The sequence below is a fragment of the Bombus huntii genome, chromosome 8, assembly GCF_024542735.1.
Source record: "Bombus huntii isolate Logan2020A chromosome 8, iyBomHunt1.1, whole genome shotgun sequence".
Lineage (NCBI taxonomy): Eukaryota > Metazoa > Arthropoda > Insecta > Hymenoptera > Apidae > Bombus > Bombus huntii.
In genome coordinates, this window is record NC_066245.1 from 11,997,123 (window position 1) to 12,120,449 (window position 123,327).

Genomic DNA, 123,327 nt, shown 5'->3' on the forward strand with positions numbered 1-123,327 from the left:
TCTAGCGATCTTAAAGACGTAATCTGATTTCTAATTTACCATGTTGGCATCTAAAACCACGGTCAATTTCACGTGTACGCTATTCTATTGCATTTGAAGGCAAGTTGCCTGCATTCGAACGAGTCGAAGAATAAAGTTGTGCCGCGTGAATACAAAGTCGGAGTAAAGTTACTTCGATTCGAGCGACTCGAATTAACCTGATTAATTTGAACGAGCGTTTAAAGAACTACTAAGGACTTTCTCATAAAGATGATTCGTAAAACAAGTTTTCCAATTTGTGTCAAGTTTGTGACGCACACGTGACGTATTAATCGCTTTATATCAATTCGCGCCAACGTATTTTTTACGGAGCGTTCGAATTACACGAAGACGACCAGAGATTTCGTGCGGTTTGAAAGGATTTCGTTGATCGTTAGCGGTATGTTAGCCTTGGTCAATTTCACGGAACACGCCACAGCGTGTGTCCGCTCGTTTGTATATTGTTCTATTCTCGCTGTGCCGCGAGTCTGCGCGTGCTCCTTTAGGACTCTCGTATAATCTTCAGCTTTGATAAATCCTACACGATTCCGTATTTTTATTTCACATCTTTAAGATATCGGTGGCTCGTGCGATAATTTATAGGTTCCGTTTATCTACCGGTAATTTTATCCGCCACCGTAATAGATTCGCTCCGATTCCTCACGGATTAATACCGTTCGGCGGTCGAAAGTCGTCTAAATCGTATGCACGCTGCAGTATCGCGTTGCATCGTGTCTGACCACAAATATTTGAATTACAGGAAACTGCGGTGAACGATGGCCGATTGAAAAAAGCATCGCCGATCGAGAAAGCCAAGAATCAACGACGGTGAAGCGTATTCCACGCGTGGTTCCTTTCTTATTCGTTTACGATCCTGACACAAGTGCATCTATTTGGAACGATCGAGGCGCGCGCGCGCGCGCCAGATCGAAAGTGTTCTTCGAGAGGTGATCTTTTTCTTTTTTTTTTCTTGCGGTGTGAACCCCCCTCCTCTCGCCGGTTCGGTTCAGATACAGTGGAGAAAGTGGTTGAAGCCGGTGCGTGGTCAGACAGCGAGTCGCCGATCGTTAAAACGGTCTCGGCGTTCCCCGTGGCCGGAAAAGTGTTCAGTGGTAAAATCCCGTACGGGAATTATGTGACGATCGAGCAGATGTCAGGTGTTGGTTGCGTCGAGTCGGAGCCACGATATTCCGCACCCTGGTATTCCAACATCGACGTGGCACTCATGGGAATTCAAAGTACCGCACAGTTCGTCGAGAAGTACCACCACATTATCGGTGAGTTCACGTATCTCTTTGCGGAGTTCTTTTCTTTGTCGTTTCGATGGAAGTTTGCTTCTTCCGATTGCTTTTAAGGAAAGGAAAGCTCGAACGAAAGAAAGAAATCGTGCAAATAACACAAGTACAAAAGGAGAAGTTACTACTATTTTTTTCTTTTAACTTTACGTTATTTCTAAGTTAAAAATAGCGCGAGACGTATCAGTCTTTTTCTTTTTCTTTTCCACGTGTTGCCGCTGTCGATGGAGATTTATTAGAAATTTCTGATGCACGAAAACGCGAATTCGATAATACGTTGCAGAGGTTGTGTAGGATCTCGATATAATTCTCGCGGGCGTCGTAAATCTGCCAACTTGAATGTAGTTCTGCGCTGAAAACTTCGGTCACCGCGGTGCACGTACAAGTGAAATAAAACTGATCGTCTTGCATACGCAGGGCCCGTTTACACGACGCCGGCGGTTTATTTATGAAAATGTAATAAGCCGGTAGAATTTTTGCCCGATGGTTTACGGTCTCAACGCAATACCGTAAAGTTAAACGAGGATCACAAATAACAGGATAATGAAACTTGTCTCGATTAATGTTACCTCTGTGGTATGCGTTAATCGTTCGATATATTCGTTTTTCTTAATTGACGTTCGATCAGTCGGTCGAATTTAATTCGCGCCGTTCAATTCCTCCGTGTGATAAATTTATCGGTACATATTCACGCGCATCGTATCATTGTCTCGCATTATTTTCACAATTTCTTTCTTCGTTCTTGCAAGACAACGAAATAATTGTCAGTCGCGTTTGCACGCGATAACGTTATCATTAAGAATTAAATTTCTATTTAGAAAGATACTTACACGTCACAACGTGTTCGGTCAATGCCCGACGCACGTTTGGAACCGTCTTAACGCGTATCCCAACTCGATCCTCGACCACCCTCCCCCGCCCCCGGCACTTTCCTTAGAACAAAGTCATTCAGAAATTATAAGAAGGATACAAAGAGAATGCCAACACGCGTTGTTTTTCTCCCCCTACCGCTTTGTCCTCCAATTTCTCAATCTCCGCGACACTTTGACAGCGGTGAACCGTTCTTTCTGTAAAACTCGCTTGTAGATCGTAAATCAAAGTCTCGATAAAGGCTCATTTGCCACTTCGTCGAAACGAAAGGAAACGAAACGAAAGGAAACGCATCAGCGTGTCCTACCTTCGAATCACGCTCGATCTACGCTTCTCAAAAAACGATCGTAATCTCGAGCAAGTGAAAATATCGAGGTATCGCGCGTTCTTCCTGCACGATTTATTTCAAGATGGTGGTTGCTGGCCCGCCTGCGGTGAATTCATCGTCCGGTTTTGGATTACAACGTTGCAAGAATCCGTCGCGAATTTTTCGTGTCTTCGTTCGTATCGCGATTCGTGTGTCGCGAGTGTATCATGGAAAACGATCTATAAATACGAGGCGAGACGAAAAGAATAAGGAAAAAGAAGAAGAGACAGAGGTGGAAACATTAAACCGGTGGCCGCGAGCCTATCCGCGACGATGGCTCGCGTATTTTATATCCGTTTCTGTAACCGTTGATGAAACGTGATCGACAGTCGGACAGCGATCGGGGTGGGGTCTACGTATATATTTAAAACCGTTTCGTCAGGGATTTTCCCCGGGGCCGTCTTGAGTACGTCAGGGAGACTGACGCGTTCGATAATTCATCGACCGTCGAATCATCGACGTCGACGTCGACGTCGTCGTCGTCGTCGTCGTCGTTGTTGTCGTCGTCGTCGTCGTCGTCGTCGTTCCGTAGGCCTCGTGCAACCGATCGATCGTGGCGATTCCCTGGCTCGTCCAGCACGCGATCTCGTCCTTGCCTTTCACGAGGATGCACCATTGGCTAATGGGAAAATCGATTCGCTCGTAACTCGCCGTTTATTGACAGCGTGGTGTTAGCACGCTCGAAATGAGCCGCAATGTTATCTTCCGTCCGTCCTTTTCAAATATATCTCTCGCTTAATTTCACGTGTTACGAGAAACACACCCTCGGCATTTTAATGCTGTTGGAACAGAGGGATGATACGATGGGTGAACGAGTAAACGTGCGACGAGCGCGTTCAAAGTTTGCGCGAGGAAAAGAGCAGGAAGATGGAATAATTCTCTTACAGACTAATTTAACTCGTCGACCTACAAATTTTGTACTACACTTATCGGTAGTCATCGTTCTTTTTTTTACACGAAAAAATAATCCCCACAGGGAAAATGATTTTCTACGATTTCTTATGTAAGGATAATGACGCATATAGAATAAGTATGATCGACGTTACGAAGTACGAAAAATGAAACGATCCAGCGAACCGACTACGGTAAAATACGCCGGAAACGTTGCGTTAGCTAGAGACTTATCGAGCGATACGGTGCATACGTATATTTCTACACGAAGAAAAACAGCACATATCGAAAACTATGAGAAATGTAAAATTCATCGTAATCAGGATTGATCGAGAGAATGAGTTTGAAATTGGATCGTATAGGGACGGTCGATTGTCGGTCTCCGTTCTCGAGCGCGCACGATGCGTAAAGACTCTTATTTTAGGTTAATAGATAGTACATGGATTTCGTGCATAGACCCAGAGGGATCGCTTCCATGGATTTCTGCCAGCTATCGTGAGTCGTACGCGTGCGTGTTCGTACACGTACACGTACGAGACTACGTACTCCGCCGCGTGAAATCCACGCGTTTGTATGTTTGTATGGTGTATATAATCTAAGCGGATCGTGCTATACGTCAAGGAAAATTTCATAGTTGACAGATGCTCGCCTACGTCACGACTTTGAAATAATACGCGTGGAAGCAAAAGGGCAAGCACGAATAAATGATTTCCGTGAATTTTCATTGTTAAACGTTTCGAATGATTATTTCTCAGATTGGGTTTACATCTTCTGTAATTGTATATTATTGTGGATACGTAACACACGCTAGCATGACGAAGTATAATTTCGACGACATAACGCTTGCCTTATACATTTATAAGGTTGCTGGTATCTTGTTCCAATCGTTTTTTAATTTAACGATAATCGATAGTTGCTTTGGTTTGTTTACTACGTTTTCTTGAAAATACTTTGGTTTATTATTCCCTCCACCGGTTTCAACGATAACATTCTATTTCATTCAAAGCGTAATATATAAATATGCGATTGTTAGATTATTTTGCACGATGAATATAAACCGGTTCGAGCAGTCCCGAAACAGTAAGAAAATAAATACTTTTTAGTAACGAAATCAATATATTTATACGGTTGCGAGAATCAGAGAGAACGTGTATCGGTTGGAATGAATTTTTATTTCGATTAAAACAATTTGATTTTACGGCCAACGAAACTTATTACGCGATAACCCGATACGAGCGATAAGTTTCTAACGAAGATCGATTGGATCTTTCTCTTCGATTCGCTCGAGGCTAGGGTTCAAAAAGATTTTTATCGTCGTCGTTTCCTGAAAGATTTCGGCGCGTACGATCGTTGTACATCAAACTTTTCCTTTGTACGTAAGATTCCGGCAAATAAAAATCGTTCGAACTCGTCGAAAGGAGATCCCTTCGCTATTGCGTTACGCAACGTGCCATAAACTTTCCGCTTTTCGCCATCATTCGTCTGCCTAGAATAAATCCAAACATTTGTCAAAGTTCCTATCGTTTCAAGCAAACTTTATATAGAGAAAAGATGGGGAAAGAAATTGCTCGAGGTAGTATACGTAGCCTAAATTAAACGGCTGGAAAACGCGTTTGATTCGTGAACGAAAAGCAGATTTATCATCGCGGGAGCCTTCGAACAGCTTTAGATTCGATCTTCGGTACACGCGGGAACGACGATGCTCAATAAAACCGGCCACGGCTATTTTCGAACGATCTAAATATTTTTCTTTCGTTATCCATCATTCCCTTAACGTACACGGTCACAACATTCGCGATCCATCATTCCCTTTACGCACGTACACGCACACGCTTGCATCGTGTTCGTGGCTAGTAATTAGATACGTTAGCGCGAAGCTTTGGCTAATTCCGTGTAATATACGAGACTCGACGAATTATCGCAATTTTCGCGAGAAAAGTTCTTTTGCCAAACGATCGTAAACGTAAGAAGAAGAATTGCCGTGTCGCAAGAAACATTTAGTATGCACACAGACGATGCCTTCAAGTTCTTTCTTTCCTGGACGTAACCCTTTCCCGTTCTAGTCTTCTTACGCGATGCTTCTTTCCAGCACTCAATTTCGCTCTAACTTCATTTCATTCTTCGAATTCAAGGATCCAACGGTTTATACGAAACTTGTACTTCCAAGAACCGCATTTGCACGCAGGTAAACAAGTATGCGATCGTGCGTGCTATCTACCAGCAAAAGGTAGTATCTTGCGATTTCATTTGCCAGGAGGTATACGTGGAAATTACTTTGCTGGTCTGATCTGTTTTAGAACGAATTACGAACGATTGTCCGTATCAAAGTTAATAATCGTAACTCGAAAGGCAAGCCTCGACCAACGTGTTTTCATTGATTTGATGTTCAGAATGCCTATAAAACACTCTCATATTTTGGACCGTCCTCTATACGAACCTCCTTTATAAGATTCACCTTTAAAACGTTTCTCTTAATTCTTTTTAAATATGGCCTTGATTTATTTCTAACGGTAAACAAATATTTTAGTTTCGGTTACGATACGTACAATGATGAATTCCTTCCTGTTTAAAATATAACCTACCTACACGTAGATCCGTGCAGATCTATAGTACATAGTGTAACAGTATCTTCTACATACAGTTTTACAACTCTCGTGATCCTTACTAATCCCGTGACGAAGTACAATAAGATCGAATACTAAATCGATATACATAGGTGCGACCTGTACACGTCGTGTAGTATTTGGCAAAGATTCTCGTTCCGGTAGCCGACCAACTGGCATACGATGGACCATATAATCCATAAATAAGCTCTATCCACTTCGCCTACGTCCACAATCGCCTATATTAATCCTGGTGGCGCGTAAACGCGACTACAGGTAGTCGAAATTATTAGTTTCGTTCGTGTGTGTTTCTATACGCAATATGGAAAGAGCAACTATCAGCCAGCCTTATACGAGCGTTCGGTACATGTATATATACTGGACGAAAGGCCAAAGGCCTAACGCCGCTCAGACTCCTACGTTCTAGGATCTATTCCGCGTATTAGAGGGTCTTGGAACGGTACGAACATCGGTTGCCACGCACACGTGTCGTGACACGGAACGTTTCTTGCACGGCTTCCCGGCTAGACCGTGTACGTACGAGCGTAACACGCGAGCAACCGTTCGCCACGACGATTATTAAACTCGCGTGGAGACACCATGCGTTTAATGGGATAGAACCTTGAGGCTTAATTAGCCCCGCTCTCTCGTGCCTCCCTATTAATCATCTCGCTCCGGTAAATCTCTCGTGTCAATGTTGAAAATAGCCGGTGTTTCGCCTATTTTCGACGGCCAGTCTGCCGCTTTTATTCGTCGTTCTTGCAACAAATTTTCATCGAAATTCCACACCCCTTATCCCCGTGTCTAAGAGAAATCCACCATTTCCGTTGCATCCTCGATCGTGGCGCTTCTCGTTTGTATAGACGTTTCGTTCGTTCGTCCAAGTGTCGGACGAGTTACGCGCAATTATCGCGGATTAGAGGAGCAGAGTGGATGCGTCGACAAGTGAAACGAGACGTCGTTGGTCGGACGGAGCACGGTTCTGCGAGGCGCAATAAATTGCCATTCTTTTTTTTGTAAAATCATCGGCAATGAAAGTCGGGTAGGGGAACCGAGTATATATATTTTGACAATCGGGCTTGGCTTTTCAGATTTATCGCTGGGTTGTTTGAATAAAAGTGTCACTGCAGCCTGAGACGCTTACGCACTCTAAATTCGTGTATGACATAGCGCTGACGTTACTGCATGACATAATACCGAAGCTAATGACACGAAACGTTACTGTTGCTTGCGATCTTCCGAACAAATGATAGAAACAGCGACATCTTGAGAATCTAGATTTTTTTCTTTTTTTAATATTTACACAGGTATTGCTAATATTTAACTTTTCTTCGACTATTTTCTATTATTTTATCCACTTTGTTCCGCGATCTTTCGGGTTAATGCCTTTTCACGATTAACGTAAAGTAAACTTTATTTCAAACGCATTGTCGATAAATCGTCAGGCAGAAACGTGCTTCGAGGAATCCATTCCTAAGCGTAGTTAAGCGGATAATCTTATCGAACGAATACGAACGAACGTTTTAATTTTTCTACGTTAAATTATTAGCTCTTGCGTATTATCGTCGCGCGATATCAACGCTATTTACCAACACACGAACAGTTCTTCTCCACGGACTATCCACACGTGGTAACAGAAATCTTCCATCTTCTATCTCGTTCAACTTTCATAAAAATGTACATGGTCCATCGCTCGAATTACCAAAGATGTCAAAATGGGCAACTTCAAACGTTTTGTTCTTTCGATTATTCAAAAGCTACAGATACTTTACGCAAAGTTAATATCGATTTTGATCAATATCGACGGTCGTATTTCGACAAAAATCGAAGATCGCCAGGTCCTAACGTTGATCATTTGTTGATCGTTGCGTTAACCATTGACCAGTAAACGTCGAATCTGTTCGATCAGCCCGAGATAACCGATATTAGAAAAGCTAGTGTTTCCTCTTAGCTTGCAAGCATGAATGCCACCTGACGAGCTTTCGGGAAAATAGTCGGTAGTGTCTGCACGGTGGCGACTCCGGTGGTTCCACGACGAAAAGCTACGAGCTTTTCGAACAGCAAGCTCTCGAAGAAGGCGCACGCGACGAACGGGCAAAAGTACCAGCGACCTTGCGATATTTTTGTGTTCCGCTAAAAATAATTCGCACATTTTATAATACAACCGGTGAGGACTGACCGAGCTTCGCCGATTTCGTCGATCGTTTCGTTGCGCCTTCTCTGCACATTTCCATAATTTCGAAAGCTTAAAGAACGAACGATGCACTGGCGAACGACAACGCGATCGAATCGATCGGTCCTTGATTAAACATTTGCCGGATTAATCGTGCTTCTGTTTCGATAGAAATAAATAAATAGATAAAAGCATGTACAAACGAAGATTGGCCATTTTCATCAACTTAAATACCGAGAAATAGAAGAAAGATGTCAAGTTCAAGGGATATTTCGCAGAGAGAGAGAGAGAGAGAGAGAGAGAGAGAGAGAGGATGATATCGATTACGTTGCGTAAAGTTGCACGAGATTGAGACGTTTGCAGGGAAGAGTTTCGGTAAATTGATTTAATCGACATTTGATCGTGCGCTCTTGACGATAATTATCGTTATGTTGTCACGTAGTGTCACGACGCGGTGATTCTTAAGCGTACGATTGAATTTCCTGCGGTGCTTTTCAAGTCCTATCTAATTGTATTGCCATTAATCTAAGAGACGTTTATTATTAGACTATGCTCTCATCCAGACGATTCGATATACGATATTCAACTCGGATGCAAAGCATTAACTTAATTATTTTATTTTCGAGTTCTGGTTATTTTCGACTGTCTAGGTCTCCTAGACTTCTTCGCAGACTTGCTGTCATTTTAAATTAGGCGATTTTCTCCTCCATCCACGTCATTTTACGTTTGAAAACTTGTCCAGTTTTTATTGCCGAAATTAAGATAATTTACATACAGCCGTCAATCATTTAAAAATTTAATCATGTTAAAAATTTAATTTTGCTTTATACATTTTTTCTTTTTACACCATGTTTCTGTCTGTTTAATATTTAATAACGAAAGTTATTAAATCAAACAAGCGAACCTTTTTATTTGTTATCAATAAAATTCGACAGAATTTGTTTTCACTGATTCGATCCGATCGTAAGGAGGCGATCTATCCGTTTCTTATGAAAGAAACGGTAAAATGCCGGGATCCGCGCGATGTATACGCGGCACAGACCAAGTGGTGGCGATCATGTGAGCACCAGAACAGAATTAACACGAAGGGGGACCAATCCGGTATTTCTGGCGCGATTGTCCGGCGAAAAATAGATTCGTATGGCGGTTCGGATTAAAAGACGCCACTGGGACGATTATTCTGGCGCTGTTACGCTATCCGTGTCCTTCCGTAATTCTTTCTCTCTCGCGCCTTCGTCTTTCTTCCCCCCTGCTTGCTCCAGCAGCGGAAATAATGTTAATATCCTATCGGCTGCCTTCGACCTTCTCACCAACATTTTTTGCCACGCGTATTCTACTTGTCGCTGTTGTTCTCGTCCTAATGTGGCTATCGATATCGAGAATTTTTATTCAAAAAATACTCCACTAATATTGACATTATTAGCATTAGAATTAAAATTTACTTTATAGAAGATATTTTTATGGAATCTTTATAAAAGAATAATATGCCATTTTTGCTGGTGGATTTTAATTTATTTAGATAATATCGAGCTCGTACCGAACTTATTTCGTTAAATTTATCTCTCATAGGATAATATTGATTTTTCATTTCTATGGCGGTATAACGCCTCCATTTTTGGTTTTGATGTAGCTTTTAGTAGGTTTTATCGTCAAATATGAATTCTTCTAAAGGATATTCACCGAATACTTTTTTATACCCTTTCAACCTATTCGAGCGTTATCGAACTGGTATTGAAATTATGCAAGCCATACGATATTCTATCATTTGCAATCTTAATGCACTTCTTATTTGATTTATTAGCAAATGAACAGGAACAACGTTTAAGGGGATGCATGGTAATTCTCGTGACCAATGGATAAACAAAAGTTTTCTACGTGTCGTTATATCGTTGCGTAATAAACTTCGTTGTGCAACATCTAGCCGGTTTGTGGATACGAGACGCTGGATAAGTTTCAAGGTTTCGAAGGTATTCGAATTTTTGGATACCCAAGGCACTCGGTATTCAAACCTTGCTCGAAGTGTATATTTATTCTTGCCGCTGACTTTTTACGCTCGATGCTATAAATATTATCACGTTCGGATTTGCGTATATACACTTTTTCAATAGCTTGACGTTAGGAACACACCCCTACGACTTCGGATTCTTCAAACACAACGTATTAGAACGTTCTGTAATGACCCCAAGATACGTTATTTCTCTCCACTTGTGTTTTATTTAATCGTGAATTGGAAAGGCTCGTTCAGATTAGTTTAAGTTGCTTGAACTTGAGTGATTCGACTTCAAGTGGATACTTAACGGAAAATGAATACTCCAAATTGACGTGCAAATAAGATAAATATCAGTCGCAGTATAGTCAACTAGTTAGTTCGGAGGATCGATACAACATTACGTTACTTAAAAATCGCTGTTGCTCTCGGATCAAGCGATAATTGGAAAAAGGACAATTTCACTTGAAATTCGAAAGAAACGCTATCGAACAAACGCTACGTAAGCATAAATGACTGAATCGAACGTAGAAACTGAAAAAAAAAAAAGAAAAAAATATTTGAAATCAAATAAATAAGAAATTCAGCCAGGTAAAGTTAGAATCGTAGATTCGTGTTTCACAATTGGAAAACGCCGAAGGTCAAGGATGGATTTATCGAGGTTATATCTCGATCTTCGCGTTTGAAAACACCGTAACGATAGCGTACAATTAATTTACGTGTCACGAGGTTGCGATAGCGCGACATTCTGACGTTTGTTGACGATGCCGGCTCTCACGTGGCAATGCAAATGATTTTAAATAGGCCCGGCCGAGAGTCCGCTCGAAATAGCAACAAATCAGTCGATGACACTGCGCGTTGCTCTCTGGTGACGGCCGGTTCGACATCGATCATCGGCCAACTCATTCCGGTGGATCGTCGTCGATCGATAACGAGGAGACCGTGTGTTTTAATCGACGAGTAGCGTCGCTTCCATTCACCGATCTTTTACTTTTTGAAATTCAACTTTGACTCGTTGAAATTGAATCGATCAAGTTTCGACGATCGATGATATCGTTAAAAGTCGAGTGTGACGTTCGAATGTAACGTTCGTTCTGTAAGATAACCGTGGCTCTCGAAACGTTGAGAAAGTTTGCGAAATAATTGGTTATCTTAACTTCTACTCGCGTAGAATTCTTTGAAATTCTTCCACGCGAACAAACGATAAACGTAACGATAAAACGTAAATAAATTTAGACGATAGAAAAGTTTGGTCGACGATAGGAAACTCGAGTCGAGTTCAAAGGTTTGTCGATGAGAGAGCAATTAAGAGAGCCATAATTCTCGTTTGATCGTAACTGTGACCGATCGTAAATCTCATTTGGCGATACACGACACGTTTTTATCTGCGCTTATCCACCTTCGAAAGATAATGACGAACACCGACACGTTTGCCTCGTGTTCTACCGTGTATAGGAATGGTGAAATGGTGAAAGTTGCATCGACTAGACGATTAAGGTAGCTCTAAACATCGTTGAATAAATTGCGAAACTTCTGCACGATAAATCATGTAAACGTGCAGTAAATTTAATTAGTTTTAACGGAAGCTCAAACGCAAAAATTTATAGATAAATAGGTTTACGATATAAATTCGCTAAATGATAAATTGTTCCATGTTTCACGATATTATAAGTATAATATTAATATGAATATGTTCAACAGATACCGCAACGCGTCCTTGATATCGCAAACTACCGCAACATGATATACGCGAAATTACAGATACGGTACATTTACAATTAACTCACGGTTTCTTAGGCTCGTTAAAAAACTTTTAAGCGGTAGATTCGCCTTGTTTTCCGTACTCTCGATCGTTCAAGTATTTCGTACAATTAGCGTTTAACGGTGACTTTGTCACATCCGTCAAGCCCGTTCCGTTTTTTGCGATCGATAACGCTGCATCTACCGACTTCTAGCCTGCTTATCGTCATCGTAAACTATCTTTGATTATCTAAACAGCACCAAGCGAAAGCGTTCAATGTTTCGTTTAATCTGTCGTTTAACGATTTCTTCGGTTCTTAATGATTTATTAAATTTAGATAAATCAATGGTTGACAGACTGGTTGATTGAAAGAATAAAACAAATTAGTTATCTATTTTTAATTGTAAAAGATAGAATCTCGCTGAATTTTCACATGTAATTCGATTTCTACGCCGAAACAAAATGTTTCAAGGTAAATGATTTGGCGAATGTTTGCGACAGATCGATCGACCCTTCTTAAAACTAACGGGTCAAGTTATAAAGTAACTTTTACAAAGTGTATCGTGTTGTTGTCGATATCATCACTTGGAGCTATTGGCACATACAATTGCATTATAAATGGAATATAATTCCATTATATTGTTATAGTATTATATCTTGTCTATTGTAAAAGATTTGTTTCGAAAGCGATAAATTGCCAACATTCTCGTTTAAATTAATCTCAAAACACCTGCCAAAAATAGGGGATGTTTTGAAAATTTCACGCCTACGTACATTGTGTCGCTCAATGGACAAAAGTCAAAAATTCCAAGTGTCAAGTCCCGAAATTGCCTTATCGTAGAGTATTAGTAACAAACTGTCGTTTGTAATATAATTCATAATTTTTACCGAATGTATCGATTTGTTGTTAAAGTTAAGACGCAAACTTTGCTGCAAAAATCAACGCTCTCTGCCGGAAACCTGCCATTAGCGGAATACTTGCTTTCTTAATTTCATTTTAATACCTTTTTAAATACCTTTTTAAATACCTTTAACACTGCTAAGTAATTTTAAAAGGCATAAAATAACAAATCGTCTTGCGTTTATATAAAATGTTTATTAACTCGAAAGAGATTTAAAAAAGAAATGGCAAAAGATAGCTGCGTGATTTTATACCACTATACTATTTCCGGACGCGTTCAGCTTTCCATCGACGTCAAATTTGTTTGACCAAATCTGTCCAAAATGAAAAAATGATCGAGATCGTTGCTAACGCGTTCAGCGTTCAGGTCTTTGGCACTCGTGCTATGTTCTCGCCAAACGACGAGACACTCGCGTTACCTTAAATGGTTTTCATTCCAAATGTGAATAAATGAAAAGATCTTGAACAAACAATAAGCCTCGACCTTTCATCCTGAAATCTACATATGTAAAACGATCGGTACCATTTTTCAGGCATTTCCGCCAACAAACTGCTAAAAAAGGTTTAAGGTGAAAGCCAAAAGTTAAAGTAAAAAGTTACTTAACATTCGAGATCATGACGATTTTTCTTTATGCCAATCCATGCATATATCGATTCTCTACGAAAAAATATCAAACAACTTGGTTCGAAAAAATTGATTAATTTAGAAATTATGATTTCTGTCCCGAATATAAGCGACACAGTGTGCCACGTGTCGTTAAACGCGCGTAACGCACATTTAGATTCCGTTGCAGCCGCATAATCTATCAAATCGTTCGTGTATCCTGCAGTCTAAATACCTCCGACTTCGGTAGAACAATCAAGACAATTGTAAAGACGATTCAAAACGAGAAGCAGTCGCTCGGCCTACGTGTATTTTGTCGTTTAGCGAGGTTACGCGTTGAAATCACAGATATTTTCTCCTCTGGTGTTCGTCTTTGCCCGGTTCGAAGGACACGCATAACCTTCGAAGAGTATATCGGCAGGCGGAAGCGATCGTTTAGGTGCGCGAAAGTCGGTTTCCCTAACGATAAGAAACTTTCGAAACGCGCGGACGAGTACAGATAAGGATGGCTGGCAGACACTTGGGCGTCCCGACGAGAAACGCGAACGTAAACGCTAAAGATAGCGCAATATGCGTTGTCCCTCTCGCGATTCGCTTCTTGGCCGATCTTTTATCAGATCCCGCCACGCTTGCAATCGCTCGAGGATTCGTAATTGCAAAGTTTATCGAGATAAAATTCAACAACCAAGATGCTTTTTGGAAAAAGCGCCTGTATGCATGTAACAGGTGTTTGACTCGTAGTCGAACAATCGAATTATTATAAAATCTTTATTTTATAAATATAAAAAGAACAAAAGAATCTTTAGGAATCATTACGATTATCGATTCTACTCTACAATGGACCTTATCTTATCTTATGTGCCTTTTTTTCCAGAAAGCTCTTGAATAATTATTAAATACTTGAAGTATTATTAACTGCGTATATTGTACGAAAGTACTAGGAACGAAAGATGACTTTTGCGGCAAATATCTCGTTCTAGACTAGTAGTTTTAACGTGTCAATAGAATATGAAATATCCGAATATGAAAACAGATTATCGATATTATAAATATGCATATTTATACGTATAGATTACGGATACGTAACGCATATAATACAAATAATACAAAAGTATGAATGTTACAGATCGTCGAAAGAAACACGGGTCTTACGATCCTTCCCTTCTTTTCTTTATTTACCTGGTTTTTCGCTTATGAGAAAGAAAGTATACGCTCGTATCCCATCGTCGTCGAATATTTTCAGTCGTATCCGTGTCTCGCTTGGAAATTCCATCAACTTTGCTATTGTATCCTTCGCATAGAGTACATCGATCGGAAAGGGACGTAGGCCGTGGACGAATTCGCAAAGTTGTTACCGACGTGTTCCGTATTTTTTAAACGGCCGCAGCCTAGAAATTCCGAGCGCATTCGTCGATAAATCAGACGGCAATTTTCCGCTCGAAAAAATAAAGTCACGGCGAGCTAGGCCAGCTCTGATTTACGATCACCCCTATAGGCGGCTCGAGGTGTGGTCCGACTTGCATTAGAGAATGAGTCTGGAAATAGTTCCGGACGCGGAATACATCCCTAAGAATATTAAGCAATGCCCTCATGGCGATTTTTATCGTACTACGTCAGTGGCGCGCGCCTATAAAGAAATGTCCTACATTTTCACCGTGAAACGTTAGGTAATCCACGGCTATCCGAACTTCACTTTTTTCCACTTCTCAACTTTTCTCCTTCTACCTTAGACCTTCCACTCTCCTAGACACACTTGGAACTGTGGAAACCGCGTGCACGTGGATATCGTAGCTTGTTGTTTTAGTATCTAAACTTCTTAAATTTCCTTTGTTTTCTTTCGCTTTATGTTCTTTATAGATTCGCGTGAAAGCTTGGCGAGTGAACGAAAACACGAAAATATAACCCGCAGCGGTTATTTCACCCAATTCTTTCGATTTAATACAGATCGACGGAGGAAAATGTGCGTTAGATAAGTTAGATTTTTCTTCGTCGAATTACAGACGTATGTATACTCGTACGAAGACAAAAGTTCGCGGCAGAGTTGCTTGAACCGACGAATTTAGAAATTGCACGTTCGCCAGGAATTTGTTATAGCGTTTGGCAAACAGAATTGATATTTTCGACAGAATCTTACGCGATTTGCCGGATTTTACTACTTCGCTACCTTCGCTTTTCTTCCTTTCCCGATCATCTTCATCCTCGATGGTCTCTATATCGTTTCAATTTACTAGTTTTCGATCTGTAGTGCCTACAGCTAGTAGCCGTGTTCGCAACTATAGACGTCTTCCGCCAATCTTCAACTTCCAAAGGTTCGTCGCGAAACTCGGACCAAACGCGACAGCGTCTCGACATTCAAGAAAATTCCATTTCATCACCTGCTACTACACGAAACGATATTATCCACACTCGATTCGATGGAGGCTGCTTGGTTTTTCACGTTGGCGTTCCAACGTGTCTGAAACACGATCGTCGAACTGGGACGACGGACAAGTCTTACGAAAACAGGCGTCGCGTTGCTAAAAAACGTCTCTCTACCGTACGCGTAGCCGCGAGATCGTTATAAACAAATCGTCGAGGCGGGGACTATCGTACTATGAGGTACGCGAGAGCCTGTGCACGTAGACGTGGCTCGCCAGAAAGCGGCGTCGGTATTTGGCAAACGATGACAACGTCGTGGACACCATCTCCGGTTTGTCTGCGGTCCCAGGTATCCTAGACCGCAGCCTCTGCCTCTTCCTCCATCCTCCTCTTCCTCCGTTCGTTTCGTCTCTGTCCTTCGTATTCTTTCATCTTCCTTCGTCTTTCTTCGTCTCTGTCCTCCTCTCTTCCACTTTTTCGTCATCGTCGTCGTCATCTCGGTGCAAGAAGAGCGCTCATCTTCCACTGCTTTACGCTTGTCTCTGTTCATCTTAGTTTCGTCCATCTTCTTTCGTCTCTGTCCCCCTTTCTTCGTCTTTTCTATCATCGTCGTCATCGTTCTCCTCTTCTATCGCGATATCCTTGTCTCTGTCCATTCGCCCATCGTTTTTCATCTCTATCCCTCCGTCTTCATCTTTTTCGTCATTATCGTCATCGTGCTCCTCTTCCACCGCTCCATACTCTCCTCTATCCTCTTTCAACCGTCCATTCGTTTTATCCACCCTTCGTCGTCTCTGTCGTTCCCCCTTCATCTTCCTCGTCAGAGTCGTCATCGTCCTCTTCATCCTCTTCTTCCACTATTGCCTTAACTCGCGCCCGCGGTTCGACCGTCTCTCTCTCTCTCTCTCTCTCTCTCTGCGTCTGTCTCCCCTTTTTCCGTCTCTCGCTTCACTCGCTTCTCTCTTCTCGCGTAAGAGAGGCACGAGGAGAGAAGGGGCAAAGACGCTTTTAGACACGGAGCGTCCACGAGCGTCGCGACGCCTTGAGAAGCAGTAGTCGCGTACCTTAGGCAGCTTCCACCTTGCCGGCTCGCGGCCGTATGTAACGTGATTCTCCTCGACGTTTCTGCTCGACGCAGCATCGGCTGTCGCTCCTAACGCTGCTCGTGTCGCGTTCGTTTCGCCTCGCCTCTGCATGTTCTCCGATCCCTGGAACATTACCGAGAACAACAAACAGAACGCTTAAGGAACGGGCACGAACCAGTGGTTCTCAATCGCTGAAAACGCTCGTCCTATTCTTTCGCATTCGGTACAGTTTCCGTTTCATCGAGCCTCTCGCAACAAGGACGAGAGTTAAATTTACTTGGAGGATTATTTTACTTTATCAAAGAATCTCTGAAAGATTACAGTTGGTCGCCTTGGATCTCCATTTGAAGAAGGTTTAGGTTCGAAAGTCTTTGTGATTTTGTTTGTTCGCGATCTCGCCAAGTCGATGGTGTTCGCGGGGATCGTTTCCAAGGAGAAGGACGACGTGTCGTTCGCGGTGGATCTCGGATACGAAGGAGAAGGTGAGGAGAAGCAGTGGTTAGCTGAAATTCGGTGGGATCTGCAAAGTCTAAATTAATCTGGAGCCCGTTGTTGTTGAAGTTTCGAACGCGGGCCTGCTGCTAGCCGGTGTAAAAAGAGCGTAAAGTTTCGTACGCGGAATAAAAATAAGCGTGATACGGGGAACCGAGAGAGTTGGATCAGTTTTTGCCACACGCAGGGTTACACGTGTTGCGCTGCAGAAACAACCGGTAATTTCCTACTCAGCGAAACAAGTGGCTACTTTTGTTTTGCGTTAGAAGAAAGTTCTCGCTATTGCAACGGTATTCTTCCTTCGAAAAAGAGAAAAGAGAGCGCAAACTTTCGCCTGCCTCCTTCCGATCCACGCACCATTGTATCATTCCGTTCACGTATTCTCTAGCTTGGTCCAAGCATAAACGAGCAAGCTACATCGGTTTAAATTCGCCGAATTTTCGTTCGCTTGTCTAAACGATATCGCTCTCCTGGAAAGTACGTCGTGCATAGATCAACCAGAAAGCTCGACGCAATATTTCACCGGTGACTCAGTTCCTCGGCTGTGACAGATTCCACAGTGTGCGAAAGTGAGGTGTCCCGTCCATTCCATTCGTCCGTTAGACGAACAGATCTCCGAGTGTTCGTCGAATGGTCAAATTGGTCGAATGTGTCCAGATAGCGAGCATCTTGGATGACGTGGTCGCGAGTGAATCGCCACGCGCCTCTTCGGTAATGGTTTAGTGGTTCTCGAGCAAATGATTGGTTGTTCGATTCGCGTTCGGTTGGATGATCGCGTTTAAAGAGTAAAAATAATTCGGCGAAAGTGGTTCGCGTGGCGAAGAAGGAAAAGGACGCGACGATGGCGGAGCGTCCTGGGGGTAGGAGACGTTCGCGTCGGGACAGCATGGAGACAGGCGGATCGTTACGGGGTACGCCGCCGACCTCCAAAGACAGGAGGACCAAACGATCGAGCAAACCATCGAAAGAGCGGTGGTTGCTTACTAGAAAGACATGGCGGTACATGGCTGACGCCGGTAGACGTTTAATACCCGATGGAACGCACAATAGGCCGGAAGATATTCCAAAGATAGAGCAATACTTTCAGGAAGTGTGTCAAAAAGAGCCAAGGTTTCTGCTTTGGAGGAAAACTTCCTATCCAGGGACTTTGAGCTTTCGATCGCAGAGACGTCGAAGACATATAAAGGGCGGCAGTTGTAGAACGAAGGCTAGCTCCGCCGACGAGGCTGACGATGTTAGAAATCCGCCTCAAAATTTCATTTTTCAGACCACCACGGCGGGAAAATTTGACCTAGCGAAAGCTAAAAGAGAATGGCTGCTGGCATCGGAGAGAGGGAGCACTCCATCGAGTCCTGTAGAGCATAGAAAATTCGTACAGGAGGACTCCGAGACTAAGGCACTGGCTGATATGCTGCAGAAGTACCTGAACATGCAAAGCGACGTCGCTGGTACGACAAAGTCGACAGGAAGATCGGAAACGCTCGGGCAGATGGATGGAAAAGAACCTTTCGATTATCAGAGTTTGATAAACAAGCTTCAACAATATTTAGATTTGATGGTTGCCCAGACGAAACTGGAGCAACTGTCGGTCCAACGGTCTTTGCCAACAGTGAAACACACGGGAAACGTTTCTAAGACCATGCAACCGTATCACGGCGATTACGTGCACAAATCGTTGATGGAAACTATCGGCCGTTATTATAGTAAATCTGCGACTCGAGAACACGTGATCTCGGCGATTCTAACGGACCGAAAGCTGCTGGAGAAGTTGTATTTTGACTTGAGGTGTACCAGGGGTTTCAGAGGTCCACGTGCTACCGGCGCCTACACGTCACCACCGTCTTCTCGTTGGTGGACTCATCAAAGGACCAGAGTACCGTCGAAGGAATCCGAAGATTGGCTTTCGCTCAGGAGAGATCCTAGTTGCCTGCCACCTTTGATAGCCGTGCAAGAGCCCAGTACAGATCGTGGCCCCATAGACGACGGCGTGCAAACGGAACCTGTTCCTCGCGAGGTTCTCGACGCCGTTCTTCTAGAGAGAGAAAAGGAGGAATCATCTATGAAAGAAGCGGCAATGCATAAGTCTACGGGTCGCAGGCGAAGCAGCGTGGACAACGACGACGTTTCACCGTCCGTCAGCGACACGATCAAAAGGTATCTCCGAATGGCTAGAAAGAAGTCGATGGACGCCGACAAAGTGGACAGATTCAAACGAGTGAACTATGACAGAAACTTGAGGAACATCAAGGCCAAAGGAGAGACCACGAGCCTCGGCGACGACGATGGCAATAACAAGGGCTGTCAAACCGAAGACAACTGGGCTGTTAATTACAGAGAGATGTCCTCGACGGAGAATCCATCGGAGAATCTGTCAGACGCTGACACGACCACCTCGCCACCGAGTAGAAACGCGAGCTCGAGGAGCAGCATCGATGCTGGCCTTGGCTCGGAAGAACCACTGACCCCTAAACATCATCATCATCAGTCCTTCCTTTCCCATCTCCTACACGGTTCCAACGCGCACAAGGATAAACCGCATTCGGCACCGGGTTCACCGGCACTTACGTCATCGTCCACCAATTCCGCAGGTGGCACAGCGATGCAGAAGAGCAAGTCCTCGAGCAGCGTGGTGCATCACGGCAGCCGACTGGTCGCCAAGAAGATGTGGAGGTCCAGAAGCAAGAGTACTTCCAGGGCGTCCAATCAACCCTCCGTCTGGACACCACAGGTGAGTTTCCTTCTTTCTTTTATCGTTTTGTCGTTTTGTTTGATCGCGTGTTTCTTCCTTTTCTTTTCCTTTCTTTTCGGAGGGGGCGAAGAGGGGGGGGGGGACGGACACGTAGTTTGCGTTTTATGAAATTTGTGATTCTTGGTAGAAGTTTAGTTTGTCAATTTTGGAACTTTTGTTTCAGTTAAGGATACGACTAAAAGTTAATAAGATTTGTTTCCAAAACGATCGAAATGAAATAACACGTAAAAACGTAGAAGCTTATTGATCGACAATTTCTCTGTTTGGAAGATTAAAAGATTAAGAGAGATAGTTGGAAGGAAATAAAGTTTAAGTATCAAAGAATGATCGATAATGCGAATCTTGTCCAGAATGAAGAACTTTCGTCGAATATTTCGATGCATTTTATTCGTGCATTGTAAACGAAGCAGAAACGAATCTCGCACTCTATATATAGAGTTTTGTCTTGCCAAAACATGTCTACGAATAATTTGCTTAAACCACCTGTCGCGGCATAGCGTGGAGTGTCCACCTCGTTATAAGAAAGAAAACGAATTAACGATGCCGCTATTAACATCTGTTACGAAAATAGAGCGTGGCTATTAATAACAATACTCGCCTGCCTAGCTTTCTTAATAGCACTTGTAAATTAATTTTACTTGTCACCGAGTCGAAGGCAAGATCCCGGCAAGTTCATCCGGAAAACGGTCAAACCTTCTCTCGTCGTTCTCGTTTTATCGACCCTCTTTCGAGAAAGAATTTCGAAAAGAACGAACAACTCTGGCACTCGGCAATTTCGCCTTTCTTTACCGTGAGTTTTTTTAGTTTTCTTCTAATTTAATATTTATGGTATTTTTTTATAAAAATTTCCTCGTTCCATATTTTCGTTCTTAGTTATTTACGATCGTTGAACGGTAAAATAACTATGTTTTACGGTAAAATATAAATAATTACCACGAGGAAAATGTTTTCCTCGTTTTTCGTTGACTTCAGCTTCCTTCTTTTAATATCCGTGCATTTAAAATTCCTATTTCTCTTATTCCCATTAATCTCGGCTTTCTTCTGCTACAATTCCATGCTCTATTACAGTATTACAATCTCCTTTTGCCGATTTCCATTTATCTTAGTCGTTATCTACGTATTACAATTGAATTTCTACGTAATTACGTTCCCCTTCTTCCGATTTCATCTCTTTCTTCTCAATAATTAATCTCTTTTCCAGAATTTTTACGTTACGACTTTTGTCCTTTCCATCTTCCTTCATATATATCGTTTCGTTTTTCTTCTCCTTCTTTTCTCTCCTTTCCTAACCGTCATAATAATCTATCGTTCTTCTCCCTAATTTCTACGTATTAACATTTTTTCCCTTCCGAACTTATTTCATTTCGTTTTCCCAATTTTCGCTTATCGCACACTTTCTCTGCGATACATTTGCCTCCTTCCTAATTTCCACGTATAACAGCCTTTTTTATTTCCAAGTTCTATATATCTCTTGTCCCTCGTAGCTCCCCCGCACTCTAACCTTCCCTTTCTTCCCATTTTTTCATCGCTTTCATCTCTCTCCCGGCGCTTCACGGCGCTTCACGGTGCTTCACGGTGCTTCACGGCGCTTCACGGCGTTTCACGGCGTTTCACGGCGTTTCACGGCGTTTCACGGCGCGCTTCCACGATCTTAGCTTCGACGGCTCGTCTATTTTTCTTTACCGTCCGACCCGGCCGACGTTTAATATCTCCGTGGTGTGACCGAGTATTCGGAGGATGTGAAAGAGGAAAAAGACGAGATGTAAGAACAAGAAGAAGAAGGTCGACCTTGCGGCAGGCATCTCGTTAAGCGGTAAGCGCGATAACCAATTTAGGGCCTCGGAATTTCGCCGGCGCCGCCAGAAATAGTCAGCCAACGGTGGTGTGTATAAACTATACTTAACCCCTGCTACTACTACTACGTGTCTGCTAACCACAGCTTATGTGCCGCCACTACAACCGATGATTCTACTTCTCTTGCAGTTACTCTTATTAATACTCGGACATTAGGCTGTTTCGAAGATATTATTGCTCAACGTATCTCTTCGTAACGGTATCGTTGAATCGATCGTATCCAATATATTACAACGCTCATTCTAGTTAGTAGAAATATCAATTTGATTTAGTTGATGCGCATCGTTTTTTTTTCTTTTTTTTTTTTTGTATGAGAAGCAGTAAACTAAATAACGTTGTTAATTAACATGTACATGGATGTACGCCGTGCATAGTGTGACTGTACGCACGTGGTCCTAAACGCGCCTTTTCCACGAGACGTTGGTAAAAGTAGACCTAGTAAAAGTTGCGAGAAAAGTTGCGAAAGATAGATCGTGTAAGAGCGTCTTCTTCTCTTTGTATTTTGACTTTTATTAGTTTCTGTTGCGTGGCGAGATCAGGAAAAGTTGGAAAATATATGTTTCTCGATTCATTAACGTTGGAAACGATGAAAAACGGCGGGATTCAGACACGAATTTATCAACCGTGTACATTGACAGAACGTTTAGTCGGGGCAGGAGGTTCTTTTTATAAAATCGTTCCTCTAGCGCACGTTGGTTCCTCAAAGTTTTGAATTATACACGGAGATCGCTCGAAGAGAATTTATCGATATTTTGACCATACGTTGTTTAGCTTTGAAACGATCCTTTATTCGTCGCGTCGGAGGGAATGAAGCATTCTATCTATAGTGGATGATTAGAAGAGTAGAATGGACCATGTGGATATTCGAATCGAATCATTAACGTTTTAAGGAAAGTTCGTTATTCCGTCGATAAAGACCGAATGGAATATCTCTTTATTTTAATAACGACGAAAGCTATTCGGCTAGCGAGCGACTAAAGCTATCAGAACTTTTAAGTTGATTTATTTACTTGCATGCAGTTTTCGATTTAGAAAAAGAACGAGCTAATTCGCTTCCCCTCGTCGAGAAATTTCACTTTGATGTACTTGATGTAATTTCCTTTCCATTCAACCATCTTACAAAACTTTTAGTCCTGCTTCATTTCTCTTTTATCTTCTTCCGTTGATCTCTTCAAGAATGAAAAAGATACTCGAAGCGTTTAATTGCTCGACGACGCGCAACTAATCGTGCAACAATTCAATAGAAATACAGAGAATGACTTTTAGTGGATGAAACTTGTTCCGAGGATCGATTAGACGTCCGAGAATCGTAAAAAGCTTCTTCGGCCTATCGTATTCGATTCTCACGCAGTTCGTCGTTATTTCGTTCGAATAAATGTTAAACGTTTTAAGAAAGAACTACTTGAACTTGATTTTTCTTATACCATATTTTTGTACGAGTACTTCGATGTCGCGGTACAAAAGATATCTTGTCAATGGTCGAGACGACAAGAAAGTAACGATAGAACGTTTTAATAGATCGTGTCGTGGAATTCACGTCTTGGCAGCGATCCTTTGCGAACGTATCGTGTCTCACCTTTGTCTCCTTTACTGTGCATTCACCCACGTGTCGCGATTTCAGCCTCCTCTGTAAACAAATTTTGCGATACATCCATCGGCTAGTTGTCTTTCATGCTATATCATGCTATAACATCACCGAATATCTTTAACATCGAATTGTCCTTTAATATCAGATTTTTATTTCTTTTATATCATTGGTTCGTGCAATATTTCGAATATGTACGAAATAACGATTACATTTTAATTACTTAGAATCGGAATCTAATCCTCTAATGGGATAGATCGGATGTTTTAATTTATGACTTAATGCGATTAAAACGATCGAAGAATTCGCGATTTAACAGGATCCATCATTCAAGTTACGAATATCTTTTGTAAAAAGAATAAATTGAATATTCTAAAGTAGTGTAACGAGTAAAATCGTCGTCGTCGTCGTCTTACGTAAATTCGATTCGACAGAATTTTCTGACAGAATGGAATTGGCACTGATTTTATCGTCTGTTATAATCGGCTAAGCTTTTCGAATATCAGGCTTCAGGAAACGCGCAACAGTAAATTACCCTACTCCTGTGCGTTCTTCCTGAAATCGATAAACCAGAGTACCGTGTGATCGTAAATTATTGGACATCGTTGTTCTCGAGCGGTAAAGCCGAATAACGTTCGAACTCGGAATTGACGAGGAGCCAATTCATTACATCAGAAGTAATGAATTTGTCGCCGGGTTTTCCGCGAGCACCTTCCATAAACGGATTACAAAATTGCTCCGTCGCGTACTAGAATTGCATATTGTATGTTTTCATATCACCAATTTCTATATAATTTCACGCGTTTGATACGAAGTTAATTCGATTTCTACGTCTGAGCTTTTTTTTTTTTTGGTTCTCGCGCTCGATCGAATTAATTATCGTAAATAATGTACGTATAGTGTTTCGTGTAAAGTTACTTCGCAGTCACTTCGCTTGCAGCTTATTCTTCTCGACCATCGCTTTCCATATTGCATGAAATATCGTAACTAGAAAAGCAGAATTTTTATTTAATCCTGTCAGATTTTTCGCGAAAATGGATATTCGGATTGCCCGAATTGCCATGTTTTCTTTTTGGTCTGGTAATAGAATTAAAAAAAGTAAAAAATGCCGACGTTCGATCCCTTGGATGTTGTATTATTTAATTAAAAAGAACGTCAATCGCAAGAACGATAAGATCATGTCTTAAGAACTTTCAACTCTAACGCCATATCGTGTAAGACTCATTGGCAGAAAACTTTGATATAACGAAAAATTGGATATAAAATATAACGTAGTTTCTTTCGACGTAGTTTTAATTAAAGCCATCGTCGTTCGCGTTTTCTCTTTTCTTCATTCAGCGAAACATTAATACCGCACTAATAAAAATTGTATAAAGCACGATATCTGCCTGTCCTGTTCCACGCGCGTACCAGGAAATCATTATTTTACCGCGCTCAAAAGGGAGCAGCGGATAGACAAAAATTTCGTTGGGATATTTCATTTCAACGTAGTTCATCGTTATTTCAATTTTACGTTAAAAAATCCTAAAGAATAGCTTTTTTTATAGCACGTGTTTCATAAAAAGTATAAATTCTCAAACAACGTTATTTTATTTCGCTCATCTTCGTTAACGCGATACTTTTAACACATCGCGTCTATCGCGTAATACCATCGTTCTTTCCACTTTTCCACACGAGCTCAACTTCGTATTTAATTTTACTTGGTTCATCGTATTGATGCAATTGAACACGCATTTAAGTTCATTTTACCTATATACACGTTATTGCGAACTGCTATGAAATCATCCGTATCACTAGGATGATTTCATAAGGTTTCATCGTTTCGTTCCTTTTTCTTATTATTTTCATGGAAATTTATCTCCATCTGCATTACGTGAAAAATATCGTTCACCGGATAATAGGCAATGTTCAACGTTTGTTGTTTGATTTGATATTTCACTTCTTCAAAAATTATGCAGATATAATAGTATTAAAGAAATATTATAATTATAGTTGTACATTGAAATATTCAAACGTTACGAAATTTGAAACTTTATGTCGTCAATTTCTCCAGTATCTTGTACAGGAAACGAATATGCAAAGTTTGACAACAGTTGCGAATTGTCGTACAGATTAACTTCGACGTAGTTAATCCGCGTCGATTAATTCCTTGCGTGTAACGCGGCATGACCTTCCTCAACGTAACGTAAATCGACGTTATCGCATCGTGGGGAGAACATTCAGAGCGTGTAACTTTAATTGCAGGGAAAGTGTACGTGGGCGGGCACTGGTGGACGACGCGTCACCCTACAGGATACTCCGCTAAGGTCACTGTCAGAAATCGAGAGGAAGGTTCTATGCAAGGTAGCTGTCGCGAAACTCCAGGCCCTCAACTTGGGCGTTCACATTAGGCCGCCGAGTGGTAAGTTTTTTTTTTGGAATGATCGTTATTTCAAAAATTTAGCGTTTAGAAGACTGAAAATTTGGTAACACGCAAAATATTTGCTAATTATTTCTTGGCGTTTATTATTTATTTAGTAATTAATTTTAGTACGTTTTCTATCTTTTTTCTCGAGAAAATTGGTGTCTCAACTCAATGTCGAGAATGGAATCTCGGCTGCCTTCTAGATGATTGACATGTTTACGAACATAGGGTGTAACTTCAACGTCGAAGTATCCTCTTTCTCAAGGAATCACGTGCACACACACTCTCCCTCTCTCTCTCTCTCTCTCTCTAAATTTACCAGATATCGTTTATGATGCTCTTAAGGAATCTTTAAGAACGTTTTATTACTAGTTTCATGCAGATTGCTTATATCGCTATACATACATAGCATATATATAGTCGTGCACATTCGGAATGGAAGATAGTCGTTTAATGTATCAGGCGAGTACGGTCGTAAATTTGTTGCGAATTTACTTTTACTGCGTTAAAACTATAATCGTAGTTGTAGACCAATTTTACCATACAATTTAACTTATTAACTTAATGCAGTTCCATTTAAGCAAATTTTACTTTTATTCGAAACGATTACTTCGAAATCCTTTTGCAAATTACTTTCGAATTTTCCCTCTACCTAGATCGCTGGTAAATTATTTCAAAGTGTGGGATATTTTACCTTACATTAAATGAAATTTAAACCGATAAGAAATTGTTCTACACGAGGAACGATGTTTTATTAATAGAATAGAATATTTTAAGGATTTATTAATTAGCCAGAAGCGATTACATGTACGATGAACGTCGTTTAAGAAATACTCCGTACGGTATGGTAAACTAATTTTTCGCGGTACACTCCGGTGTGGTCATCGACGTTACTCAACGATCAAGGGGGGATCGCGTTTCATCGAGTTCCATTTCCTCGTGTTCGTTCTACGTTTCTTTGTTCCATTTCCGTATACAGGCGGAAGCGAATAGACGAAACCACGACAGTATTTTACGCTTGTATCATAAAAATAACGACGTTTCTTTCATTATTCGTATTGTTTCTTCTTTTTCAGAGTCACTCGGTAGCAGTGCCGTTACCACCAAGCCCAAAAGAAGAGCACCTTTGCTCAAGAGGAAAGCTCTCACCACTGGTTTCTTCGACAATAAAGGAAAAGATGATAAGGAGAAAGGTGAGTCGCAGACATAGAAATTTGTTAATCGCGTGGTCTCGCTTCGGCATTCTTGTCAGAGGCTTAACCAAAGAAAAAATGGCCGAATCGTCTGAAATATCTTTCGTTTGTAATTTCAATGCTACAGACTACGCCGTACTAATTTTATTCTCACGCTTTCCCTCAGAAATTAATCTTTCGTACTAACTTTCGTATTTTCGTATTTTTTAAAGTTTACAGTTTCGATATCGAAAATTTTATTTTCGTTCAAACTGTTTCTCCTCTCAGTTTCTCTTTATTACCGAATTGACTAATTGCTAAATTACCGAATTAAACAGAGAAACAGTTTATTCGGCAGATTGCGATAGGTCGTGTAAGAAGCTAAATCCCAAAGATCAGAGTTTCTATCCCATAGGAACAACGTAGGTATAGCTTGTTAGAAAACTTTGTCTAAGAGAAAGGATACGCGGTATCGTTGCGAAGATTTGTGTCCGAGCTTTTGTCTAGGTTCTAGTAGCTGTTGTCTGTTTCATTGTGACGAGGAACAGACATTCTTCAGCTATCGTCTCATAAAAATAGCCAAAACGAAAATAGGTAGAGAAAATACAATGCCCAGCAGTTCATGGTTAAACGCGAATTTCAATGGAACAACGACACGAGTGACGAGATCTCTAATTGAAAGAAACTATGGGCTGAAAACTTGAACTTTGACGGTAGATCAGATCGTAAGGATTTGAAGATCGATAACAAACTCCTCTAAATAAATACGTACGAATATCATGAATCGTTTCGAGTATTCGTTTTATTTTTGAGAAAAATGTGCTCGGTACCGTTCTTCGGCAAAATCCCAACGTATCAGGAAATTCAATTTCTCGACGACCAATATTTTTTAATACTCGCAACAGTTTCAACTTATTTATGGTAATCGGATAGCGTAATTTTCGCGATAGTAATTGGCCGATAGTAATTGTAGATAGAGAGTCAATAATTAAACACGGTAAATTAAGTGCGCAGTTTAATGTGCGGAAAGCAGCACAGTTAACGATCAGAGATTTATGGGCCGTTTATTTGTTTGGAGAATAACTAGTTCAGCTATTTTCAGGTGTGATTCTGTTTGCAAGAGTTCGCTAGGTAGTGTTTCTATCATTTTATACGTTTACGACATCCTTACATATCTGTATTTTGATCTAACCAAATCCAAGCAAAGACAAATATTATCCTTAGGACAAATTCCGGCTGCTGCACCGTTTCCCTATGTCTTCCCATTTCGAATTGCTTCGCTAATAATTACGTAATTCGTACCGTCATCTTCTTCTTGGAAATTAAACAGAATCCCTCGCGTGTGAATTTTATCAAACAAGAATTCTTCTTCTTCTTTCTTTTTTTTTTCTTCTTTTTTTTTTTTTGTTTTTTGTTTCTCAGCATATGGGAAAATATTAAATCGTTCTCTAAAGATTTCCTCGAGTTGGAAATTGAACAGAATTTCTCTTATGAATTATACGAAATAAATTCCACCTTTCTTTGATTTTTCGCGAGAAAATGTTAACCCCTGTTTACACTGCCTGTTTTCTCCAAAAGAAATTATTACTGTAATTCGAGATGGAAGTTGAACAGGATCTCTCCTATGAATTATTTATACAAAATAAATTCGACCTTTCTTTGATACTCCTGTGAGAAAAGTTAACTCTGTTTCACCTGTTTTCTTCGAAAGAATTCTATTCTCTCTCTCTCTCTCTCTATATATATATATATATATTATTCTATATAATTGTTATTCTAATTGGAAATGTTCATTAAACTTATTTAAAATAATCTGAATAAATAAGAAAATCTGAATGTATTTGTCGTTTCTAATTGTTAGATTAATCGAGGGAATTGCAGGAATCTAATATATTTTGTTTCAAGCGACGTGTGTTTTACAGATGCCACGCTGTTACACGCTAGCAACTTTACGTTCACCGCGTGGATGTATCATTCCCGATTGTGAGACTCTGTTTGTCGAGCACTCACCGAGTGACGACTTTCGGCAAAAATTGCACGTGGAACTCGTGCGAACACGGAAAAAATAGCGTTTGCTTAACCACGAGGTACTTCGGTAATCGTGTGACGTATGTGTACGCGTGTTTGGCAGTCTGTAATTTTTTGCTTCGTTCGTATTTCTGTTGCATCTCCGAAGACTTTGGACAAAGATAAACCTGAGAAAATAGAATAGAAGAATGTAAAATCTTACGCATAGAAAATTGGATAGAGGAACGTGAAATCTCAGAAACTATACCAGAAAAGCCTAAAATCTTTTTTACTCGCAGTTACTATTTACCATTCTAATTTCCAAATTTAAGATTTAACACTTGCATAGGTTAAAACGCATTATAACATCTACTCGGAAAATCCGAGAAATTCATAAGAAAATCTAGAAAGGTGTCTAGTAGAATAAGTGTCACGTATCGTTTCCTGCGACGTATTTCTATAAATGAAAAAATGAATTTGTATCGAATACTATCTCTAACTAAGTCCCTCGATTATTCCGCACTTTCTCGATCTTCCGAAGAACGAAGTGGAAAAAGGGAATGCAACGGTTTGCCCATGTGCGAGCAACAGCAGACCGCGGCACTAACGTCGGCCAGCCTGGTATGAGACACAATTTCGCTGGCTAAAATTAGTCACGGGGTGCTTGGTGGCGGTGCATATTTCCGCATATACCAGGTTTATTTGCGGTGCACGCCGGGTACGAGTGCCGCGGGGACACCGGACGTCAAACGGGAACCGGAATGGCCCTTCCACGGGGTCGCGTGTTTCGAGCTTACCCCCTTCGGCGATCCTTCCATCGGGTCGTTCGCGAACACGTGCCGACGGTGTGTTATATTACTTGCTTCTGTTGAGCTTTTATGAGCGAATTTTTTTTCATTTTTTTCTTTTTTCTTTCTTTCTTTTTTTTTTTTTTTTTTTTTTGAAACGCGAAGCGAGAGGTGCTGGGTGGTATTTTTGGATCCGTTTAGTCGTAAATTGTTCGATACTTGGCTGATAAACTTAGGATTAAGCGTAATACAGCTTGGTTCTAGTACATGAATAATCGATGATTGTGGATATTTGGAAAATTGAAAATTTGAGCATGCGTCTAAAAATGGAAAAAATATGTATGTAGGACGAATTCATGGATAAAGCGATCTGGTATAGTTTTCCTCCTTCGTCTTCGTTTCCGTATAATCTAATTCCATAGTCTTACATCGCCACCATAAAATTCCGCAAGCATAAATTTTCAGATGGAGATTATTTCCATAAGGAGAGAAATGAAAATAATTTGAAGAACAGTGAATGCAAGACTATTAAATAATCAAATAACCAAATAACCAACGAGGGGATTTCAGCGAAACGAGAAGGACGAAGGAAAGAGAGGAACACCAATTCGATACACCGACGGTAGAGGAAACAGGAGAGGAAAGTGTCGCAGATGATTTTGAGAATTCGAGGAAAAGGCTCGTACTCTGGGTCCATTGTCGTCTTCTGAAAGTGGTGGTCGTTTCACGGCGAGAGAAAGAGAGAAAGAGAGAGTGTGTGTGTGTGTGTGTGTGTGTGTGTGTGTGTGTGTGTGTGTGTGTGTGTGAGAGAGGTCGTTTGGAGAGGCTGGGATGGCCCAGATTGTGGTCTATAATCGGACCGGTATAGAGACACGGTTTGTTGCCTTTCGGCTTTTAGCTGGCTTCGGGACTACGTCGTGCGAGAAAGAAAGACAAGAGCCCCGTGAAAGTCTGACATATTCGATCATACGAGGGGACGTCACTTAAATGACGTCCTCTTTTAGAGCGCTGCCACATTTGAAACACGTGAGCCACGCACACGTGTCTTTCAAAAGGGTGAACAAATTTTTTTCCCGTCTCGATGCAGAAGAATTGTCACGAAAATTTTATTCGAATCCAAAGCGTTTTAATAATCGTAATTATAATTATCTTGTAATAATCTATAAGCATTCTTTTCAATTTAAATCTCAACTTGTGACTTTTAACATTTTTCCTTTTTTTAAAGTTACATTTCTGTCGCGTTTCTCTGTAACAATCAATCGGTAGCGTATCAACGTCCGCAGTTGCTCTCCTATAAAGCAAAGAGAAACGAAGAACACGCGTTCTTCCGAAGTAAAGTGTTCCAGGAACAGGAATAGGAGGAATCGAGGACCTTAAAAAAGACGATGATCGTTATTCGCGCGTGTGTATCTGGCAAGCGACGGCAAGCAATTAAGAAGTAAAAAGATGAAATTCGAAAGGTGGGACGGCGCGTTTCCGCGAACTTAGCCGAATAAACGGGCGGTTTAGCGGCGAAAATAAAGCGGCCGAAGCATTCATGGCCAGCCGGAATATTATCGAACGTTCGCGTCGTCAGAGGTGACCAGAGACTACGCGAATTTTCAAATTTCACTTTTTCTAATATCGTTGCATCCACGCTACAAATTGCTTTAATATACGTACAAAAATTCGTCTCTCACTGCGTATTTCCTAGTATATCGGGAAATAAAGAAGCGCAATATTCTAAACTGTAATATTTAACAAATATACAGAGCAATTTTTATGGCCAGTTACGTTCGTTTACGCGACGTTTAAATTGAAAAGAACCGTACGAAAAGCAACTATTTACAGCAGTCTCGGTAGCAAGCGTTCAAACACAATTTCCTATGAATTGCACGAACAGTTCGCGCACGAATAAATAAGCCGTGTTTACGCGAATGGGACGCAGCTGACCACCACGGATCGTAGAACAGAACGAATCTCCTTTTTGGTCGGTTGATGGAAGCGATTCGAAATAAAAAATAAACGAACAAATGAACCGACTAAAACTATCGTCTAAGAAAGTGCGACACGTCTAATTTTCCATTTGTAAATTCGTCACTTTCGCGCCAATATCGTTTGTCTCCCTTCTCTTTAGCCAAAGTTTAACGATCTACGAATACGTCACTGATAGTTGGTTTTGTTTCTTCCATCGCGTGCATCGTTTATTTCTTCGAGTACCAGCACTGTTGGTTTCTTGCATAACGCAGGAAGAATCGTTCGGCGATCGACAAGATCCACGACGTATTCTATTCTTCCGTATTTTATTTCAGAGTCGTCGAGTGGTGGCCTAGTATTTGGTATACCGCTGTCACAGTGTTTGGAGAACGATAGAATCGCTAGAATCGCCGCTGGTGAGGTCTCGGACGTTGGTTGTTTGTCGAGGAACAGCAGACACGGTAGCAGGACGAGCTTCACGAGCCTCATCGAACCCACTGTCGCGGCTAAGACTGACGAGGTAAGTATAAGCAAGATACGTTCGTTTCTCATCCGTCATAGGCGTGTCAACCGACGACCCGATCGTCGCGTAATAATGCAGCAATACGGATTCGATGAATATCAGCGTTAAGAAGAGTTAAAAATCAAAGAATCAATTTCCTTGCTTTTATCTTTTACACCTTTTTTCTATTTGTATCTTTATAGCAAATATGCTTATATATAATGCTTGTACACTTGCAAGGATTTATTTAATCTTTCAATCGGAGTTGTATACATCACCAAGTACGTGGAATTTATTCGATCGACCGTTCCATTTCATTAATTTCACTCGAATTCCATTTGATTAATTTAAAATATTAATTTACGATTGGTTCTAAAGCATTAATAAAAAGCATTAACTCCTTAGAACAGCGTATTCGATGCTGAAACAATCGTCTTGCTTTCTTAGAACATATTCCATTTGATATTTCGCTGTGTGCAACGAGAATGTCCTTGCTGCAGTAGTATAAGATCGTATCCAGTCAGCCAAGCGTGTCGATCGCTAATCGATCGATTCTGTCAGCGATCTTTCCACACAAGTACTCGCGCTACTATTTCAGACATTAAGAGGATTTCTACGGCGAAATCAGCGACAGATATCGTGGAATACTTGGAAAAGGAAATTATGCCTGCGGTGTATTATATTTTATCGCGATACCGGCAACAATGTGGCGTTTATTTTGGCAGATGGGGACTGTCGAATCGTACAAACCAAAATTACACGCATGAAACGCAAGTAGATTGTTGAGAATGGCTAGCACGAATACACAATCAGGAATTTTACTCGGTTTTCTCGATGACTGCTCGGTCGAAGAGGCGAGAACACGATAGAGGAGCACGCCCACGCGCGAATAGAAATCCGAATCACCTGTTTTAGATTGACGTGAACTAATCTGCACGCGGAACGCGTTCTCAACGTAGCCGATAGAAATTTCAGTGTCTCTCAATGCGAAAATATAGTTACCGTAAAAATAGACGCGATAAACGCGAATAACCACGTTTCTATATTCTACTCGTTCCCTCCTATTTTTTCTTCTTATTCCGCGTTTCTCAGGCAAAGTGTCTCGAAGTGGATAGATCAATCGATCACGCCAAATAATTTACTCGATCGTGGCGTTGGCGAGAAATTACACGTAAATGAATATGCAAATCGTTGAACTACGACTTGCCGTAATCGTCGTCGCGGAAATTGCAAATATAAATTCGAACGAACGAGCCGAGAAACGGACACACACGGAGAATCCATCCATACCATTTACATCATTTATATTATTAATTTCGATTTTCATATTTTTCCTATTAGATACGGATAAAGGATACATATTTACAATTTCTTACAGGCAATAAATAATCTTATTAATCGCGTTACGCATCGTAGTTTGCTAAGTCCAGAGACGCGACGTAAATTCTGAAAATCTTGGTCTGCGTCGCTACGACTTTCGATCGTACGATGACATTTAAATCGTCCATTGAAAATGCAACGTGCTACGCTACGAAAGAGTTAAAAATCTGGATCTTTTAGAGAGATTCACACCAAGTGCTAATATCCTGACCCGAGCAACATCGCGTAAATAAAACGTACAGAAGCGGAAGAATCGATATCAAAGTATCGGAATGGCGACGTACACGCGTTCCACTTGTAACTTGTATATCGGTTGCATCGTGATCGTTCGATGATGCTTTATGAAAACGACGAGAGAAGACGGCGGAGGGGCTCGAGGAGGCAGCGTCGCGTGACGGATCGTGAATGCGATCATAAACGTCGTCATCGATTGCGTCAGTGTCCGCGGATCACAACGAGAGCGTTTATCGATGGCCACTATGCGAGTCAGGGGCCAGACGTTCGAACGACGTACCGCAAGTGGTTATTTTTTGATGGATACGTCAGAACGACGCGCCGCGACGCCGGCTTACAGCCGCTTATTCTATATTCTGTGGCGTGTAGAACGGCCGAGACGGTCGAGACGGCCGAGGCAACACATTCGTTGCCAGATTCTCTTACCGGATTTAAGCTAACGGTTTCGTGCAATTAAATGCCAATAGGCGACCCTGTGACGTTACCATTCAACGTTTCTGGGTCGAGACGATCGATTTAGATCGCGTGAAATTTGGAAAACGCAGGGAGAAAAAAAGATAGATCGAGCGACGCAACGATTAATAAGAAGTTTCAACGATGCCCGTTCCCTCTTCCGCTCCATGATCTATGCGTATAAATTTATGCGAAAACGAATCAGCATTGTGCGAGAAAAACTGCGTAAAAATTGTTTAAACATACGAGTGATTTGTTGCAGGTTTTTATGTCACTGTTATGATACTTGGTGTTTAACCCTTTGCACTCCTACGTCGAGCGTGACGCTCGACATCGGTTTTTATCTCAGCAGCTCCTTTGTCGAGCCCCACTTGACATTCTTTCAGTCCCACCTCTTTTTGTGAAACGTGCGAGAGAAAACTAGGATTGCACTTGGAAATTGTTTCGAGATGTATCGTTCACGCTTAAAAAGATGTATCGTATACACTTAAAAATGGCAAAATACAACAATAGCGTGAATAAAACTGGCATTTAAGTGAATTCGTTTCTTCCTTTATTTATTTAAATTGTCTTATCTTTTAGTTAAAGTAAATTTCAAATAAAACACTTAAAAGCGTTGGGAGCTGCTGGTAAAGAAATTGAAATAAAATTCGGAGTGCAAAGGGTTAAAGGTTTCAAAAATTAATTTATTCCTACACAGAATTTTTAATTACGTATTGATCAACGTATTTTAGAAAATGTAATTTCACTTCTAAATCATCGATACGAACGATTGTTACATTATTTTTGCGAAAACAAATTCGATAATTTCCCTCCAAATTCTTCCACTGCCTTTTATTCTTCCGAGAACAATAATCTATACGTATACATTAGGCGTTACGAAATGTTCGAATTGAAGAGAAACTATTCGTTCGTGAAATCATAAGTGACGTTTAAAAAATGCAGATAAATGGTAACCTCGTAAAACTTTTGCGTTGCTACGTTATCAATAAAGCAGATTCAGAAATTTTCTCTATGCTTGTCTATCGCAATGCATGCATGTCAAAACTATTTTCTTCTTTTTTTTTTTTTTTTTGAGAAACTACTTATCTTCATCGTGACAGGAAGTAAATGTTTTGATTTGAGAAGTACCGGCGCCACCTGGTCGATGAACACGAATCTTCTCCTTCTTCTTCTTCTTCAGTTTTTTTTTTTTTTTTTTTTTTCATACGTTCTCCACGCAAAGAACTCGAACGTTCAGGCGTTATTTTAAGAAAGTCGAAGACTCCAGCCGCGCTTCTTGATTTACACGATCCGATCTAATTTTCGTGCGTTTACGTTTTTGCGTATTGATTTTTCGGTTTATAGCGGCTCAGCGGGATGATTTGTTCACGTCCGAGAATTTATTTTAGCCACGCGCGCCTTTTGTTCCAGCCTTCTTCTCTTCCATATCAATTTATCTCATCGCGTCTGCTCGGCTCCAACGTCAATCTGTCATCTTCATTCGATACTTTGTCGTCCCGCGAGAACAATTTAGCAGTCAGTCGTAGTGATTTTCTCGTTATTCGAAAAGTACAAAGTTTCAAATAATAATAGCTCGTGTTCTAACGTGGCAACACTAACAGAATGAACAAAATGGTCAATTGCAACTTCCTCGTGGAAATTTTATAAATCTTGAACAGCGTATTTTTCAGAATTTCAATGTCACACTTTGCAAGTATACGAATATTCTTTCGTCAACCTTTCCATTTTCGTTTCTTTTCTATAAATTCTACATTTTAGCGATTCCAGCGTTAATTACCACTTTCTGTAAAAAAAATAAACGTAATTTTGAAATAATATAATTCTATAGAATATAACAAATTCTACACAGCCTGTAAAAAGATGCCATTTGAAAGATGGAAAATTAGCATAGTAGCATAGGACTAGTATAGCAGGGAAACGTACCGAACACTCGAAGAACTCGGACTTGTCTTTTATTACGTTACAACACACGATAAGCACACACATACAAAAGAGCAATAAACTAACATTCTTACTGCAATTAATAGCAACTGCAATTAATGGCAATAAATCGAAATCCGATGCGTCAACTGTTCTACACGGATGTATATAGAAAGTAGCTGGAATTATTGACCGCGAGGAAATTGGTGCGATCTGTTCGGAATGTTAATACATAATTGAGGGTCCCTTACGAGCTCGCGAGCTCGTTCGTGACGCATTCTGTTCGTGGGCGGAATTTTTCCAACGCGAAGAGAAATTCCGCCGGTTACGAGTCAGAAACTAAATCTACCACGTGAACCCCCTTTTTCTGCAAGTTTCCGATGTTACGCATTGATCCGTAGCTATTGGTCCGAGATAGTTCACAAGTTGTTGGATCATGCACGCTTCTAGAACATGAAAATAGAAGGAAAATTAGACGAAACAGAAATCCTCGATAAGATTTGATTTTCGAGGAAAAAACTTGCGTAGAAGTATTTCGAGATTAATATTTCGATATTAAACGTTAAAGGCTATCACGAACGAACTTTCGCCCCGTGTAAACTTTAACTTAATTTCGTTTTAATATTACCATCCGGTAATACCGTGACACTCGCAACCAGCGTTTATTTAATACCGATTGATAATCGAATCGGTGGCATTGTTTGACTTTGTTACTTTTAAAATCTCGATAGGAGCCTTTAAGAGTCGCGGATAAATATCGCTGTTAATTTTAGTAAATCGCGAGTAATTTTAGCGTTGTTTCTCGGCATAGACAGGAAAGCTAGGGCGTTCCAGTGTGAAATTTCTTAGCATTTTCTAAAAATAGTCGATCGACAGGCAAAATAGAGAGCCCTCGTTCACACATTGTGGAAATAGCATTGATTTATCGTGGCGCCAACTTCGACAATGCCACCCTCGCGACTTCCGCTACTCGATCGAATATATATCCGATTCGTGTATATTAGTAAAAAGATGAGTCACAGTTCGGTCTGTTGACGCGTATCGTTTAACGATTTTACACGTCATTGTAAAGTTTGATTTCTTACTCGTTTTATCCATCGTTTACCCGTCGTTTACCTGCATCGTCGCCCGTCGCTGCTTTAAATGGCACGCAAAAACGTATCGTTTCTTCCTTTACGTTCACTTTGAATGTTCTCCTCAACGATGACTATTTTCTTCGTCAACGTCTCGATAAACATTCTAAAATTTGTTATTAATTTCTATTTCAAATTCGCCGATGCTTCGTTCAAATTCTACGATAGTTTATGTAATTAGCGAAGAAGAAAGAGATACAAGCGAATGATATACGTTTTGTAATTTTATTCAATGTAAAATTTAATTAAAGATGTAGATAAAACGATATACGAACAATATTTAATTTCTATAAAAGCAATTATCAGAATGATATCAATGAAATAGTTGTCAGAGTCGACGAACGATATCGGTAAGTCGGTACAATTTTTCGCTTGATTTCGCTTTTCAACGAAACGTCGTATCGAATCACGGAACATGTGCGTTTTATCGATAACAGTTCGCGGTCGGGACGTTTGGCCGATGACTCGATGAAAGCGCCACGTGCTCAAGTAGCCAGTAGATTGATCGATTTAAAGCGATCCGGGAATGACGCAACGTTGCACTTTCCTCGTCGACGTCACGCGTATCCCGAGCTGCGTGACGTCACAGATCGGAGACGCGAATAGAAGCAAGATCAGAGAGCGATAATTTTAGCCCCTGGTTAATTAAGATCCCTCGATTTCCAACACTTTTCCGTCACAACGGATCGACGAACACGATGATCGTCCATTAAGAACGCTAAACAGTTATCATCGGACACGTGGATCGATCCAATGTTTACGCAATTTTAGTCGAATGACGATCAGTGGACAGCGCAAAGATCGTACGATCAATTTTCCAGCCTGAAAAGCAACGAAAGCCAACGATCGCATTACGAATTTTTATGCGAATTTCTATTTTTACGCTAAGAAGTTTTGTTTTATTCCTTAAACTCTGCTTTAAATATTCGAAACATCGTCCTTCGCATTTCTGCGTCTTTAAATTTCGCACAAAATGCGCTTCCCGATAGCCCATATAAATATATATTAGGGAAAAAGAGAGACATTTAGAGAATGTTTCGTATCGTTGGAATGGTCGGATTCTACTATTCGCTGATGCAACACAGGTCTTTAGAGAAATGAGATTGTTTCAGGGTGGTTCGAACGAGTCGTTGTCGTCGAAAGGCGGAGCTCTAACCGGAAGCGACTCCGGGGTGCTCGAGCTGAGCGATAGCGGCGGAGGAGGCCCTCCAGGGGAATGGGACCTGGTTCCAAGCATAGTCAGACAGTGCATCAGGCACCTGGAAACCACGGGTCTTCGGACGCTCGGTATCTTCCGGGTGTCACCTTCCAAGAAGAGAGTGAGACAAGTGAGTGTTGGACGATGTTAAACGTTCTTGCGTTTATCTATTTCTCCGCACGAAACGTATAATTGCATCGCGTTATACCAGATGCGATTAAATTGCGTCTAAATCAGTAAATTGAAATCGAATATAGACTTTTACGTTGCAGATATCAAAGCGTATCCGATATTTGAAAATCATATTTCTCGTATGTCTTACGTATCTTAATTTTACGTTAAGTTTAAAGCACAACTATTAAGAAAACATTTGACACGTTTGCACGTTTTACGCGTTACAAAAGCGTATTATAAGCGTGTTATATTCTTTGTTTCCGCAGTTACGAGAAGACTTCGATTGTGGTCGCGAGACAAAAATCGGACCCGATCAATGTCCTCACGATGTAGCAGCCCTTCTGAAGGAGTTTTTTCGTGATCTTCCGGACCCTTTGCTCTGCAGAGATCTCTACCAAGCCTTCGTCCATACACAAAGTAAGGACAAACGTATCCGAAAATTTCTTTAATTCTCAGTACTGTCAGCCGAAACATTGTCTGAATTTTCGACTCGACGATCATCGACCCTGTCAAACCTATAAACAAGTCTCAGGCAAAATATTCGTCGTCGAACGAAAACATTAGATTCTAAATATTCGACTAAATGTTTTTATCGACGGAATTGCTTTTACGAGCACAACTGTTACAAACGAGAAATGGAAACTAAACGAAGATTGATTCGAATCAATTCTGCTGCACAGAAAGTGTTTATAGGGGTGAAAGAGTTAAGAGCTTGCGTTCGATTCGTCTCTCGTTTCCATCCCTGTTCGTCGATACATTTTCCCTTCGCGACATTGACGCACGAGCCGTCCACGCGGACTGAAAGAGAACCCCTCGTTCCCCGCAGAGATCCGGAACAGGCGACTTCAGCAAGAGGCACTTCAGCATCTCGTTCAGCTGCTGCCTACGCCGAACCGTGAGACGCTCTGGGCACTTTTGAGTTTTCTCAGCGTGGTGGCGGCTAACAGCGAAGATCAAAAGAACAAGACAGGCGAGTGGATACCGGGCAACAAGATGGACACGACCAACTTGGCCACGGTGAGTGTCATTCGCCTCCTCTTATCGCGAATCCGATCGAAAGGATTCTCATCTTCCATTTACCGTCAGATTTTAATGAAAAAGAAAAGGACGAAGAGGAAAAGACACGTAGCACAGGCGTAGAGATCCATCGATCTCTATCATCATAGGACGTTTCATATTTCTAGTCGAACGAGTGGAAAAATCGACATCTCGTTCGACATTAGCTTCGAACTCGAGGTTCGTCGGTGCTATTTTTTAAATATCTTTCACGTTTCGCTCTTCCAGATCTTCGTAGGGGGTCGTTATCGCCACTCGCGAAGCTTTTCCACTTTTATAGCGGTGATTTCTAAAGCGAATTTATACAACACGCGTTTCGTCGAATCTTTTTATCAATCTTTGGTTGCTTATTTAGGGATCGTAAAAGAAAAAAAAGAACAAAAAAAAAAAAAAGGAAACAATTGAATTTCGAAGAGATCCACGCGGTGGAAAAAGATGATTCCCAAATGGGAATTTCTTTTCGTATTTTGTTTTTCTTTCGAAAACATCGAGACAACCAAATCCATGGAACGACGAATCTATAGAATTATACGAAGATTTCGGATAATACGATCTCTTCTGTCGCTTATACACGCTTTTAAATAATACATTTCGAAATGTTTAGAAAGCAGCTGTAGCGAATTCTAACGAATCACCGTAGTGATTTACATAGACGCGTTTAATTTCTCGGATTTTCTCAAAGCCTCTGATGAATTTTCTTGAATTTTCTTTCATAAGGTATTTGCCCCAAATATTCTTCACTGCGTGAAACCTGGACAAAGGTCGGAAGTGTCCGCGGAAAGGGCCGAAGAGAGGATAGACGTGATAAACGTGGTCAGAACTCTTTTGGAACACGCCGCGACGTTATTTAAGGTGCCAGCCGCTCTTCTAGACGAAGTTTACTTGCACATGATGGACACCCATCCGGCCGATTTGGATCTCGCCCTTTCTCGACGTGCCGAAGAGTGAGTAACTTATATGGCCATTTTCTATCTTTAATCTTCGATCCCGTCAAGTCCCTTCTCTCTTCGATCTTCGAAATAGATGCTCAAGGAAATGCTGACGATTCGATTTGCACCGTTCTGCGTAACAAGCGCTACTTCCTATAAAACCGAACTAAAGTATCAAGAATTTAGAATTACGTATTGCTATTTTTACGCAATTATCGCAAAATTATATTTGACTTTATCTTGAAATTCCATCGTTACTCTTCATTTTTGGCTATACGAAACTTAATACAAAATAGTAATATAACGGTTCCAATATAAGCGGTGAATTCCCGTTAGATTAAAATTCTCCTTTTCATTAAATCTCTCTATCGTCGATTACAATTTTATACTTCATATTCGTAACTGATGTTGCGTTAAATTTACATTGGAGACAAACCCGAGACATTCTTCATCCTTTATGCAGTTAAACAGGCGATCGTGAATATTCTAATCGTTATTTATCTTTCTGCCAAAGACGCTCGAGCGCTCCGTCTTTTCCACGATTTTTAATTCAACTTGCGAGACTTGGTGGCACAAAGCCAACGAAGTTCTCGCGTATGATGTCAGTCGGCGAGTCGCGTAGGAAAAGCTGACAGCGTGTTTCGTACGATTTTTCGCAGGCAATGCGGAGACGAGGCGGACCCGTGCAGCGAAGCCGAAACCTTCTCGCTCGAGGAGACGCTGACGACGTCGACAACGACCACGGCCGGCACGACCACGTCTACCAGAAAGGTAACCGATCCAGATCGAACGAGATATCCGTCGACCATTTCGCGGTATTGCTCTGACGTCTTCGCCTGGAACATTTTCGAGATCGAGGAAAGATATGGCTCGACTTCGCAGGGGCTGATCTTCTTCCACAGCCTTGGACGTTTTTATTTCCCCGTTTTCCTTCTGCTCTTCTTCTTCTTCTTCTTCTTCTTCTCCTTCTTCTCGGTCTGTCGAGTAGTTTCCTTTCAAACCTTCCTGTTTCACTGTATTTTTTACTTTTCGTTTCATTTTCTCTCGTTATCGTCGGTTAAGTTTCTCGTGTCATGGAAGAAACAAAGAATTTTTCTGCTTTAATGACTCGTTAATGACACCATTGGGTTCGTTGATAAGCGATGATGTTAAACTTATAACATTTGTATTGGATAAACAATCATATTTGTAGATTATTAATATCTTTGACGTTACTATCGTAATCTAAAGTACCAAGTGTACTACAAAGCGTTTAGATAATTCTACTTTGTTTCTATAAAAATTCATCTGATAATCCTCGATAATAACGCGTTATGTTTTGCTGATAAACGCTGTATTAATTCAATCGTATCATCCCGTGCGCAAAAATAAGATTCTTATTCGTTCTCAGGTATAACTGCAAGTTTCTTAATGCAAGATCTTTACGCTTTGTTATACAAAAAGTTATCGAATATAATTCATCCTTAACCCATTAAGGACCAAGCATACAGGATTTGATAATGCACACAATCGAAAACAATTGCAAATGAAACGTTGCGTTAACGCAACATCGGTCTTTAACGGGTTAAAATATATTTATCATCGTTGAACGTTCAAACGTGATTAGTTCTAAGGAAACGACGATTAAAATTCTCGATAAAAATTGTATGAAAATAACGTTCCGTATAAAGGAAAACTGGGTCAATTTCGATTGTTAAAGATGTGGACTAGGGAACAGTGTCTGCATCAAACAGCTGGCGTGGGCGGTGATATAGGTCCAAGGCCGAGACGGCCAAAGAGGCCTGGAAGCCGACGAAAAGAGGAAGGCAGAAGCAATAGCGTGGACAGTGGATCCAGCGAAGATCCAGCCGATCCACGAAGAAAATCCTCGCCCATGGTAATCACCGCCAGTCTTACCATACCGATGTCTGGAGCGTTCACATTGAACCTCGACGATCCGGACATTCCTTACATCGAGGAAACTCCTAAGCAACCCAGTGCACCGCCAAGAAGGCAGAGACAGCGATCGATTTCCGGTTGCAGCGAAGGTATGACCTTCCTGAATTCTGTCGCAGTATGTGCAACGTTCTACGTTAAATCCGAGCTATTAAAATCAGTTGTATCGTTCGTTCTTGCGTTGTCAGAATATCGTTCTCTTTGCTTATCGAATCGGTGTTTCGAGACAACGAACAACGTCGTAACAACCGATCTCGTTAAATAATATTTCTCCGAGAGTTCAAAAAATAATATTCGCAATGAAAACGAATACACCGAACGAGCAAAATATCTTTTCTCCAAACTTAAGAAACTCGCTAATAAGAGGAAAACCATTCCGTCAGAAACAAACCAACGAACATACCGACAGAAACTCTGAAATTCCGAAAATCTTACACCGCTTTACCTCGTACTAACTCTACGATCTCTACGTACTATACTCTACGAAATACGTACAACTGATTTCTTATTCCTCGATCGAAATATCTACCACCAAATATCTACCACCTCTTTCGTTTTCCTCTCCAGCGCAATAATCGCGAAGCAAAAGAACAAAATTTCCATAAAATTATTTATCACCAGGTGGAAGACACGGAAGCGACAGCGCCGTCGGTTCCTCCGCCACGTTATCGGGCGATCAGGTTCCAAGTTCTCCTCCGTCGTGGGCGTCATCGCCACCTGCCAGCCCCGACAGTGCGGTCACCGCTGTCTCCTACATCCCCGATCAGCAGGCCGTCCTCCAAAGGGTGTCGTTCACCACCTCGAGCGAGTTACGTCAAGTGACCAGGTCGAGCAGCAGTCAGGAAACGTCGAGGAGCACCGCGGCGGCCCCGTACACACCCAGCATCACCAGCATCGGTGGTGCGGTTTTGAGGTGAGAATCCTGCTCCTCTAAACTATGCTGGCTTCCGTGTGTAGCTGACAGGAATTGGCCGGATGATTCAAGCTATACTGTTCTGGTATTCGCGCGGAACATCTGGGACAGTTCGTTCACCCCCCTCGAATCTAGTGCAATGCACTCCTTGGTGCATTCACCTTGTAATCACGGTATTAGGTCGTTGTTAGGTTATTCGCGTTTCTTGTCGCGGTTCATTCCTTCATTCTATCCATCATTCTTTCGTTATCGGGGTTCGTTATTTACATATATATATATATATGTGCGCTAACTGGTCCTTCTTCCTATTCAGTTTAGCCATTTCTATTTTATTTTTAGGCTTTCGTTGTCCCTTCGTGCACCGATTAACGTAACTCATCTTTATAGATAGACGTAAGTGGAATTAGCCGCGATACAGAATTATCAAAATGTCATTTTTATTCGATAATTTAAATTGGTTTGGAACGAGTTCCTGGAAATTGGTTCTATCTGGAAGCTTGCAATACGATAAAAATAGTTACAGTGAAACTTTGATCAGGCACGAATCACGATCGTTCTTTTAACTTGGTCGTTCGCTTAATTTCTTCATTTTTCATATATTATTGCATTATCGAATGTCAACGAGAAATTCTTCAAAAAGAATTTAATTATTTGTTCGTTTGTTTTTCAGGTCGAAGACCGCTGACATCGAGAGGATGTTGCACATCTCCAGACCAGATGCAGGCATCTCGATGTCGCAGCAGGGTAAGACCGGCTCTTCAACGTCCTCCGAGAGCAAGAAATACACGAAGAGACGTTACACGGACTCTAGGCATCAAACTCGTCACATCCCCGATTCCGATACGTTGGCGGGGAAAAACACGGCTACAGTTTCATCCTTGCCATCCGTGACGATGTCCGCTTCGTCTTCGGCGACTGGCACGCAGAATCAAAGAACTAGAGCACAGCCGGTCTGGAAACGACGGGAACTGATTTCCAGCGCGCCCAAGGACAGGGAGGGATACCTCTGAATATCCCTGTGGGCGATCGAATCGAACGTCCAAGGATCTCGACGAACCTTTTTCTTTTAGAACTCGTTTCAAGACGGTTCTATTAAAAGTTGAGCGCACGATCAAAGTTTCGCATTGATTTTAAATTGAAAAAAGGGCGTTTCGTATTACGATTATCGAAGATTCAGCGAGGAAGTTTGTACGAATGCGCGACCTACTTGATTACTTGCTTCGGATCGTACCTAAGCTTGCACTTAGGTACGACACGTAAAAACGTCGAATTAGAAAATTCAACGTTTAGTCATCTATGGTGAAATACAAAAGACGACAACAAGATGGAACAGCTTGCGCACTTGTACAGATCTTCCTATGTTGAAACGTGTTACGAAGAGGAACTTGAACAACGAAACACCTTCGTTGCACGTTGCTTGAATAATATTTTGAATATAGCTTCCGATGGATTCTATTCCAACGAAACATTGTGCCTTGACGTATTAAAATTCCAAAGTATTACGTATTCCCCTAAACGATAAGGTATTTAAGTAATTTAAGCTATTTAACGATTACAAAGAACCAGCTTTATTCGGGCAACGTACAAGTAAATTACGCTTTGATCGTATCCAGCTGAATTATATATTTCTACGCGATGAAATCTGAATTGTGCGCCGGATAAACTACGAGTGACTTTGAAAAGAAACCCGAGCAGGTCCGGACCGAGTATACGATTCGATCGTCAAGAGTGTCCGCGAAAGAAAAAAAGAAAAAAAAAAAAAAAAGAAAAGAAACAATATAGTCACTGCCGATCAGGCGTGGCCTGGCAAAGTGTTCCTCGACACGTTTCTCGCTTCGAAAGTGTGATCGACGTATCGTGGGGTGTCTATTGGTTCCTAGACTACCGTCCTCGCGCTCGCAAAGATCTCCGTGACGAAACGCACGACCCCTCTCTACACTCTCTGTCTCCCTTCATCTTTCTTTTATCTCGTTTTACCACTTTTCTCGTAATCTCTCGACGAGATTAATCGCGTGTAACGAACAAATCAAACCTTGTTGAGGATGTTCTACCTTGCGGTTAATTTATACGGAAAAGAAAAAACAAAATGGAACGTTGATCTTGTATCTACGAACGTAACATTCTGATGTAGTAGCGACACGTTAGTAGCGATTTGTAAATTATTTTTACTATTCAAGATGGAGGGATTTCCCTCGAGCTTTCGTGGATAATTCGTGCGAAAGCCACAATGTTATCGCGTGCACGATGCAATCCTCGACGAACCAAAATGAAAGAAAGAAGACCAGCCTCGAGTCCCTTGAACTCGCGTCGGGCCATTCCATCTCTCTGGATCGACTGAACGTCGTTGTTGGTTTTGACGCGACCAACGATACGGCGTTGCTCTGTCGAGACGTGGTTCGTCGATCGTAGACTATTATTTTTGTATAGTTATTACAAGTACCTAATCGAACCGGTAGTTCGTGATCTAGCGATGACGAGCCAGAGCAGCTAAACCAACGAATTTCGTCTCTTCGTTTCTTTCTCTCTGTTTCTATTCCTTCGTTTTTCTCGCCGGGAGATTCTCTCGGTTCTTTTCGTCTTTCTTTTTTAAATCGCTCTTCGTTCGCGAGAAGTTGCCCCGAAAGAATTCGTGTACTGCCGTGAGGGACGCGTGGCCCGAAAGACGCTGTTGTTCGTCGTTTAAGTTTTCATTTTCAGTCTGTAAGCTAATAAACGAAGGTTAATTTTTTTACTATCTTGAGTACCTTGTATTCCAGTTTCCTCTATTATTCCAGATAATTATCGCGAAAATTTGCCGATCAAACTCGTTGCGATCGATCTTACTTGCCATATAGCTATTATAAAGTTTGCTATATAAGCCAGTATTACGGTATTAAAAATAGAAAATAACTGGGATCAGGATTTCACAAACGTTACGTTCAACGTTCGATATTTGTGATCGTCGATTTGTTTGAACGGACGAAGCGCAAGAAAGAGGAGTTTCAGGTAATCGTGAATCATAGAAATTCCTTTATTATCGATTTCCTCGCATACAGTCCTCACACGATTCAAACAGCATCATACTGGTCGTTAGAAAATTCATCGAGACGCACACAAACTTCGCGATATAGGGCGATCGTTTTCGCTTTAATGGGTAGCAAAATGTGCAAAAAGTGAAAACACGGATTTTTTTTATAATTCTAATTATGTTTGTTGCTCGCGCGTAACTGCGTTTCCATCTCACTCTGTGTTCTCTTATTACGTTCTTGAAAGGTACAGTTAGAATCGCACAAGCGCTTTTTCGGAATCCAGAGAAACTTTTCTTTTTCTTTTATTAATTTTTATTCTTTAACTTTTTTTTTTTACGCAATTTTATTCGTTTCTTGCACTTTTATTTTTTAACAGTTTCAACGATTTATTAGACGACGGTGGCTCTCACTTTTTTGAAACCTTAACATTGAACACGCCGGTGATGAAATATCTTCGAATAAAGGAGAAAATGTTTCTACGAATGAAAGGATAGATACTTTTTTACGACTATAACGTCAATCATTTAAGGTCAATCACTGAAAGATATGTAAGATCGAGAAATTCTGGATTCGGTAAGGCAGAGCTTCTTTTTATCGTTTAATTCACGGATGTCGAGATAATTCTTGCGTAGGTCCTATAAACATGCTCGGCTCGTGCGATTCGTTTCGACAAATCATATCAACGATAAAAATCAGCGTAGATACGTCGTTAAGTATTTCACTCGACATAATATCGACGTAATTACTCTCTACCAGAAACGCGAACGTTAAAAGGAAATTACCTCGAAGAAAGATATCAAGAAAAAAGTACGGTTTAACCGTAGAACGATCAAACTCATAATTTACCAATAGCATAATAAAATAATCTTTCAAACAAAAAAGAAGGGGGGGGGCAGAAAAATAACTCGTAAAAGTCATATAGGAATGATCGGAAAATTAATTTCGATCGAATTTCATTCGATATAAATAAATAAGCGTCAACAACTATTCACACACGGTTCTACACGTAAAAAGAAAGGCGGAAGAAAACGAATTACAAAGAAAAGGATATACAGTAAAGACTCGCCTGTCGACTTTGCATACAAATCATAAATAGCTCCGGAATCATCGGCGAAAGAAGCGTGAAAATCACTTCTTCTAAACAAAAAGAGTGACAGTGTCACGATACCAACAGTAACGGTAATAAAAAATAATATTAATAATAATAATAATTTCTAACGAGTAAAACGTGTTCTCCTGTTCGAGACTAATGACACGAGCAGAAACAATCGAGTACACTGCGCAACATACAATATATTTATATATATATTTATATTTATATATAAATTTCTTCTGCATATTTATATATATATATATTAAAACAATCGCTAAAAAATATAAATATATTTATATATTTATATTTGTATATATATATATATATATATAATTCTTGCCGTTTTACGGCTAGCTGCCTACGTAGGGCTGGACGGATGCGACGCAATAAGTATTTTATTTATACTTCGTTGCTCGAACGAAGAAACGCCGAGTTGAAACTACGATGCGACGAACAAGGAGCGTACAGGAAAAAGAGAAAGGTGTTAGATTAAAAAACGAAAAAAAGGGGAAACATAGGGAGAGAAAGGAGAGGGAGAAGAAAAAGAAAGAAAAAAGTAGAAAAACATATCACGTATCCTGCGACTTCCAAGACGGACGACTACGTGTTATTACTGGAACGCGCCATTTGACCGTTTCCTCCTCTCTTTTTTCCAAATCCAGCGAATACGACAGCTTCTCTCTCGTTCCTCGTGCTGCTTCTCTCGATTGCGAGAGATACGATTGTTCGAGTAAAAATTCAAGAATAGGAAGAGAATGTAGGAAGAGAATGTGCCCGTAAGCTATCTCGAATGCCATTTTATCGCGTTTTATATTCGATGCAAGAAACTTCTGCGCCTTATTTCTGCCGGATACGCGAAGGAAAAATTGTACGTATGGGATTTCCTTTAGACGCGCGAATAAACGTAAAAACAGACGTAATTCCAGGGCACTAGCTCGATAGAAAATATAGAAAATTAGCCTGAACGTTCAAAAAACAGATTTTAGAACGATGAAATTAATTTCGTTAAACGTCCCATATCCATACGGTAAATACTTGGTAGAAATCCAAATGAAATATCTCACGCGTGAGTATGATTTCGATAATCGAAGACGAAGAATGTTCGAAGAAACGCAACCAGGAAAAGCCATGTAACTAGAAAAGATTGTTAAACACCGATCGATTGGTACGTTTCGGTAATAACACGTCGGTCGATTCGCGAATTTAATCCTATACTTTAATCGTACGCCATATCCTGGGCTTAGTTTCGATCTGGCTATTTCACGCTTAAAATACGATAGTTAACGATCGGCTTTAATTCTCTCCTTACCATCGCTTTACAACGTAATACCTATAGCATTATCGCTGTTCCAACCGTGACGTAAATCGAACGACGATAGTATCAAAAATTATTATCGTTCTTCTGTTTTTTAAATCACGATCGACGATTCGTTTCGTATGAATGACTCGTTACTAGATTTAATTAAGTTCTATCTGTAAATGCATAATTAAATCTCTTCGCCAAATACCGCCGCACGTATTCGCCGCTTCGACGTTGTGCTTGTCATTTAGCGACGCGCCAATCTCGATTAAACAATTACAAGTTGCTAGTAGAACGTTAAATGCGCATGTTTGATACGGTTTATCGATCGATTCGATCAAATTCTATTAACCATTGGCGGCCAAAACGTGTGTACTGGACACGATGTGGGATGATATCGTGATCCCGGAATATTTATCGGACAGCTGAAAGTTTACACTAAACTCTCGTCGTGTCTTTTGTAAACGGTGCCGAGTAGAAATTTTTGAATCGATGTTACGCAACAATTTAAATAATTTCTATTTGGTTAAATCAACGAAGAAAATCGGTGGTTTTAATCGAACTACTCCTTTTAATTAAAACGTCCTATCTGGCATTTTGAAATATCCGAGATAACTGAAATTTTACCATTTTTATCGTCCTGTCTATTTTAACGAAGAAGTAGATAGTTGAGAATTTTTGAAACGTTTGAAATATCTTCAAAACGGAGAAGGATATAATAAGAGCGATATTTTCATGCAACATCTACTTCGCGCAGTACTTTGGGAAAAATTTGCTCGTGCAAGTAATCGATACGATTTTGAAACGTGGCCGGACCACGTAGTAAGCTTACTGCACGAAGCAACCAGACCGCAAAGGGTTAATTTCTGCTTGTTCGCGGTTGGAACCGCTGGGAACTTAAATCGTAATCTCAGCGAACACGACTGGCTGGTTTTCTCGATCCTCGCCTGATCGAACGCACTGAATCCATCGGCATCCTCCTTCTCGAAACGTGGACCCATCTTTAAACGCCTTACATCTTTCGATTTAATATCAGTTTCGAACGAAATAAAATACAAAAAAAGAAGTAAAATACTCTTCGATAAGTTACGACTTTCGCGTCTTAACGAGCGCGACTCGAAGAAAGAAGAAAACGAACGAGAACTGAAACTCTCACGGAATCGTTGAAAGTTTCTTATCGAGTAAATCGACGACGAAATCGTTGCGGGGGTGGATCGTAAGCTCCACCTTTGAATCGGTATTGTCGCGTCTACCATAAATATCGGTCGACGTCGGACGCTTGGCGCCTCGAGCCGAAGGTTACAACTTTCTCGAAGACGTAGCAACGCCATCAGAGATCGTAGTCGAAGCAATTTCCCTCTGCGATTCCCTCGATCACTTTCAACAGGGTTTATTTCCTACGTCCTCGCGGTAGTCCTTCGATCACGCGATAACGCTATCTGGGTCTTTCAGTGGCAACTTTATAGTCCAAGATCGCGAGAAAGTCTTTTCGATTCACCTCGATAGAGCGTCACATGGTCGGAAGTAGCAGAGTAACGAAACCAACCGACCGAGCAATTTCGAAGGTACCTCGTGCTTCGTATTTGTCCTTGTTTATGTAAAGAGAAAAATCTATCGACCCTCTATATCGTCACGGTTGAAAATTACATATGTACATATTAATTTACATTTCGTCGCTGTATAATTTCTAATAAATTCTTATTACTCATCTACGCGAAATTGAAATGTACAGAATAAACGGAACATAACACCGCTGTGCAAGATAATTATGGTAGCGTTGCTTTCTCGGTTGCCTTGAAAAGGATATAAATTTGAAGAAACATCTACAATTGTCGAACGATTACTCTCTGTTTCCATTGAAATACGGTTTGAAAAATTGTCCCAATCATTTGCTTTTTCATAAACAAATCAACATTTTCGCTACAGAGGGTCACAATATTATTCTCGCGCGTAGGAAAGTTCCGAAAAAGTAACGAAGTAAAGTAACGAAGAAAGTTCAACGATAAGTATCGCGACGTCTTTTACGAGTGCCTAAATAAAGTTAATACCAGAAAGAATCGGCGGACTGTTTCTCCGCTTTCGCGATAAAGAACTTGGTCGAGCTTCGTTGCCTTGCTACGCTCGTCGTTGAACTTTCGTTTCGTATCGGAATGCTTGTTCGACGAAATCGGCTGCGAGTAGACCTGCGAGTAGACCCGCGCCAGAACAAACATCATCGACGCTTTCGTCTTCGCCGAAAGTTGTTTAAACCTCGGTAGAGTGCGTCTGAATTCGCACTTTTTTCTGCGAGCCGTTCCTCGATAGAGTCGGACTGTGCGCCGAAAAACCGGGATTGTGGATACCGAGCGGCTTTGGCTTCTTCAACGAGCTTCGAAGCGGCGAAGCCGTGCTTGTCACGCTTCCGGAAGTTGCTACCGACGCCATCGAACCGTTTCCGGCTCCGCCTACATAGGGCTTGCCACTAGCGTCGGTCATCGAGATGCTGCCGCCTGAAATTCGAAACACCAAACATATATTTTCATTTATTTCGAATATAAAAGTTTCCTATTTTATATATGATATACCTACGCTATATCTATACTATGTAACTATATCGTTAGATCGGTACACTTGTGTGAAATCGCGTAAAAAATCTGTCAATAATTTATGTTTCTCTATTTGTGGAGAATTTAAACGCGAGGAAGTACGCGATAATTTCGAAAATATCTCGAATAAAGCAGATACGTATTGTACTATTGTACTATTAGGCGAGTGAAATAAATTTCTATTTAGGTTCCATTTATTTAGTCGCGATGGTAAAAATACGAGTTTACGTAAACATCGTGGTTAATGGCGTTAACGAGATAGTCTACTATGTGTATATTAATTTAGCATATTTTTTTCTAGTAATGACACATTTCATTTGCAACGACTTAGTGTGTATTACGATATACATATGTTACATTACACGATAGAATATATTAAAATGTAGTTTACAATCGTAAATTGGAACTATTAACAGGTAATCCGATTAATTTTATTTTTATTCTGAACCTGAAACCTGGCTGGAATTAGGAAGGTAGCGACAATAATCTCGACGTTAAATGCACCATTTTATACGTTAAACTCGTTTAATTGAAAACAAACTGGATTATAAATTTCGACTAATTAACCAAAGAAACTAACCGTCGTAAAAGTTAAAAACAGCAAACAAGGACTATAAAACAGATAATTTTGTGTGTGTGTGTGTGTGTGTGTGTGTGTGTGTGTGTGCGTGTGACAGTGGACAGTCCCACAACCTTTCACTCTACGATAATAGGAAAAAAAGTTTGGAAATTGATTGTCCGCCGAGGTGGCCAACGGGTTTCTCAACTATTCCAGTACATTGAATTAAATTCCACGATTTAACTTTAATCGAGGCACGTGGAACTTTAATAAATAAAATATAATCATTATCGATAAATGCTATTAAGTTGTCCGAAATGTTTCTTTCGTTTTACGAGCACAACGCACAAATAATAAACGCACAACGTTTTTCCTTTTATATTATTTTCTCCAATTACGTACGATCCATTTTGTTCCGTTGAGATAAACATCGCGACATTTCACAGACTTGGTTTCGCGTTTGTACAAAGGTGCACTGTTGTAAAAAACACGTTTGCGAAAGAAAGACACTTTTCGGACAACCTATTTACACTTATAAACAAATTTAATCGTTTAAACGATATCGTAACGATTGCACGATCGTGGACTGAAACAGATAGTCTCTCTATTCGGTATTCGGTAATAATTAGAAAATTTATAGTCGCGAAAACTCTCGCAATTACAGGGCTTCTTTGAATCTCTTTGCGAGGAAATCGTAGTTAATAAGAACGTAAGAACGTTTAATATCATTCATAAGAGTAATTACTCATTACGACATAATTTCCAGCTACAGAACAAAATAATTGCATAAAGCAGCCGGAACAGCGTATAACAACCGCTAGTTCTGGAATTTCTCATTAGAGGTAGGTAGAATCTTGGCTATCATCTTTTAAACACCAGACGAATAATAGACCCCTATAAATAATACTCTTCGTAAAACGCTTCTTATATAGTCCGCTATGCTACGAGTAACCAACTATAATCGACGAGCTTCGTAATCTTCGATCGATCGAAAATTCGCAAGAACAAAAAGAAAAAAAAAAACGACAGTTTTTCGCGAAAAAGCACAAATCGAAATCTATGAAAAATCGCGCACGTTGCAATTCGATGAACACTCGTGTCACGTTTCACGCACGCACCCACGTACGCGGAAGCAATATTTAAGCGCACCTGCACTCTTGCTACGTGGAAATTCATCGAGACGTTTTAATTCACCACGAGGCACGATCGAGCGCGATGAGCACTCGGCTGAATTTCCACTCTATGTGTCATCCAAACGCGAAGTTATTCGGGAAAAAATTTTTACATCGCCTCTTTCCACTCGACTCCGTGCTCATCCTTTCTTCTGTGGCCTTCCATATCTTTTCTTTCTCTTTTTTCTCTTTTTTTGTCTTTCTAAGCGCTTTAACGTCGCACACGCACAAAGAGGTAACTGTAATTTCTCATTTATGTACTTTAACCTTATCGTATTATTTCCGATTTCATCGCATTTTTCTATCGATAAAAAGTTCCCAAGTCGAGAGCGAATATGGAAATTTCATGCGAGGGGAATTTTGTGAAACGTTAGAAATCATTTTGGTGGTCGAAACGGGAGGCAGCTCGAGATGTATACAAAATTCACAAATTGCAGTGGCATCCGTTTAATTTATTCCCCCCTCCCCCTAAATTTTAATCACTATCTTTTTACTCGAGATACGAGCAAATATTTCTTCGTTTTGTTCGATTTCTCCTCGTGTCTGTTTATCCGTTTCTTTAGCAGTTAGTTTTCCTTCTATCGCTCGCGCTTGCTTCCTTCCTACTGTGACACCGTGTTTCGTGTTACAGTTTAGTTCTTTCTCTCCGCAACTTTGCTCGTTGCGTCCCTTTTCTTTGCAAGTTTTCCAAGTTTGCAAGTTCTCCCCCGTTGTTGTTTACTTCTCCGATCCCTGGCGTACGATCTCTCTATTTGCTCCCTTCGCCTTGACTTCGGCCCGTCACGTTTCACCGCGTTTCACATCCGAACACGTTTCTCGGGCATATTGAGTTTCCATCAGCTGTTAGGCGAAGGCCCTTCGACTTTCAGCCACGCAGCAACGTTCTGCCACAAGCGAGCAACCTGAAGAACGTCTTCGCTCGATTCAAGCGGATCAAGCATCGCACGAAGATGTTTAAAGTTTATCTTGCTCGAGAAACCCTCTTCAGAAACGTTTAAAAAGGGAACTGAAACATCGGTTCATTTGCTTGCAAGTTTTGCAAGCTTTTGCTCATTTTGTAAAACCCTTTCTACAATGAAAACATTCCCGAGTACCTTTTAAAAGAAAAATCCTGTTCTCATTTTATCGACTTTTATTTTTATGAAATAGGAAATGTAATAGGTGGTTCCAAATTGCAATTTACGAGTGATACGTTAATTCCTAAATTTGACCGAAATATTCGTGGAAATCAGGTAAAAAATGTACTGTTTCGTTTGGCTGACGCGTAACCTTGAGCGTAACCCGTTCGAAATTGTGCACCGAAGCGAAGCTATTAGGAACTAAATGGATACGTTGCCTCGTTAACCGCATTAATAATATTCCGACGAGGGAAAAGCTTTACCTTCGAGCTGACAGCCAAGAGCTTTCTCTTTGTTCCGTAGAAAATCGAGTAATATCGCAGGTGGGAAAAAACTTATGACAAACGTTTATCGAATGCGATATAAAAGTATTAAATGGACGAATGTCGCTTGCCGCGCTACCTCAAACAGATTTCTTTTTCACACGCGATAGGAATTCTAATTTCGTGATGTGAAATTTAAACGAAGCGCGCAACAGAAATTAAGGAGACGAACAAGGAGACGCAAAACTACAGGCAACAAATGTATTTAGTATCGTAGCATCATATCCCTGGGGCGTCGTATAACTGAATTACCGACGCTCTTCGCGATATCGTATAGAGGTTGAATTTGAATTCAATTAGTTAACCATAAACCGAAACGAATAGTAATCTATCATTCGATACCGTGAAATTTAATATTTCAACATTATTTAATTCCAGAATTGAATATCGAAGCTTCTATATTCGTATACTCGTATAAGCTTCTATACTCGTATCAAAAGTTTCGATACGAGTCGATGTTAAAAAATGTCGATGACTTACGAGTCTTACGAAAATTTCCGATTCTACAATGCAATATCCACGAGCTTCCAAGAATTTTGAAATCGTGTCAAATTGCTCGCATTACTTACCGCATCTGCCGATTCCCTTCGACACGAATAAACAAATTACTCAACTTCTTACTAAATTTCGATCGACTTCATTTGGTCATGCCATACACGCGCTCCATACATTTTGTAATACTTGGTCCTTTGTTACGAAGTATTATTGCTCCTCACCAAGTCTTCCTCGCGACGATACGATCGTGACAGAGGTTTTAGAAACGTCACCTTCGAATGCGAACGAACGCAGAAGAAAGAATATTCTTTATTAAACGAGTTCCGATACCATTATTTTTCTATAAATAGGCTCGTGGTTAACGTCGATAGTTTTTCCGCTATTGTACGGTTGATTATTACAATTTTAGATTTAGACCGGATCGGGGAAAAAAAAATTAATTAAGCAGAGTAGTTTAGTAATTAAGCAGGGATCACGTGTCTAGCGAACTTACCATTCGTGGGTTGATGTTCCCGGTAGCCAGGATTATTTATGGTAGCTGCACGAGGATCACCGACAACCCTGATCTTCGTCGGATCACCGCCTCGTCGAGCATAAATACCTTCGTATACTGCGGTGACCAGCACGCCAAAGTTCAAAGCGATAGCAGCCAACTGTAACAATAAGTTTCATATCCTTTGGTCGATGAAAGTTTCAAACAAACTATGTATATCTGAACGATCGATTCGATAAATTATTTCTTAACTTTAAACATAATTTTATCGTAAATTATTATTTAATACCTGTATCTTGCATTATTCGAATTCACGGTTACGGTTGTCACGCGAATTTTTACAAAACGTTCTAAGACAAAATTTCATTTTCTCTTAGGAAAATAGATCGCGGTTATAAATAGATTAACGGATCGAGAGAATTTACAAAGCGAGCATAAGTTTCCCGTCGTAGCCGATTCACCGTAAAATTATTTCCCCAAAAAAATGAAACTTCGGTTCATCGGATAAATAAATAAACGGTTGCTCGTGCCCCGATAATTCTTGATAAATCTTTCGATGAAACCGCAGAAGAGCGTTGGAACGTAAAAAGCACGATAAATACAACGTCCAACGATTAACGCAAATACTCGCAATTATCGTACCGAAAGTTTGCAGTCCGATGGAGCATCGATTATGCACGCTCATTATCGATGAAGCGAGTTCGTTATCGTGGACAATTCCAAGCCGCATAATTATCCACCTTTTGTCGGAACAATACCAGTAAATTAACGATTACCACGAACAGACAAGGCTGAATTGCATGTAATACTTTAAAAAACATTTCCTCTGGCATAGTTTATTTTTATATAAATTATTCAGAAAAATAAATTACCTATTTTACTTTTGAAAACGTTTTACTTTGTAAACAAAAATTATCAGAACGCTGACATCGTGACAGGATATATATTACCGAGGAAAAAAAACTAAGAGGTATTTCATTAATCGCAAGGAAAAACTTCTTTCAATCCACAGCACCACGACGTACAATTAATATTTGGACGTTGTCGCGTCAAAATTTACCATTACTAAAATCTTCTAATTCATCAATTACATCGATATCGTCCAGTTATCGCAACAGTGGTACATTAATTCGTCCACCTGGACGCGTCATACGTTGTTCCCATTGTTCTAGAATCCGTAAGGTTCGTCCATATTGTTCTATACGAAATGCTCGTTTTCAGCGTTTCAGCGCGTGTTGTTGTCTCTTGTTGCGAAATACGCTCGATCATTGAACGCAGGAAAAAGAACGGAGGAGGGTGGGAACGCGGAAAGAACATAGGAAAGGTGGAAGAAAACAGGAGATTCAATTAAGACGTAGAAAAGACGCGGGGAAGCCATTGTTTCGGCGCAATAATCGATTCACCGTTGTTTCTTTAGCTTCCGTTGTACCTTTCGCCGTATCGTTCCGCCGTATCGACCTGCGGCCGAGCAAAAGGAAAGAGGAAACGGGAAAACCAAATATACGGTCCGGTGACAATTTGATTAACAAACGCTGCTCCCTCTGGGATTTATTTATCAGCCCACGCGTACCACTGTCGTTCATTAAGGCCAGAATGAAAAAATGTCGAAGCACGGTTAAATCTTGTACGCAGGAAGAGATTACAGAGATCAAGCTGGTGAAATAAAGCCATGGTATTAGGGGATGCTCGCAACAGGGTTTTAGACTTTGTACGTGCTTCCTCGAGATCCTAGGAAACCTGTACTTTATTTTAATAAAATATTTTACATTCGAATGTGAATCACGAACTTAATGTGAATTTATTTTTCAATACAATCGCTGGCGTATACTTTATATTCTACTTTATATCCTACTTTATTCTATTTATCGAACGACGCGACAGAATTATTCTTTAAGCGTCTAAGAGAATTGCTCGTTTCGTAAAAGAAATAAAATTTGGAAATTGCAAAAAAGGATTTCCTGACGATTATTTCTTGCCCCGCAAGGGAAACATTTTCGTTTCCTCGCCAGTTTTTCTCCGCTCAATGAAATAAGCGTAGACCCTCTGCCTCTTTACATTCAAGCTGCATTCACCAACGAATGAAATACTTTACCATACAAACTCTGATTTTCTTTTGTTAAATTCACGTTATTATTGGCGTCAAGAATAAAATTTCATATTTCTTCTTCGAGCGTTAAAAAACATTTATATGCTAAATTTATTCTTTTCTTATTAAGAAAAGTACAATTTTCATTGATACGATACGCGTTAAATAATTCTGCCGAGCCTCTCGATATTTATCTGAAAAGTATATAACGTTTTCAACAGTCAATGTATTTTATCATATTTCGAGTATGGAATATTCGATGAAAGGAAAAGGTTTTCTATAGATTAACATTAGATCGTGTCTTTCAGTGAAACAGAGGTGAAAAATGTTAACTCGAACCTTCGATTCCATCCGATCGACTCCACTACTATTATTTTTATCCTATTATCTTTCTTTGTTGTTTTACTTTCCTCCTCGCAAAACGTTTTTATGGCGGGATCTCTGATATTTCCAACGTCTGAAAGAAATGCTTCGAGAAATTCACGATTGAAACAAGCAAATTCTTTAAAAGAACAATTGGCAAATTACTTTTCAATTTTTCCTAAATTCCTGAATATCAACCTTTTCACAAATTATCTAATTCGACGAACGACACAAACCTACAGTTATTACCGATTATTTCTCCGACAAAAAAGCTTAATCTCATTTTCTACCAATGTCACGGACAAAAAATAAACGTCTCTTATATCTCACAAAAAAACTATAAAAAAAAAAAAAGGTTAAACTATGGAATCTCGACGATCGTAGAATACGAAACGCACTTCCGGCGAATGTGAAATCCCCATGGCTTAACTTTACATCGTTATAAATCGCGGCATCGTTTCACCTTGCCCTGTTTCTGTTTGTTCATTTTGTCCAGCTCGATCTCGTCCTTGGCCTCTCTCAGAAGGCTGCGTCTCTTCTTTTCCATCATCTTGCATCCAGTACTATAGTACAGCCGTGTGGCGATCCTCACGTAACACGGATAAAGTGTATTTCATAAAAAACTTGGTACGTTTCACACAGCACAGTTTTATATTCACGAATACGACGGTTCCGTGTCCTTTAACATTCGTAACTTTTCATTCTCGACTTTCGCTCCATTCTGCTTTCCACTTTCTTTTAATCGAAGAATCAAAAACTTCTTTTATAATAGAAATTTCTTCTATAGATTCAACTGTGCAAGTTTCTTTAGAAGAAGTTTTCAAAGGTTCGACGAAGCGATTTCGAAGCGATAGATCATCGTAATTAGAAATTTTATATAGTCTTTGAATTAATCGGTGAACGTAGATCGAAGAAGATGTTCGCCTTAAGGTTAACGTCCACCGATCACTGATCGCGAGCCGTATCACTGATCAATCGTGCAACAGTATCGATAGATAACGCGTCTCGATCTCGTGTTTCATCGTAGCTAGCTACCGAATGGCAACCTGTTTAACAACTTTCGCTATGAAACACAACAATCCTTACGAAACGCTTTACGTTTTTGCGATGAGGCTGCTCCGAATCGCGATCTCGTTTCTCGAAAATTATTTTACGTACGCTTGATACACAGCGTTCGTTAATAGCCTGTCGATAATGAAAAATAAAACAAGAATCTCTAAAAATCACCATATTATCTACTGCTTGTCTATCGAAGTTCGATTAACAGATTAACACGCCAAACACTCGCTGGAAGTTTGTCGACATTCGGAGAACTGATCGACGAAAACGCTATTCCACGCGTCGAACAACAGCTCGGTCAATAAAAGACATGACTGCGATTTGTCTGTCGTTAAAGAAAAAAAAAAAAAATAATTCCAAGGAAGAAACGGGAACAGAAATCACTGGTAAAGTTCCGTAGGCCGAGTACACGATCGTGGAAAAGTTGTATGGTAAAACGAAGGAACGGGGACGCACCTTTGCTGGCAAACGATCCGCGCCAAAACGTTCACTGAGGGTCCGCCAATGTCGTCTCATTGTTTTTAAAGTGTCCAACAGTCGTGGGTGCTCTGACACATACTAACTAAGCCCCTGCGGGGGGCTTAACGAAACACCTGCGAGCTGTTTCTGATCAGGTGGCCTTTAAGTATTTAATTCCTCGATCGTGCGCGACTCGCGTATACGTTTCACACTTCGTTTGGAATCTGCGTACGGTACACATATTACGTATGTACATACGTTTATTTCAATATGATACGTATTATTTGAAACACGTCGTACGATTATCGGTAGAACGATCGATTTCTGTGGCATCGATTCGATCCACCAGATAGAAAATCGGTCGCGTGTTAATTGGATTTAACGTGGAAATTATTCAATGCACACAGCTACATAGTAAATGTATCGCGATAAGTATAATTCCAGTTGAGCCAAGAAGAGTGATAATGGTTAATGAGTGTCTAATTACGATACGTTGTCGGAAACAATGATTACGTCAGTGTGATATTACGTAATCTTGTTAAGTGACACTGTTTCCGATTCTTGCATGTAGATTTTTAGAGTAATCGCCGAGCGACGAACGATCGATCGGCAATTTTAATATTTGCAACGACGTCCTTTGAATTTAAAAGATTCGTTTCGAAAACGAGGTCACTGATAAATAGCTGTAAAATTATTGAGAGGAGCGCACGTTCCTCTTTCTCATCTTTTATCTTTTATCTTGTATCGGAAAAATAAAGCCAAATAAAAATGTTGCAATAACTGATATCCAATTTATCTACTGTTTATTTTTCTATAAAAAATTATATCTTCTAAATAACACGTTTTTAACACGGTTTTTTTTTTCAAAATATAATGTAGCTGGTACATTTAAACACGAAAGTAAGGAATCACCGTAAGTTTCTCTAGAACTTTCTTTCATAAAATTATATACGCCGACCGTTTCAAATGTCGCTTCGAGACTCAAGCGTACCGTGGAAAACGGTGAAAAGAAGTCGGAATTTTCTACCTAAATACATTTGTCATTCCATTGATTACTGTTCTAATAACTTGGCTGCAGCCAAAGAGAAACTCGACGCATCGGTACGATGTTACGATACACCGATGGACAGTCGAGGCGTATCGTCGTCATCATCCTTATCTCTTGCGGTGTTCCAATAACCGCGATATCTCTACAAGTCGACGTCATTATGCTACATGCAAATTCGTACCAGTTTCGTTTTAACGTCGATAAACCACGAAGTTTTCTATCTACAAATAAAAAGGCTATCGGTGTTTACCATCGTTAATGAGTCTACGAATCAATTAACGACGTAATTTTCAAACAAATTCTGCAAATTACGATCAAACGACGACAAAGAAACGGATTATATTCTGGAAAATTCGAAATTTCAAGCAACTAACGTTTCTATTATTTTTCCTCAAAGACAAGATATCGTAGTGCAAAAGTAACTGTTTTGTCAATTGTCAATTCGCTGATATTACGAGTTGGTAAATCTCTGTACAACAGGTTCCGTATGTAATATTCAAGATAATCCGTAACTGGTGGCGCAATTGGGTACAATTGGCTGATTCTACGTGGAAAAACACGATGCAAAATGTGAAATCGAATTTTTTCGTACGACGTTTCGTTTCCGAGAAAATCGAGCTTGAAAATTTGTCAAGTATGCTTAAGCTTTTTGCTAATTCCAGACTGAACAAGAGTAGAGATAATCGACATACATGCGAAGATAAGTAAGACACGTAGTAGATAAGTAAAAAAAAATACAATTCTTGATAAAAGGCTTTCTTTTCGAGAAAAATAAATTGAAAACGTTTCGTATCGTGCGCGTGTACCGGACAAGTTCCTAACGTTCCTAAAGTTCTTCAAACTTTATCTTCTTGAAAATAATAGGAAGAATTTTATTTTACCTAGTCTGCGCTTGGCTAACTTTAAGCAGACTTGATAAATTTTCACACACGATTTTCTCGGAAACGAAGCGTCATATTCGCGTTCTTGCCTTATTTTCGTCACGTAGAATCACACTCTGTATCCACTTATATTGGCAATTACAGACCACCCTGTGTAAATACAACTACTTTAACAAATCCAAGAACCCTCTCTTAATATTAAACGCCAAGCTGTCACTCGTGTTTCATCGCAATATTCCAATAACTAGTTCCCCTGTCATATATGAAATACTAAAATATCCTGCGGCACACGTCTGCTTCGATATAACGTAGCGAACACTTACAAGAACTAAGATCAGCTTTGTCACGCGTAACCATACCGTGCAAGGCAGCGTTTGTTCGGAAAAGCCACGGGACCGAGGCTGATCTGTCCACAGAGTCGCAACATCTGTGCTCGAGTGGCTTCGTCAGGAAATCGCTATCGAGATAACGAGAGCCTGGTTGCTCGACAGGTGAACGTGCAACGGTTTCACTTCCTTTCAGATAGGAGCAACAGGTTTCGACGAAGAGGCAACGCGCTCCATCGAAATATCGTGGAGGAACACAGCAGCGGTCGGTAGTTTCCCTCGTTAAGTGTACTATGCTAATGAGAAGGATCCTGAAGGAAACTAGCTCGATGGACGAGTTAATCGGTCTCGAGGAAAATTACGCTGGTGAAAGTTTCAGGCTGATTTATCAGCACGAACGAAACGGAGATTCGAATAGTGGAGAGGAAATTTTGGAGAAAAAGCCGAAGCAACTTAATCGAAGGGGAACGAAGGAATCTGAGAATTAAAGCAGCTGTGTCAGTGAATCGAGGTAATCGAATGACCAAACTTCTTATTACACTGGCTGGTTTTAGATGTTGTGTTTTTCATTATTAAGAATAAGTGGAAAATTTAGTTTTCATATATTTGAAAAAATACAAAATAAACAATCGTAACCGAAATATTCGTAAGAATATAAACTTCCATAAATATTTATATGATAGTTATACGCATATATGTATTTATTTCCATCGTATCTCTTCGATTCTAATCATCTCTGTGTACCACTAGGAGTCGATAGTTACGGTAGAATTGATTGCATAGAGTAATTTAGCGTAATGGAAACGAGATAAGAATAGAGGATAACAAATGAGATTGTTTCCATAGAAAAATATAAGCTGGAATTAAAATCTATATATTTGCATATATGTATAAACGTAGTAAAAGCAGAGTTGGAGGCATTCGATTAAAACTCTTATATAGATAATACTGGCTCGAAGCTCGAATAACACGAATACACGCGAGAGCTTTATCTTGTAATTTAAACGCTTCTCTGACAAATACCTCTTGTTAAAATATTCGACCATTTTTCTTCAGGAAATTGAAAAATACATTTTTTCAACAAAATCTGGTACGTGGACGGGTTGTAGGCACACGAAAAAAGACTTAGAAACAGGATTTGCAAGCTTACCTGCATATAAAACGCTTCTCCCCTCGTGATAACGAAGCTGCTAGCTCTGTCATCGGTTTGTAGGGCAAACAGACTCGCTGCTACGATTGCCAAGGAAGCTGGAACAAAAATATTCATACTCTACGGTTTTCGTATAAACAGAAAATATATCTCTACATAATACGTATCTAGATATTTTTATAATTCAGTAAACAAATAATTTTTTTTTTTTTTTTTTTTTTTTTTTTGAAGAGGCAACATTGACCGAAGGGGAAAAATTCATTCATTAAACGCGGTCGACTGCACGATCTATGAGTTTAACGCGTATCACTTTACAGCAACAAGATCCACCGCAGATATTCGATTCTTCGTCTAAGGGTAAGTAGGCCAGTAAGTAGACAAGTGACTGGTAATCCTACCGTGGTCAGCCTATTGCAAAACTCTCCGACACTGTCTGATGCAAAAGGACTTCTCCGCCTGAATTACGCTCTACAATTTCCACGTGTTCCGCAATTTTGCAAATTATAACAATTTAAAGAATCGCGCAGACACCGAATTCCTCTACGCGTAATACGACCTCGTTAAAATGTATAAAAAATACAAATAAAAGTTGCAATCTCGGAAAATAAAGACGCCAAACGTAATCGATATATCGTTAATTGCAATTGTGGGGGTAGAAATAAAAAAAAGTCATATTAAACAAAGAGAGCGGCGAGTAGAAAACGAAACTGAGGCATATTTCCATAATTAAATAAATCTTAAAATTCATTTCCATTTATATTTTCCACGATACCATTCAGACCATCGTAAAGTTCTGCCTGTATGAGACACGTGTGCTAATCAGTTTGCAATTAAAGTGAAATATTTACCCAATGCCATATATTCGACTATTTCGTTCCAATTTATAGTATTCTCGAATAACAAATTTCATTTGTTGCTTCTCTTTTCTCGCCAGTCAATTATATCGTATATTTCACGCTTAATTAATATTCACGCCTACTTCACTCAAACAATCCCGTTTCGAAGACCAGTTTCGCAATTATCAATTATTCAATGGAACTCAACTATAAACGAGTTATCTACAGATAACTTGCATAAGATAGTTTCCTGTTTGCAGGATTATCCGATATTTATCGATAGCGAATGTTAACCAGACAGAAATGATCAAGAGGAATTTCAAGCGGATCGTAATTAACCTTATCAGAATCGAATTTTTCCTTATAGAAAATTTTTTATTAGCTATTAATAGTAAAAACGTATGTCTTTACTTAGTCTTCCAAATAAAACCTAATTTATTAAAGGTATAATATGCGCATACGAAACATCCTTAGACCGCGGATATCTATGCCAATGCATGTTTTTATAAATATAATTTCAAAAATAGAACCTAGATACATTTTATTTGTTAAATATTATAACGAGCACTTTGAATATGTTATATATATATATATATATATATATATATTATATGTTTATACAACTATATAAACAAAAATTATATATAAAAATCTGCGGTCTAACCATTGCACTGAATGGTAAATAATAGGTGATACTATCGCATTGATTCGAACGATTATATTCTTAGAAATACTCACTGGCCAATGTGGCAAGAGCCACTTTCCCTATCAGAGCAGTGCTGTACGAAATAATAACTCGTTTCGCCGAGGAAGCCATCGCCAGTTGTAGCACGGCAAGACCGACCAGGATCGCCAAAAGAGCAGAGGCGGCCGCAGCGGCTAATCCTGCCACCCACACAGCCACTGAAAAAAGAGAAAATCTTTATGTCACTTTCGATTCGTCATCTTCCACGATCCATTTGCTTCGATAAAACGATTATTTCCGTGATAAAGATTACTTCCAAGTTTCCGCAGTCTTGGACACTTTGGCTTATTTAGGTATTTTATGGCTAATGTTTTCTGTGACTTTTTGCAACAGGATTTTTATGTTTTGTTAGCAGACTACTGGAATAAGCAGTTGAACCGTTTGGCTTATTTCACGGTATTGGAAACATGGTCAGATGTACTCTTCTAAAGGAATCTTATTATAATACCTTTCTTTCGTTACAGATAACATTCATTCAACTATTGATTGTATTACACGTAATAAAAATGTTATATGTTATAGTAAATAACTCTTTTTTTTTTTTTTTTTTTTTTTTTTTTGGAAAAATGATTTTGACTCAGGTAATGACTCAGGGAGGTAAGGTAGGTAATGACATCTAAAATAAACTTACACACTGGCTGGAATCTGGAAACCCCTTGGCCGCATCTTTCTCTACCGTACAGTAGAAGCTTGCATTGCCTCCAAGGACCAAAGTATCCTTTCTCGGCTGCCGATCCGGCTGTAAAGTCAAAAGTAAAATCACGTTTGATAATCTTCGGTAAAATGATATTAGACTATTCGAAGACACTTTTCTTTCATATGCTACTTTCAAATACTCAGTTTTTCCATGACTCCTTAACACTCGCAACTTTGTCGTTTGCTACAAACGTTTGCCAAATGTTCGCGGAATTTATCAATTGTAATACTCATTTTTAGAATATATTACAAGTTTTTAACACAACTATATAATTCTAAACAACGTAGAGAACAACTACGATCTTCGTCTTCTCTTTCACTTTAGTTTAAACATCAACGATCGACTGTCGCAAAGTTGAAGCCACGAGTGCTCAGTTTCTGTGACGTAACGACCCAAGATTCTCTTTGATCAGAAAGTCACCGAAGCGTTACCACGGTCCCCCTCTGCGTCCAAGTGACACAGCGTCCAAGCTAGTTAACGCACGTAGATACCATAAAACATGGGAGGAAACGACGCGGTCTCCGAAACCGATAACAAATCCAACTCGTCATCGGTTTTATCGTACTCGTTCGAGCTCGACAAATTTTCAACCCGATAAATCCTTCCTGGTCGCCAGTATTACGCAACTACTCGAGCAGCTCGTGACCGCGAAGGAAAAAAGAGACGGATAACGAGCGGCAGAGCGACGTTCCTAGTCGCGAGAACGTGATCTCGACGACGATCTCGAGGAGAGCACGGACAATTGAAAACCGCAATTTCGCGTTGCTCGTTTTGCCGTTCAAACGGCCCATAAAGTTGACCTATACACTGCGTGCGTTTGCTTTTCTTCTGCCATGTTCATTTTCATTCTTTCGGAAGTTGCTAGAACAAAAGTGGAAAATCTATCCTGCTTCGTCGAATGGAAATCGATGTTATCATTTAATGGCAAAAATGTGCAGTGATGCGCTAACGTTTAAAATTTAAAGATCGCCTTTCTTGAAAGCGGATTCAGATATAAACCATATAGAAACTATACCGGTCAACTTTGTCCTGGTTAATTCCTATTTTTATAGAATTTATAATTTAAGGAAATCTAATTTATGTAAAGAATTTTGAGATTTGGTATATATAGTAGGTAATATTGTAGTATGTGTGATATTCTTTTTAATCTAATTCTTTTTAATCTAATTTATGCGTATTGTTATATAATTTTTTATGTAATCTCTACTCGATAGTATGTAATTGCTTCACGCTTGATACAAGATCATCGATAGGAGGGCATTGCGTTTAATACCGGCGAATTTTGAAGGATGTATCGTATAATATTTCACAGGACGAAATATGGTTTTCGCTGTTATTGCTTTGCTACGTGACCGATGAATGGTGGCGGATTAAAAATTGCGGAAGACAGGGTGCGGTTCGAGTCGAGAAAATGATGGATGGATAATTTATTAGGCCATGTTCCCGTGAATATTTTGCGGACGGTTTTAGCGTTCTCATTCGGTGTTACATTTAGAAACATGATAGGTGACAGCGAGGCGTTTCATCGAGGTGTAAATCTGGAGCGTTGATAACTTTAAACGAAAATTGGCTCGTAGTGTTCTATTTTCTATCCGTTCTATTTTCTTTTCGCAAAAGTTTCACGTACAACATGGTTTCGACGTTTAACATGGTAAGATATAAGAAACAGAAAAAGATGCTGTTATACCAATATTTAATTCGCATCCTTTGGAACAAATTGCCGCGTACATCTTTATAGATTAATTTTATTACATTTTATACGAATAACGTAAAAATGTAAAATAAGATTTCTATTAACATTTACTCAGAAAGGTCTAAAGTGCCGAACATGCAACACGGAAATTATAGAAAGACACAGTTCCTTTGGTATCTCACCGTTAATCTCTCCCTTGCTATTCTACTTTGTTGACTTGTGTTTTACCGAAGCGTATGACATCTTCGTTATTAAACAATCACTAATAATTGTCAAAGATCCTCGAGTCGTAGCAGTATTGATCTCGTTAAGATGACAGGAAACTTTCTCTTCCCCCTACGATCACCAATCACGCAAAAGTATTACAAATATTCTAGATACATCGACGAAACGTTCTTATCGTATAGCGAAATTGACAAAACTCCACGCAGACATTCAACGTCGATTCGTTAGTTAATTCAATTAAATTACGTTTAATTGAACGAAATAATCGAATAAATATCCAAATGATTAATTCGATAAGTAAATCCCAATTAGTAGTTTGATGAACAAAAAATAAGAAAGAAAAAAGTAACTGTTCAGGCAAGTAAGGATAAGAAGGCGAGCAAAACGTTACGTAAGATCTTTGTCTTTCTCTATTTTCTTGAAAACTGATCGAGATGCTCGTGGAACCTAACAAGGATCATTCGAGAACTTCGAACGACCCATTCGATTTGTCAACTTGGAATTTTGTTACGAAATAACGCCGATACGAATCAATAACTTGGAAGAAGCGAACTAATTCTCAAGTTTACGCGAATGTTTCGAAACGTATGCTTAACATATTAGATTGCCGAATGGTTCGTGTGCTCGCGGCCTGGTTCGCTTTCCTCTCGAAAATCGTAAGCTCGTCAGGGCGCGCGAACAAAAATGCAATTTGTCACGGCATTGTGACTCGCGCTCGCGTATTCGCACACGACGTGTGAAAAAATCGAGTAACTGGGGCAAGAAACGTTCAACACGCGTTCCTTGCAATTCGTATTAACGTCTTTTCCGCTTCGGCGGCGTTCCCGAAGACCAGATCTCGTCGTCCACTCCACCACCACCACCGCCGTCAGTCCCCGAAAGTTAGAAGCGTTCGGATTACGTTTTCTCACTAATTATCAAGCCCGTCATTTCCAAATGAACTTAAGGAAACCGCCGAGCCAATTTCTCGCCAAAGATGTATAATGTCTTAAGTCTGAAAATTCAAACGACTATCGTGGAAATAATTTGTAAGAGAATCGAAAACTTTGATCGTTAATTATGGCGATTATTGCCATTACTAGCGCGCAATTTGTCCAAGGAATTAAGGAAACGTTCGTTTTTTAATTCAATTCCTTGATGTCATTTGAGTCTGTTTAAAAAATTCCTACAATCAATAAGCATTCATTTACGATTGTAGATAGACTAGTTTCTATTTATTTAACAACGAACTGTAAGGTCTAATTGCAGTAGAAAATTATTATACTCAATCACGTAACGGTGAGAAAATGTTGTTTCCTTTACGTTATAGATAATTCCCACTGGTTCTGAGGATCTCCGATCAAATATTTACGTGTATAATATTTACGTCCATAAATAAAAAACAAAAAATGGCTAAGATCGTCCTATTCTAAATGTCAATATCGTTCCTGTTAAATATAGTACAATTTTTTTTAGTAATTATAACACTTTTATCCTAGATCCCTTTTACAATTAATTCTTGCAGATTTCTCGAAACGACGATTTTTTTCTCCAGTCTTGTAGATAAAATATTGAAATTAAAATAGATACATATTAGAATCTTTACGACACATAAGACACATTTTCATTCCAGTCTCACTACCTTGTGAGTAAAAATTTGCATATCCGTAATCAAATCGTCGTTCCGTGTACGATAGTAACGATTCCCAGGGTGTAGGAAGTAGTTGATTGCAGTTCTACGGATCAGAAGTTTCTACATAGTCTCAAGAGATCAGAGTTGCATCGGTGTCGAGTTCTTCCAACTGGGGGGACTCGCCGTTTCCCATTTCATTAAATAATGTATGTAGACTATCGACACAATCCGACACACATTACTATCTATAAATTATATCGCACTTCGTAAATTACGAAAATTATTCATACATTTTTAAGCATACCTAATTTCAAAATAATTATCATATAATCTGATATTAATCAAAGACCATGTTTCATCGAATCTAAAAAGTTTCCATTGAAATCAATGTTGTGCATAATTAGCACCGCTCTCTCTCTCTCTCTCTCTCTCTCTCTCTCTCTCTCTATCTCTCCCTCAAGTCTGCTCATAAACCGTCTGTTCGATACAACGAGTCGCACTTGCATCAGTTTCGTTGGAAACGCCATTCTTCCACTCTGTATTCTATCGCATTGTGCATAGTGATTCTCAACCGTTTCATCGATGCATACGGTTCGATGGAAAATTTCAAAAATTCAGTATCAAAAACGAGAATATTATCATTGGTTGAGAACGACCAGTGTTCGTGCAAAAGATAATTGCTAATAGATTGAAGGTCACGGGTGAAAAATACGATAAGTCGTATTTCCCGAGTTTCATAGAAGAGTAATGTTAAAATGCAAAATGTTGTCAGTTCCATACCAAAACCATCTTTACATTTGATATTGGAATAAAAATTTGTGTTTTTCTAACCTACCTGGATATTTAAAAAAAAAGGTTAAGAATACCAATTATACAGAGAAATATTAATTATGTTAAACTAATATCATACGTCTCCTACAAACATTGTGAACTCATTACCTCCTTTCGAAAGAACAGAGAGAGAAAGAGAGAGATGCTTAATTGTAAGGAGATAAAATCGATAAAATCCCATTAATATCACGCAGAAATTGAATAATCAGCAGTTCAAACAATCCATCAAATTTTGCGAACCACACTTGTTATATCTTCAACTTTTCAATAAAATATTCTTTTATGTCTGCATCGACAAGCTTGCCACGTTTCTTAATATTAAATGCGGTATTTGATGAACGTGATCGGCTAACGAAGAGAATCGAATATCAATTTCAATGTTACTATCCGTAGAATCCGGCAAACCGTCGGTTCCATGAAATAACCATATCAAGCTGTTTCCTATGATATACCCACACTGGTTACGAAACGAAACGGTGAATTATTATTTTCAACGCGACCAGCGTTCTATACGCCTCGTGATCATTGAAAATCAGTCAAAGGGCCGCGTGGGTGCCGGTTCGCTCGCTAACCAGCTAATCTAATCGCCGCTTCGACCAGTTTTACGACCTTCCGCGCCGACTCCGATCGCCAGGCGTTTCTAATCGTCGAACAATTGCCCCGTAGGAGAGAAACCTAGTCCAGAAATGGACGTCATGCACGGTTCGCGTAATAATTTCCACTTTAATTATCGTTGGTTCGCGCCGAGCTGTTTCGCGATACACTTAACCAACTCGTTGCGCGAACTCTAAACGTCTCACGATACATAGCAAGAAGCGATCGTATGAATTTTGCGATGGCGCGGTGAAATCGGCAACTTTAACAACAAGTATGTCGGCTTCGAAAACAATGTTCTAGGTCGTGGAACAATTAGACGATCGTGTTCCGCGTACACGAGACACGGATGTGAAAATTAAAACGAGGGGAGAATACAATAGCGCGACATTGAATCCACGTTGCCGTAAATATGATAACGAAGAATACGTATTTGCAATTGATCACAGGTGAAAAGTACGATAAGTTGATTTTTCCTCATTTCCCGTCTCTTACGCTGACGATTGACGATTAGAAAGTTATTTTTATGTTATATATATATATATATATATGACAATTTCATATCGAAATGCTTCTTTCGTGATACGAAACGTCTGATAAAATTTATTGGATTGTTCGATTCGTTCGCAGAATTTGCACTATCGTTTGTTTTCTTTACGGTTAATCGATGGTGTTCGCCGGAGGAACGCTGGATTGATCATTGGAAAATACAAAGACGGTTGCCGATGAAAGCGCGTAAATATTTCCTCGTAGAGAAAACTCGAAGAATATTTACTCCTTTCGTACGATTTATCGGATTATTCGATTTTCTCGTAGAATCCAAGTTGTTCGGTTTTACAATACTCCTTCGTCTTCTTGCGATTAATTAACGATCTTTCGTTGGTAAACGCGGTTATTATTGGAAAACGTGAGAAATATACGCTTTCGTAGTAGGATTTATACGATTCTCCGATACTGTAACAATAGCTGTTATTTCCAGCATCGTGAATTCATTGTATTCTATTTATGGTTTCGCGCCATGAAACAACGTTTTATTTTTTTCGTCACAGCACGAGTCAAATAAAGTGCTCGTTCATTTATGTATTGGCATAAACGCGCTTTATCGACCGTAGCCGAACGTTACAGCACGATGCGCTACCTTCGTTGTTCTTTTTCTCTTTCGTGTCAATTTCGATAGACGAATTCGATAGAACGTACGATCTAGAATCTGCGATTCGGTGAAAATTGGTACGTCGAAAAACGAAACCCCCTTCGCTGACTAGGTTCCGTATTGGAAATATAATATCAGCTGTGAAAATGCAAAAGGAAATATTAGCGACGATGTTAGATATATATATATATATATATATATATATATATATATATATATATATATATACCTCTGTTACATAATTACAGATACGCTCAGAAAAATTATGTAACATGATGAATATTTTGTTCAAAGGGATCGAAATATACGGAACAAGAATTAAAGATCTTTCAAAGATATTCAAATATTCTTTCGCTTTTCTGGAAATGCACAAACACGGACTAGCGTCGATTTTATTACGAACCGGTTCGATTAATTTGCTCGAAAGTATCACACGATCATGGAACGAATTTATTAACCTTCGATGCCATGTAACGTTACACAAATTCGAAATAATATTCGAAATTACCGCATGGTCGGAAACGACGCAGAAGATTATACAACTGTAAAAGCAGCGAAAAATTACACGTGTAACTACAAACATACTGTAATGCAGACGCGTGGAATAAACTCAATATGCGCGTGTGAATTACGCAACGCGTATTTGCAGTGGCTGCATCAACGGTGGTATTAATAATGAATCCAATGGCAAGGTCAAACGTGCTTGACCTTCGTTCCTAGGATCAGTATAGTTATATATAGTCATGTAGTCGCGTTCTCGCGTCTGCTCATTTCGTACAGAAGCATCCGGCGGACACGTTTTATCGCGCACAGGTCTAACGAACAAAATTAATTAACGAGGTGCTGCTGTTACGATATTCACGCTAATGGAGTACATTCGAGTCGGATCGTATAATGTCACGACGTTATACCACGTAGCCAGAAGAATTATCCTTCTGGATTTATATTGCGTATCTATATTTTTGAGGAATTATCCTTCGTCCAATATTCGTATAAAATAGACCGAAAGTACGGATATCTGCAAAGTTCGACGATCGAATTTCAAGCAAGAATAATGATAATAATAATCGATCTATGAGAAAAAAGACGAAGCGAAATAGTAGTGGACGAGGAAATTCAGAAATTTTCGGAAAATTCAAGAATAGAACGTTTCTTTCGTTAGCTTCATTTTTGAACGTTTCTTTTAACAACAGAGTCAACGATCTGGCCAGGCGGACTAAACTATTCAAATGCAGAAAAATAGCAGATCCCTAGAAACGACATAACTATGTAAATTCCATCTCGTTCTATTAGATTCTATTAAATTCTATTTCATTAGATTTTTATTCTGCATCTGTTTGGAAATTCTACAGCTTCTATTTTACGTATATTCCATAATTCGATCCGATTGAATCCTTTATTTTATCCTACGTAAGTGTATCTGTTCGAGAGATAGATAAACTTTGACAGAAACTAAAGACCTTATTACAGTTGAGTGGTACTTTTACGAGGCCTATATGTACGAGCGATTCTCTAATAATCTGACACTGAGGGCAAGCCATCGATCTTTTGTGATCGCGTGTACTATCACGGAAACAATTTACACGTTGTAAAAGGATGGACGTAGAGAAGGCAGATTCGCAACACGACACGCGATTAATGCACAAATCGGTCTCACGACGATTCGTCTGCCGTGTCGACTACCGGACCGTAACTACAGGGGATCCACGAATCGATCCCATGCGCAGAAAACTGATTCCTTGCTTCTTCAATGTCATTCGTTTCGAAAGATGCACCAAGTGTGACGGCTTTTGACCGCCAACTACGTCGGGGAACGATGAAAACGGCTACCAAGATCACTTTGCTTTCCTCGTTGTTTTCTCGTAGTACACTGTCAGCAATTTTGTATACGTTACTTTTTTTCAGACCGATTTTTTCTAATAATTCACATTAACAAGTTTTCACGCTGCTCACCTTTCTCTGGTATTTTTATTACAACATCTATAATTTGTAATATTTTTACCGTGTAAATAATAATTGTAACATTGTTAGTAGTAAATAATATAATCACAAATATAGTATTTTTCAATGGAAATATAGGAATATTTCAATATTGAATACACTTGCCATTACAAAAAACGATTGCCATATCAATTTTTGTCAAAAAATTAATCCGTCTACAAGCGATGATTTTTACGTACAAATTAATGAAATTTCAATCGAAATTTCAAATTAACTGTTGTTATTTAAAACGACGAATTCTACGAAGAGAACAGATCCAACGAATACAACAGTAATTAACGATTATCCGCGTAAAACGAAAGGACGTTGAGCTAGTAACGGTTATCGCGACAAAAATTTACTATAGCGATGCAACTTTCACCATTAACACAATACCATAGCCGAGGCCACCTAACAAGAGCATATATAAGAGGATATTCAGGTCTTCTCTCCTGTTCGTTAGTGCTCCTCTCTTAAACGTATCTAACTGATGATAAACGTGGAAACATGTATCGCATACGTATTACTTACCTGTACTAACTAATTGTCGTGCATCTAGTTTGCCGCTTACAGTTATATTAACTACATTTTTGATCGTGTAATGGAAATTTTAGTAAGACGATTTAGTTTTAAGGTTATGTAATTTTTAATCGAAGAACAGAGGAAAATTAACGTTAATGTTGACATTCCTGCGACCGAATGGTGTAATATCGCGTTCCACGATATTGTCCCACAAATGCAGCGTTATACGTTGCGACATCCATTTACGAACGCTGCATGTGCATAAATAAGAATCGTTGGGAATGTCGAATTCATACCTTTGTCGATTGATTATACAACCACCTGTATTGTAAGTTACAAGTTAAAAGCTTCCTTGTTTAGAGAAAACAACTACGTTCTCTAAAAACGAAGATCGCAAGCAACGGTATACGATATTTTCGTTTATTTATTTTCTTATTCTTATATGACGATTTTTATATGACAAAGCTGGAAAGAAGAACAATTCCTTACGAATAAAAGATACAAACCTTGTAAAAGTAGAACGACAAATTTATTACATTTGATAACCAAGGAACCAATGATATTATTATCGTTAAAAAGTACGTATTAAAGCAAAAGCAGAAAAAAAGCAATTAACGTATCAAATATAATAACTAGAATAGAATATAACTTGCCACGTTATTCCTCGGTATCAGGTCTTCGAGTATCAGAATTCTCCGAGATGAAAAAGGACAAACGACGTTAAGTGGCGACTTCCTATGCCCATCGCGCGAAGCTACGTATTATCATTGACAATGAACCAAGAAAAACCAGAGCTCTGGCAAAGAACGAAAATTCCGAATAAATCCAGCGAATAAGAAAATTTCGCGGATCGAATGCTACTCGTGAGAATTGGCAAAACGGTCAGCTTGCTAAGCGATAAAGTCATTTGCAGGTAGCGTAGTCGCAGCGGGTGCGAAAGAAGAGAAAAACGAGTATGCCAAAGATAAGGGTGGTGGGCAAGAGTTATTCTCTGCTCGACCTTGTCTCGTCGAACGTGAAATTATAGGGGAGCCTAGCAGAATTTATTTCCTTCGTTGTTTAATCTCCTTACGGAAATGAGAATTTTCCTGCAGATAATAAACTTTCTGAGCCCGAGTTCCTCTCTTTCTGTTTCTCACAACGGTGGAACGTTATCCAGACACGATGATACCCGCTAACGACACTTTTACGACCGTTAAAGGCAAACAGAATGAAAATTGTTGCGACACGACGACGTACTTCATTTTGTTCGTGAGAAAACAACGCTCCTGTCTTTTTCCACGGTGCCATTGAATCGCGTACACCGTGATAGCGTTAACTTAATTTACAACTCCATCAAAATTAACGTAGCAACGAAAGATCTCGGCGATTTAGCTTCTCCGAGCTTTCGATAGATTTCAAATTTCTGTAGATAACGCGATTTCCATCTCATCTACCGTCCATAATGAATTTTTGAAACGCCATCGATATTGCACTCTGCTAATTTTAAGCGTAAGCCTCGATAAAACCGATTCGAAATAAAATAAAATAAATAAATAATAAATAAGATAGTTTAATTTTGTAATTACGATATCGTGTAACATCTACATTTTGCATGATAGCGTTTTACTATATCGATAATATTTCTTTATTCTATAATATTCTAATATTTGTTAATATCTCCGTACGTATATTATATCTATTGTATCTGTAACTCCATTTTGTCAAATTTCGATATTTCTTTCATACTGCGTATCTCTTTATATCCATAACCGAAATTCTTTATATCCATCACCGTATTAGAGTTTGAATGTGCGATTCTACGTATATTTAAAATTGCTTCGGTTGCGATTGCTTATCGTTTTCGTGCTTATTTATTTTTTTTAATTATCGTGCTTACATCGCACGGAAATTTCATATCCTTATTTGCATAGTATAATACACAATTTTATTATACCGCGTGTAGCTACAGAGTACAAAAGATGGAACGTTTATCGTCATTGTCGTAATATTAAGCGGCGCATGGTTTTCTTCTCGAAAACAATGCAACGCGAACGAATACGTGGGGGCGAGCAACGATACGTGGGTTGCTCGCCAAAGATCGAGGTATGGTAATTCCACTTCTATTTAATATTATCCATCGTATGAAAAATTTTATAGAAACGCGTATTATCATTATCGGCCACAAGCTTTCTATTCGATAACGCTTTCTTCGTTCGCGTATAATTCGAAAATTCTTTCGCTATATCTAATTTTGCATCTACGCACGAACACAGTAAATATTTTAGGAGTGGTATTTTAGATAGGAAGATAAAATTGAATTCCACATTCCCATAGAAATCTCCGTCTAAGAGTTTTTGCAATAGAAATTAATTAATTTTCCTCGCCATTCTCGCCTCATAACGAAAATTCTATGCCCCGCGTGAGAAATCGAGATTTCACTCGATAAATGAAAATCTAATCGTAACCGAGATTTTTCACGAAAACTTTCATTTCGTTGCGAGCGTGCGACAAGCGCGTTAACGCGCGTTAAACCGTTCTACATCAATGGGAGTATTATTCGCGTATCGTAAAAGGAAAGTTACTCATAAACGATTCGTAGCGGGATAAAGGCTAGCGTGTACGCTTACAATCGAAAAAAACTAACTGGTTTGCTGTCTAAACTAAAGAACGATAGAGTTCGATCGACCACTACCGTTAAGCCGTCCAGCCGATAGAAAATGTCTTTTCTTTTTTCGTGCAGCAGCGAGAAGAAACGTTCTACTAAAGTTTCTCGTCGCGATACTTCCCGTACAATGAATTCCGTTCGATTCTCACGACTTTCAATGGCAAACAGTTTCGTGCAGATTATCGAGATACAAATATTCAAACGCAACTGTTTCTTAGAAAATGATTGTCGATCGATTTGCGAAACCTTGAGAGCGATTGTTAATACGAAGAACAATTATGTATGTATATTTTTCATTTTATCCGAGTTATATATTTTGTACTTTATCCGACTGTTTCGTGAATTCTAACGAGTCCAACTCTATTTTATCTCGATTCTTTGAAATAAAATATTCTACGTGTTGCGAACAGGAAATGTTCGAAGCTACGAGCGAGTTAACTAAAACAAATAGTTTCCAGAAATAAATATAACCAGCCTGTGGCATAAAACGAAACAGCATATGTACTTTTATAGGAGGAATAAACAAGAATAAAATAGTTGTCGTTTCGATGAATTCATCGCGACACAAACTACACCATATATACGTAGATTTTTATATCCTACTACACGTTGTAATTCATACTTTAAAATAATCTATAAAAATACGAACAATGTAAAAAATATAAACGAAAAAGTTCAAACAACGTGAAAAAAATGAACTACAAACAACGAAAGTGGCTAAATACTAGTACGATAAAAGATACGAAAACCAAAATTTAACGATAGAACAAAATGGAAGATAAGTTCGTACGAGTATTAATCGTATGTAGATTGTATGTAGAATGTAGAAATTTCAGTAGAATCGAAAATTGACCTAAAAGCAGTTCTTGCTAGATAACCTTCGTGCAACTGAATGAAATATTCATAGTCTCTACATTCTTCTCTATAAAGAATGGACAACAGGGCCTTAGATGTCATACGTGTCTGCGCTTGTACGATGTCGTAGAATAGTAGCACGAGACGGTAGCGCATTAAAATACAACGGTATTAGTAACGATAATGATAATAGTAAATGATAGTGTTACAAACTTCCAAGACCATTACTCGATACGTGTTGGAATTGCAAATTGACTTAATTAAAGAAAGAAGAATCAAAAAGAAGTAACGCGACAGGTGGCCGACTTAACAGTAAGACCGGAAATCATGGGACAAGAATTTTCTGAGCCTCTATAAAGAGAAAGAAATTGGAAATACGTATAAAAAGATATAAGTAGGAAACGTTATCAAGCGTAGTTCCGTTCAAATATCCTGGATTAAATGTTTCGCAAGTGTATCGAAAATAGTAAAACGATCAAAGATATTTCACGCTATGATAAACAGACGTGTCACTGAACAATCGGGTCGTTTAAGCAAGCGACGTTCTATTTAAACAATGCGTATTGGTCATCAATTTCATATAACTAACTATTTTATTCGAACGAACGGTATCGCGATCCATAAACAGCTGTTGGTATATTTCCTAAAAAAAAAAAAAAAAAAAAAAAAACAGCCGCGCAACATCGACAGAATATGAAACGCGGTGTTTACTACGGCGGACTATAATACGAGTTACGCGGAAAAGTGAGGAGAATAGCATAGAGAGGACCGAGGCGAGTCGAAAGGACTTCCGGTGGCCGCCACCCGGAACACGAAAGTCGCTCGAGCGAGAACGCGAGCCAGCCGATCCGAGAAGAAGAGAACAGAGAAGCCTCTAAGGATCTCGAAACCGGCTACGTAGCTACGCTAAAACGATCAGGTGACCACGCGATCTTCTAACGAGCGAGCGGTTTCCCGTTCACGCTGGGACGTCCGTAAAAATGCCGCGAATCCCTTCCGCAGAACGCTTCTCACCGTGTAACCGCTTTAACAGTACAATCGTGTGATTTTCTGCTCGTGGAATGTCATTGCACAGTTCCTACGTGCGTGATTATCTAACCACGTATTCCTGAAAGATCGTGCCTCCTTTTCCGCTTCGACTGGGAATTCGAAAACGAGTGAAAAAAAAAAAAAAAAAAGAAAAACAAGAATCGACCTTAATCGAACGTAATTTTCTCCTTTAACGGTGTTTTACTTTATTTCTCTACAGGAAATCGTTCGATTTCTACGATTACTTTTATTTATTCGACAAATAAAATATTACAAGGCGATTGGCTCGAATTTGGTAGCCATCTGTAGGCAAATCGCGTACATTTTACAAATAAAGCTACGCGTTACAGCGGTTTTTCTGATCAAGTAACGTCACATATATAGAGATTATTACAGCATCGGCAAAAGTATCAGCGTTAAACGAACTTTCAACCGTTCAAATGCTTCTCTTCCGAATTTGTATTTTCAGTGGAAAAACTTTTCAACATTTGGTTTAAGAGTAATATTTCTAGGTATTTCAGAGCTTGTTTAGCTTCCTTGAAAGCCTAGAAACAGAAAAAAAGCTAGTCTTCGACGTAAACCGTTCGATCTGTCTACGAAGAGTTAAAATTCCACTATCACGTTAAAACATTGCGTTATAGTGCAATTATAATGCAAAACAGAGAAACGAAATATGCGATAGTTTTCCTTTTTGCAAATATTCCTACCTTCAGTTGCATTATTTCTACGATTTCTCGCGATACTCCCGTAGATTTCTTTATACCCCATCGATGCGTCCCGATATCTATGTTCCTACCCCATAAGATACGCGTTTTACACGTTTGCTCCCGTGGTACGCGCCATTTCGCGCGAAAATACAGGTCGTCGTCAGCTTTGAAATCCCGTGGCTCTATCGAAAGACTTTTCGATACGGTGTACGATATACCTTTTCTCAATCCATACAAGCGTACGTGTAGCCACGTATTGTCACGATAACGACAATGGAAATACCGAACGAGAGAACCCTCTTACGTACGTGAGGATTGGAAAAAATACCATCACCGACCGATGTCCAATTCTTTACTTAGTTTCCGAGTCTTTTCATCCTTCTACTCGAGCTCATCCACGGATTTAAGAAGATTATATCGTAGAAAGATGATAGTGGCTGCTGGGATTATTCCAGCCAGCAGCCCCTATCACACCTTCCCTGGATTTGTTCCACATATCTCTTTTGCGAGCATCGAATACGTCGCGCACGTCTTCGACTTATCTTCTCGTTTTTTCCGATCGTTTCACGCAACCTTTTCACCGTTTTTCCAGAATTCCGTATATTTTTATAGCTGATACTCCCATGCGGGTCGTGGCAAATGTTTCGCGCGATTGGATTTACGCAAAGAGCTGTGCGTTTGATTTTCAGAAATATTTGCGAAGATTGGCACAGAATCGAAGGGAATCGGCTTGAATTTCGATATACGAATGTCTCCAAATATTAAAATATATCATTCTTCCTAACCAATGGAAATTTAAATCAAAATATGGACGTTACGTGTCATTTTGTGTATTTACCTTCTCCTTTTTTTTGTTTTAAATTTTCCGTTATCTCCCCCTCGATCGTGTTAGATTTCTTACAATTTTCATATTCAATAACAGGTACTTTCTTTATATAAAAAACAGATAATTGTATTATAGTATCGTGGACGAGGGTCCTGGGGAGTGTCGCGCGAATTATAAACAAGCAGTTGCTGAGCATGGCGTGGTGAGGCTAAGACAAAAGACAAGGGGTTGCTAAGGGACATAAACAAATTAATTATTTAGTTGTCTTAATTATAATGCGTTGTTGCGATTAGTTCGTGTTAAATAACCATCGTTTCCTGTTTAATCAACGTCTGTCTAATCCAATTATTGTAAATAAACTAATCATAGTAGTATAAGATACTACGGTATAATACGGAAAAAGTATATAATAATGTTTCTTCTCACAAAGACAGCAAAAATATTTCTACTGCTCTCTGACGATATCTACGATATTATTCCTTCAGTCCTATAAACCTTCGATTAAAAATATTCTTAACTCTAATCACGCTGCATCGTTCTCCGAACATAGTTCGTTAACATTTGATTCGTTCGACTTTCCTTGAACCCACGAGCTCGTAAATTGCTCCTGAAGAAACGCGGCTAAACGTTTCCTGTTTCCTTGCATACCGTCTTGGACCCGGAGAGTAAAAAAACCGTTCCGCTTCCCGCGAGTATCGTTCTAATGATTAACTATCATAAACATCGGTGTATCATCGGCACGACATCCTGCAGATTCGAGCGGTGTCGCGTCACGTTCGCAGTAAACACGCGAACCATCGGTCGCTCACGATAGACGTTAGCCTACCGCTCAATCACTATTGCGAAATAAAAATGACGACAGTTCCGTTCTTTATCCGGCTACATCTGAGCCGTGACGAGTTATTCGCCGTGTAACGCTTATGAATTCAATCGAAATTCAGCTTTCACGTTAGAGAAAGAAAAATGATATTTCTTCTGAAAGTGTGGCAATGGTAGTAGAAAGCAGCGCAGCCTGCTCGAACTGTGAAAACAGATTTCCATGGTAAGCGCGAAAACGTAACGATTTCATGAGATTCGGTGACAAGCTTTTTATCTGAAATTATTTATGCGTTAAATTTCTATTTGTCTATATTTTAAATTATGAACACAAGACAAAGGGATCATGGCAGAAATAATGCTATTTGTTCGTGAAAAGTGAATGCAAAAGCATGAACGATGAATTACGTAAGATATCGACTCTTCGCGAGCAGGCAAGCGATAGCGGTACATTTTGTCCAGTGGACGTAAAACGAAACACTTTTGTGAAGCACGAGACCTGTTGAATAGTCGCTCGTTTACGTAATCGTTGTTTCCACGAGGACAATTGGTATACGATGCAAAGGGAGAAAGATGCACGAGAAAGTCGTTGAAACCGACAAAGCGCAAACGACAAAGCGCTTCGTTCCTGTTGAAATTGCAACGATTTCGATTTATGGAAGATAATCGACGGTGTAAGAGGTTCGTAAAAATATCGAGATCGCGAGAAAATAGTAAAATAAAAGAGAAGACGTAAAAAGAACGAGATGGAATTCTCGCTGAAAGGTGCCGCAAACGAAGCGAACATAACGAAGTACGTCGTTAAACGAATCTGTTTATCGTTATCGACGCGGCTAAATACAGCCTGACGATTGCTATTTGAAGAGGGAACGCCCGTTGTTCTCGAACGAAGAAAATTACGAGTCTCGGTTATCTTTTTGTCGCGATCAAATAACGCAAGCCCGGAGATGAGTACACGTCCGTCCTTCCTTCCTCGCACGAAACTAGCTCAACTATCGCACAGGGAAAACCATCGACTTTTCTCTCTCGTATTTACAAAGGGAATGATACGATGTGCAACGAGTGTAAAAAAAAAAAACAGAAAATACTGCACGTTAATCTTCCTTGTATCTTGCAACCCACATTTTCTCTCCTGTATTATCTGCCATAAGTAGCAAGTTCCATTCACATCGTCCCGCAAATAGCGCAAGTTTACGAATGCACAAAAGTTCCCATATTCTCGCTAATTACGGACCAAACGTTGTTCTCAAAATTATTTATAATATAAATAATTATAGATATAAATAAATCGAGATAATAACTGTAAAGTAGTACCGGTAGAAAAATATCGCAGATTTTATTAGAACGGTAACAGAGAACCAGAGATCTGTACCTGACCCAGACATGACCGCGCCTCTCGTGACCCCGCAATCGACTTCAATCATACGAACCGAAGTTAATAATTTTGATTAAAATCCGTAGCATAATCTTCCGATTCCTTTTGTATCTCGTGACCGAGCATCGTAAAGGTTAAAACGATTCTCTGTTACGCTTTCGTTTCTTCAAAAGGAATTAGTAGTCATTGTACACGATCGACCTTAAGCCTCGTTCAAGTTAGTCTAAGTAATAGTAGTAATCTAAGTAACCTCTGGACCAGCGTAAATCTGTTATTTATTTGCATTTCATTTCCAATAATTACCTTCGATTGCCTGATCTACCGACCTATTATAGTTATATCATAGTTACATTACTTTAATTTACATTTATATTAATTCATATTATACTAACTATATTAACAGAATCTTATCATTTGGCAATTATTATGTTAGCTATTGATCTGTACGAATTTCAACTACTATATCTTATGCGAGCATATATTTTATATTCTACGAAAGATATATCACGCACATTCTCGTTGCTAGTTATCTCCGATTGCAAAGAGATTCGATCATTTTCATTGATCATTTGAAAACGAGAAAAAGTTATTTCGTGAAAACACGCGTAAACTGTAAAAATTATATCGACAGCGTTGCTTGAACACGTGAATCGACATACATACGCGTTCGGTATCAGTGGCACGTGTGTTAAGAGATTAATTTGCGAAAAGCGTCATCACTGCCCTAATCACAACTTCGACGGTACCGATACAGCGTGACTGGCCGTGCATCTCAATTTCGTGACTTTCCACGTCGACTACTAGCGCGAAACTTCCACGGCGAAAGTCTGTAACAATCGTCCGGAGTGGCAGTGCACGTGGTTTCCGCGAGTCGTGCGGCTCGTGCTACGCTATTTTCTCATGGCGAATGGCGGCGTGCGCGGTCTAGAAACCCGTGGGACGTTCTTCTATCCGTCGTTCCGTCATGGTCCCCTCGACTTCCATTAAGTCCCGAGGGTTATTACCAGCGAAGCAACCATCTGTAATTGGTACGAAAGCCGAGCGTGCGAGCGAATCACGCGCCTTGTGTATATCCGCGACCGAGGCCAGTCTTCTATCTACTGTACTAGACCGTGCACTCCCGTTTCCGTTTCGATGCGCCGGATGTTCAACTCCCAGGGAACCATCCTGTCTTTCCTAAGCACCGATCTAACTGCTACAACCTGCATTGCTCGTTTTCTAGTTTGTTACTTGTGTGCTCGCGTCTTATACCTAATCTTATATCGATCTTTCATCTGCGACGATTCGACTTTTAATTAGGATTTCCTTGAATAGAAAATTTTCGTATTTCCTATAAGACATTATTGTAACGTTCTATTAAATGGATCTGTTGATATTCGTTAGATTGTTTGGCAAATTTTTAAGGTCTCAAAGCTTTTGATAGCCCACATATTTTTCGGCGATTCGCTGAGATTCGAAGAGGATTTCTTGATTAATATAAATTATACGCATATTTCTCCTTGTTGAACGCTAAAGAGAATTAAAGGAAAACAGTCAAATTTGATTAACGGATAAAGTTTCGTATTTGAAAAGCATTTTTGTTTTGCTTCCTTTCTACATCGTAAAAAATTATATCTGGTTGTTCGTGCTAGTTTTATTTCACAAAACGTAAGTTAGGTTCTTCCATCGTAAATATGCACTTGATCCTTTGAAAAATGATATATAAATTGTTATTACCGCGTGTCAAGTGAACTGCGTGTTGCTATAACTACGTGAAATCTGGTTGTACTCGGATACTGGTTTAAATAATCGTAAGATAATGTTTGAATAATCGCTAAGATATTCGCATCCTCCGGAATATGTTAGTTATTTTTATTTAATTACGCCTGGAAGCAACATTGTTGTGCCGGTTCTAACGGCGACTATAATCAAGAATCGTCCATAAGTCTCAAGCGATAATATGATCTTTATAGGAATTTTATATTTAAATTTTATATGAAAGGAAACTCTAGTCTATGGTGTATGTAGACGTACAATTGTGCACGTATAATATACAGTGTATTTACACTTGCTGCAAGTTTCGCTAATTGCATCGAGCATTACACTCGCGCAAAACTTCGCCGGATGCATAAACAGTGGATGTCTATGTATCCGTGATCCATGGTGTAATTAAATTCCGAAGGTAATAGAAATATCTCGTCTATATTTAAATTCTTCCTTTACCTCCGTGTATCGCGGATATCGATTGCTTCGCCATTCTCTCGAAGGAGAATGTCATTTTTAATTTAGGATCACGCCGTTTCAAACACGATCTTGTCCAGACACATTTACGTAGATTACAGTTTCCATAGAAATTACTAACGAGTCGCTAAAATTAACGAAATTAATAACCGGTGTAATCTCGAAATAACACTCAACGGAGTGTAAAATTAACGGGATTGGTTAAATCGGTTAAATAAGATCGTTCACTGAAACTCACATTCCCCTCCAGGTATCGTACGAGATCTTCTTCTTTCGATAGCTCCTACGAACTTGTTACTCGATGCCCCAAGCATTCGAAACTATCGACATCTCTATTGCAAATATTCAAGAATATCGAACGATCTACAAGAGATCTGTAGAGAGATATTCCATGTTCTAGAGATCTACGGAATAAAGTAATATTTTACATTCAACATGCTTTTGTTTCATCGTTACTCTATTTTTCATTTCTATTTTGCTTTGATATTATGTCACTTGGTCTTGGAAGCAAGATACGCTCGTTGACACGAAGGACTGGGCTTTAAATTTCCTGCCAAAAGACAGTCTACGTTAGTACATATGTGGCGACCTGGAAGAGGAAGCGGAAATTAAGCAACGGAGAACCAGGGGCCTCGTTCGTTCTAAATCTAACAACTCCTTTCACCTCCTTGACATTCTTCTCTCCGCTATAGCGGAAAGATTAAAGCCCTACCATATCCATATAAAATAACTCTCATCTCCTATACGCTATCGAAAGATGGGAAATAAAATCAATTTCTCTTTGAACGCGTTGTTCCAAATCAGGTAAAAAGATATTATATTAGGTTGTCGGAAAAGTTACTTTCTCTTTTATATTATTTTATTGAGTTTAGTACGATCCATTTCGTTCTATTTAGAAATAGATGCTCCTGTATAATTCAATAAACTAATATACAACAAAAAACATTGCGCGTCTATTATTTCCTTTTAAATATATTTTAAAAGGTTTATATTCGCGTATTTCTACTTCTTTCATTATAGTTTATAGAACATTTTATATTCTAAGCTTTATATTTTATATTCAGAAGCTTATCGTAAGTTAATAAGTTTCATAACTCAATTTAGGATGGTACAGAGTCGATTAGTTTACCGATATCAAAATTAATTCCATTACGATAGACAAATAAGACATTTCTGTACAATAAAGGTAGTTAAATATGACTATAAACCTTTTACAGTTAATACGTATTGCGTATACGTAACGTAATTAAAAGTTACTAATTAAACGATAAATGTATTTATTTTGAATAAAAGTGATCTGCAATTTTATGTCTTCCTTACGAAATCATAGTCGAAAAAGTCTCTTTCTATTGCGAAGAAAATTTTTTCTTACAGGCTGGAAAAATATTTAACTTTGGAAAAAATAGCAACGCTACACACGAATATATTATATGCATTGGAAAAAACATTTGGACATTTCATTAGCACTACAGTGATATACGCTATTACGATCACGTTGATAAACTATGGAACAAGTCGGAAAATTTACATGCAAGTTATAAGAGGTTTACCGCGGCCCCGTATACGTGTAACGTTACGATGCTAATGAAATTTCGAAATGCGTTATACGACACATAATATATCCATAAAAATATTCTACTATAATCGTTCAAATACCTTGGCGAGTCACCGTATTCTTCGTACATAACATAATATATTAGTTACGTTAGAATCAAACCACCTACATTAGAATGGTAACCACCAGTCACAATGAAACGCGCATAAACGCTAAGACGTCCTTGTTCGGCGTCTATTTTCAAGCGACAACGGTATTTTCGCATTTATAGAGAAATATCAGAAATATCGATGCGATATTCAGAACGCGACGGCCCACGCGACAGCCGCGATTCAATCGTGAGAACAACTTCGTGTCTACTCTCGGAAAAGAATGTCATGGACGAAACGTACGTACCTACTACGCGTAGATATCTGTTTACCCAATTCTCTTGCGCAACAACACTTTCAATCGTCGCCAGATTATATTTCCTAGTATATCGGTATAACTTTCTATATTTTCCTCATTCGCCCATACAAAACTTGGAACATTAACTCTGTCTTTGTAATAATGCCAATTATAATATGGCGAAAAACTGCAATCACTGTGTGTTCCATTGAAACTACGAATTTAAAGAAACGACAGCTTAGAATTTCGTTATCTCAGAAAACTCCTTCGTAAAGAATTTATACTATAAACAGAAAGAATTATCATCCGTATATAGAGCATCGGTTTGAAATTATGTAATAATAAAATAAGCAAAAGATGTAATGACAGTGCAATTACGTACGTTCTAATTAGCGTTAACGAATACATCGAATGGAAGAACCGAATGGAACAAAAGGAATAATTCTAAAGGTATTTACCGTTAGCGAATGAAATTTCGATAGAAATCGTAGAAAATTCAATTTCTCGTTAACATCGAGATACAATGTTAGTGCGGTAACTGGGATAACGCTCTCGTGAATTCTCGTAGCTCGTTAAATACTGAAAAACTTTGCATGAAAATGGGGACGAAATGGAAATTACGCAAATGGACCGAGTAACGAGCCACGGTACACCGTGAAAGCGCGATTTTCGAGCTGATATTCCGCATACGAAATGCCACGCGTCGATGTTTCCACGAGTTTGACTGATTTAAACGATGGCTGAGTAGGAGGTGTGAAAGGGCTGCTTCCAGCGCTAAATACACCATTGAACGAACGCCGACCTGATCGCAGAATAAGAGTTCGATGAATTCGCACGTATTTCGAAGGAAACGGCTGCAATCAATAACACAGTGGGAACTCTTCTCTCAACCGAAACGTCGAGATGCGAGAAAGAAAAAAAAGAAAGCATTTGAGAAACAGATATTAAATGAGATATTAAGTGAAGTTACAATTTCATATTTTTTTTTCCTTTTTCTTTTAAGAACATAACTAAAGAAATGGAACATAGATAGAAAATTTCACCTGCTAAATGTTTTAATATGTGTGTACTTTATTTGGAATATTTTGTACATTTTTGCATATTACATAAATTTTATAAATTTTTCACCTTTAAACTTCCCGTAAATGTATAAACATTCGCAATCTACTTACGACGGTATTTTACCATGTTGAACAATTTCATTTTCTTCGATTTATGGATGAGATATCTCGTAGCGCAACGTCGTTCATACGACGGTTTAATATCAAGTACATATATTTTCATTAAGAGACATATCGGATCGCGAGGTACCTTGTCCATAACCGCAAAACGGTTATATTATTAGCCAATTATACATCGTCAACGAATTTTGTAACACCCACTGTGAATCTAGCTTAAGGGTTACTTAAAAATATTTTCCGTGAGAATTACGATCAAGCTGTGACCAATCGACCTACTCGACAACTCGTAAATGTCCAACACGGAAGAATATTATCGATATTTATCGCTTATATCCGGTCGTTTAATCGCAGAAGAGAAATAGAAGATTCAAGATTTCACAGACGACCAGACATTCCCATATCCGTTCAATATGTTTCCCGCGGGAATTTGTATCGGTATCGTGATCTCGGGTTCTGTTTCTTCTTCGCTCGACCGGATATTACAGGTTGTTTCTAGTCAGATTAATACGATACGAATTACCTCATGGACGAGTTTACAGCAAAGTAACTAGATCGTGAGAACAAGTGCGTTACGCAAAGTCAGGCTACTTTGTTAAAGATACGGATGCACAAAAGAATTGCTTCTAATGTTTGTTATAATTATCCTTCAACGTATCGTTCAGTTTTAAATTAGAAATTTGTATCTCTCGAAGAAAGACGCGAGAAGAGGCGAGAAGACGCGGGAACTAAACCTCGATCCTTTTTAACTAGTCGATCATATTTTAATTAATTTCACACAATATCGCACAATTGCGATATATTATGAGAAACAAATTGCACGATGTTATTCATTATTTTCATAAACATATATTCCACCACGCATGCGATATCTCATCGACTAACTGCTGAATCCTATTTCTCATACACCACGAGTAGTACATTTCTCTGGAGTCCACCTCGATTATAACTCTGTGATTAATCCTCTGTGATTCGAGCACCGTTCGACGTATTAAACCAACTGATTTATACCGAATCAGATACTTTCCAAAGATGTTCGTAATTTTAATGTATTTCTATATTTTAAAACTAATAACGCCTACTTATATCGACATATTTCTATCGAATTAAATGATAACGCAAAAGAATACGTTTCTACACGTGGAAGCCAAAACGGGTAGAATGTAACGCAGTGTCAAGTTTAAGTCTACACATAGAACCGTAAAGACTTAACTATTAGAAGGCGAATAAATTACTCGACCCACCTATCATCCAACCTTCTCAGACGCCTTTATTATCGAAAAGTACTCGTTTCACCGATTGACTTGATCTTAACGACGCTGAAGAAAGTGCGCGAATGGCGCAATGAACCGAGAACCATTGGATACAGCGGTGTCGTAATACAGAAGACAGTGGGGCCACGACGACTTATAATAATGTATCGTGTTCCGTTACGGACGAGCCTCTTCGCACTGAGGTAAACGAGTGGCTCGCGTTGACTATAACTTTCAGAGGAAGATGGCATAGTCGTGGCGAGTGGCGAGTGAAAGAGTCCAGGTAAAGGCCGTTGCACTCACGCCATGGCTCTTCCAAGACTTTCTTGGTCCTCTGCATAGCGGTACTTACACGCTTCTCTCTGTCTCTCTCTCTCTCTCTCTCTCTCTCCCTCTCTCTCTCTCTCTCTCGTTCCACGTGTATATGTATATGTACACGTACGTAACACTCACGACGGGGTGGCATACTTGTTTTCCCAATGGTAATGGTGTGTTACGTTGCGGCACATTGTGCTGCTCGAGGAATCGACAATGACACATCAATTTGGCCTGGCAGCAGAATACGCATAGTCACGTACACTTACAACAGGTTTTTCCCGCGATCGAATGAAAACGTCCTCGTAGGATGCCACAACTCGTTCGAACATTATGGAGAAGTCGAGAGTGTCGCGTTTAACTTGGTAAAGGTATTTGTATATGCGAACGATGAGTGGCTCTATCGATAGAGGATGAAATAACGCGTTTACAGAGATTTTATGTTATCTAATAACGCGTGTTGAAAGGGAATTAAAGACTGCTAGAGAAGAATTACGATGTTGTTCAAAGTAACAGCTTATTCGTAGGTTTCATAGGTCGAACACTGAATTTGTAGTTATTTAAAGTTTTACGCTGCAACATTAGAGACGTTACAGCGCTTGTGCAACTCTTACCGACGACAAGCTACGCTGAAGTTTAGCTACGCAAGTCTAAACCATCGTGGCGAAACATGCTATCCGTATAACGTGTACGGTACGCATGGTTCTATCGATGGGAGATGAGATGATGCGTGTTTGTAAAGATTTTACGTTATCTAGAATTCCGAGGGTACATATATGGTTCCTTAAGTATGATGTTCGAACGTACGATGATGCTGTTTAGATTATAATAGTTTGCTGAAAGTAAACCATGCACAAATTTAGACTTTAACCTTCACCAAACCACTGTTTTAATACGCGCAACGTTAAAATTTATTTTCCTTCGCTCAGAGTATCAATAATTATATACGTATGTATGTATATGCTAGTAACAGAAAAAATATTAAAAAAATTAGAGATTAAAGAAATGTTTCTTTTAGCGATATTCGATCGATGATGTTTCAGGAGTTATCGAAGGAAATCGTGTATTCTAACTTTGACTTAGTCTTAAAAGAAAACTGGTTATTCAACTATATAACGTGCTGCGCATAAATCAAACATTTTCACGATTCCTTGCAATCGTGCAAGAAAAACAAGATTCGTCTTACATGTAAAAGCGCAACTAACGAATCCAAAGGTCTCGTCGTATTTCTTCTTTCCGATGGGAAGGTTAGACCCGACAAGAATTTAAATTTTATGAAATATCGATAGACGCGATAATCGATAATAATTTAATTAAAGGGAGCTATGCAACGATTTAATTTACCGCGGCTAAATAAAACATTTCTCGTTACTAAGGCCAATCTCGACCTCTCTAAGATCTCAAGCTTTATCAAATAAAACTAACCGGAATAGTTAATAACGTTTTACTAATATCGATAAAAAGAGACTATGAAGCAGAGCTTGGAAACTGACTGTTTGTCAAATACATTTAACGTAACATTCAACGATTTAATTTCCATATTAAATCGGGCGTTTTTCAACATCGCTCACGGTCCGTGTAACGAAAACAAGATTAATATGCAAGTAACAGTATAACCAATGAATCAGACGATCGCGTATTCCCGACAATACGTTCAGCAGATGCGATGTAATCATTGCTATAACAGGTTCTCCGGCGAGGGAATCGTCTTAAATCGAATAATGCTCATACGCGTACGTACGAGTAATTTAGCACGCAAGCACGATATAACGACTCGATGCCATCCATTAAGCTAACTTTATCCTTTGGAACGATTCGAATCGACCACTGGGCCCATTCAACGCGGCTACATATCTTCCAACATCTTCGCCTCGTCGTTTTTCCGCGATTTTACGACCGCTCTACGCACACGCCCGTTCATCCTTCCTAACCGGTCTTCCGTCGTTTATTTCCACCGTTCTACGCGATACTTCATCGAATCCATTAACCTACTTCAACCACTTCTTATACCAGTTCTGCCTGTTTTCCGTAACCATCAAACATCACCCTCTACCGGATTCGTAATCTCGATCTTTTCGCCGTGGCAACTAACGGAGATAGACGGTGCGAGCGTCGAACCTCGCAATACTCTCACTTTTTCCACCGTGTATGAACATACATACTTATTCGTTCGTTAACCTGTCTATCGAACGGTTCCTACCGGGAACTATTTTAGCTCCTGCACCACGAACCTCGGCCATATACGCATGTTCCAAGTATCGTCTACGTGTAAATAACGATGATCGATTGGATCCAAGTTTCGAAATAGTTAGAAATCTTCTAACTATTTCTCGGTACCGTGGAGATTCGAATTACTTCGAACACGATTCGATATTTAAAAGCTTGGTAAGCCTCGGATCTAGAGAATCGACGAGTCTTCAAATTCTTCTTCTAGAGCTTCGACAATCATATTCGACCGATACTTGATAGATTTCCAAGTATCGAAAGCTCGAGTAAACAATATGTTATATGAGATATCGAAGGTAAATACGAGAAATTGAAGATTTCTTCAATTTCGCAAAAACGCAAGAGACTGTGAATACAACGTTCGTTACTCATCGAGTTCCAAGACTTTGGAATCTATTAAAACTGTCATTCGAGACTTTCACGGCCTACTTTCAAGACTCGCAAAATCTATATTAAGACTTTCAGAACGTCCAAGGATTTTCGATATACGGCATTCAAGATGCAACCAATCAAGATTTAAGACTCGCAACAATTGCAAATGCTCGGTATTTATGACTTACCGATTAGGTACCGCAATCGTTTAAATTTTAAACAAATTCAAATTTCTCGCCACCTTGAAACTTATATTAAGCAGCGAATTGAATTTTTCATCATCTACGAGTGCACGGATATTGGAAGAGATTCAAGATATTCCAAAGCGCTCGTCTCGATGTAAACATGTCACAATTCCGCTACGATCGAGTTTCGAAAAATGTTCGTGCTAGCACGAAACTTATCACAACCCTATCGCCGGAACCTTTCCGGTAGCTCCCGTTTCTCAGGCTCTGATTATCATTTTTACCACACGCATTCAGGTATTCCCTGCTCATTGCACGGTTCCCCGTGGCGTTTCGCGCGTCTGCGTGTGTAACAGTATCCAAAGCCACCTACTTACACCTGCGAGGCTGCTACTCCACTATGTATGGACGACGTACCTGGCGTACCAGCCTATCGTACTGCTTCTTTTATGGCGATACACGCGGGACGTATACTTTACGTTTTACGTTTGCTTCTTAATGCAATCAACGGAAATACTAAAATCGATCAAACCAGTTGTTCTACTTACTTTTCATTGGCTATGTAGTAGGTTCAGAAGGAATTTTGATCGACGTAATTGGAAAATGATTTGCCCCAATCAGCCGAAGATTATCGTATACACGTATTATTATTATTATATATTTGTTCAAGAAATTTCACGCTTGTAAATGATTCACACACCGTCGAATAATTACAAAATAGTTTTCATTCGAAGCTTCCACTTGAAATTATTTTTCTTAGAAACTATAGAGACAATCACAAAATTCTTTTCTACATTTTTCACTTACTGTTTCCTAACGCAGTGAAAATGCACTTTCACGCAGTGAAAACTCTAATATTTTAATACGAGGAAACTAATTCTATGAAAAATTCCACAGACATAAATTTGTAATATATCGGTAACATCGATATTACACACTGCCGTAACTGCAGAAAAAACCTACTATAAGAACAGCCTATGGAAAGTTGCTTATACCCAGCCTAAAGTGCTAACATTCTGCTCTTTACCTCTTTGTAAATTATTTTAACCATCGTACAAGAACATCTATCTCTTGGAATATCAGAGTTTAATCGATGCCAGACAGTTCCCCCCGGCTGTTTCGCTTTGTGGCCACGAAAGACGAGAAAAATTACACGGTGAAGGTTCTCCACACGTATGTAGCACGTTCTAATTGCGATATTCCAGTCAGCCAACAAACGGTAGTTGGTTGCTTTATTGTAAAGACGGCCACATTATTCGAGACGTGAATCACGCGAGTAACAGTATTCAAAGCCACGATTCTTACAGTTGAGAACCATTCTGTCTTGCGGGCTTCTGTGTCTAGAAAACAGGATCGATAAAGCGTCCCTGAAAGTCGTGTGCATCGCAAAGGACGAAGAAAATTTTCTAATTTATCTTTCTCTGAAGTCACTAATTTTCTCCCATTATTACCTTATTACCCATTTCCTCGACAACTTTCTTTTTATTTAATAACCTTTCACTTGTCGAATAAAGAGAAGTTCGTTTAATCGGACATTAATTAAAATCAGATAAATGGATCTCCAGCGTAATCTGATTTCAAAAGAACAACAAAATAAAATTGATGCTTAAAACGACGTTGATTCTTGAAGTTGAGCAGAGAGGATATTTGAAGTGGAATAAAGAACGCGTTGTCAGTGATAAAGTGGTTTAAGTCGTCGCTTGAATCCAAACGAATAGGCGTGGAATATTCGTGTCACGTGTTAATCTCGGAGCACTAATCGCGCAACCTTTCTCAGGGTTTAATTAGCATCTCTATGCTGACCGTGCGTTAATCCGAGAAACCTTCTTGCACAAGGAAAACGTGAAAGTGGCGTAAGAAGCAAGTCGGATTCTGTAATTCGCTATAAATCATCGACTTTGATCGAAATTCTATATGATACGGTTTTCGAACAAATTTTTCATACGCGATGTTTCATGATATTAAAATTCATATTAGGAGGATTAAAGTAACGAGCTAAAGGTTGTCGTTGAATTAACTATGCTTTAAGTGACTCAACATTTTTTAAGATATTCGAGCTGCAAGAGCCTTGGAATAAGATAGCGTAGGATTCTTCTTAATGAAAGAAGCCTTACGGGTAGGTACGCACCTGTAACGCTCATTCACACATCCACCCATCGTAAACACACGTTCACGTTCACACATATAAAATATTTACCACCGGTAGAGCATCGTAGTAACCACCTGCTAGGGTCACGCATACCGTCACATTCTAGCTACATTTATCCGTATATAGCGTATATGCACAGTATAATACACAAAGAATATTAAATTCGCTATTAACGTAAATATATTATTTATGTCTTCTCTCTCTCTCTCTCTCTCTCTCTCTCTATATATATATATATATATATATATATATATATATATATATATATATATATATATCTTACTTATACCTAAGTCATTAATACATTAATAATGTACTGATATTCTTTAATAACATTCATATAACTTGGATGCATCAGAAAAAGATACCCATTAAACTTTTCCATTTACTCGTCCACGTAAAAGTCCCATTAGAATACTTTAGGTTAATTTAAATTTTTCATTCATTTACCCCCACATTCATTGTCACAACAAACTATGTTTGTTGCATTGGCACTGCAAAATCTCTATCGACATACCAATAGAGAGAGAAATCATATTTAAAAATCAGTATAATATTTGCATTGTGTGTGTTTCGACTAACCAAGATTCCCTATGAAAGGAATACATCAAACGAGACATGGACCGGACTTATCGCGATTGCGTATACCCTGCATCGTGTTTAATTACACATTGTATCAACATTGAAAGTTACACAAATAAATTTTATATTTCAGAAGAAATATATTTATACGTACCCTTTTTCACACGGCACAGCTTTTTTACTGCGATACACAGTGCAGTTTTTGGATTAACCAATTTCTATTTACTATCTTGGAATAATTGAAAAAAGTTATATATATATATATATATATAAATAAAAGCTGCTGATTTTTAATATACAAAATACATAACAAATGATATATTAGATTGTCCGAAAAGTTTCTTTCGTTTCATAAGGTGATAATAGACGAGCAACAATTTCTGTTTTATATTATTTTATCGAATCTATTATTTCCTTATAAAACGAAAGAAACATTTGGGATAACCTGATACAAGAATACCTATGTAAAATATCCAAAGGACAGCGTTCGTTATAATATTCAACAAATCTTTGGCTACTTTTTAAATGTTTGTAAAATATAAATTTGTATAAATACTCGCAGCCTATTTATCATCTACTTTTCCAATAACTGTAGAATGTTAAAAACTCAGATAAATTTCATTGAAAGAAGAACTGTATTCTTCTCGTTTGTTTGAAGACTTTGGATAATGAATAGAGGATAACAAATAAATTCGATTAATTCATTATTCGCTATTAACTTGAAATAATTTTTATATATCCACGATCATCGTATTCATTATTCGAAATAATTTTTAACCAGCGCAACACTATGCATCGAATAATCTTGTAACCATGTGGTTATACCAGCCTTTGCCAGTATTTCATACCTCAACATAGCAAGTGCTTTATAAAATAAAGCATTCGCAAGACTTTCTTTAGACAACAGGTAGACCTCTCGTACTCGGTAGGCGGAAAGCCTACAACTCGTGGGATTGGGCAACCATGATGCACCTTGATAATTGTGCTTAAGTGTGGAACGAATATCGACCAGGGAATAAAAAAAACCGCGATGCAACAACGAACCATGAAAAACGACCAGTGAATCGCATCGACTGTATTTAAGCGTTTACTGATGGATAAAGAAACGAGAGGTTATCGACACCTGTTCTGTTCCTCGTACAACTACAATAGAATGAATGGTCATCTCGGTATCGATTGTTTGCGCGGCTAATTGTGCAAACGTTTTGTTCTTCATTTCTATCCTAACCAGATAGTTAAACGTTTTTTCTATTAAATTATTTTGAAAAATACTACGAAAAATTCTGACACGTGTAAATTATTATAATATGGTACAGTTGAAGTTCTTTCGATGCTTTAAATATTAGGTTGTTCCAAAAGTTTCTTTCGTTTTATAAGGAAATAATGGATGCATAACAGCTTTTGTTTTATATTATTTTATCGAATTATGTATGAGCCTTTTTGTTCCGGAACACGTTGTGCAGTTCCTTATAAAACCAAAGACACTTTTGGGACAATCTAATACTTTAAACACTTTAAATTCGTGAACTTGTATGAAAAATCAATGACACGACTACTTTTACGATAATATTCCTGGAACACGTATTGACTCCAAGGCGAATGAAAACACAGTCTCGGTGATATGTGACAGCACGTTAAATTTTAAAACATGTATGCAAGTTTCCCTGTGATCTTCGACTGAGTTCATATGCATGTTGTTATGGAATTATTTCAATAAATTCTGTTTTCTGATTTTATCATGTTTAAAACTGTACGTCGACTATATCCGTGATATAGATACTTTGATGTATTTTATGATGAAAGAAACGATAAAATTGGAAGGAATTATCTCGCTTAGAAAATGCAGTAAGTGCTTAAGCGTTTCACGATGAAACGTTATAAACTATAAAGATAAACAGATTAATCCGCAAGTTCATTTACCGTTTATGCTACTAAACCTCGGATCTAGATTTTGTTACACGAGTCCAATAAACTTGAACACGCAACGCGTAGCGAAGCAAGGATCTGCACGTAATTTGCATTTAAGTAAGATTAGTTCAGCGAGATTACGCAACGTCTAACGAACGCTGGCATTGAGCGACACTTCGAAGTTTCATGGAACACTGGGAAATAAAGTATATATGTCGAGAATTATAATGAGAATTACAGCGTATTTGCTGTTTCAAGAAACAACCAGCGGAACAAGGACAATGTTAATACCGTTCTCGTTCCCGTCTGACTTTCAGACGTCGCGAGAGAAATAATTTCAATTTTCCTGCAGACAAAGGATTTATACAGAGTACCGTGCAAATGGAAAGTTGTTCGTGTCGGAAATTCAAAAGAGCAAACTCCTTAAATCCTCGGAAAGCCTCTGTTCCAAGAATAAAATGTGCCATATTATTTTTTTAACGAACGGTACTTCCTTAAATTATTCTATTGTAGATTACTTGTTGGATTCGTAACACTTTGCTTTTCACCGTAATTAATAAAATGATCTCGCGAATTTCCGGGCAATCTTTCGATAACTCAATCGCGTGAGAACGCGTTTTACGTAAATAGTACATGTTTTATGCTACTGATCTTCTTACAGCTACGATGTGATATGTGTTTCGCTGTTACATGCGGAGCTCGGGGTTCTAGTTTATTTGAGCCACGGTGTGAAATATAGTACATACAGCGACACTCGTATCAATATTTGCACACGACAATATGCGCGACACGTTTGTTATATATATATATATATATGTTTGTGTATAATAGTTTACTGCTATTTAATACATTAAAAGAGATATTGCGGTTGGTAAAAATATATATTTTATTTATTTAGTGCACATGGTGAAATAGGATATTGTAGAGGATCTAGGCCACAACTAAAAAAATAGTATAATGATTATTGCTAATAAACTTCTTAATATCCTGCAAAACTGTAATTACTCTAGCCGTATACATATTATTTACCGTAGTCATAAACGAAACTTCTTACGACCCACAGCTCCTCGACTTCTGTGCAGTCATTGAGAATGTTTCGCCTAGAGATGCGCGATTAACCCGATGCTACTAAGTCGCATAACGCAATAAACGTGCTACTATATTAGCTCGTACTTGAGCATTCCATCGAGTCTAGCAGGAAAAGCTGGAGGATAAAGAACGAGTCAGTGGCGGGCAACCTGTATCTGTTATCTAAGAGGAAACGAAGGGAGGGGACGAAGTCGAAGGGAGGTAGAATGATGAAAGATACGATGCGCAACAGCTGTAAAAACTACCTTTGGAATTAATTGACTCGATATACGGGAAATCGTGCTCCGAATTGGGTCGAATTTTGTTCGTATGGAAGAGAACAGTTCCGAGTTTAAGAATTCGTCGTGAATAGAGAAAAAATAAAAAGATTATCATCGAAACATACACTACCCCTCAAAAAGTATACTAACATTTCCTTCTTTTTAATAAGATGTTACTACAGATGTTATTGACGAGGTGTTAATTAGAAAATTACGGCCAAATCAAAATGCAGTGACTTTATTCTTTTTAATCGTCCTAGCTATGTAAAATGAAATGTTGTGACGCGATTAAATTAACTTTCAAAAAACAATATACGATAATAATAAGTATTATAGTATTAATAATTGTCAAACTAAGAAGAACTGGCTTGTTACATGACAAATTTTCCATTTTCAGATTTTTTGATGTTTGAACTACAAGTCAGGTTAAAAAGACCTCTGATGTTAGTAAAACCAATGATATCTAAATAATTAATATATATATATATATATAGTATAATAGCGACATAGTCTGATGCTACTTCCGAACAGTAGCGCAAGTGGATCGACGTATTTTATTCAGAGATACAAAGATTACGAGGAAACATATATATGTAGAAAGATTGTGCTACTTTCTGTCGAAAAGTATACATTGAGTAACCCGTCGGAACTTTTAATTCGTGTACAATGACAACCTGTACACAGTTGTTATAAGAATGTCCTTGTAACACTTAAATAAGAGGTGGATGCATAAAAGCATCTAGATATTAATATTGTGGAAAAGCTCGCTTCTATATAGGTATATTAAATTACAAAAACTTTTAGTGTCCATAGCACTTCTCGATACAGCTTTCTACGTGATACTATCAAGCCGCTATTAAGAATCATATTGCACGCAATTTCTATGGGAATTATGAAATGGGAACCACAAAGACAACCGCATTAGTTAGTTGCGCAACAGTAATAACTCACGCTTTACTTCGTTATATTCAAACGACTGTGACTCAGTTTCACTTTTCCTACTATATTTGCATATAATATCGACTAAAAGTATATAACTTGATTTCTTTCGTATAACTAGAAAAATTTGATAAATTTAGTCCTGCTGTTGCTCTCGTTTCTTCTTCACATTTGTATCTCTTTAGATATCTTCTTCCTTATTAATACTTTATCTATAAGAAGCATAAAATACGCGAAAGATAGTATCATACCGAGTACTAAAACCAAATATTTAAAACCCATCTGTATTTTAATAATATTTATTAAGATGTAACATTCATTTCGAGTCATATAAACTCGAAAAGAGCAGCAGAATTGATAAAGCAATCAATTTTGTATTTACATTGACTATTTTATCTGAATAGAAAATGTTATAATTATTTCAAGAGCATGTATACGCATGTCATTTTATTATTTACGAAACAAATTTATTAAACGTCGAACTCCTGCTCTCTTTGACGCACTTTTTGTATTTGACACGGACAGTGAAATAAATCGATAAGCGATCGATATCGCAACTATGAACTCGAGAGCCGGCAATTTGACCGCGAGAAATATCGAGCATGCGCAATCGACGGGTACTGGTCCGCGATGGATCAAGGAAATACGCGCGTTCGAATCAAAAGAATTTCAAAAGCATGACTCACCGTCAGGATTGGTGAAGTATCCCCATGTGGGGGTCGCGGTGGTCGCCGATTGGAGGACCAAGGCCAGAATACTGAGGGCCAGAGCACCGGCGGCGCCTCGCGCCGCGACGGCGCGCTTTTCGCTTCGTTGCGGATCGGTTGTCGTTGTGGCGACCGCCCTTACACCCTGACGGCTGTTCGAATCGGTTGCCATTCTTCATACCGTTTTCGTGTCTTCGCCGATCTCGTATGCCACGCAACAATCCAATACAAACACTTCCTTCTTTTACTTTTCTTCTTACTTTCGTTATTTTTTAACTCTTCCGTTCGTTCGATTCACATTCTCTTCTTTATGCACACCGACTTGTTACGCTCGTTTAGTAAAATCGATTCGAGAAACTGTAACGATTTATCGATGTCCCGTGACGTGTACATATACCGAGGTATATGGTGGCTAATTACATCGGTGATGAACATCTCGACGTCGACTTACTCGATAATCGAATATCATACACTCCCGATACGATGTCACGTAACACGTCGAGTATGGATAGGCGCGTGCAGGCGTGCATACACGCAATCGATAGTTCGAGGTGGGAGAATAAAGAAGAGGAGTAGGGAGAGGTATGTATCGGCTTAGGAGAATTCCACGTTCCGTGTCACTCTTTCTTTCTTTACCCGCCGACAGAGAAAGAAGCATACTCCACCTTTATATCGCGTGTCTCTCCCTCTCGCTTTCTCCCTTTTCAGCTAAAACCCTTCTCGCGTATATACGCACCTTACTACCTCGTGGCTCGAGCTCGAGCAGAGACTTGGAAACCGGTTTTTGCGATGCGCGAACCGGCGTTGGCTAAAAATAAAAGCGCCTCGGATTCTCTCTTCTCTTCGCTGTTTCACTCGTCTCTCGTAATTTTCTGTCTTCTCGTAAGTAGGCGTCCCTCGTGGAAGAAATCTTCCGGGGATTACTCGCGACCGTTGCACGCGCGCACGCACCAAGAGATGTATCGAGCGTTCGATCATGAGCGATCGAATCGCGCGCGGTCGTCGATCAACAATCGCGTCCACCACCTGTCATCGCTATTTATCGACGGATCAAGATGGCGCGCGAGGAAAATTACTTCCTGAATAACTCGAAGCTTTTCATTCTGACATTCCGGATACTTCTACGCTGTGTCTTGGTGTGTGAAGTGTTAACTTCACGTCAACACCTTTCTCACGAGCCAGAAATTATTAGACAATTTCTTCGACCGTGTTTACGAAGGTATAAGGCTCGAAAGAACAGGTAGTTCGCTAGGTTAGGTTCGTGCACGCTGGATATACGAACCGCTTGATATTCACCGTGGTGCTATAGTTATCGATCGTACGAGGATAAACTCGCTTCATTTCGTGCCACGTCTCCTTCTACCACGTTTCGTAACCGTTCCAGCATTCGCTACGTCTTGCCAGACCATCTTATTCGCGTCCAGTCTTCTCCAGTGTCCAACCATGCTTCGTCTCTATCTCCGATGTGTCAAACGATTTGAAAATCCGTCGAGTATATCGGAGTTTCCCGCTCTTTCGCGATGCTTTTCGCTGCGAGCCACACTCTCCTTCACTACGAACCTTACGCACCGTGTCACTGTGTCACGACGTATACTGGCCTCGTATATGCACGCACACGCGTCGATAACTGGTTCTCGAAGAAATTTCGTCGTGTTGTACACGTCTAACGTGTTACGATATGTATACGAAGAACCTGAATTTCGTTGGGTTGTCCTCGCGCGCGTGACCAACGGAGCAGAAAAAAAAACCTTAACGGAACGACGACACGTAAACGCGAAAACAGTGAACCGCGAGATGTTTTGTACTTGCGTATTCTAGCCGCGCTGCGTGCATACGAGACAACAAGAGGGAGAGAGAGGGAAAGTAAGGAAAGAAAGGGAGAGCGAGGGAGACGAGAACAGAGAGAAACAATACGCGTACGCGAGCCTGCGCGCTGCGCGGCATACTGAGGCGACCGGCACCGTCAAGCTGACTCGAATGCTCCTCACCGTCGCGTCGTGTCCTCTCCCTTCCTCTCTCTCGCACCATTTACCGCGGCCACTACCCAACCTTTTCTTCTCTTTCTCGCCCGATTCCGTCCCTCTCTTTCTCTCGTTTTTCCTCCCTCTACACTTGCATTTGCATTGCTGTCGTATGCTTTCATAGCCGCCGCCGTATATGCCCGTTACAATTGCATTCTTGGAATAAAATGCTCCCCAAGTATGCATCTTTTTTTTCATCGCGGCTTCAACTCGAGCATCCGGTTGAAAAAGTTAATTAGTCGATAATTCACGGGTCTTCAGCATTGTGATAAATGGAGTGTTAACGTTAATTTAATTGGTGTTAATCGATCGTTAACAAGTCCGCTGCTGATGTATTTCTGCTTACTGTAAAGCATCAAAAGGCTGTAACTTATTAAATTTACGTCATCGTTGATTCCGGGTGATTTTATCAGTGATTAATTGAATTAACATTAAATTAAAGAAAAGTGAGACGCTTGTATTTTATTTGTTCTTTTTGTAAATGTCTTTTAACAGCAGTTCTGTTGACGTAATCTACTTAAGTATTCTCGTTTTCTCGCCTGTTTTATTTAACACTATAAAGATGTAGACACCGAAGTCTTGGAACGTTGAATTTAAAAATGGACCACATGATACGTATCTTTTGCACCTTGAAATTTTGATGCACACGTATTTACATTATGTCTGCAAATGACGCAAAACCTTCTCATGACATTAATCTTAGAATTTTAGGTTCTGAAGGCTTGATATTGCGAATTTATATCTCTAATATACGAGGAGAAGACGCTATGATGTGTATGTAACGCTATATGTCTTTTCAAGACAATAAAGCTGTCGTCGCCAGTAAATTAGTTTGCGCATTACTTATTTGAGATAAGAGACAGTTGTTCCAGTTGCTCCAAGCTTGAAAAATTTATTGCTTTAGGAATTCACGGTCGTCATTTGAAAAAAATTATTTATTTCATCGTACGTTCAATTTATATTCATAACTTAAATATTCGTAACATTTTATAAAGCAGAAACAAGATACAGTACTTTTATATCGCATCGATTATTATTGAAACAGCTGACTCGTTTAAGATAAAGAAATTAAGAAAGAAAAATTGGTTAAAGTTGCAATTAGTACAGAACGAAATGATCAAGTTGATAAAAAATGTATACTTGTTGTTTTTTTGTTTGCAAAACAAAGAAAATAGTAAAAATTGTTAACGTATACATATACATACATGATATGATTTTGGTATTGTAAATTGACAAAGAACTTGGTGTGTCAAAGATTCTTACATTCTTGCACGAACACTGACAAATATCAAGATGTTATGACGTAGGACTATATAATTGCGGAAGTGTAACAATATCCCATATGTTTTACACACAATAAAAAGGAAACGCACTCGTATGCGTATGTCATGCGAACTGTTATAAGAAGTCAACGTGAGCAAAATACGTGGTGGCATCGTTATTAAATACCAGGGCCATTAGTCGGGCATCGCCTTAAACGTATTTGATTTAATGCGTCAACCATAATCTTGATCCTTTTTCTCATCCTGTATGTGCACCTCCAGGTATTTCCGTTCGACTTTAAGCGTAATTAATATTATCATATAATGTGCTAACTACGCGATCCTTCGTGCAATAAAGTAACCACTAACGTAGAAACTTTATAATTCTCTAATACTCATTGACCAGTTCCAACGATATAAGAACTTGTTAATCTTCTAGTTTTCATTAATCCCTTGATGTTATATATTCAAGATAATCTGTCAATTGAATATATTTATATTGTATATTACACAAATATTTGCAAAATATTTAACAAAATTCCAATACAGAGCAATTTTAATTATGATTTACCAAAAGTTAATTAATCTCGGCAACATTCGTACGCTATTGTAATACACGATACTAAATATGTAATAGTAACGCGAAGTACGTGTTTCATTGCGGATAAAGTAATTAATATTTTCTCACGAACAAGGTATGCTACGTCATACCTTTGCACGGATTATTCTTCGTACGCTCGCAACAAATTAACTAATAATAACGTCCATTCATTGGCATGTCGAAGGCTTGGTGAAACGTAGCATCGTCCTCGCTTTCAAATTATGGTTTCCTTGGCAACAACGATGTTTCAGGATAATAAACTTGCAGACCTGCGAGGGAAACATTACGCGAAACTCGTTATTTCACGACCGATGAATTGCGGATGCGATTCATGAAAATGCCGATGTCCATCGCTGATCGTTTAAAACCTTCCGTCTTATGCGTTGAGGCGAAACATTTCGCACCAAAAGTTCTCGAATCTTCCACTTTGAAAAATGAAAACTAATATTCTTATTGGTAATATTTTGAGTCAGTTTTATACAATGAAATAAATGTTTTGGTGCATTTCCTATCCTTTCATATTCTTTCCAATTGTGGGTCGATTGATTAATATTATGCTATTAGCGATACTTTCAATACGTTGATCGATATAACAAAAGGATTATATTTCTAAACAATTTAGATGAACGAATCAAATATTGGCAGTGGAAGGAACACTGCCCGTTTAATATAGTAATGTCTTTGCTTAGTGAATAACTGAAGAGTTAATCGATGCTTTTAGGATATTAACTATTTTTTTAAATGATAGAGTTTTAATGTATCATTATCGTCTAAAATTAATATCGTGACTATTCCTTTTTAAAATTGTATCAATTACGAATATTCCACAATCCCACGATCTGATTAATATCTACATGTAGCTACATACCTGTTACCTACATACTTAGTTTCAAATCCATTAATAACATAGAACTCATAAAAATTCTTAAAGAAGAAACTCGTTAAATAGTACTACAATACGTATCACACGATAAGCGATATCAAGCCATTACGGCAGAATAAGAAATAAGCAATTGTTTGGTTATAAATTCTTGGAATATCATTTCATTCATCTCATTCGTAATAACGTAACATTAGTAATGGATTTGAAACAAAACATATTGATATCATTAATGTGCAAACTGATCCGTTCTAACTGAACTGTTTCTTTACTTGTTCAGGATCCAATTTAACTTTCCTTCGTCCATGAGACAATGGAAGTTTCGACAATGCATCTCTCGCATCTTCTCTCGCGTACATTTCACATTTACTATATAGAAGAATGTACAACATTCGTCTTCTTGTTAACTACTAGAACAGAGAAACTTCTAACTTGTTGGTCGATCTCCTTATTCCTATTTCTAATCAGCGTAGAAAGTTTCGCACAAAAGTCCATCGCGATAATTGTTTGCTACCACAATGATCTTCTTATGCTATCTTTACTATGATCATGACTTATTAAGTAAGTCAATTATACCTTCCCAATCGAATAAAAAATAATAGTATCAATTATACCTAACGTGTTGTTACTTTATTTAATTCGAAGAACAGCAGCGCTTGAATTAGAAATTAACAAGTTCGTACCACATAATAACTGCAATTACCACTTTTTCTAGTTCATTTTATAATTAACACGTTCCGTGACTTGCGTATCGTCAACAGACGATAGATACCGACGACTATAATTTGTTATCGATCGAAGAAAATATTCGTTTATTTATACATAAATGTAATACAATATAAACTTGACATGTTTCACGCTATTAATAATTCACATACATCCGCCCTGCGCATCAAGCAATTCAAGCCGCTAATTAATTATACGTACAGAGAAAATCTACAACCTGTAACTTTCAACTTACAAATCCACCACTATTATTAAAATGATTTATCGCTCAAGTATTAATAACTTTAATTTTGTCCTCTTGATCCTTAAATTCTACAAAAACCCGTAACTTCGATGACGAAGATCGAAATTCTCGATACAAAGAAGAGCGCATATGCTACGTGTCTCCGTGTACCATCCGCTTCAAAATCCTCGGAGAAGAGTATCTGGCAAATGTCCAGTCACCTCGATCCGCATATCAGTTCGCCATCAATTTCGTCGTCTGGCCCGAACTTCACATTTCACATTGAAAGACGCGACAAACACAGAACAGAGAACGCTGTTACTCCTCTGGTAGAGTCTCGATGGATCGTTGTCGAGGCAACTAGTAGCGGAGGCCCTTCAAGGTTGCTATGCACGCTCTCACATAGTAATCTTACGCAATAGCACGCAGAGGGCTGGGTGGTTCGTTGAGGGGTGTCGCGAGGACGAGCGTGAGCCTCGGGCAAGCGTGCAAGCTCTGTCCGCATCCCTGCGTTCAAGGTTGATTTATCGAAGGTCGCGACTTTTACGAGCACGCCGCGCTCGTTCGAAAGCGAATCACCGTTAACCATCGCACCGGTGCCGTACGGTTCTGCAGCACGTGTTCAAGAGGCGGCAGAGTCGATCGATCGGCCGATAAAGGTCGAACGGATTCGCGGAAGATGAATCCCGTGGAATCCGTCACGGATATCAAACGTGATCGTAAAACGAGCGTACGATTATGCAAAGGAAACTGGCGTTGTTATGCATACAGTTCTCGATTATTTACGGCGCGTCCGTTTAATGTGTATTTTGCGTTCGATTGATCATTTTGCGTGTGCGCAGGAAATATCTTTTGATGCATTGCAGCTTACGCGAGGTTATATTTTAAGGGAAGGGGATATTTCGGATCTCAAAAAAAAAAAAAAAAAAAAAAAAGAAAGGGGACGTGAAATTCCAACGTTTATAAGCTTCGTATGAGAAACGTATTCTCGTGATTAATCCTTCTGCCCTTTCCTAATGGTAGAAATATCTTGCAATGCGTTGAAATAGGTCCCGCTTCCAGGAAAACTCTACATTTTGTCCGATGTTTAGTTTTCTTGGTCCTCGAAGCAATTGAGTATTCTTTAGCAATAAATCAATTTGAAGGGCCTCTCAGCCTCATAGCCTTTTCTAGGAACCTTATATGCCTCGCACAGATGATACAGCGGGGTACAGACAAGCTAGTTTTTAATTAATTATTTAGTATTAATTATTTTAATAATTATTAGTAATTGTATAAATACCCATAGACCTACAGCTTCGAAGCTCTTTCGTAAAGTAACGCGTAAAGTGGCAAATATATCGCTCATAGATTCAGGTAAAAATTAGTTCGCGAGATATCTTCTGTGCGAATGCGGTGGGTTAACGATACTAAATGTATGACACGTTAGGACGTTTCGTACGAAAGAAAGGAGTTTGAAAATCTTTTGCAAACACGTTCTTTAAAAATCTTTTCTACTCCAAACGACAAATAGTTCTACATACTGAAGATTAAACGTTCAACTTTCAAGGTTCAAACGTCTCACTGATAGATTAGCGTAAAATCCAGTTGCCAAGATTTTTAGACGCAAAAGGTCGAATTCTCTTTACTTCGGCATCTCCATCACCGGCATCCTATCTGTTCTAGTAAAAACAGGTGTAACGAATAAGATTTAACGAATTGTTTCCTTAGGAAGTTGCGCCTATTCACTTAAGGGTTGTTTTTAATATCAAATCATAGCTTAGAGTCTTGCTTTCCAGTTACTTTTCTACACGAGCTTTCTACAGCCTCCCTCTATTATCCCTCGCGTTGGATTTTCATGTTCCGTGATATTACTTCCTGGCTCGCCCCTATTTATCCTGTTTTCTCGCTCAACTTGCGAAACGCAGATAATTACGCGATAAAAGTACAAGGTAATTACATCTTTCTCCATTATGAACAAAATCATTGCTATTTTAATTTACATATTTTCACTCCAGATTTATCGTACTCGCAGAGCACTACGAGAAAATAAAAATACGCTGTACTTTTCTTAACAACCCCGGATCCTCCTATCAAGCGGCTAGTTGGTAGGTTTAATAAAAGCAACTTTGCTTCATTAAGAAGTTGCTGTTATTTCACTGCAGAACGAGAATACGCACGAACTTCCCACGAAAGCGTGCCTCTCGAAATTACGCTAAAACTGCGTACAACCTTTCCGTTTTCCGGTGTACACGATCCACCTATCATCTCATCTAGTTGGATTTTCACGACTGAAATTGAGGCACGCGTACAATAACGTCGGAGTAAATTTCAAGGAAATTAAAGATCCGGGATTTAGAGGTTTTCATCCGCGTAACACAGCGTTACCAGTTCGATCGAAAGAACGAATGACTTTGATTTCGCTTCGATCGGGTCAACGAACTTGTAACTTGAACGTCGAGAATTATCAGCGCGATTAAAACTAAATATCGGCAGGAACAAAGGAATGTAATTAAGCCGCTTGTTACAAAGGGGAGGGAATTTCGACGAGAAGCTTGATTATCGAACTAGTTGTACATCGATCTTCTATATGGAAACAGCTCTTCCTTCGAATAATTAACCATGCACGCGTTTATTAACGGTTATAACGTGCTTCGACAGAGTTTCGCTAGTTTTACGAGTTCAACATCGGTCGGATGTCACGTATTGATCGGTAAATATGCGTTTCGATGGCATAGTCGGCTATTATTTCTCGTTAGTTGCAGCTGTAGGTATTTGCGATGTAGAGATACGAAGAGAAAATGAGAATTTATGTCTTCACGATTGACACATAGTATTTAGATTCTCTTATCGTTATTTAAACAAAGTGGCATAGCTGTTTATATGAAACTTTACTCGTTTCAAATTTTCCGAGATATATTTGAATGGAAAGCGTAAAATTCGAGATTCGTTGTAGTTTCGTGATTGCTACGTTATTACGATTATTCAGCAACATCCGAATTCTTTGAAATTCCATCGCTTCTCTACTCTTTCTTAGAACAATTGTGAAATATTCCGATATGAAGCAAACTGTTAGGCAACCACGTATATGTTACTTCGTCCTCTTGCGAATCTTATCTTCTCTCGCAGCGGTTCTCCCTCTAACGTTTCGCTATCTCGAGAACGAACATCAAAAACGATAGGAGTCGTAGGAAATCGAACCGTGGTTCGTTGAACTCGAACCTCGTGCAAAACGTGATCCAGAGATCGTGGTTCCTTCTTGTGTCCGTGTCATCGAACTTCGTGATAGAGATTCCGGCCTCGATTCCCTCGCTTTCACTGCAGAATATTTTCTAATCCGCAAGAATTGTTTCAAAACATTTATTACGTCGTCGGAAAAGCTTCTTTCGTTTTACAACGTTTTTCGTTTTACATTGTTTCATCGAATTACGTACGATCCATTTTGTCCTATCAAAATGAAGATCACGACGTTCGACGGATTAGGTTTCACGTTTGTATAAAGATGCATCGTTGTAAAAGACGGGTCTGTAAAAGACAGACACTTTTCGGACAACCTAACAGTTCGCTGCAAACGCTTCCAAACAAATTTTTCTCCTAACAGTCTCCTAACAGCAGAAACAATTATTTCACGGAAACTAACGTATATATACCTAAGTAATCGTATTAATTATTAGATGAAAAGTAACTTAATAATTATTCCATGGAGAAAGTTAACGCCTAACAATACGCAACGATTCTCTTTTTAATTATAATCGTTAAAGTATATTAAAAAATCATTAGGCTTCGTTCTACGTATATTCTGTAAAATTTTAATCACTCTAGTATAGCATAGTCGAATCAACAAGCTATTTTCGTATATCCATGAAACAATTTACCACGGGAAATAGCATAGGACACCATGCATCCAATGATGCCATTACTGAAACGAACGACACATGACAGCGTGTAATAAATACTTAGATGACTCGTTCCATGTAATCTTGAAATACTGCTGCTGCTGCTGCTGCTGCTGCTGCTATGTTTACTCGTTCCAAATAAGCCGCAGAATTTCGCTATAATACACGTGAGATATAGATTAAGAGGTTGTTATGATTTCATCATCCTGGGGAGCGCTCTATTTTTCCTTAACTAGATTACATTAGCCAGTGCAATTACACGGGGCGACACGACCTGGAAAACCAATTGACCCAAGTCCAATAAAACGTTGACACGTGCGTGACGAAAAGTATGACACGATCCGTCAACAGGATCTATCAACTACGTCGCGTAGCTGGTGACACAAATTTCCAGGTGATCTGTTAATTTACCGTTTCCAAGTATCGTCTCAAATTGATCAGGTATTCTTATCGCCTGAATCAATGAACATTCCTTGCATCAACGTCAGAGTTTAATCGATCATTTAAATCGCCAGAAACCAATTACACGAAATCTGTCTGTCCGAACGAGGTGTCAGTTCCAATGCGAAAGAATGAAAAACACTCGCTATCGAACGATACACCGAAACCATAACAATACACCGAACAAGTAGCGTTTAAAGCAAGCGGAGAATTCCCTCGATAAAATAGCTCATAAATTGCGAAAAGAAATTGCACGAAATCCCTGTTGCCAAATTTTCTCTGCCGTCCCATAAACGAAGATCGACACCCCGTAAAACTGTCCCGTAAAACTGTCAAACACCTACCTTTCGTCATACCGAAAAATCCCCAACATCCGCCGTGTCTCTTCCATTACCATGATGTAAAGATTATTTACTATACGGAGTCGACGGGTGGCCCGTAGGTCGTCGTGGTTCCTCGAGGTTAACTCGTTTGACCTTCTTCTACTGCTCGTGTGCCAAGAAACAGCGTAAGAGAGATAAGAAGGTCTGACCGATCCGCGATTCGTCTCCGTTCGATCCTCGACTTCCTCGCGTTTCGAGGACGCGGATCCTCGCGTGGATCGCGATATCTCGCAAGCACAGCAAGATATAAGCGAAACGTACGTCACGATCCAGTTGGTCGACCCATTCGATCCGGTACTGTACTCGTCTCGGACAACGTCTCGTTCGCTTCGTTTCGTGTTCTGGCCGAGTTTCAACTCGTGACCAGCTAGCTGGACAGCTCGTCTTGTCGCTTCACGCCGACGCTCGTGCCTTACGAATTGCTTCGTTCCCCGTGTATCAAGCCTTTCTCTACTAGACACGATATTTGGCTAATAGGAAATTTATTGCCACTTTTTCCCACCATTCTTTCGCGTATTTGTTTCTTTTTGGAACGTCAAAGTTCTAGTAGTCAAAGACAATTGGCTTTCGATCGTTTGCTCGTTTCGGAAATTTTCAGTTATCGTAGTTTTTCTGTCTCTTCTTTTGGATATTTTCGTTCCTGCTTCTTAAAAACGGATTTTTAACTCAGAATTGTCGTCGATATTTCTGGAAATTGCTGCTATTAACCCTTTGTGTTATGGTTTCTCTGCTTTCTTTATTTCGTTTGATAGATTCGTTCGCAGACTATGTGTTGGAATTTTAGCAAGTCGAAACGTACGTTTCTAGAACACGGTTTATGGATGCAGACGTCAGGCAAAGAGAGGGAAGTTACGCGCATAAGGGGATTACGCTTCTCAAAGTTTTAAGTAGAGATTCTATCGTAGAGTTGTGTTTCGTCGTCTGTACAAAGTTATTTTTTGTCAGACGACCTTGATACGTGAGAGGATTTAACAAGCTTTGGTCTTCCATGTCGTTTCAAGTTCGTGTCTCTCGAACGTAAAACTTTCCTCGTGATCTTCTTCAAAGGTAAGTTTATTAATAAAATGAAATATGAACAAATACAAAAGGAATAAAGCCCTACGTACACCAACATCGGTCAAAAGTTTGCACTCACTACGTATTTCATGAAAACCAAGAATTTAAAAAACAAAAGTTAATTTAGAATTCTGCTATCTTACGAAACTTTTTTAATATTATTATTTGAATGAATGATAAAATTAGCAGCCGATAGAACGCGGATACGATTGAAAAGTGATTCGAAAATTCCAAAATGCTTGGCTGGTAGTTATACAAAATATGATTAACATAAACGGGATTTCAGGAGAGAAAATTACTTTGTCGTTACATATATAATATATATTATATTTCCATATAATATATCGGTACATGTACATCCACCTTCCGATACGATACGATAACATTCATTATTGTATTTTTCATTAATAATTAGTAATGCATACACGTGCGTTTAAAATTTAAATAAGAGAGATGTTTGATCTCGTGTCATGAGAACGCGAGTTTCTCTCTTTCTCTCTCTCTCTCTCTCTCTCTCTCTCTCTCTCTCTCTCTCTACATCTCAGGAATCAATTTTATTAAATAGCTTCGATCGATTATTCTACGAATCGGCCGTGATCATCCTCGTCAGCGATAAATCCATAGGACACCGACGTCTGATTGTTAAAAGTGACTAGAGGAAACACCAATCAGAAGACAGTAGAAGACCCATAGGATTTTTCTATTTCGTTGAAAATTCATCGAATCGTTCAATTTTTGATCATCTATCGCCGATCGAACAAGATGACGGCCTGAAACATCAGAGAATCGAGCCTGATGAAATGTTTTATTCGCTATTAGTCGTTCATCCACTCTGTATGCTAGTTTTATATAATCTCTTTCTTTTTTTCTGTTCTTGGTGATAATTATTTTATGAAGATAACAGGCACGATTCTCGATTACGCGATAAGTGTCTTACGAGGAACAGAAAGTTTCGAGGGATTCATAGCAAGTATATTGGCAATGCGGAAATCTATCACAAAGCAAAACGCCTGTTCGCTAATTTTTGTCCATTTTGTACCGTTTTAAGTTAATACCATTTAATTGAGTTTTCTTCGAAAATAATTATGGAGCATGAAGTAATCGAAGGCTGACAGAATGTAGGCGAGTTTTAACTTAAAACGTACATCTCCTTGCGCTAGATACAGACTTACAATTATTGTTGCATCGTTCGTTCAAAAACTTATTATCGTCGTTCAAGGGGAAGAATCGGTTTCCTTAACGTACGAACCGCTTCGTATTCCTTTTTTACATGCTACTCGATAGTTCCATTCGCCTCTTAGAGAAACTAAAAAACCACCTATAGGAATGTAGTAAAACGATCAGTCAGACTTTATTTCCTTACTTCCCGCTATGTCTCGATGGGGTTTGAGATTGCGCAAGGCCACCAAGTCCATCTTAATTAATAATAAGAATAAAGAAACGAAAGGACGCAAAACGTAATAATTTCATTTAAAGAATGTAACGGGAAAATATATAAATATGTAATAAAAAAGAATGAAAGAAAATGAAGAACTGGCTGTGGATGAAGTTTATCGTTCGAGTACAATAGGGGAGTACAAATCGAGTACAATAGAGAGGTAGATACGAGATGTGCGCTGAAAATATAAGCAAAAAAAGATACCAACCAAAGAGATACATAGACTTGGTCGAGTATTTTCGACGATAATTGAAAAAAATTGAGGCAAAGGAAGCAACAGGGAAAAATACCATAAAAACTCAGCCTCTCCGCGATGCACACATTCGGAAGCTCGCTATTTTATCGATAGGTTTTTCTCGATCGCTGTTTTTCTTCCATCGTACGCCGCAAATGAAATTCTATCGGAATCTAATCGATAACACGTGGAACTTTTAGACCGTGAACAGCGGACAACGGTAAAAAATTTGTATAAGAAAACCGCTTAAAACTGCAAAGCATTGGCAGATGGTGAAAAGGATAATAGTATGAAAGAGGAAAAATATGGAGAGACGAAACGAAATCTTGAAATGGAATCGTACGAGTGGTGCGGATAATCGCGTCGCGTGCTAAAAGGAGAAACGTTCTCGCCGAAAGAAAAGGGAAAACGGACGAGCCGTTTAGCCCCATTTCTGAAACAGACCCATTCGTTGGCACTGACAGTTTGAGCCCCACAAATTGCATCTGCAACTGGAACTGTAGCAGCAGTCTTTTGGTCGATGATCACAGTTTCCACCCCGTCTTATGCAGGCTCGCCTGAATAAGTAGATCAACGAGGTACGTCTACTCGAGATTAGGGGTATCTGAATAATACGTTGCAGAGACATCGAGACAACGACGGGAGAAGGATGCGTGTAAAAATATTTGTCAACTTTGTTGTCCAACCTTCGAGCTGCATGATCCGTTAACGCTTTGACTGCCACCTTGGTCGTATATGACCGGCCACGGTTTCTCCTGTCACGCCACGGTGGTTATCGGCTTTTCTTACAATTGTAAAAATTGTACGAAAATTGACATGAAAATTGCACGAAAAGTTAGGCCATTTTTAATAGAACATCGATAAAAAAAAAATGAGAACAAATTTTGCATCTAACGGTGCACTGTGTTTGCATCCATATCTTTGAACGGCAATCTACGAATATTATTATAAAATATTACATTAGAAAATAATAATCGTAAATGCTGCCTTATAATCATATGATCGAAGTTAGAAGTGTGCACATAGCTTACCATTATATATACAATGAGCAAATAACGTTTACTAATATCTTGTACACGTTTCAACGATACATTCTGCACAGTTCGCTTACGACAAAATAACGACAAAATAAAATGCGAATGGTTGGTTGAAATAAACCAAGCCTTGTTATAACATGTCGCTGTCAACTGTTAGCAAGACGCCACGGTGGTCACCCGTGACCACCAATAAGATAAACGGTCCATCGGGGAAGAATGTTGTCTTACATCGTCGATTTATTATTATTTTGCCATTATATGCTTTGAATAATAAAAATACTCTCGTGGCGTCCTCAGAGAAACACGTGATTTCGGCGTGGCAGTCAAGGTGTTAATTAATTATTATTAACCGTTTCTCTCGAATGGAAAAATTATTTTTTCCATATAACTATTCCGTGGATAGCAGGATAGAAATTAAAAGAATTTTATTCTCGAATAAGAGATATATTAATCGTTGCAAATGAAATTCATAGTGGATAGAGGAGATTCAAATTTTGTTTAATTATTTTCTCCAACTGCTTTACCGCTAAAGAGTTTGATCTTTAAGCTTGTTGCAATTTTGCCGTCGAATCAGCGAATGAAAGTATATTTTAATGATATGCAGATTAAAGTGCAATCTTAACGCGAATGAGGATGTGCAACGGTGTTTTAATTCGAATATCGCAGCGCAAAGGTTAATTGGAAAAATAACAAAATTACCAGAGTTCTTAAAGATCTTAAAGGTTGATTTTCTATTTAACGATTATAAGAAATACATGCAAGTCTATTTGATGAAAATATAAAAATTCGAGAAATGGTATTTGCAAGAGGATGGGAAAGGATAAAAATTGGGTACAGTGATACAGTAAATACTCACTTTTGTTGAGCCGCTCTCATCAGATTCTCCAATGCGTTGTCTGTATAATCCGAATCCGCAACCTGCAGCGAATCTTCCTCTGTAACGCACATTGAAAGAGTCGTTAACACCGTAATGACGCTGTCAGTTGAACAAGAGATAATTACAGAAAGTAGAAATCGTAAAAATGAAAACTTTCATTCGAAAATACTTTTGCCCACTTTTTCCCCACTAACAGTAACAACAGCAGCTTTTAATACGGATCAGGACGAATCGCATTAGTCAGAGAAACATCGAACGATACAGAAGAAAAATGGTATAATCGAAGGAATCCGCGATCAAGTTAAATTTTCATAGAGAAATCGCTCTTTCTGTCGGTGAAACATTTCACTGTGCAAACTTTTACAACAGCTACACTGCATGAATTGTAAAATAAGTACCTTTACAAAAGAATACATCAACGATTACATAAAATTACTAAGAAAGAGGACACTTTGAATAATCGAGGATTGCTTTCCGAACCGTAGAGTGGTCTGGTCTTTGGAAAAATCGGTTTCCTAACGAAAGGAAAAAGAAAGCGGCGGCGGCGGCGGCGGCGGCGGCGGCGGCGGCGGCGGCGTCCATTAACAGAGTTCATAAAAGGGTAAATTGTATCGCGAAGAAGAGGAAAAATAAAAATAGGAGCATTTCCTCGGCAAACCCTCTCAACGGATATATATATTTAGTCGGCGTGGTCGCCTACGTTCTTCTCTACTTATATTTCATGCAAATTGGTCCGCTTCTTTCGACGACACTCGTTTCGCGAATAACGACATCCAGCTCGGAATTATTGGCTCGTATTTTACGACAATGTAAAGAGGATTACCAGGTGTAACACGTGCACCTGGCGAAATCGGAACAATAGCTTCGTTTTATTTGTTTGAAAAGTTACAGCCAATTAATCAAGAAACGTGTGAGAAATTGTGCAAATAATATTCGTAAATTCCGAGAGGAAATAATTTAAGAGGATGAAAAAGATATTTGTAGAGAAAGAAATATATCGTAACAGGTTTGCAATTTTTGAGAAATTTTTCTTAAAATATCTTTCAATCGTGACTATTTACATTAATCTGTGAAAATTGGTATATTTATGTATTATTAAAGTCAGATATTCATATTGTGTGCAGTGTTGTTATCCTTAGAAACAATCGTTCAAGCATAATTTGTCATTATCCTAAACGAAACACGAAAGAACGTTTATCTTTGTTTAAAGCGATAATTATATCCTTTCTTATATTCATTGATTGGATGCGACGAAATAATGATTCTAGCGAATTAACGAACGCTATGCTACCGTACGTAATATTTCTTTCGTTTCTAAATGTATGCAATTTTACAATATGCTATGCTTGAAATCTTCGCGCAGAGATGTTAATTCGGTAGAATACTTGATACGCGTTACTTTATGAAGACACTTTGCAAAGCGGATCACGTAAACCATCGTCCTTCACAGGGAAGGTATCAAGGTTTGCAAAGATCTTAATAGAATCTCATTTTCTACTTTCCTCGCCGAAAGTCAAACATCATCGTCATCCTTCGTAAACATATTGTTTGAAATTAGCATATTAAAACTGTGGTGAAAAAACCGTGGTTTGTTAAAATTTCCAATGAAAATTTGTAATTATTGGAAGATTCAATTTAGTAATTTGAAGAAATTTGGAGAAATTTTATTTATACGATAAGAAATAATTTAGACGATTATTTAAACAATCTGATACGTATCTGCTGTATCATCGAGTTCGTCAAGTTCATCGTAGAAGCACCTCGAAAATTTCCCAAATAATTCATTTTAATCACCATCCTAATATTATATTTTAAAGGAAATTTTATATTCTGCACAAACCCGGTCCTTACTCTCTTCCATCGACGTGGTTAATCGGCCGAAAAAACCCTACCCTACCCTTCCAGTCTCTTTCTCAAACGCTAAATATTTATCCACGAAATCTTATCATAAATTCCCACGTTAAGTCCTGTCCAATTTCCATAAAATTACCATTAAAACAAAATAAAAAAGGGGAAGTAATAGCACCGGTACGGATACCTACAAGATCAACCGATTTTCCATTCAACTTTCTTCAAATGTAATCATTTGAATTACTCTTCCTTCGGTTAGGTTCAACGAATAATCCACTTTGAAGTTCCAATTCCAATTCCAATTCCAATGTTCCATTTACCAGAGTAATCCTTTGATCGAATGGAAAAATCAGTTGGCTCGAGTTCCGATCCGAACAAGGCGGCTGATATTAGAAGTCGATCCACCAAAGGGAATTCATTAATTCGTCGGGAATAAGAGCAACTCTGAATTCTAACGGAAACGGATCGTGTGGTAAACGCGCAATAGCAAATTGGTTACCCGAAATTGGTTTCCTCGTTTTCTTCGTCGTCTGTATTCTCATCAACAGCCTTAAAACAGGATTAAGGTAATGCCTTTGCCTCTCGTCTTTATCTCCGGTCGCGCACAACAATGCTGTCGATGTTTCGGTATTCTCGCGATACGTAAAAACGACGAAACAACCGCGAAATTGAGGAATTTCTTAGGAAATTTCTTCTTTCTTTGGTCAAGAGATTTTGCCAAATTTTACAAAGTTTTTCCACTGGAAAATTATGGTCGTTTGCTGGAACGATTCGGAAGCGAACCGAGCATCCAGTGTTTGCTAGATTTTTCGATCGATAGTCGTAATACGCGAGCAAAGTTATTCATTCGATAGAGAAATTACACGCGTAGTAAATCATTGTACTATTGTATCTATTTAGTAATATTTCCATTTCAGATACGTTAAAAATTCAGATAAGTTAAATTTAATAAATCGTAATAATAAAATTAACGATTCGATATTGGATGATTTATTATTAAATTTTATTCGACCGAGCTGGAAATTTTGTAATTTACACAGCAATATGATTAACAGAGGAGAGAATGGAATTTACAAAACTTCACGTATGTGTTTATCGAATGTATACCATATGTATCACACCGTGGTAGTAAGCGAAGGTAAAGTTAATACGAAAAAAATGTATTCGTTTCACAGGAATTTCCAATATATCGGAAAATTGTATTTCGCAAGGTTCGTTTAAATTCGCGTAAAATCTTCCACATTAAAATCGACCGACTAATACACTCCATGTTAAATTTCGTATCGTACTGTACGCGTGTTACGTAAGATTTCCGGGCGAAGCCATCGAATCTAATTATCCGCACGTTCAATTAAAGTATCGCTTAAAGCGGTTAGCCAGATCGACGTTGATTTCATTTTCTTTTCAATCAACGATTGTTGCGTAACGCGCATCCATCGGATACTGTTTCGTTCGCGTCAATTAGTTACCATGATAAATATAATGTTACCTTGAAAACCTATTATTTCTATCGAGATATTCAAATCGAAAAATTATATTCCATTTATTATTCCAGCTTTCCTCCAAACGCTTAACAAGATTCATCGAAATTGAAATAAACAAATTTTTGTGTCAACGACTTTTCACACCGTAATCTTTTCACTGCTTCAAATTTTTAAACATCTAAATATACATAGAACGAAAGAAATTATATATATATATATATATATATATATATATATATATATATATATATATATACTGTATATATACTATAAATATACATAGAAGGAAAGCAAAATTGACGAGCATTGGTTACGATATATCGACTCTTCGGAGAAGGCATAATGTGTAAGTAATCGCTACTTGAGCGTCCGATTTCATACGGGTTTATACTACTACTATTACTACTAGTCGCACTCTGCTCTATCCAGTTAAATACAACGTATCCCGATAAACTAAACTTTGTTGATTTTCTTTTAAATATCTAGTATAGAAGATTTGAAGTTTAACAAATTTCGAAAAATCATACAACATCATTTCTATCGAAATGTCGTAAAAGATTTGTACGAGAAAACGAAAAATGAGAGAATATTTTGGGAAGGAAGCAAAATTTACAACGAAAAATTGCTTTTCTGCTCTCGACATTTGAGATGTAAATTCATACTCCATTTAATTCCATTTAACTATTTAGTCTCGACAATTTAGAGTGCAATTGACATTTAAATATCATTATCGTTGCAATTGAACGCTTCGTGATCGTCACCACAAATAATGATTAGCGTACTAATGCGATTAGGATATGTCGATCTTTGAAACACGCTGGTTAAACCAGTTTAACTGGTTACGTTACAAAAAGCTTTGAATACGAATGGAAAGTCGAACGAGGCTCGAAAAATAAGCGATATTATATTTTCTTCCAATTTTATCAGCCACGCGAAGCTCGAATTACGTCTATCCAAGTTCACTTGAAAACGACCTAAACTAGAAATGTCAAAACTCGAAAGAATTTAACATCTAAATATCGTTCGATCGAAATTTAAACAAACTGAATTTCAAGTTAAATTTCTACGACCAATGAGTTTCAACGCCCAACAGGAAACAATATCTACGCTTTACTATAAAATTTCTAAATTGACCAAGATTTTGCGAATAGCGTCACTCCCCAAAATCTCTACCACCTAAAGACAAACAAGCTTCGTTTCAATTTTCCATCTACGATTCACCCCACAGTCACCACGCCGATCGTCGTCTTTACCTCCGCATCCAATCCCTCGCGTACCTCCAATTCATTCGCCATACTTTTCCAATTGCTTTGCGAATCACACTCGGACGCAGTGCAGAAAATTAAATCGAAGAAGGAAATAAAATGAAACGAAGAGGAAGAGGAGGCGAAAGAGTTACTCACCGTCGTCGATGTAGGGGCTACCGATAGTCTTGTCAGTGAAGACGACGAACAAGCAAAACAACAAGAACAGGCTGAACTTCATCTCTTCCTCTCGGATAGAGTAATCAAGGATCGATTGATACGTGTACCGGGCTAGCTGACTCGTACTCGTGGAAGGATTCGTACCCTTTCCTGACCGTGGTCGAGTTGCAAGTGAGGTTTCCACGTCGGACCGGTAGCTTATATAGACGCGGGAGGCGTGGCGATCTCGCCCCCACGAGGATCTCTTTGCGGAGGGTGAGACCGTGGATAAAACTTCGGTTCGAGGTTCCACGCGCTCGTTCCGCGATGTCTAGACAACGTTGTACTCGCTGCTTTTTACGAACCAGGTTGGCGGAAGGTTCGTAAACCCAGGCAAAGTTAGAAAGTGGAGAGGTGAAAGGGGCAGGGGGTGGTGCTTTTTCGAGGGAATGCCACAGTGAGCTTAGGGTGGCCACCACCCTTTGAACGAGCAACTGGTTGCGAAGCAACTGGTACAATCGCTGTGTGCCTATCGGTCCGATTATGCCGCCCGTAATACGATTTACGTTTCCGTCACGTTTCCCATCCGGCTTACCTTCCATCGCTTTATTTATTTTGCATCTACTTATTTCTGCGTCCACTTTTCTTCGGATGTATCTATCCTGAAATAAGATTGCGGAAAGAACGTTTTAAGATGCTGGTGTCGAAGGCGAGTTTGAAAGCGTTGGCAAAGAGAAGAAGGAAGGATCAGACCACGCAACATGAAATATCGAGGGTTTTTTCCTTTTTCTTTTTTTTCTTCTTTTTTCTTTTTTTTTTTTTTATTTATTTTTATTTATTTTTAAAGTTCGATGCGATGGCCTTTTTACGGGGATTTTACGTTCCCGTTCCGTGGTGTTATTTTGATGTTAGGCGAGGGTTGAATCGGCACGGTAAAGGGACACGAAAAGGGTTGGGAAAATTTTTGATCTCGGTGAACATCGGCAAAGTTAATATTTGATAAAAGTTCATAGGGCAAGTTTCATAGCTCCACCTACGATACAAAATATCTCACCGATATGCGTAATACAAACTTCAATGGAGAGTAATAAATGAAATAAATAACAATTAACTGTTTGAATATCGATACGCGAAGAATTAATGTAAGGCGAACAGTACGATTATAACTAAAAGTGAAAATGAACCGAAAGATAAAATACCTAAAATTTACCTAGATAATCCTGCAGTTATGAGACACGTGTATCGTTAAATTTCCTCCCTCGAATCTGATCTTCCCTCGTTCCAAAATTCAATTTACGTTCCGTTGTATTCGCAGCTTCAGCACCGTGTCTGCTTTCATTTATACATTCCCGTTTTCAGTGGATAAAATTGTGCTTGTTTTAACTATCATTGGTTTAAATATCGTCTATTATACTCGTAGTCATATCGTCTACGCATCTACGGTAACATTAATCCACGAGATACAGACACCTGTTTATTTTTAATTAACGGGCAAGTTTACAGCAGTTTCGAAAAACCGCCCCACGCGAATATCTTTCCTCCTTTCATTCGTTATCTCTCATAATGTATCATTCCATCTAGCCAGTCGATTACGAAACCGTGGTTATCTGGCCCTTTTTAATAAGCTGGTTGCTTGTTATAGCACATTAATCTTCCTGTATACCAAACAGTGGTACAATGGATGTTAGTGGCAGGGATTAGAGAGACTATATTTTATACTTCTCCGCGTAGTCTTTGCGCGTATATCCATCCGCGCAATGAAAAATTATTTTCACATTGTTCCGTCCTTCTGCTTGCGTAGCTAGTAGCTTCGGGCGAAAAACGAATCTCGGTTAAATGAAATTTGTATCATATACCGATTATCGTTAGCTTCGTAGCGAGCAATCCAGAGACGTTCTTCTTTAATTTGCCGTTAAAAAATGTATCGAGGATGGTTGTTAATTTCGAAGTAGTCTTTTCAGTAAATTTAATCAATATCAATCAGCAAAGCTAAGAAAAATTTATTTATCGCAAAAGTTTATTTTAAAAGTTGGAAATGAAACATCGAGATTTTCTCCATTCTTCTTCTCATTTTTTCTTCCAAAGAATAAAATGGCTTATAATTCCGTTTCACCGTCGAATTTCCAGTTAATTCGGCCGTTTAATTCTGAAAACGCATTGGTTCGCTCCGTCGCACTGCGACGATTGGAATTGAATGCGATTCGGTTGACTCAGACTTTGTATCATTTACGTTCCATAATCGCAGTTTCGAACAATGTTTCAATTACCGTTAAATACCGAAATTTTACATTCGTTAATACTAATTTAACACTAATTTAATCTCGATGTGTATTAACGTATTGATAAAAGTTTCAAAAGAAATTCAGTATGCGCAATACTTGCTAGCGCTTCCTAGCGCTTCTACTCGGAAATGTATACGAGTCACAGAACGACATTCTCTTCTGCGCGTAAATTCCTGCAAGAAACGGTATCCATTACGGCAAAGGAGAAGAAAATGCAAGGTCTTTTACGTTTGTTGTCGGCACAACGAAACCTCAAATTTACATACTTTTTTCTATTCGATGTTCGTATGTACTCGTAATAGAATAACCGTTTGCCATATTATCGATACAATATTGTGAAACTAAATTAAGACTGTCGGTGGTATTTTTTGCACGAAGGCCACTCTGTGTAAAAAAAATATTTTTTACGAAATAACTGCAACGAATGCGTGCAAGAAGTGTTGCGAACTTCCGATATCGTATCCGATACCGTGGGTTGCAACGTACGTTTCCAGTGACGTATCGTACGGCTGACATCGTTGAACGAAATTGACCGAACGAATCAACCTTTAGCGTGGATTTACGTAATAGTTATTTTAAAAGTTGCTTGAAATCGATGCTTTATAGATTGCTCTTTGAATTATCGAAATCTCTCGATTTGATTGCAGTCGGAATTTTACCGTTAAAAGCTTCTCAAGAGCTTACGTTTGGAAATAAAAAATGATAGGTATCGTTATCGGTCGAACAAACACTTGAAATGAAATTTTTCTAATCATTCTACGTTAAATTAAATGTGTTTCGAGATTGAATCTTGCAAAATCTGACATTTGTAAGTTAAACATTTTGCAAATTACGACATTAAATTTAACTTTCCGGAATTTCAAGTTCCAATTTAATTCCTCAGAAACGAAAGATGCCAATTCAAAGTAGCGAATCCATAAGATTTAAGAGCTTCCACCTTTCTTCTTCTTCTTCTTCTTTTCTTTTTTTCTTTTTTCTTTTCTTCTTTCTTTCTTTCTTTCTTTCTTTCTTTCTTTCTTTCTTTCTTTCTTTCTTTCTTTCTTTCTTTTTTTTTCTCACGTTATTTCCCGTGATTCGTCATCGATGAATCACTTACGTAACTTCCACCCACTCGATCGGCCATCCTAAACCGACCCTAGAAACTCTATGCTACAAAATAACGAAAGATGACCTCGGGAGGAACTTGGTGAAAATGAACAGAATAAACTCGTTCGTCCTCTGAATTCCGGAAACAGCAGCAAAAAAGACAGGCGCACCGAAGAAGCCTCGTTTGTCTTTTGAGGAGGGTTCGCAGGATAGGAGCGTGGGCAGAATAGCAAGAAGGCTGTAGACGTTAAAGGATAGCTATAAGGTACGAATTGCCTCTTGCGAGTAACGAGGCGAAAATATTGCTCAGACAGTTCTGGTTACTTGACGAAAATTAATTACTCCGCGTCATTACAAACAGCGTAAGATTTTAATTATGCCTATCTTGTTACAGCACACGATGGTACGTGTATACGACCCTGCTACAGATCCTCGAGATTATCTCCTCATAAT

The 123,327-nt window shown here is 39.0% G+C and overlaps 3 protein-coding genes across 4 annotated transcripts; 1 reads left to right on the top strand and 2 right to left on the bottom strand.

Annotated features, from left to right (window-relative positions):
- The first annotated feature begins 6,783 nt into the window (after positions 1-6,783).
- Positions 6,784-46,464, top strand: LOC126868975 (uncharacterized). The gene is made up of 13 exons (XM_050625011.1): positions 6,784-7,086; positions 17,210-20,113; positions 25,818-25,974; positions 27,054-27,170; positions 32,236-32,420; positions 38,638-38,853; positions 39,164-39,314; positions 39,724-39,914; positions 40,671-40,897; positions 41,542-41,653; positions 42,582-42,909; positions 43,439-43,730; positions 44,401-46,464. The coding sequence occupies exons 2-13, from the start codon at positions 18,227-18,229 to the stop codon at positions 44,738-44,740; spliced, it is 4,203 nt and encodes a 1,400-aa protein (XP_050480968.1). The 5' UTR covers positions 6,784-7,086; positions 17,210-18,226; the 3' UTR covers positions 44,741-46,464.
- Positions 46,465-46,716: 252 nt separating this feature from the next.
- Positions 46,717-101,692, bottom strand: LOC126868983 (uncharacterized). Its single transcript, XM_050625033.1, has 7 exons — positions 100,165-101,692; positions 99,693-100,070; positions 65,461-65,568; positions 64,823-64,987; positions 63,249-63,346; positions 55,877-56,036; positions 46,717-51,620 (listed from the first exon to the last, which is right to left on the bottom strand). Exons 2-7 carry the CDS (start codon positions 99,883-99,885, stop codon positions 51,376-51,378), a joined length of 969 nt encoding a protein of 322 aa, XP_050480990.1. The 5' UTR covers positions 99,886-100,070; positions 100,165-101,692; the 3' UTR covers positions 46,717-51,375.
- Positions 101,693-111,480: 9,788 nt separating this feature from the next.
- LOC126869001 (U8-agatoxin-Ao1a-like) lies at positions 111,481-119,710 on the bottom strand. Of its 2 annotated transcripts, none has more exons than XM_050625074.1 (3): positions 119,507-119,710; positions 114,748-114,826; positions 111,481-113,411 (listed from the first exon to the last, which is right to left on the bottom strand). In XM_050625074.1, exons 1-3 carry the CDS (start codon positions 119,586-119,588, stop codon positions 113,276-113,278), a joined length of 297 nt encoding a protein of 98 aa, XP_050481031.1. In that variant the 5' UTR covers positions 119,589-119,710; the 3' UTR covers positions 111,481-113,275. The 2 variants fall into 2 exon arrangements, with proteins under 2 accessions (XP_050481031.1, XP_050481030.1); XM_050625073.1 differs by having other exon boundaries at positions 111,481-113,438.
- Positions 119,711-123,327: the final 3,617 nt, after the last annotated feature.

Coding starts and splice junctions, on each gene's coding strand:
- LOC126868983 (XM_050625033.1), bottom strand. CDS start 99,885: ATGGCAACCGATTCGAACAGCCGTCAGGGTGTAAGGGCGGTCGCCACA. Junction 65,569..99,692: donor ATACTTCACCAATCCTGACG/GTGAGTCATGCT, acceptor TTGACTTTACAG/CCGGATCGGCAGCCGAGAAA. Junction 51,621..55,876: donor GGAACATCAACCCACGAATG/GTAAGTTCGCTA, acceptor TTCGAATTTCAG/GCGGCAGCATCTCGATGACC.
- LOC126868975 (XM_050625011.1), top strand. CDS start 18,227: ATGGCGGAGCGTCCTGGGGGTAGGAGACGTTCGCGTCGGGACAGCATG. Junction 27,171..32,235: donor AAAAGATGATAAGGAGAAAG/GTGAGTCGCAGA, acceptor ATTTTATTTCAG/AGTCGTCGAGTGGTGGCCTA. Junction 32,421..38,637: donor TCGCGGCTAAGACTGACGAG/GTAAGTATAAGC, acceptor AGATTGTTTCAG/GGTGGTTCGAACGAGTCGTT.
- LOC126869001 (XM_050625073.1), bottom strand. CDS start 119,588: ATGAAGTTCAGCCTGTTCTTGTTGTTTTGCTTGTTCGTCGTCTTCACT. Junction 114,827..119,506: donor TAGCCCCTACATCGACGACG/GTGAGTAACTCT, acceptor TGTGCGTTACAG/AGGAAGATTCGCTGCAGGTT. Junction 113,439..114,747: donor ATGAGAGCGGCTCAACAAAA/GTGAGTATTTAC, acceptor AATCTCGAGTAG/ACGTACCTCGTTGATCTACT.